This window comes from Coffea arabica, chromosome 10e (assembly GCF_036785885.1).
Source record: "Coffea arabica cultivar ET-39 chromosome 10e, Coffea Arabica ET-39 HiFi, whole genome shotgun sequence".
NCBI classification, from domain to species: Eukaryota; Viridiplantae; Streptophyta; class Magnoliopsida; order Gentianales; family Rubiaceae; genus Coffea; species Coffea arabica.
In genome coordinates this window covers 2,902,191-3,038,023 of record NC_092328.1, presented here as the reverse complement: position 1 = coordinate 3,038,023, position 135,833 = coordinate 2,902,191, and the positions used below count along the sequence as shown (strand labels likewise).

The following is a 135,833-nucleotide window of genomic DNA, read 5'->3' as shown; positions in this document are numbered from 1 at the left end:
CTGAGATTTGAAGGCTTGATTAACCAGGCGTTGATATGTGGCTCCGGCATTCTTTAATCCGAAAGGCATGGTGGTATAACAGTATGTGCCCTGGTCAGTGTAGAAAGCCGTCTTCTCCTGATCTTCTTGACTCATTCCTATCTGGTGATACCCCTTGAAAGCGTCAAGAAAACACAGAACCTCATAACCCATTGCCGAATCCACCAAGGTGTCGACCTTGAGTAATGGGTAGCAATCTTTGGAACAAACTTTGTTGAAGTCGGTAAAGTCGACGCACATCCTCCAAGCTCCCGTGTCCTTCTTGACCATGATTGGGTTGGATAACCAAGTCGGATATTAGACCTCCCGGATTATTTTTGCAGGCAGGAGCTTGTCCACTTCTTCACCAACAGCTCGGCTGCGCTCAGAGCCGATATGCCTTCTTTTCTGTTTAACCGGGCGAATTTTGGGGTCGACGTTCAGCTCATGTATCATGAGATGATGCGGAACTCCTTGGACCTCTTCGGCGGCCCAAGCGAAGACGCCCCGGTATTCTCTGAGGAGGTCCACCATCCTTCTTTTAATCAGGCCGGGCAGTCGGGTGCCGACGCGGGCTGTCCGATCAAGTTTCGTGGGATCCAGAGGAATCTCCTCCACCTCATCCCCAATCTCCAGCCTCGGGATCTTCTCAGGTTGCTGAGAATCAATACAATTTATCGAGAGAATATTTGACCTCTTCTTGGACCTCGCACCAGAGGTCGATGGGGAGGTTGCTTGTAGAGTAGCGAGGTAACACTCCCGGGCCACGCAGACATCGCTGCTGATCTGGGCAACCCCCGCCGGGGTAGAAAACTTAAAACTCAGGTGGTAGGTGGAGTAAACCGCTCGCAAAGTATTTAGAGTGGGCCGACCCAGAAGTAGGATGTACGGGGAGTCGGCCTTAACTACTACGAAGCTAACGGGGATGGTTCTGCAGCGGGGGTGATGCCCCACAGTCACCGTCAGAGTCACCATCCCTTCGGGATGCACAACGTGTCCCCCGAATCCTACAAGAGGAGTTCGCACCGGGGTCATGTGTTCCCTGGCTAACTTGAGGTTCTCAAAGGTACGGAGGTACATGACATCTACCGAACTCCCTGGGTCGATGTAGACCTTCTTGACAATGTAATTGTTGGTGAGCACCTCAATCACCAAAGTTTCGTGACTGCTGGAGGCAACTGGGACAAGATCGCTGGGCCCATAAGCGATCACCTCGGATAGGTGGGAGCCTGACTCGGCATGATCCGGATTAGCCTGTCTATAGGTCCTCTTCCGGGAGTTCTGATTATCTCCTCTCGTCGGACCTCCGGCGATAGTGTTGATGACCCCAGCAATGTTTGGCCCATATCCCTGCCCTTGACCTGAAGATCCGTCTTGGGGAGGCCTTTTTGTCTCCCTAGGATCTTCAGGGGGTCTACAACTGCTTCTCGACGTCTGCCTTTCGTTTCGGTGTTGGTCACCTTGTTTGTCTCGTCGGTTCTCATCACGCTGGTGACCTCCACCTCGGCGAATAAACTGCTTTAAGTGTCCTCGCCGGATGAGGTTCTCGATCTCCCTTTTGAGATCGTTACAGTCCTCGGTTTTATGCCCTATGTCTCGGTGATATAAGCAGTAGAAGTTCGAATTCCTCTTATCTCTGCTGCCTGACATCTTGGGGGTGCCTTCCCGAGGTTGTTCTGTTCCATTATGGACAACACCCGTGATCGGGTGGTATTCAAGGGAGTCAGCTCGGACTCAGGGATGGATGACTTTCCCTTGGAAATCCTGTCGAACACGCTGCGGCGGTCTCGACCAGGACTTTGAAAGCCACCTCCTGTCCCCACTTCACTTCGGCCAAAATCTTTCCCCCTTCAGGGGTCGGCTCTCGGGCGTGCAGTTTGGACTTCTTTCTTCATACGGTTGAGGTCTTTGGCCTGTATGCCCTTCTCAACCTTCAACCATAGTTCATGGAGTGTGCGGGGATACTTCTTGTGGATCTCCTTGTTGAATACCCCGGCTATGAGCCCATGGGTAAAAGCAGCAATGGTGACCTGCTCATTGGGGTCAGGTATCTATACGCTTTTCTCGTGGAACCTCTGGACGTACGACCGGAGTGATTCTCCCGGGTTTTGTTGCATATTCAACAAGTAAGTCGAGGTCCTGGTCGTAGGTTGGGAGGAGATAAACCGATGGAGAAATCTCTCCACTAATTCCCCCAGAGTCGAGATGCTTCTAAATTCTAAATCCCAGAACTATTTTCGAACTGTCCCCTGAAGGATCACTGGGAAAGCCCGGCAAATGACGGGATCAGGAATGCAATATAAGCGGAAGGCCGAGATGAAAGCATGGATGTGGTCCTCGGGATCATCTCGGCCGTCATAAGATTATATGGAGGGAAGCTTGAAATTGGGAGGAAGCCTTTCCTCGTTGATATCGTCAGTAAAAGGTAGAGCTTTCATATACTCCACCCCGGGCCTTCCTAACAACTGAGGTTCTTCCTCAGGTCGTCGTCCCAAAAGGTCTCGGGAGAATGCCTTGGTCAGGGAGGCTACTTTGGAAGTGGTCTTAGAGAATGCCCGCTTCGAAACACTCCGGTTTAGGCACCTCCCATCAGATTTCTCTTCAGATGAACCTTCAGGGGATTCATTTGACTTCCTCTTGGAGGACTCAGCCTTCTGCTTGCCTTGTCTCTTTAGGTATCTCCCCAACTCCTCGAAGATGTTGGGGTTTTCGGTTACAAATTCGACCATATGGGTTATGGCTTCTTCGTTTGCGGGCTGAGTCCTTGGAGACTCCTGCCCTTCGGAAATATCTTCCTGTTGAGCTGCATTGCTTTGCTCAGCCCCAATAGTGAGAGCTTTCCTGCTCCTAAAACGCGTAGGCTTCATATTCTGATGTCTTCACGTTCCCACAGACGGCGCCAATTGAAGAGGTGATTCTTGTCCTGCTGGAATGGTCCTTCCGATCTGGAGAAGGGTGCTATTCTGGGCAGTTCAATGGGATGAGGTCACCTGCTTAATTTATAAGAGGGGCTGAATCCCCCGGTGTAATTTCGAAACTTAAGTCAGTTCGGTATTAAAGAAGTGATATAGCAATGGAGAGGGTAAGTGACTTGCTTTACCAGAAATTGGTCATCCCCCACCTTAGTAGATGCATTGGGTATTTATAGGGGATTGGTCGGGATGAGGGACTGGCAGCGCGGGTCCCTAGAGATTTGAGATGGTCAGTGCATCTGGTAGATTTGACTGGTCTCTACGAAAAGTGACGGGACATTTGCCAGGTTCAAGCGGCGTGTGTCAGAGCAGCCGTCCATCAGATGTCAGGCGTGTCAGGTGTCATTTCCTATCTTTTGTAGGTGTCTATCACTCAGTCGTCACTTCGGCTAACGACCTGAAGATTGTACCCGAGGTGGTACACGGGTTACGGTCACCTCGATAAGTAACGGGCCGAGTTGGCGCCTCAGGAGGTATCAGAGGATAAGGCCTCGGACTATCCGGGCTGAAATGACCATCCCCATCTTGCAACCTGCATTTCGTGAGATTATTTAGTCCTCTGAAACATTATTGAAGACTACCGCACAGTATTCAGAAAAGACGTGTCCTTTTTTCTGCTCCCTACTCGTGTTTAATACAAACGAGTACTTGAAGTTGCTGTAATTAATAAAGGACCCCTTTTGTTACGAGACATAGGGATCCAGAGAGGAAGTAGAAATTAAAGTGAGAATTTGATAGGTCCACATAAAAAGTAAAACTTTTACTTGAAGATTCGAGAGAGGACAAGAAATTATGGGATTTAACATGCATGTGTGGTTCTCCTAAGAACATTCATTTCACAAGGATAAGCAAAGGGATTATTATAACTACGGAGACGGTATCTATTTGTAGATGCTCCTTTAAAACCTTTGCTTGGATTTTTTCAGCATTCTTTGTCCTAGTAGTAGTGGTAGTGGTAGCAGTTTAGTTTTAGTGATGATTCTGATTTATATTGTGATTAAGTTGGGTTTATATTGGAATGCAATCTCAATATCCTTGTTATTACAATAATTCATTTGAAGAAAGAGATGAGAATTACAGCTCTTAAAAATTTCACAGTATGAATAATGAGGAGGTAAAGTTGATGGACAAAAAGATGCAAAAATCAGAACATATGTTAATAAATGTCCTGCTGATTAAGTGTTTCCCATTTGAACACGGATTCTATTCGATCTTTCCAGTTCGTTGTGACATTGAATGGCACATACACATTAACAGGATGCAGGAAATATTTGGACATGCATTCGCACTAATCAGTTTGCATCCGTTGATCTTCTAAATACCAGCCATCAATCTCGAACAGCCACTTCCTCCAGGTTTCTTTCCCCCATATCACATAAGCCTTTTATGATGCTTGAAAAACTACTAAAACCAAATCGAGAACTTGAGTTTTTCTAGCTAGTTAGGTTACAAATGAAACATGCTGAACACAGTCGGGCCCTAGTCCATTTCCTAATGTTGTTGCCAAAACAATCTTAGTAGTGTATGTAACTTTCGGACGTGTTTATGTGGTCGAAGAAATTGAGGTGCTGATAGTGATGGAGATAAAGGGTGTGTTACTAGTCCTGAAAAAGTGAACACTAACTCAAATGGACAACAGGCAAGTGATGTTAGGGGTAAGATGAACTGCATCTATTGAATCCTCATCAGGAATGGGTTTGAAAAAGCAACAAATGATGTGGATGCGCCATGAAATAACCAGCCAGGCACATGCTGTTACCAGCATAATAATACTACCTTTTCCATCTTTATAGAATTTTTTCTTCCTCTACCTTCCCCACATTGTGTACTTGTGGTCCACTTGCTTCGTCTTATCCCATTGATCAAACACTCTCCCTTTTTCCCTCTCCGAGTTGAAGTTCTATCTATTCATCTTTCTTGGTGGGATTCTATTCCCCCAGACTTCGTCCTTTCCACTCTTAATGCTGCGAACATTATTTGATTAATAAATTCTGTACTTCTATATCAAGCAAAAAAAAAAAAAAGAGATTAGATGGTAATTGTGAATTACAAATCCACCTACAAGTGACTATATATAGTAGTTACTATAGTCGTTTGCTGTTTCAGTGTGTGTGTATATATATATGTGTGTGTGTGTGTGTGTGTGTTATCTTGGTGTTTACATTGACTGCATTTGGTTATATGTTATCTCGTACAATTGAAAATTTTAGTTGTTGAAGCGTCAAATCCCCTAAAATTTTAGGACTTTGTCACATCAGCTTTAGCCAGTAAAGCTAACTCCTAAGGAACACAACAATGTTGAGTAACAGAAGGAATCACATTGCCCTGCTTCTCACTCAAGTTTCAATTGGAGCCAACTTGAGTTAAAAGTGTTTCTCTTTCCTTCCCCACCATTGAAAAGGGCAAAAATGATTCTAAGAGCAATCCGTCTGGTGACCTTCACGACTTCCTATAAATACAAACTAAACACTTCCCGCACTATTCCATAACATAGCCAACACCTGCACACCATCCCTTGCTTATATTTAATATTTGCAAAACCCCTCAATGCCTCTGCCTTTTTTACACCCTAACACATTCCACAAAATGGAAAATCACGTCTTACTGTCACTGCTGCAACGTCCCACCAATCCAGACAAGAAACCAAAATCAGGTGGCACCGGCGGTGGCGCTGGAGGCCTCTTTCGCATGTTCAAGCTTCTGCCTATGTTAACCACGGGTTGCAAAATGGTAGCACTGTTGGGCAGGCCACGGAAACATTTGCTGACAGACAATGCTACGACAGTAACTTTGTTTGGGTACCGTAGAGGGAGAGTGAGCCTAGCTATTCAAGAAGATCCTCATCGTTTACCTATTTTTGTGATTGAGCTACCAATGCTCACAACTGCATTTCATAAAGAAATGGGGTCGGATGTTGTCAGGTTTGCTCTAGAAAGCGATACGAAAACTCGCAAAAAGAAGGTTTTGGAGGAGTTTGTGTGGGCTGTATTCTGCAATGGAAGGAAAATTGGTTATTCCATCAGGAGAAAGAATATGAGTGACGATGAGATTCATGTTATGCAGCTCCTCAGGGGAGTTTCAATGGGTGCTGGTGTTCTTCCAAGCCCACATGAGAAAGAAACAGGTGATGGAGAATTAACTTACATTAGAGCAAGATTTGAGAGGACGGTCGGTTCAAAAGATTCGGAATCATTGTACATGATAAATCCAGATGGTGCTTCGGGGCAAGAATTGAGCTTTTTCTTTGTGAGATTGCGGTAGAGTAATTAATATATGGATGCCATAGTACACTTCCGAGCGTGCATGTATGTAACTAATAATAATATACAGAAAAATCGCACCTTTATTTCAAGAAAAGTATAACTTTCTAGCCTCTACTCTCTAGTGGAGTTTGTCAGTGCAGAGTATTCAAAGTTCAAGGGCTATATTGATTAGTCCTGTGAACGATCATTCAAGACTTGTGGTATTGGTTAGCTAAAATACATATCAAGATTTACTATTTTATCAGTTTGACAGTACTGGTGTGTTGTTAGCTATGCTACTTATCAATTGGTAATTACGTGGGAGTATCTAATTTGTGCATCTGAAAGGAACATGCATACATGATACAAACATCAATGAAATCGCACAAGTTCAGTTGCTTGATACTATTTAAAATTGATTTGTATGCGACAAATTATGAACTTGTAACTGACACATGCAGTTTGAAACATTAGACACCATGGAAAAAATCTGCAGAAACCCTGAATGGAATAGTGCTCGATTCCAGTTGCACTGGATGCAGCTAACAAATAGCATATGCCTATTGGAGCTTTTACGTGTTTTGCATTTCAACAGAGAAAATCAGCTAAACCCCAAAAGAGAAGATCAGAAAAATCAGTGAAACTGCAAAGTTCACTCATCATTCCTCAGCATTTGATGTTTTGGGCAATAACAAGGAGGAAAACTTACTGATTGCTGTTGCACTTGGACAACGTGATTTCAAATGCAACCAGATTATTAAGGACCAGCATTGAGATGCGCAACAATTAACTGTATATTGCGCCTACTTATTCTGATGGAGACGCTCACTCGAAAATGTTTAGCCAGCCAAACTATTGTTAAGAAGTGCAAGTAGCCTGAGAAAGCTTTGTGTGCTCGACTTGGGAATTCCGTATTTGAGTAAAGGCAACCAAAAGGATAACAGAAATCGAATCAAAATCATCATTATAATTGTTGAAGCTTATTATTTTGATTTTGTAACAAACTTGAATAATGTAATTAATTTTGAGTTGCTTTAGTTAAATCCAAGCTACTAATTTACTTGTTTATTTATGCGTTAGGTCCGCTCTCCAGGTCGTCGTCCACGGATGTCCGGGATCTTTTCTGGGCAACCGATTTGCACAGGTGAACTAAGACTTTAACAGCGAGGGCCATAAATACGATGGTCGTGAACATCCCAGGGAAGAAATATACTAATACGCATAACGCCAAGCCGAGCTCGTCGACGGGTTGGTGTTGGTGGTGGGCAGCTTTGACGAGGTTAGCCCAGAAGTGATGCCGCTTAATAATTACCATAACAGTTACGACTGCTTCACCAATGGCTATCAGCAAGTAACTACAAAGATGGAATAGACATGCCCATAGATTCTTTGGAGCTATTGTCCTCTCCTCTTTTTTGCTATACAGAAGACCCGATGAAGTCAAGAGATCAATTGAAGATCCAATGTAGAAATATTATCAAAAGCACATGTGCACTTAGTTTCGAAAACAAAAAACCATGATTGAAGAGAGAGAGAAAGACCAGGTCAATTGAAAAACCGAATGGGTTCTTGGTTGGGTGAAGCGGATTTGTCCGAATCAATTTCTTGTCCGATATAACTAGAGACCTGGTCCGATCTGACGCCTAGATCGTCAGACCGATCTGAATTTAATAACTATGACTAAATGTATGTATTTATAATATTGTCAGACCGCGATTCGTTTAGTACTCAAAGAATGAAGCTTTACTAAGGTTAGGAATAACAAGTGGATCAAAGAGAAATTGCATCTTGTACCAGTCAAACCAATTCAATTGATGAAAAATGATAGTTAAAAGCACATGCAAGACTTCAAAATTTTACAAGTTATTGAACCTTCCTGTTATGTGGCTTTGGATAATAGCTGAAAGTTCCATTCATTTGCCATAATTGGCAATTAATAAGTATGATATCTTAGATGTGGTATTTTTCATCCACATTTTTAATCAATTGTATGATAGCTTTTGTGACGATGAACAGGTTCATTTAATTTCAAGTGGGAAGATCTATCCCTTGGAAGGAAAAAAAACCAGAAAAGATGTTTAATTTCATTGAAATACAGCAGGTTTATCCAAGCTACGTTAGTCCCATTAGCACCATCTCCGGTGGACAATGGAGAGTATGGTAAACAACCGAGTTTAGAAAAATTTTGCTAGTTGAGCGTGCATTTTGCAACTGATTTTCTGATTCAAACTGGATGTAGCCCAGAAAATTGTCCTTTGGAATTGTTTACTGAATAGTGGCAGTTTTGGTTGTCTCGTCCATCTTTGGGAGTTCTTTTTGCTGCAGGATTTGGAAAGTTTCCTCTGTTAGTTGTTGTGCTTTGTGAGAAATAACTTCATCTTCTTCTTCTGTTGAGCTCCTCATTTTTGTGCATGAGATCCTCTGTTAGTTGTTAGCTGTCCATGAAGTACTGGAGTATGCGAGTTTATGTTGGGTTGCTGTGCTTTTGGTCGTTGGGTGTTTTCAGAACTAATCTTAGCTGAAACTTGAATTCATCTGACAAAAGAATCCATAGAATCTAATGTACGTCAGAATTGATGGTCCATGCGCTCCGGAAGAATATTTAATCCAAACATCGGCCACGAATCATTCAGTATTTCACTTCCTGCAAATTCAAAGCCCAACAAAGAATCACTGGGCACCCCCATATATGGGGCTGAATGCATCCATCACATCCCGGTCCATTCAGGCGCCACGCGTCAACAAGGGAAGCAAGCTACAGCAAAGGGAGGGAGGGAGGGCTTCCTCTATCTATAGTTATTACCACCAGATTAGATGAGACAAATCACAGAATTGATGCTGTAAGTGCCATTACAATCTCTTGTTGTTTGTTCGTGTTCAATTTTTTGGTATTTTTCCTTCAAGAAGAAATGTAAAACTGTCGCCAAATATTAGATCGTAGTGTGATTACAGGACTTAACAATGATCCAAATATCCTAACAAACTGGTAATCAAGAAAGAAATAACTCCAGGAACTTTCCATGCAAATATAGGGCAGATTATACTATAGTACGATATGAAAGGCCTTATTATTTACGTAGTACTACTGCATTGACAAAGAGGTTCCATGTGGTGTGCAACACGACTGCCCCCAATCCAAGCGACAAAATATGGGAGAATTAAAGAGTAAACACTACGGATATGATATGAGGGTTCAGATAATTGTCCAAAACAGACCAGATTTTCTTCTTTTATCTGTTTTGTCTGATTGGCATTGTTCAATGCACATTCCTGATATGGGAAAGAAAATCAGAAAAGAGATTTCCAGATTTGGTTAAGTACCTTCTTGGTAATGAATGGCCAATGCAGTGATGGAGGAGCTAATTGCGAATTATGTCTAGATCTGCGACATTTGTGAGCTGGAAGTGCTTGATTAGAACCAACAGCTTTGAAAACCTTTGTTCTGGGCTGTTGCCATCTGCGGATACCCCAACTTATTAAAGAATTAATGCTGGTGAGTAAAGGAAGGAGCAGAGGAAACATCTTGACATCTTGATTAATGGAAAGTACTGACATTAGTATATACAATGGATTTCATTCATGAATCTGAAAGATAAACTAAGCTAATTACTACTTCTCAAGTAGCTTTTCAACTTCAGAGTCGAGTCATTCTACTCGTCCTGCTCGGTGTAACAGTTAATTCTCTTTTTTTGTACTAAGTTAATTCAAAATTAAGGAAAGAAATGATGAACAATTTGAATACTAGTCAATAATATATTGAAAATAAGGAAGTAATTTATGGAATAGGTAAGATTTTAATAATTGTGATTTTAAAAAAAAGGTTTTACTATAGTTGTATGTAATAATTTCATAGAAAGTATTGAGATAAGATTAGTTATTTTTTAAAATTATTTTAGATATCATTAAGATAAGATTAGTTACTTTTTAAAATTTGAGATAATTTTTAAACATATAATATAATATTCAATATGAGTAAAATTCAAATGACCCATAACCCGTTAATTCTTTTCAATTAGACACGCCGCCACATAGGACTGAGATATAACTCTAATTAAAATAGTTACCTTCATATGCGCGCGCGCGTGTATAGATTAGCTAATAAACAATTTTGATATCCTTGTCAAACTATACATGTTTGGTTGGGACAGATGAAGAGATAATTATGTAAGAGTTAGAGATAATGGCAATTTTGCATCCTTTTTCATATTTTCTAGTTGGGCAGTAGTTGAGCTCAGCGAGAATCATTCACCCATAAATGTATTTGTTTATCATGAGAAAATACTAGGACCCAAATCTTAAAACAAAAAAGCCAGGACAAAGTAAGGCTGTCAACAACAATGATCATAATTACTTACAAAAATAATACTAATTATAATTATAGTCATGTACTTTATGGACGACAATGAAGTTTTAAAGTATACTTCCAACTTTTGTCTCCTTTGAGCCGGTGTTTTGTTTGGATTCCTTCAACTTGGTTGAAAAAGAGACGGTGAATTTTCATCATCAGCAAACCTAAACTCTTGATCTAGAAATGCTATTTAACTTTACAATAGTGCTCCTAGAAACAAAGTTAAAGTTTCAGGTAAAACGGCTATGATTTTAATCTCTAGTTTCATTGTCCATGGCTAATGAAATCGGCAACTGCAGCCTAGCATTGGTGCCTCGAGAAATTGATTGAATTTTTTTTTATTCGACAATAAACATATGGTTTGGGACTACCCCAAAAAAAAAATGTAATGGCCTGGGACTCAAGTAGAGAGAGTGTCAACAGTGCCTAATACAATTCAACTAAACGTTCACAATTTGAACAACAATCGGATGCTTATTCAACTCTTTTGGCATGAAAAATTTAAAAGGATTTTTGGGCAGACAAATTTTTTTTTTTTAATTCCTTTCACCCCCACCCCCCCCCCACACTTTTTCGCTAAAGGGCCAAATTCAAGATTCAAATCTTGGATCTGATAGCGAGAAGGCTCTAAAATTAGGGATGTAATCGAGTCGAATCGAACTCAAATATCGCTATATTCGAGCGCAACTTGATTTGTAAGAAAGATACTCGAATACAAGCTCAAACGAGTAGCATTACTGGAGTTTGAGTTCAAGTTCGATACATTGCTGATAAAACTTGAACTCGACTCACATAAGTTGGAGTCCAAACAAGCCTCATCAAACTCAAATCAAGGAAATTTGAGAATGTCATTTTTTTTTTTTTGACAATTTGTGAGCAAAAAACATTATCACCCTTCAAAAATTTTTATACAACTAAAACATTAGATAAATACAACCACTCTTGCGAGCACACAGGTGATTTCATAATAATAATAATATTATTGTTATTAAAAATTTTAAATTAAAAAATTCAATTAGCCTCGATGAGTCTTCAAGTCTTATTATTGGATACTCAAACTTGAATCATTGAGGTCTATTAAACTATTCGAACTCGATCAACTCTAGTAGAGTTTTAGACCGAATTGCTCGTTCGATTCGGTTCAATGACTACCCATTGAGATATTTTTGGACAGGCTGTAGGCCTAAACACTGAACAAATTAAATCCACTTTTTCTGATGGAAAATTTTTCTTCAGGCAAAACTGATTGCACTCATGCGATATTTGACACCTTACCAATTTTCGTACAGCTCACATATGATGGGGACGTCACCACACCATTCGAAGAAGACTAGACCTCGAGTAAAAACAACAACTAAAATTTTGCTCGTAAGAGAGAAAGATCTAACAACCATAACCAAATTTAGTTGACCATTTTCCGAAAGAGTGGCTAGAAAACGAAAATTGTACAACATCCTACTGCACACTGCCCACGCGGAAACCGTGACTGCCATACAAATGTTTTACTCCTATACGGCCAAAGGAAACCGGCAAATAGGTTGGAAGGGAACACTGTGGACCACCTTCATTGTACATTTGCGCCAAATCCGACGGCCAGAATCCGTTGGTCGAGTGGAAAGTAACAGCAGTACAACTTTCCTCAAGAGAAAAAAAAAAAAAAACTAATTTATGTCTGTACGAATTAGCTCAATTAATGAGAACAGATTCTGTATTTCAATTCCACTATTAATGCAAGAGTTATGTTTATACACGATCTGTAAGCAATCTGTTATGACGATGATCGAAGTAGAATTTTTCCAAACGTTTTAGGAGGCAAAAAAAAAAAAAAAGACGGTACTAGTTCGTAGACGAGTAGTTACTGGTAACCATCATGATTGATCAAACAGCGCCAATCAATCAGTGGAAAGTTTGAAGGGCCCATTGTTGCTGTTCGTTCAATCACACCAGACAATGGACAATAACCACCGTCCGATGGATACAGTGGAGTGAAGCAATCAGGTGGTTTCGTCGTTTATGGGAACCGTGCGACCAGTCGGTGAGATGGCAGCCAGCTGTTCGGACCGCAAAATTTTATCAACTGCCAAACCCAACTGCTTGCTTTTGGTTTCATCTGCTTCTGAAATCATGTCCATCGCACAACCCTCCAAACTGCCCCTAAATTCTGCCACGTGGGCGGCTCCGGAGTAATCATCATGACATTCCGCGTTCAGACTTCTGATAACGGAGCTCACTCGCTCGCTCACTCACTTAGCCGCAGCCTGTGTGCCTCACCTTCAAGAATCAATTTAATCCTTTGGATTGGAAGCTGTTGTGTGTTTTTGCTTCTGGTTCTGGTTAGCCAGCTAGCTGGGAGGACTACAATTTACTGTCCCTTTTACGCTAATTAGCACCTATACTTTTGGAAACACGTAGAAAAAAGTGGCAAAAGTACATGCAAGTTGGGCTAATATGCCAAGAAACTGCATGATCCGTGCCTAATTAAAGTTAAGATGCATCATTGCTCCGATTTCAACAAATGCAACTCTTTGAGAACTGTAACCAGATCCAGAATCAAGTTGAGAGAAAAAAGAGCTCCATCAAGCGCTCACTTTGCTTCAATCCAGTTGTGTTCCTCTCCTCTTGTTATTATGTCTACATTTTAAGTTTAGACCAGCTTTTTTGTGTAGAATTTTTTTTAAAAAAATTATATGATGTATTTTCTACGAGATGATCATCGGTATATACTTTTTGTATGTCAAAGTTGATTGACAATTTTGATACAGAAACTTTAAGCTCATGTTTTTTTCCCTATAGTTTAAATGTCACGTAAAATCAGCTTGTTAATTTGGATGATCATCAGTACGTGTGTTTAGATAGGCATTATATAAATTATTTGCTTGCATCGTAAATATATTTTTTGACATATATTTATCTTCTTGATTATCTTTTTATGTCGCATACATCATATTACAAAAAATACTATGATATATGTGTTTAGATAGAGTATTATTTAAAATAATTACTGTAATACTTTTTAGATAAGATAATTTTTCAACACACATTTATCTTGTCAATCACCTTTTTAGAAAGTATCACAGTATATGTGTTTGAATAGAGTGTTATTTGAAATAATTACTGTACTATTTTTTAGATATGATATAAAAAGACGATTGAAAATATAAAAAATAAATTAAAAAATATATTCACGATGCAAGAAAAATATTATTTAAAAAAAATTTAGCAATCCAAGCGCACTTATTAACCCCATCCAAACACACTTGATATCGAAGGTTCCAAATTCATATCATCTTTCAAAAATATCCATGGCGGTTTTACTTTTACCAGCACTAGCACTTAAGCGGCACGCTCCATAACGGCGAATGGGGCCAAGAGCTATTCATGGATAGCCCTCTAAAGTCAAAGCGATTCAAACTCGTATCACGTGAGATTCTTCCAGGCTGTGGGTGGGACCTTCGTACGTGGAAGTCGCCGAAGTCATCCTCAAACTGGCTAAGATAAACCTTTTTGTTTTTTAACCAAACAGCGGTTGATCAGGGCCGTTCGTCATAGCGACTGATGCTATGGATTGGAGAATCACAGCTGTAAGTCTGCAAATTAGTCAAAAAGAGCGGCCCCACTTGGCGTTTTTCACTTATTTACTAAATCCAGTCCCCCACTAGATTTTAAGCTTTCACAGTGGTACTGGTTTCGTCAGCAGGAAAAAAATGGCGCGTGAGCATTATTATTAGTATTTATTAGTACTACTTCACTGCTAGTACGATCAATGATGCGGAAGAATGAATGATAAACAGCTCCTTCTTTACTGTCATGTTTTAAACGCTGCTGATAAGATTGAAAGCCAGTGGTATAAGTAGTTCTGCGAGAATGATTATTATCATATTACTAGTAGTTTTCTGTCCTCTTTGTATGTACTAAATGGGATATACTACTTCAAATACCAATTCTGCCCTCCTTCCATAAATGCGTAATTTTTCGTATACTACTCCTACAATTTCTGTTGAAATTTGTAGCGCACATGAGATGGTACCATCCACGCAATTTTCTAAATCAGCATAACATTTTATTGAGTCTTGTCCAATTGTTTCTTCAGCATAGACACTAACGTGGAAGGCCGCGGTGGTTTGTTGGTTTTTTTTTTCCTTCCATTTGATAGACAAAATTTTGAATAATTTCGATTCCGTTACCAAGACAGGTTAAGGCATACTTTCAAAATTAGCCTTATTTAGAAAGAAATTTTCGACTAAAAAATTTATACGTTTTCTGTAAATACATCTTTCAATCGTCTTTTTTATTTCATATATATCAAATTCTTACAATACATTTTTTATAAAAATTTCAAAAAATTGCAATCCAAACACAATCACTTATGAAGCGCTCACAGAATATCTCGAATCTGATTATTTGTAAAATAATAAGAGTTAGAACTTTTTTTTAATGCCAAAACTCGAACTTGAATGATACAAGTATTGAGTTACTTCACATATTGTTGTGATATATATATATATATATATATATATATATATATATATATATATATATATTTTTTTTTTTTTTTGTTTTTTGGGGTGAAAATCTTGAATGTCCAGAGTAAAATCATGTGCCGTTGTAGTAGCATTCTATGGAGTCATATCAATTCTTGATCTCATCCATTAGCGGAGTAATAATATGTAAAAGAACCCTGTGGTGGATTGTTGTACGGACAGTGTACATGATTCATATCTATGAAGTCGAATGATTTAATCCTGTATCTGGACCAGAAGACAAAATCCAAACACGTACTAACTACGCTCGGTTCAATGAACCCAACGTTGAAACCTAAAAATTCTTGAGGATTTCGCAAGGCCGAAGTGCTAATCACCTCTCATTCCCCAAATCCTTTCGTATCTTTCCGTAGATAAATTTGTCATTTTACCAATAATAACGACAAAACAGAACCAGCCGCGACAAATCTGCTAGCAGAAACCAAAATCAGCAAAAATATTATCGCGACCAGCACCACTTGTGGCGCATCTAATCTAAGCACCCTTTCTCTCTTTCTCTCTCTACTTAATAGTTAATGCCCCTACCAACTTTACACGAGGCAATTTCCAAGAACCCTCCCCGCGGAACCTTTAGCCTAAAAAGCCATGCCAAAATCAAATGCATGCACCCCAATTTCCCTGTTCCCTAAGGCACCTTAATTTTGTACTCCTACTAGTTTTTATACATGCCCTCGTATACCCCCCCCTCTCTCTCTCTCTAGTCTAGATATATATATATATGTGTATATATGTCACTTTCTTCCCCCAACCCCAGTTTCCTAAATACTGAAACCACAACATACGACTGTTCTAGCTAGCAAGCGAGCGATCCATTGAGCATCGCAAAAAAAAAAAAAAAAGGAGGAGCTGCATCAGTATTCAGCTTTAGCTAGAAACAGAGATTCTTGAAATGGATAGTTTCTACAGGTGCTCATCTGCAACATCTTCCTCGTCTGATTCATCGTCTTCTGATTCTTCTTTGTCCGGTAAAACACCAAGAGATGCTAGCAGGTCCGAGAGGATAAAAGGGCCGTGGAGTGCGGAGGAGGACAAGATCCTAACCCGCCTAGTAGAGAAATATGGGGCCAGAAACTGGTCCTTGATTAGCAACTACATAAAGGGGCGGTCTGGAAAATCTTGCAGGCTAAGATGGTGCAACCAGCTGAGTCCTAGCGTTGAACACCGGCCGTTTTCGCCGGAGGAAGACGACACCATCTTAGCTGCTCATGCAAAATACGGGAATAGATGGGCGACCATTGCTCGGTTGCTCCCCGGTCGGACCGATAATGCGGTCAAGAACCACTGGAACTCGACGCTGAAAAGAAGATATCAGCAACAAAAGGAGACAAATCATCAGCAACAGCAAGAGAACCAAATGACGGAAGCAATGGATATTGCTGCTGATGTCAAGAATGAGTTCTCGGGATTTGTGCCATTTTCCGAGAGTAACAATAATAACATTACTGCTACCTCGACCTCGAGGGTGAATTCCAGGGTGGTTCCTTTTACCGACTACGATGAGTCCGACCCGATGACGACGTTGTCCTTAGCGCCGCCTGGGATGTATAGGGGTCCCGGGTTGGGGGCGGAGGAGAACTTGCCGGCGGGGTTTTGGGATGCAATGAGAAATGTGATCGCCAGGGAGGTTAGGGAGTATGTTGCCTCTTCGTTTTCGGCAACTTCCCCCGGGTTTCATTAGCACGAGGATTAATGATGCTTGTTGCGTGATAATTTAACCACTTTCGGCTTATTACTCAATTTGCTGTTAATTAATTTGTTTATATTCTCACGATTAGTAAATAAAAAAAAAAAAAATTCAGAATGCCGCGAGTTGGAAGGCATGGTGGTTTTAATTATTTTAGCAATATCTTTCACGTGAACCTGATTAACGGGGAAAACATTTATTTATTTTTTTTGTTCCCCCAATTCCATTTCCAATTTCTAAGCCACATCATTGTGCATGCTTTAGATTATTCATCCATTATTTGAGGCCAAGATTGAAGTCGGAATCTTGGACGCGATGGCTAAATACTTTAACTGGAAATGTAGGACGACTCTACTTTCTTTGTTCGGCCAATGAAATGCATCTTGTGGTCTCTCGATATTTTTTTCCCTTTGCAAACAAGGCACCTTCTTGAAAATTGCATTTCAAACCAACCCCTGGAAATTAGAAAAAATAAATGTACGCCACCTTTGAGCAAGTACAAGGGGGCTTCAAGATTATTTTGCAATTGTCCTGCTTCATAGCCACAAGAGGAAGAAGGGTAAAACTTTGTCACATTCGGAATAATGAGTTCAACGTTCCTGCATGAGTTCCTTCAAAAATCGCATTTTCTCCTGGTTACACATGCTGTACTTAAAACTTGCAGGAATCTAAAACAATAATCAGAGTTGCAGGTTGCATCCTGCTCATTATTTTTTGGCACTTTTGGAAGTGTATAAAATATATGATTATTGAGGAAGTTAGTGAAATGACCATCTCTGTTGGAAATATGCATTTTCATGGGTATCTGATCTCTCATACATAAGAAACAGCAATTCAAATGGGCTCTAAGCTACAGTGACAGCTAAAGAGAGGGCGAGGAAAAGTCACTCTCTTATCTTGAAAACAAACACATGAACCCTGCAGCTCCCCATTGACCAAACGAGCATGCATAGTTTACCATTTCTGTGCATCTTGACTTGGAACCATTTACTTAGCAGCATTTAGCTGCCAATCTCAAATTCTTAGGAAGCATACACATACAACTTGGTTGATGATATGCATTTTAGACTGCGTAGTGCGCGCTTAGTTATATGATCAATGTTTCACATACATACTCATCGTTACAGCTCTTAAAAAAAGCAAAAAAAAAACATAATAATAATAATTGATAGCGAACCACACAACCAATATTTTATGTAGCTACATAATACAGGTGAATTATATTAATATAATTTAAGAGGAGGGATGGATTGGATGGTCGGAAAAAATGGAGTACAAGTGAGATGTCTCCGGTTTAAGATCTTTCATTAGCACTAAAAAAAATTAATATGACTCCCATTATGAATCAATTATAAAATCTAATTGATCCATGAGAATAGATGAGATTATAATTTTAGAGTTTCATCTTGTGATGATCATTTAATTGAGAACTATAAATATCTTTTTTCATTCTTTTCTTCTTTTTTTTTTGGGGTTAATTTTTGGCAGGTTTCCTAGCTAGGAGCTACACTTCATCTAGAAATGGCATTAGGACATTTTATATCTTTTTGTGTGTGTTTTGAGGGCATTTTATATCTGAAAGCATTTATGAACCGCAAGTGATAATGTGAATGACCAATTGATAATTTGACCAAACTAGACAAGAATCATTATTATTGCGGGGGAGGGCTCCTAGCAGGTCGAAAATCGTGGTGGGATAAAGGCCACAGGGTTCCTTGTCCTTAGTCCTTGCCAAGTCGAAAGCATGCTCTTGACGGAAAGCTCGCTGTTCCCAGTTCCCACTTTGAGTTGTACTTTTCTTTCAATTTCAAACTTAATTTAAGGGTGGCAAGCTCCATGTTGTAAACGTGCTCAACAGAGCGGCCAGAGTCAGTGTGAAACCAACATCCTGTTTCGGCCACCATGCTTTGTGGTACCAGGCTTTAACAACACTACTTGCCCCTGATAAAATTTTGCATCAATGCCCATTTGGGCACCTAGAGAATTGTAGCTGCCCCCTGCCACCACAAGGTTTCTTTCTCCTTTGTGGTTGCAATATAAGCACTAACATCTATCAGTCAATTTTGATCTCAATGGTGCATAATCGATAAAATTGAAGGCTCAAAAGAATGAATTTGGGCAAAGTAAAAAAAAAAAACCCAAAAGGAAAAGTCTTTCCAACTTGTTTAGTATCTCTTTTCAACTTGGGAATTAAGATGATCACGTTTATGCCAGCCAGCTTTTAAACACTGCCTTGGAATTTTGGCAAAAGAAAAAAAAAAAAAGGAAAATAATTGGGCCATTCTTTTTCTGCCTGATAAATGGAGAGTAGATTCCAAGAAAGTAATAGCTCGGTTCAGGCTTAGTCAATAATTTCATGCATGATGCTCTTGTTTTGCCTATTTGGGCTTAACCAAATACCTAAGCCTTCGGTCGTCGGCTCTTCTTTATTCGTCAGACAATGACCGGCACATCTATCATGCAGGCACCTTGAAAAATCAAAGATAAGGTCAAGATTTTGAGAATTTATTTCACAGATCGATGTTGGAGAATGTTACCATCAGGAATGTCTCCAGCCGTCCCACTGCCGGTTAGCTAAACGGTATTAACAGAGACGTAGGCTGTCGGTTCAATGTCTCAAGTCTGAATAACGTTGCTCTAGAAACATACGTTACTTTTTACCAAAAACAGTGACGTGCTGTAGATACATTCAAGAATGGGATCTCAAGTGTGAAAAGCATATGACAAGAAGTTGGGAGTGAAAATATGAAAACCCATGACCATATTTTTCAACAGGATGCATGTAACACGAGAAAAGCTGCACGCATATATCTTGCTTGTATTTCTGTTTCATTACCGTATCACTTGGAGTACAGAACTGAAATAAAGAACTAGTATATGTGTATCCACTCTTAATTTCGATCGTGCTCAGCCGCATATATTTCTTTTCTGGCAGCATTTATTCATTCCGTACAATAAATAGTACTCCAAGCTAAAATCTTAAGCTAGATCACTGCTCAGTTAACCATATGTTGGCTGATTGTTGGTTTAGTGAAACACATCAGGGGAATGGAGGACGATAGAGAGGAATGGCAGCAAATTTCATCAATCCTTTGGTGCAGTCATCGCCATTTCCCTCTCCGCTAGCAAAGTAGTTAGGCCTGACCCGACTCAGCGTATATGAAAACCCATCTCCACCTCCTTGATTGGGAGGTGCCACCAGGGTTGCGGCCTTAAAATCGCATGTCAAGAAGCTGTAGAGGTTTGGTAGCAGGTACACACTGTGAGGCTTCACGGTGTCGTTAGGAGGAGGATACCTGAACACTGATGCACCACCACAACAATTAACGTTAGATCAAACCATTAATTAAACAGTAATATTCAGTTGTTGATGACATTTACATTGTACTAAATAAGGTCCCCAAGCAGATTAGTTAGTAGATTTCGAAAATCCAATCCAAATTTATACAATTTGGGTCGCCTAATCTAGAATAAAAAAAACGAGTGTATATCAAAATTGGATTGAATCAGATTTTCTGACTCAGCTGATAAAAATTTCAAGTGATGACAATAATGCAAGGCTAACCTAGTGTGTCGTTAAGGAAAAAGGGACCGTGTTTCAAGGCCCAATCAGTGTAATTGTAGCCGTAGCGCCATCCCTCTGAGCCTCCAACAACAACCGTTTCAGCTTGGCTAATTGCCAAGGTGGCTACTAAGGTTAGGAGAAGGATAAGTAACCCTTTACCAAAACTCATGGTAATGGCCATCTCTATATTGTCTGTATTCGAATTAATATGCAGCTAGAAAAGATGAGATGTACGATGATCTGAATTTGGGATGGAATTTAGTTGGGTTTATATAGATGTTCCTGGCAACACTCTCGTTGACTGGTTCTCAAGATTAAAAATAGCAGATTGCTGACTGCGCAGAATATGTTGAAGATCATCATCTTGCTAGTTTTCTCAGTTAATGTTGAAAATTACCCAACAAAATTCTAAACTTCCATGCCTCTGACCGCATTATGGTTTACCTTATTCTGTCTAATTCTCATTAATGTTCCCCCGAGGAGGCTTCAACATTGAAATTCTTTACAGGTTAAGGTTGCACAAGCTTCCGGGACTTGTTAAGACTTAAAGGGCGGGCATAAATGTCAAGGTGTTGGTTGACGAGGAAAATTTAGGAGCCAGGGTGATTCAAGTTTCTTCAAAGACGAAGAATATGGTTACATTAAATCATTACTATGATTACGAGGTGCCCCGGAAGTCAGCTAAAGACAACTGAATTTGGGTTGGTACGTAATGGAATTTCACCAAGTTTTGAAGCAGTATTTCAAAGGCATCATTGGCCAGACAAGGAGAAGGAAATTGCGCTTGTCTACAACCTTACAACAAATCCCAAATGGTTTCTAGATACCTGCATGTTTTCGATTTGGTTGTCTTGCCTCCAATGTTCTTCTATCTTGAAAAGGAAGGATAAAGGTGTAGAGGAAGGAAAATGTGACAGCAAAAACCAATTTCATGGTGAGAAAATAGGACCACTGATCATGGTTTATGTTCATCTCTTACTTGCATAAATGCAGCAAAACAGCATCCATGCTTAAAATTTGTATCTTCAAACCAAAGCGAAGATTATACTATATCATTTGATGTTTAACGTTTACGTGCCAGGAAACTGGAAAAAAAAGGAAAAAGAAAAGACATAAAATAAAGGGAGGAAAAAAAATATACTCTTGAAAGGCATAAATTTAGTTTAAATCCTTAAAATTTTCCCCGTTGGTTAGTATTCACTTCTATATATGATTTGTTCAATTTATTATAATTTAATCAAATAAAAAAGAATAAGTAATACAATATAAAAACAAACCCAGATACCAATTTTTTTTTTTAAAAAAAAGAGATAATACTAAACTTGTTTTTTAATTTAAAAAGGTAGTTTTTTTTTATTATTTTAGTTTACGTGAACTTTTAGGCTAATATTATTGTTATTTTCTGTTGATGTGGTTATAGTTTACTATTATTGCTTTTTCTTCTCAAAGATTAATCTCCATTTGTCTTCTCTAAGTTTAAAAACGAGGCATATCAACCATTTTAGTAAATTTGATTAAGAATTTCATATTTGAATAATTTGATTAAAAAAATGACAATGATATCTGTCTAAAAGTTTAAATAAATTAAAATGACAAATATATTACTTTTTAAAAAATGAGTTTGGTATTACATTTTTTTATATAAATTTTGGTAATTGTATTTATTTTTAGTATTTTGTTATTTATCCATGTAGTTTCACTTAAAGTCTAATAAATTGAATAAAACATTGCATATAGAAGTAAACACTAATCCAATAGGAAAATTTCAAGGATATAAATTAAATATCAACTTTCTTTAACTTTTTTTAGCTTGATATTTTTGTATAATTGATATGATGGAGAAGAAATAAATCTTCAAGAAATGAAAGGAAATAATATTAAGTTATAAATAATTTCATGAATAAAAAGGCAATAATGTAATTGCACTCACACAGAGTCATAGTCATTTTTTACAGCAGGTGTAGTATTTATACTATGGAAATCACTTACCACGCTCAAAAGTATATAATAAATAGGCTTTTTCCACCTCCCAAAAGTATGAATACTTGTACATAAACCCAAATTTAGCTGCATTTGCTGCTTGCAGCTATAGAATCGAAATTCAATATGTGAAGGTATTAATCCCTCGAGCTGTTGCTTGGCACAATTTCTAGCTAGGGCTGCAAACGAGCCGAACCGAATCGAGATTTGGCCTTATCGAGTCGAGACTTGATTTAATTTCATCGAACTCGAAATCGAGCTCGAGCTCACGAGCTAGTAATTTTCAAGGTCGAGCTCGAAAAAAAAAATAATTATTTTATTTTAAAAAAATAAATAAAATAATATTTTTTCTTAATAAATAATAAAATATTAAGAATATTTATATATATATATATATATATATATATATACTCGAGATTGCGAGCCGGCTCGCTAGCTAACGAGTTTAATGTTTTGAACTCGAGCTCGACTTGAGCTCGATATTGATCGCGAGAAGCTCGATTCGTTTGCACCCTATTTCTAGCTAACTTTTCCTGCTTCATTTCCTGCTTTCTTTCCTTGCGCGTTTTGGGCCAAGTGACATTACGCGGATCACGAGGGTCAATTATAAGTTTCTCGAGGAAGTATTCAACAAGTTCAAGTTCACTTCTGCAACCATAGTATCAAAGTAACTCAACCACTTTCAGATGTTGGAGCGGAAACCTGGCAGCTTTCTTCAACCTTCTATCTCACCATATCATCCCACCATGCAATGACAGAGCCAGGATTTTTTCTTGGGGGGGGGGGGGGGGTGGGGGGAATTTTTCGAACAAAATTATCTTAATATGTTATGTTCAAAATATTTTTTATTTATCTAAATCTATGACATCTTAAAATATCAAATATTAATTTTAATTATAAAGGTATGTCTATTTCATAAATATATAACATAGTCATAACTAAAATTAAGACAATAAATAATTTTTGATTAAATATCTTATAACATCACAAACTACCTAAGTTGCACATTATGAGAAGATGCTCCAATATGTCACTTGTGCAAAAAAAGAAAATATAACTATGCAATATAATATAATTATTTTCAATTAAAAAAAGATAAAAATTATGTTAGCATGTCTTGAGATTTCATCCTCTTTTATTAAAAGTAAATTGAGATTTACGTTCTTTTATAGAACTAAATTCATGTATAATTGAATCAATGCTAAATTTTCGAACAACTTCCTTTTTTATGTACATTGTTAGGTAATCATTCAAGAAATTATCTTTTATCTTATATTGGAGTTTTGTTTTGATTATCTTCATAATTGAAAATGTCCATTCTATAGACCATAGAACGAAGCCAGGATTTTTCCTTGGGAGGGGGGCCAAAATTTTTCTAAACAAAATTATCTTAATATGTTATATTCAAAATAATTTTCATCTATTTAAATATATGACATCTTAAAATATCAAATTTTAATTTTAATTATAAAGGTATGTCTATTTCATAAATATGCAGCATAGTCATAACAAAAATTAGGATAAGAAATAACCTTTTATTAAATATCTTATAACATCACAAATTACCCAAATTGTACATTATGAGAAAATGTTCCAATATATCACTTGTGCAAAAATAAAAATATAACTATACAATATAAATATAACTATTTTCAATTAATAAAAGATAAAAGTTATGTTAGCATACCTTGAATTTCAACATCTTTTCTTAAAAGTAAACTGAGTTTTACGTTCTTTCATAAAACTAAATTCATCTATAATTGAATCAGTACTAAATTTTTGAACAACTTCCTCTTTTTTTATGTACATTGTTAGACAATCATTCAAGAAATTATCTTTTATCTTATTTTGAATCTTTGTTTTGATTATATTCATAATTGAAAATGCTCGTTTTATAGTTGCAGTTGACATAGAAAAAGTGAGAACAAACATAATCAATCTGTCAATAACAAGATAGATCACTCAATTTTTTGTCTTCACCAAGCCTTCAAGTAATTATTTGTATATTTGTATATGGGTCAACAAAAGTATAGATCACTAATTTTAATTTTTTTTTATCAATTAGGCTAACTTGTATATTTGTATATGGACTAATAAAATAATTATTTTTGTTTTAACCCATTGATAATTATGAATTGAGTCTTTTATTATAATATATCAAATTGGGTCAATTTACTATGGATTACCATATTATATGTTTAATTTTTTGAATGTTAAATAATTAGCACAATAAAAAATAAATAACTTTTTTTGAAAAAAAATTAAATCAAAAGTGGCCAATTCATACGCACACACAGATATATATATATATATATATATATATATATATATAAACTCTCATAATATAAATTAAAATTGTAAAAAATTAGGGGGCTCACTTTATCTTATACATATATTTACATATTATAAATTAAAATTTTCAAAACATGGCCCACCCTCAGCCCCTCCTGACTCCGTCATTACCATGATTCCAACTGCAAACAGAATAAGCTGCCAATAACTAAAATATTGCAGATCAAAAAGAACGGGGGAAAATCTGCTAAGAGTACCCAACACAAATTAGAAAAAGAAAGAAAAGAATAGGAACAGCAACAAAAACAGCATGTCTAATACCAAGCATATTAGTATAATCATTGCTTTCTCACTTTCAAGAATTGATTGGGGTCCTAAACTACATTTAAAAGTTCATAATCATAAGAATGTTCAAGTCCCAGAGTATAATGCTCAATGGCATGGTATGGCATGCAGCAAATGCCACAGTGAAAGACAAGAATAACTAAAGCAAGGCTGAAGAAAACAAAACGAGATAGTAAAAGAAAGCAATGGCTGAGATTAGTGTTAATGTAGTTTGCAAAATAGGAAAGGTTTGCACCTTTTGAAGCACCTTTCACAGTGAAACTTCATGTTCTTTTGAAATGTTACTTATGAACAATTTCTAACAGTTTTTCTGAAGATTGTGGGTGTATAAATCAATGTGTTGAATTCCAGAAAACTAACTTAAGCATTTTTATTCTTGACTAAACAAATCCAAGAACTTGTTACTTGGTTGTCTAATTAGAATTCATTGTATTCTAGAGTTTTTGCCCAGAAACCGGATTAGCAAGATAGTGGGGGCAATCAAACTTCAAGAAAAGTGATTACACGCCTTGAATTCTTCAAATTTTGATCCCCATTTGTGTAAACTTACTTCTATAGAATTCTCTCTTGAATTTTTCTGATTTGACTCAATACAGTCTTGTACTTCTATATTATTTTTCTTTCAATTAGTACAGCAATATGCTACCTTCAGCACAAACTTCTCCAAGTTGGGTGAAGCCCTGATCAAAGAAGTAAATCCAATCAAACTGTCATCTTTTGATGCAAAAGCTATTAAGACGAACTCCTTCAGATTAGTTAGTTGAGGAAGCTCATGAACAATTCATTTTTCCTAGGATGATTAGACAAGAAGAAAGCAAAATCAAACCAGTGAGGCAAGCAGTTGGCAGCATGGTTCGCCGTCACGGATCGCGGTCACGGTTGTTCCACATCCGTCACGGCATATCGATTAAATATAGGGCGATACGCAAGTTAGAGCACATAAAGTTTTTTTAAAAAATTAGAAAAATTACTAAAAATAAAAAAATACTATAACCAGTACAACTATCAAATTAAATTTGATAAAACCTATGTTAACATAAATACTAGGTAAGTATTTAAAGAAAGTGACGTTGCTCTAATATTAAAAGCAAATTTTTTTTGTAAATATAGAAAAAAATTTGCTACTGATTCATAATTACAGGGGGTACTTTCTAATTAAGTCTAAAATCAATCCCCACGTAAAAACATCCTCGTATTCCTTTTCATCCAGAAAAAGGTTCTCATTAAATTTGTAGTATCGTACTATAAAGAACTTATGTATAAAGTGAGAATGGGTAGCGAAATTTGATGGTCTTTCGTCCTCCATGTGCAAATCACGTGCAAATGCTTTCTTTCATTTTGCTCTTCTTCTGTTTTCTTTTTGTCCCTTTTTCGTCTCGTTTGGTGTTTTTTTTTGGTTCATTCCAAGCAATCCACTTTTCCAACTTTTCGATGGGACTCGATGGCTCAGATAATTATTAGCAGATCACTGTCACAAGCCATCTCCTCTCTCCACTTTTCCCTCTCCATTTCTTCATCATCACCGTCTCTTTTTACTCCCTTTTTCTTTCTTTTTCATCACCCTGATCATCATCATTCAAAAATAAAAAAATTACACCCAACCAACTCCACTTCTCCATTTTTTTCTTCTTTGAAAGCCTACCTTTTCATTTCTTTTTTTTCCTTTGTTCTTTCTTCCTTTACCCACCGGACCAAAACAGAAAACTGCAGATGATTCCTTTGTCTCACATCTTTCTCCATCCATTTTTTCCTGCATCCCTAACTCTACTTTTCCATCCATTTGCTATCCTCCTCAAAACCCACTTTCCCACTCTATTTGTGGGTGTTCACCATTACAATGCTTTAGAAGTTGATTCACTGCAAATCCGAGCTTGAGTAGCAACACTTGTAAGATGGATCCGAGAACCAGAAAAATTTTTGCAAAATGGCCTCAAGTACAAATGGTTCTTGGATCTATCAGTAGAGATTGATGAGAAAACTTGATTACCAGCCAGAGTTGGCATTCTTTGAAGTCCAGGTGATTAAATATTTGTTTAAAATACTCGTTTCTTTACCAATTAGGGAGGGAGAATTTATTGAAACTCAAAGCAAAACTCTCTGCTCTATCTATATCTATGCTAATCGATTGTTTATGGACTTTGCTTGTGATTGATTTGTTTGTCATCCAACACTCGGGACCTTGGTTATTTGACTCGGTCAAACTCAGCGAGTTTTGCCGATTTTTTGCCGATCTAAGTTGACTCGATCAATACCGGCTGAATCAACCCGAGTTAACTTTGTTTTCGATCAAACGGTGACTTGGGTATCGGTATCGTACCGACAGCTTCCGTTCAGGTTATGACTCGGGCGAGTCAACTCGAAATTGGCCGGTATGGCGAACCTTGGTTGGCAGTGATTATAAACAATAGTTGGAAAAAAAAATCTCTTCAAAGAGTTTCATTAAATAACTAGAAAAACCTGTGAAACTTGAAGCTCATTGGCACGTAAAGTATGAACCTCTAGTTTTGACAAGCAGCAAGAAGGCCAAGAAGTAACATCCCTAACCAAGTTAAAGGAATCCCCAGAAACCCATACATTCACAAGCATAGGAACATTCCAAAGTACAAGATGGTGTGCTGCTGTGCTGACAATAATGGATTGCAACTTCAAACAATAGCATACCTCCAGATATTTCAAGGCAATAAATGAACCACAAACACGAAGGTTGATCAAAAGTGAAGAGGCCTGCACTACCAGGCGCTCGAGAAATGGACAATTGATCAAGAAGAATTCCAGTACCTTCCCAGTTACGTTCAGACTTTTCAAACTCAATGCTCTAAGGGACTTGTAGCCAATTTGTGCATGATGATGGATTTCAGAGTAACCAGGTTGAGATTTACCATTGCTAAGGCAAAAAAGTTCATAATGAACAGTATATGACTCTCAAGAAGAAGACGGGCCATCATCTGGAAACAGGTTCAATTCTAGCCATTGCACTCTCCTTGCAAATGCATGTTGAAGCCATTTATGAATCTTATTTCCATAAAAATTGTCCAAATAAAAAGCAACTCTCAAATAATCTAATGCCAAGGACTTTTCTGATTGAAGCAACACCTTGTCAACCCATTCAACATACTTACGTCTTTCTTTTCTAACAAAGTCCGCATACCTTCCCCAGCTGGGTATTGAGAACATCTTTTTTAGCACTTTTGAAGCATCAAAATCAAGGCAAGCCATGGACCTCCATAGATCTATCCAACGCTTTGAAAGAACACTTGTTCTGGCAGCTTCTTTTAGCGTTAGACAAGACATAATATAAACAAGGATTTCATCTGGAAGCTAACTAATCTGATCCTTGAGGGGCTGCCCTGTCTTTGCACACTATTAAGAAGGGAGAGAGGAAGAAAAGAATCCAGCAGCAAACATATGTTTCCTTTAGCAAATAGTTACAAGAAAGAAACTTCTTTTGTTTTGTGTTAGTAAGAGTGATCCTGTCTCACCTGAACAGTACAAATAGCATGTGAAATCAAATAGAGATGTATTACATATTCATATGCTATTCGTACTGCTCAGGTGAAATCAAATAGATATATGCATGGGTTTAAAAAAATTGTTAGTTTTTCACTTATATTCATTTTCTTTTACTCGAAATTTGAAAATAAATAAGACATTTAATTCTAAATATTATCGAATGTTTATATCGAATTAAATTTGGACAGAAAAAATAAACAAAATAAAAGTATGACAAAAAGAAATAAGTGATTGGCATTTTTAAATTTTAAAACAATCACAAGGCAAGTAATTCAACTGTTGGTCTTGAAAATGTTGAGTAAAAATTTTATAATTAAACTGAAATTTGTTAGCACAATTATAGAATTCGAGTTAGGACCCATTAATTAGATGACCTTATTATACAATTCAATAATAAATTATTACCAAAAGAGAAATGTCACAAGTATTGAATAGGTTCAAATGGTGAAATCACATAAATATATACATGGGTTTCAAACAAAATTATTAGTTTTAAACCCCTATATATATCTATTGAATAGCATGTGTATAACTACGATTAGCATGTTTAGATGAAATCTAATAGAGATAAATTATATGTTATTCGTACTGTTCAGGTAAAATCAAATAGACATATGCGTGGGTTGATAGAAAAAAAGCTATTCATACACATGATCAATAAGGGATGAAAAATTCATTTTAAAAAATGTGAGAGATGAAAAAATTTATTTTTTGAAATGTGAGGAACGAAACAATTCATTTTATAAAATGTTAGGAACGAAAAAATTCATTTTGTGAAATGTGAGAAACTATGAATCAGATTATGTAAAATTTTGATTTGACAATTTTACCTTTAAAAAATGATCACATGCAAGTCAAGTGGTGGCTTCTAACTAAAAATTAGTCAGAAACCTAGGTAGGAACCAAATTTAGTCAATGTAAATTTGTAAGAGACGTAAAATTACAATTTTAAAAGTGAGGGATGAAAAAAGTCATCTTATAAAATGTGAAAAACTTTTTGAACGATTTTCCCTAAAAAAAAAAATCTCCCGAAAGCATACCGTGACTGTATGATGAGAGTCGAATCTACTTAAACTTTTATGTGTATATAAAAAAAAATAGAATAGGGGCAGGTTACCAGCACAAAATAGTTGAAAGGGTGCATTTTGCGTTTAACTCTAAATAATTAAATTGTCGATATGTTGCTAGCTTATACGATGGAGTATGTTCCTAGTTTATAGAATTTATGTTTACGGTAAAATATTAAATATATTTAAACTCCACGTAACTTCCTATTTTATACAAGTTACAACTACTTCATATCTAAAATCAAATCTCTAACTAAATATCGCTTCCCTTTAACAATTAACCAATAACACCCATGCATGTGTAGTTTTCTCGAGGATGATTCTCATGAACCCTACCTTTGTTTTTTCCCCTTCTTAGAAGCAGATTAGGGCACCGTACTTTGAGTATAAAATTATTACTTAAATATACCGAACAAATAATTTTTTCGTTTTTGGTAGGAAAAAAACGACAATATATTAGTCATTGTGTATTTTCTTGGGTTATTATCACTTTACTCCTTAACGTTTGGTACCATTATCAATTTCTCCCTTAACTTTACTATTTAATCATTTTACTCTAGGGCTGATAGTCAAATTTAACGAAGTTTGTTAATTCAAGTGAAAACATATATTTAGCTCTTAAAATTATTATCACAATATGGTGTAAAGAAAGAGAGATCTCAATTCTTTTTTTAAATACAAATAATAAAGAGTTCAATATTTTTGTTATTTTAAAATTAATTTAGTTTTCTATTTACCACCTATACCAATTGTAATCCCGATGACATTAAAGTAATATGATAATATTAGACTCTTTCTTATTTTCTTTCTTTGCAAAATCTAATTTTCTGATTCTTTCTTTCCTATGTCTTTTTCTTTTCCTAGTATTAATAAGTGCAAAAAAAGAAACTTGAGAAAACCTTTTTTATTTTTTATGTTTTTGGAACTCTTAAAGTGAAAAAAGAAAGAATAACCATTTCAAAATTTTTATTTTTAATTATGTATAAAAAGGGTAAATACATTTAAAAGTTTATGAACATATTGGTTAGATCAACGATGGGATAAAATGCCTAAAAAATAATGTAAGGAAGGAAAACGATCGTATCATTATAATTTAAAGGAATAAAGTGATATTAACAATGTAGTAATGCTATAAAATAAAAGGATATTTTAGTTCAAATTTTGTTAATATGCTGAGTTGGATTACCTATGAGGGTAAAGTTACTAAAAGATAATATTATGGAATAAATTAATAGTAGTAATATAGTTTAAGGAGATAAAATGATAATAGCCCTATTTTCTTAGATTTTACTTTATCTCGTATCTTCTTTTTGTGTCATTTAATCCTATTGAGAGAGAGAAAAAAGTACTCCACTATGGGTCTGTTTGGTTGGAAGTAAAATGTTTTCCTTGGGAAAATATTTTCCGTGGAAGTAATTTTCCATGAAAATCATTTCCCTTTCATCATTTTCAGGTGTTTGGTTAGTTTATTGAAAATATTTTCTTACTTCATTTTTCTGGTGTTTGTTTCACTTTTGAAATATTTTCACTTTTATCTCTATCTTTACTTTCTACACATTATAACTACATACTTCTTCCCATACAAAATAAGAAAATTTATCTCATTGTTTAACTTTAAAAATCTTGGAGAAATGTATATATGAATAAAAAATATCTCCTTAAGCAATAAACAAATTGCTGGCCATTTAGTATCAAATATCAATCACATGCAATGCTTATTGTGACATATATCTTGCACTCTCACTGCTGGAAGTTTTTCTAAAAAAGAATGTCCTTATTATACATAATTAATTACTAGCATAGAATGAGCATGATAAAGTTTTTTTTTTATTTTGAATATACTAGGGGGAGGGTTGGGTTGGGTTGTACGGGGGAGGGAGTATAAGGAAGAGGTCTTGGGTTCGAGTCCTCCTGTTTACACTAAAAAAAAAAAAAAGAACATACTACAATATGTTTTCAGTAAGTTTGGAATATACTACAGGCGGGATGCATGCATTTCGGAAAACAATTTCAGTAAGTTTGGAAGGGAAGTTGTTTTCCATAAGATGAGTGAAAATATTTTACATAGGAAAATGTTTTCAGTAACTTTTGTGCAACCAAACACGGGAAATTAGGAAAATATTTTCCTAGAAAATATTTTCACCCGAAACAAACGGACCCTATATCAGTCTCATTTTCCTTTTTACTTTATCTTCCTTTCTTTATTTTGCCAATTGGTTTTCCCATAATGCTACGACTCTTTCTTCACTTTTCTACTTCAATTGAGAAAATATGATGAATTTGCAAAATTAAGAAAAAATGAAGCCATTATTCTGCATTAAATCTTTCCCAATTTTAACCGATTTTGTTGATTTTTGTTTTTGAAATATTAAATGAGTGTCGATAAAGAAATCTACTAATGCATCATCAATTTAGGCAGTAGCTTAATAAGGAGAAGAAGAAGAAGAGAAACACATTTAAGAATTTTTGCTGATTTCAACCTTTCAATTATCGATGATCATATTTTTGTAGACTTTCAATAACTCTGTCCTTGCTTTTAAAAAAAAAGACAAATGACTAGGATGTGGTATTTGTTCTGTTTAAAATTCTTTTTACTATGTTCGGGGCAAAAAAAAGAAGATGGAGAAGAAAAGTTTCAAGGATCTCGACCAAGTGCGGTCCGTGAGGAAAGTTTGTAAATTAGCCCAAATCCCATTTTCTCAGCCTATACCTGAAATGGTTGGACGCAGGCTTTTATGATTTGACAGAAACTACCCAAATTTCCTTTTCAAGACTGGTATCATAGTTGCAGAAAACAAAACTATAGAGCCCAATTCGAGTCCCCATTCATTCTCTAGTTAGCCATTTCCGCCCAAACTCAGTTCGTTCCTCCACCCCCACGCCATCCTACAGCCCTATCTCAGATTGTGGGAGGTAATTTGTAGTTTATTTTCTTTTTGGTAAAACAATTCATTCGAATGTTCTTTCTACATGCTTAATCGAAAACTATTATGATTTCCTAGAATTTGTTAGTTTTCCTGGTGATCTCTTAAACAGCTGGAGGAGCTCGAAGGCTCTCTTTGCCAGTTGACAGTAATTGTTACTGTAAAAAACTGTGAACTTGTTTCTGTAAACTTTTTGTTTAAGGTAGGGTGGGTTGTAAAAAAGGCAGCAATCTGTTGTGAGTCTTGTGCGACCTTTACCTTGTAAATTCATTCGGGTATTTTTTTTTTTGGGCCCCCCCCCGGGGGGGTTGGGTGGTGGGGGGACAATTCAATCTTGAATGCAAGTTTCCATTTTTTTTTTCTTGGTTACTCGTTTTTTAGCGGACTTGATTTGGTTCTATGTGGTATCTTATAGCTGGTTCTTTTCAAATCTTGATCCTTTGTTCTCCGTTGTTTTATTGTATTATCTTATAGGATAAGTTGGAATATGTTCCGGGGACTTATTGATGAGGGTGTAAGAGCGTAAAAGATTGCATTTTGAAGAATAAAGATGGGTTCTAATCCGAAGCACCATATATTTTGCTGGAACCGGCCATGGGATATAACCCCTCATCAAAACCCGAAAAGTTCCACTGGCTGCCAGTTCGATACCCCTTGGCTATTTAAATCTTTTCGTAACCTTGGCTTCATGGCATTTGATTTCGTCAACAACATATCACAATCTCCAAATCAGTTGCTTAAAATCCCAGTCCAGTTACAGGCTGGAATCAAAGAAAAGGGTATTAGAAAGAAGAAGATTTTGACTTGGCAAGAGCAAGGGGAGGCTGAGCAGAGAGCGCTAGCAGCTGCCCTGGCTGCTGGAAAGGAGGCAACTGTCATCGAATTCTACTCGCCCAAATGCAGGCTTTGCAGTTCTTTACTTAATTTTGTCCAGGAAGTCGAGAATAGGAACTCTGATTGGCTTAACATTGTGATGGCTGATGCAGAGAATGATAAATGGTTTCCTGAGGTACTCACAAGTCACAACCCCATCCTTGTTATCATGATTTTATTTTTCGTGAATTGCTGGGTCAAGAAGAGTTTAACGTGTATGTAACAACTTGAAGAGGAGATTTTTGTTTGTTAATTTCCATTTTTGTTCGCAATTTAATGGAAGCTGCGGTAGTCCATATTTTCGTTGTTTCTTGAGCTAAAAGAGCACAATGACAATGTAGTGACCTCACCTTTTTGGGGCATTTATGATGCATTTGATTGGGGAATTTCTCTGTGCAATTTTTGTTTACCTTAGTTGCATCAGATCTTTAACTTGATCAAGCCAAAAAAAGTCTGATTTTCCTCTTAATTACTTGAGCTTTCATGCGTTTGTTCTCATGTCAGCATTTTTTCGAATGGTCTTAATTAAGATGTTGGTATCTTTTTCCTGCAGCTCCTCTATTATGACATAAAGTATGTGCCTTGCTTTGTCCTACTGGATAAACATGGGAGGGCACTTGCAAAAACAGGTGTCCCAAGCAGTCGGCTGCATGTGGTGGCAGGAGTTTCTCATCTTCTCAAAATGAAACGTCCAAGTAATTGACTGTATGTTTGATTAGACCAAGGGAAATAGAGAAATTTGGAAAAGTGAACTTCCAACTTTGCCTTGTGGATCCTATTTGGATTATGTTCTTTGATCTTGTAAAAGCCTCAAAAAGTAGGAGTGGTCTTGCAAGTTGAACTGCTTGTAACCTTTCACCTGCTATGTTATGGTTGTTTCTAGTCTCTTTGCTGGCCACTCTTTTACAGCTAAGTTACGTTTGAATTTGTAAAGGTCTTATTGTTGTGTACATAATGAAAAACAATTGCTCAAGTGTTTCCTCCACTTGATTGCAGTTGGGAACTTGAAATTATTGGAGTTTTTTTTTCTTTTTTTGTAAAATCATCTTTGCAGGTTAACCGTTAAGTGTCTAAGCTGATAAGCTCAACTTATTGAATAGTCTACGTAACCTCATATATATCTTCCACCTTATAGAGGCATTATGAGTTAATAATCTACTAAAAAATAAGCAGCAAGTACAGGTGGTTTCCAGACAGTAATTTATACATATAGTGAAGGATGTTATTTGCACCTGAATTAAATTGAAAATAAAATGAAGGCACTATAACAAATGAATTTAATGAGAGACAGATTAGATTTATCAAATAATGCAAGTTGTCATCAAGTTATTAAAATAGAATTAGAAGGTCAAACTAAAAGAGGCAATGGTTTAGAAACATGTGAAATAAGGGCACTATGAACTAACTGTCTATTGAAAAGTTTGTTCTGTAAATAGTATTCCAATCATATAGGGAGTATGTTATCTGTCAATAGTTTAACTCGGACAAATAAATTGAGTAATAGGTAGATTAAGGTTATGGAAAAATGCAAGTTGTCATGAAGTGATCAAAATAGAAACCTAAAAGGAGAAGATCAAAGTAAGCAGAATATGAAAGTCATACTAAAAGAGGCAATACTTGGTAACATGCCAAGTCAAGCTATAAGATTAAATGTGGAGGGGACATTCTAGACAGAAAAGCTACAAATTAAACATTTGAGAACATAATTTGGTATCTATGGAAAGTTAATGGAGATTTCACCTATCTTGGCAGTTCGTATAAGCCTATGTACTAAGTGTAAGGAAATAGACTTGAAGAATTCTTAAATGGAGGGAAAATTAGCATTGTATCAAGAAAAGCTGGAAATCAAGCAATTGAGGACATAATTTGGTATCTATGCAAAGTTAATGGAGGGTTCACCTCTTTCAACAATTCGTTTAAGCATATGTATTGAGTTTAAGCGAACATACTTGAATTCTATAATGACAAAAAATTCACATTCTAGTAAGAAAAGTTGGAAATTAAGCCACTAAGGACATAATTAGGTACCTTTGGAAAGTTAATGAAGATTTTACCTCTCTCGACAATTTGTTTATGCATATGAACTAAGTATAGGAAAAAAAAAACATGAATTCTAAAATGCAGGAGTATTAAACTGCAATAAAATGAAGTAACAAGTACAAATTGTGTTTACCTTGGTTATGGCTCTGGATAGTTAATATGGTAGTACAAGTAGTCGAAATATGAATCAGTAGTATTAGCTCTGGATCCAATAGGCCGCCGCATGGTAGGATTAGGCCAGCTAAAAAAATAAAAGCATGGTAGTGACATTTGAGAGGCGTATGTCTACTTTGATCCAAAAGAGCTTTATCTAAATGCAATATTAGCATGTGTTAGAGCAGAGTAATGTAGCTTCTAAACTGTTCATGTTTTTGAAAAAATAGATTTATCGAATGAACAGTTAATGGGCATTGAATTTGTTAATGCAACAGTTAATGGGACCAATTTCTTTATTTGAATCCTGAGACATTGTCCAAACACGCAGAGAACCGATTCCCAAAGTAAATAGTAAAAAAAAAATTAACTACAAGTCAAGTTCAGATCAAGAAATCAATATAATATTAATATACCTCTAAGAAATGAACACTGAATGAGATATTGCAATTCAACAGTTGAGTTTTAGCATAAACGTCATCCTAGTTTGAGTTTCTCTCTTTTGTTGCTAATAATGTTATATTAGGAGTAAACAAATACAGATATATTCATGAGCACAAAATCACATTAAACTAAAGTATGAAAACTAGTGCAACGGATGAAATGAAATTACCAACTAAGTGACAAAAAGAGAAAAAAAAAATTCTTATTTGTCATACATAACATCTACAATTCACCATTATGAAGAATAATTTTGTTTGGATTGTGAATTATTTGTCAAATTATATCTGCTTACATCATCATTACGATTTCCAACGCACCTTTTTATCTTCCCAATTACCTTTTTATCTCACATACATCACATCACAAAAAGTGTTACAGTAAAAATATCTCAAATAATTCACAATCCAAACAAAGCAGAATCGTAAAAAACGACCTTTTACTTTGCACATAATCACATACACACTCATATATATATATATATATATACACATATATATATATATACATATTAAGGCACATAATCACCAGATTTATATATAATATTATTGTCAAAATATTTCAGTTAAAATTGAAATGAGCCCTGAAGTTTTAAAAAGGAGCATCATCTTGCTTGGCTAAACCAATCTGGCCTAATGGATCAAATGACAAGATGTCAAATACAAAATATACATATTGCACTTTGGTTTTTGATGTTAAGTCTTTGTCCATGATTAATGGTATTTATATTCTTCACACGGAATTATTTAATTGACCTTTAATATAGTAAAACACAAATCTTCATATTGACTTTTAGCTGGCTGCCACTTGCTGATCAAACTCAATTCTATTATTGAAAAGACATTTTAGCGTCCCTTATGTATTATGGTTCTTTTTTCTTTTCTATTTTCTTAGGCTTGTTTTTATCTTTTTAACATACACAAGCTGGCTTTGATGAAAGAGAACATCAAAAATACATGTTCAATATAAATAGAGGAAAACCATTATTATGTTCATTCTAGAAAAACGGGAAGTCATTTAAAATTTCCAACAAAGTACAACTTTGAAGGTCCTTTTGCAAAAACCAAACATGTAGCACAAATTCTGCGAAGGATGCCAATTTGACCTTGAATCAACAACTGAGATTAATCCAGATATTCGAAGTGTACAATACATGTAGACAATCTATTCAATTGAAGTAGCTAAGGGTAAAAACATGAACTCAAACCGGTTCCAGAACTTTTGGTGCAATAGTTTTTTAAGGTGATTTGTGAGAGCTCTGCAAAATCATATACTTTCCAATTGGAGACTTGTGGCGTCTGACGTCATGCAACTACAAATCTTCCTCTAATGTCGAGGGAAGGAGCTCTCCTCCTCATCGTCCACTTCTCCACTTCCTATAATGATTAAGTGTAGTCAAACTCCAACTCAAGAAAAAATTCACCAATTCACATGAAAATTGAAAACCCAAGCAATGATAAAACTAAGAACACTTTTTTCTTTTTTTTTAAAAGGACAAAACACTCCGAAAATGGAATTAGTGAGATGGGATTAATAGGAAAAGGTGCTTACCATTTTGTTGTGCGTGCAAGGAAAATTGAGAGAGGCTCTGCGGATTGCTGTAGATTTCAAGATAAAATTATGGAGAAAGAAGCAGTGGAGAGGACAATTAAATAGGACATAATAAGGGGAAAAAGAAAAGCTGGCAGAAAAGGTAATGGAGATTTGCAGAGCTTTGGAGCAGTGGTTCATCATCGTCCTAAACTTGCTGCTGTCCGAGGACAAAACATGGGGAATCATGAATTTCCAGCAACACCACTCCCACCCAATATCAAAAGACCACAACACTACTAAAGTTCACACAAATAACACTACAACCGAACCAGTACTGTTCGTAACTTTATCACCACCTTCATATTGTATTGGTAAAATTTAAGCCAACAAGGAATGTCTTACAGATGACCAAAACCACTTGATTAACCTCCTCACAAAAAAAAAAAGATATTGTAGTCTACTGAACATTTTAAGGAACACAGATATAAATAAGATAACTTAAAAGCAATCGCTAAAACTAATTGTACATGAACCTAAATTTAGCTGCATTGCTGTTTGCAACTATAGAATCGAAAATTCAATATGTGAAGGTATTAATCCCTCGATCTGTTGCTTGGCACAGATTCTAGCTAACTTTTCCTGCTTCTTTTCCTGCTTTCTTTCCTTGCGCGTTTTGGGAAAAGTGACATTACGAGGATCACGAGGGTCAATTATAAGTTTCTCGAGGACAATAGCGTTTTCGAGGAAGTATTCAACAAGTTCAAGTTCACTTCTGCGACCATAGTATCCAAGCAACTCAACCACTTTCAGATGTTGGAGCGGAAAGCTAGCAGCTTTCTTCAACTTTCTATCTCCCCTGACCATATCATCCCACCACGATTCCAACTGCAAACAGATTAAGCTGTCAATAACTAAAATATTGCAGATCAAAAAGAACGGGGGAAAATCTGCTAAGAGTACCCAACACAAATTAGAAAAAGAAAGAAAACAATAGGAGCGGCAACAGAAACAGCATGTCTGATACCAAGCATGTTAGTATAATCATTGCTTTCTCGCTTTCAAGAATTGATTGGGATCCTAAACTGCATTTAAAAGTTCATAATCATAAGGATGTTCAAGTCCCAGAGTATAATGCTCAATGGCATGGCATACAGCAAATGCCACGGTGAAAGACAAGAATAACTAAAGCAAGGCTCAAAAAAACAAATCGAGACAATAAAAGAAAGCAATGGCTGAGATTAGTACAGCATTATGCTACCTTCAGCACAAACTTCTCCAAGTTGGGCGAAGCCCTGATCAAAGAAGTAAATCCAATCAAACTGTGATCTTTTGATGCAGAAGCTATCAAGACGAACTCCTTCAGATTAGTAAGTTGAGGAAGCTCATGAACAATTCCTTTTTCCTAGGATGATCAGACAAGAAGAAAGCAAAACCAAACCAGTGAGGCAAGCAGTTGGCAGTGATTATAAACAATAGTTGGAAAGGAATCTCTTCAAAGAGTTCCATTAAATAACTAGAAAAAACCTGTGAAACTTGAAACTTGTTGGCACGTAAAGTAAGAACCTCTAGTTTTGACAAGCAGCAAGAAAGCCAAGAAGTAACATCCCTGACCAAGTTACGGGAATTCCCAGAAACCCATACATTCACAAGCATGGGGACGTTCTGAAGTACAAGATGGTGTGCTTCAGTAGTTTTAAGGAAGACTAAATTTGTGTCGCTGACAATAATGGATTGCAACATCAAACAGCAGCATACCTCCAGATATTTCAAGGCAATAGATGGACCACAAACTCGAAGGTTGATCAAAACTGAAGAGGCCTCCACTACCAGGCGCTCAAGAAATGGACAATTGATCAAGAAGAATTCCAGTACCTCCCCAGTTACATTCACACTTATCAAACTCAATGCTCTAAGGGACTTGAAGCCAATCTGTGCATGATGATGGATTTCAGAGTAACCAGGTTGAGATTGACCACTGCTAGGGCAAAAAAGTTCATAATGAAAAGTATATGATTCTTGAGTAGCAGGCGGGTCATCATCTGGAAACAGGTTCAATTCTAGCCTTTGCACTCTCCTTGCAAATGCATGCTGAAGCCATTTATGAATCTCGTCTCCATAACAATTGTCCAAATAAAAAGCAACTCTCAAATAATCTAATGCCAAGGACTTGTCTGATTGAAGCAGCACCTTGTCAACCCATTCAACATACTTATGCCTTTCCTTTCTAACAAAGTCCGCATACCTTCCCCAGCTGGGTATTGAGAACATCTTCTTTAGCACTTTTGAAGCATCAAAATCAAGGCAAGCCATGGACCTCCATAGATCTATCCAACGCTTTGAAAGAACACTTGTTCTGGCAGCTTCTTTTAGCGTTAGGCAAGACAGAATATAAACAAGGATTTCATCTGGAAGCCGACTAATCTGATCCTTGAGGGGCTGCCCTATCTTTGCACACTATTAAGAAGGAAGAGAGGAAGAAAAGGATCCAGCAGCAAACATATGTTCCTTTAGCAAATAGTTACAAGAAAGAAACTTCTTTTGTTTTGTGTTAGTAAGAGTGATCCTGTCTCACCTTCCTCGGTCCAAAACCAGTGGCAAGTATTGCCCTTGATTCCATCAAGATCAAAACTTTCTGCTACTTGTCTCTCTGTTATCAAGAATGAGAAATGAATAACAAAGAATTCCATTTAGTACCATTTTAAGAACAAGATTACTATGCTGATGCTCGTTAATTGACCACTTGGAGTCCTATGTTAACAAAAGAACCATACAAGTCCTTAGAAGGAAAGTGAGCCTAACAAAATACCCATTAAGAATGACCAGGACAGATGGCATAGAATCCAAAAACAACAGCCAAAAAAAAAAAGCTGCTACAATGCAGGATTTTTTTGTTGCCCTCCTCGCATGCTCTTCTTCCAACATAAATAACAACACATAAAAACACAAATATACCACTGCAATTAAAAAAAAACCTTGGAATAAACCGCAAGCATGCAGACAGATAAAATCAGTCAACAAATGAAACAAATATAATTCAGCTTTGTAGAACCCAATGTGAGGAGGCAAGTTACACACATAAAAATATCTGTGGGAGAAAAGGAATAACACCAACAATAATCTATTAATCACAATATAAAAACAAGGCTCTCAATCCTTCACTCTTCTCAACTAAACACAATAATATGACTCGCTATTTATAGACTAAATGATTTGATAAACAAGTCTTACACCACAAGAAATTCCCTAATAAAATACTAATTCCTAAACAATAAAACTACCATAACTTGACTCCAATAAAATTACTAAAACCCTAATTTGACCAAAACACTACTAAATAAGAATATAGAAAAGTTCTAATTTTGAGTCTTGATTTAATATGCCGATATTGCCTCCCTTAAATCAAGGTCTCTATTGAATCAGGTTCACCACCATCACCATCACAATCAATAATCTCCCTTGAGTTTTTCTGCTGCAATATTCCACATACCTGGACAAATATCTCGTTGTTCAACTTATTTTTCATTTGTGAAAATAATCTACGCTACTGGATAAACTGTTTTCGTCACCCAATTTGATGTCAATTTATTGACAATTCACTTTGTGATTTCACAATCACAATTTAACTGATAGGATTTTTCTCTGATCTCTATCGTAACATCCACAATCAATCTGACAATTCTAGAACCAATCTTATGGTCCTATCCTCACAAACTAGACACTCCATGACCAACCTTGTGATCTAATTCGATCAACTAATTTTTTTGCAACAATTTTTGTGCTCTAACTCTAACAGTGGAAAACAGCCACAATTAACCCTCATAATCGGGTCAATTCTTCAATGTCTACAGGCACCCCAGGATCAATTTCTTGAACCTAGAGCTCTAATACCAGATGTTGAACCCCCAATCCAGATGTATAACCCAATGTGGAGAGGCAAGTTACACACGCATGGGAGAAGAGAAGAGAAATAATACCAACAATAATCTATTAATCACAACATAAGAATAAGGCTCTCAATCCTTCACTCTTATCAACTAAACACAATAATATGACTCCACATTTATAAACTAGATGACTTGATAAACAAATCTCACACCACAAGAAATTTCCTAATAAGATACTAATTCATAAACGATAAAACTACCATAATTTGACTCCAATAGAATTACTAAATCCTAACTTGACTAAAAAATTACTAAATAAGAATATAGTAAAGTTCTATTTTTGAGTCTTGATTTAATATGCCAACAAGCTTAAGCATGCTTACCAGAAATTCGTCCTATAATCAAAGAAATCTAATAAAAATTCAGTCTTGGCCAAAATCATTCTAATTAAAGGATGCTGCATAACAAAATTGCTCCAAAAATCTAACAGATAGCAAACATTCATGGTAGAAATATATATATGCATATAAGCTACCAAAAAACGTAAACCACAAACTTAGCAGGCAAATAATATGGCTAAGCTAAAGATCCTACCAGGAAAAAAAAAAAAAAGAAAACTAATATGGAAGTGAGGCAGCTACAATCAATTGCGATTCCAAAAAAAAAGGGAATTTTGAAACTAACTGCTGCAGCCCACCGTCGAGCCAGATATCAAACAGATATCAAACATTCATGGTAGGAATATATATGCATATAAGCTACCAAAAAAGTAAACCACAAACTTAGCAGGCAAATAATATGGCTAAACTAAAGATCCTACCAGGAAAAAAAACAAAGAAAAGAAAACTAATATGGAAGTGAGGCAGCTGCAATCAATTGCGATTCCAAAAAAAAAAAAGGAATTTTGAAACTAACTGCTGCAGCCCACCGTCGAGCCAAATATCAAACAGATATCAAACATTCATGGTAGGAATATATATGCATATAAGCTACCAAAAAACGTAAACCACCAATTTAGCAGGCAAATAATATGGCTAAACTAAAGATCCTACCAGAAAAAAAGAAAAGAAAAGAAAACTAATATGGAAGTGAGGCAGCTGCAATCAATTGCGATTCCAAAAAAAAAAAAAAGGAATTTTGAAACTAACTGCTGCAGCCCACCGTCGAGCCAGATATCAAACAGACATCAAACATTCATGGTAGGAATATATATGCATATAAGCTACCAAAAAACGTAAACCACCAATTTAGCAGGCAAATAATATGGCTAAACTACAGATCCGACCAGAAAAAAAAAACTAATATGGAAGTGAGGCGGCTACAATCAATTGCGATTCCAAAAAAAAACAAAAAATGAATTTTGAAACTAACTGCTGCAGCCCACCGTCAAGCCAGGGGAGATAAGTACAACCACCGTTCTAAACGCCCGGTATCCGCCTACTTCGGCTTAGTCGAAAGAAGCTGGAGATTGTTACTTGTTTGAGGAAGAGAGAGGACTAATTTAGGATGCTTTTGTAAAGTTGCCAGTCGCATCTTTTCTGGTTGTTGGGCGGAGTCCCTTTGGGCCCTACAAACATTAAACATGGGCTTGTGTCCATTTAGGGTACGGATAATTTCAGAAACCTCCTTTGAGGTTTCTTACTATTTTACTTAGTTTCCTTGATATTTTAAAAATTACACTTACATCCTTAATTTGACACTTTGGTAACTAAACTTTAAAATAGAGTCAAAAATTTAATGAATACCCTAAAATACCCTTATCTAACAAAGTTCAATTTGTTCTTCTAAAAAAAAAGATGTCAAGTTTTTTATGCCAATATTTGTTATTTGATAATCAACTATAACAATAAATTTTTTGCTATTGGAATTTTTTCATAGTGTTTTATTGGGAATATAAATTATTTTTAAGATAGACAAGAAAGTGCTATGTTGTTTCTTTTAAAATTTATGGACTAGTTTAATGATGGAACTATCATAATTTGATAGTGATTTTGGGCCATTTGGTTTTAATCATTGTTGACTTATTCTTGATTTTGATATAAAAAAAAGAGTTTCAAAAAAAATTGGATGATATTAAAACTATCAAAAGAATATTACTAATTTAATATTTAATTTGGATAGATATTAAGGACAGTATTATTTTGATAGTTCTTCTATACTTTTAATGAAATACAAGAGAGATGAATAAAAAGGAAACATATAAAAGAAAATTATAAAATCCATCCTTTGCATAAATATGGCAACAAGAGAGTTTTATTAAAAATATTAAGGTTAGTATTATCAGTTTAAATGAGTAAGGGAGATAGGTGCAATTTTTGAAACTTTAGAGGAGCTAAGTGAAATTATTACAAACCTCGGGGGAGGTTATGAAATTATCCCTTTAGGGTAGTATCAGAAAACTCGGGGTTTCTTAAAAGTAATCACTTACCTCTCTTATTTACCTATCTTATTTTTGTTATTTGTGTAACAAAATTTTTAAAAATCCTAAACTACCATTCTACTTGCTAAATAAAAATACTTTTAAATCACTTTATTTATTTTAAGAAAATCATCATCTGAAAAACAATTTCTACTAGTACTACCACATTATAATGCTATAGTCCATAAAATTATATATTTGAAAAATAAAAATGATGTTTGTAAAGTAATACACTTGACTAATTTAACTCTATATGCTCAAAATTGATTTCTTATGAACTTTATATTTTTGTCAACTTCTTCTTAACCTGTATCCAAACTTTTAAATTGTACTGTTCATTATAAAAATCAATCCAAAATAAGCAAATAAATCATATCTCATTCTATCACATCATAAAAACTAAAAGATAAACAAAATTTAATTTATTATAATTTATAAATAAAAATCACATAATCATCCAAAAAGATGAATAAGAGAGAATGTTGAAGAAAGGAAGAGAGAAGAAAAGGACTTTTGTTTTTTTATTTTTAATTTTTGAACTCCATTAATTTGATATATGAATTATGTATCAAGTGAACGTTAATATAGTCTTTTTAAAATTATTAACAGAGATAATTGATATTTTTAAAATATTAAAAGTGTCACAATTCTGATAATATCCCGTCCATTTATCCTTCAGTTAGCGATACAAATTTTAAAACTCGCAAGTTTTAACTAATACGCGTGGTGAAAGCCAGGGTACGTTTTCTCGTATCTCTCTTTTCGTGTCATTCAATCCTCTTGAGACCATTATCTTCGATACCTAAAACAGAGGCTCCAATGAACTCAGTTAGCTATAGACCTATTAGTCTCTGCACTGTCTTGTACAAAATCATTTATAAAATTGTGGCCAATAGGTTGAAAAAGTTTCTCAAGCATTGCATCAGCTGTTCTGAATCAGCTTTTATTCTAGAAGGACGGATCCTAGACAATGTCTTGATTGCTCAGGAAGCTCCGTTTGGATTAGCTGTTTTTTGGGTTATTTTTCAAAAGCAGCACTGTAGCATTTCGTTTTTTAAATACAAGTCCATTTGGATTAGTTGTTTTTTAGGTTGTTTTTCAAAAACTATTTGAAAAACTTTTACTGTAGATGTTTTTTGAATTATTTTTAAAGGTATTTTTAAAACATATTTTTGAGTATTTTTATAATTTATAATTTATAATTTATATACATTTATACATTTATAATACATTTATAAATATATTTATAAATGTATATTATTATAAATGTATATTATATAAATGTATAAATGTATAAATTATAAATTATAAATTTTATATTTTTATATAAATATACACTTATGCATTTATAATACATTTATAAATAAATATATTTATATAAAAATATATAAATGCATTATAAATGTATTATATTATATATAATACATAATATAAATATATTTATAAATGTATAAGTGCATATTATTATAAATGTATAAATTATAAATGAATATTATAAAAGTGTATAAATTAATATATTATAATATATATTAATATTATGTATAAATGTATTAATATAATTAATATAAATGTATAAATGTATTAATATTATATATAAATGTAAAATTAATATTATGTATATTAATATAAATGTATAAATATATTATAAATGTATTATATTATATATAATACGTAATATAAATGTATATTATAAATATACATTAATATATATATTATGTATAAATGTATAATATATATAATATAATATATTATAAATAATTTATATAATATATAATATTTGTATAAATATATAAAAATATTTTTTAAACAAAATAAAATATTTATAATATGTATAAATAAATATATAAATATATATAATATATAAATAGTTGATATATATAATATACATTAATATTAATTATAAATATTATAATATTATAAATATGGTGTTTATATAATATTTCAATTTGTAATATTTGTTGTATATTTCATTATATAAATATTTATATAATATATAATTTATAAATATATAATATATAATTTTCAATTTGTATAATATACATAATATTGTATATATATAATATAATATACATAATATAATATGTTGTAAGGATCGAAGACAACCAAGTGAAAGACAGAAACAATGCAAAGATCAGAAACGTAACAATAAGTAAATAAAAAGGAAAGAATTGCAAACCAATTAACTACCAATTCCCTTTGAGCTTGTAGATTAATTCAAACAAACTACTTCAAATTGATGAATTACAATCACTCTTGTGTACAAAGGAAGGTTCACCTCCTCCTTACCCTGAACTCCACTCGGTCAAGTTAGGACGTTTTACTATCGCTCAAAACAACTCTCGTAGAACTACACTCATGAAAAATTCACTCACAAATGAAAAACTTACAATGAATCTCACACCACTAAGGCTACAAATATTCTTTGAAAAGTATTTTCTCACTAAAATCTCTCTAGATCTTTTGTGTTTTCAGTGTGTAAAAATTGTTTGAAATATCTGACCAACCACTATATATATAGGACCAAGAAAGTGCCTCATTAATGCTTCCAACGGATAGAAAGTAGCTGAACAGTCAACTAGCCGTTGGTAGTGTCGGACGTCCGGTACTCCTATTTTTTGCATCCGACAGCAGGCAGAGAGTTTGAGAAATTTTCTTCAATTCTTTCGGACGTCCGGTAGGCTGGTTTTCTGCATCCGAAGGTATGATTTAAAACTAGGAATTCATCTTCAATTCTTTCGGACGTCCGGTGCTGTGTTTGTGAGCGTCCGACAGCTTTCGTTGAGTTTGAAGGATCCTATCGGACGTCCAGTACTTGCGTCCGAAGTTGTGCAATAATTATCGGACGTCCGGTACTGTCTTATTGAGCGTCCGACAGGTTCAGCATATTCTGTCTTTTTCAAATGTGCTTAATCTTTGAACCTGATTTGATTCATTTCTGAAAAAGCCTTTGAGGAGATGTTAGCAACATCCATTTGTTTTGTAATCATCAAAAGTTAGGGGCCAAGGTCAACATTCTCCCCCTTTTTGATGATGACAAAACAATGGATGGAAAAAAGAATAAAATTGAGCATATAAGCATAAGCTCCCCCTTACACAATGCATCTAAACTTATGAATTCAGAAAAACTCCCCCTTACACATAGCATCCATTTCTCCCCCTTTTTATCATCATAAGATGAGAGTAAAAACCAGCTACCAAAAATCAGCAACAATAACAGAGAATCCAATAATCCAAATAAAAACAGAGAAATGACAGCAATCACAACAAATCATCATGAGATCAGCATTAATTTTTTTTTACTCTTTTTGACATCATACAAACAGTAAAATATCAATAAAAACTCAGTTCAAAACATAAGAAACATCAAAAGAGAATTACAAAAAAGCATTATGAATAAGAATCTCATCAATCTTATCAATATCTCCTATTTGTTAGTATCATGTCTAACTATCCACATGCATTTCATGCTTCTTCTCAAATTTTTTCTCACATAACAATCACTTTTCATGTGATCTTTTTGACAACAAAAATTACACATAATCAAAAAGTTATTTATATGAACAGGTTTGATAAATCTAACTTGTCTTCTCCTATAAATAGCAAATTCATTTGCAGCAGAATTTATCTTAAAATGAGGTTTTGATTTATTACTTTGAAAACAATCTTGCTTTTTATGTTGGAGTAATACATTTAAATTATCCATTCTTCTTTTCAAATCACCTTATTCATTTTTTAACAATTCACAAAGTTTTATTTTTCTATCAAAGTCAAAGTGTAAAGCAGTCTCATTCTTTTTGAAATAATCATTTTCAGCTTTCAACTTTTTATTTTGTTGAAAAAGATTTGCATTATCTCGAAACAAAAAACTAATTTTCTGTTTTAACTCCTTGTTTCTAGCATAGAATTCTTTCAAACTATCATGCAATTTTATAATGAAAGATTCAAGATCATCATCAGTTTCATCATCACTTTCAAATTGAGAGTTAGAATATGTTATCTCATCATTTCCAATGGCCATAAAAACCAATTGAACAGATTTTTCTTCCCCTTCAATTTCACCATCGGAGTTGCACTCATTCCATGTGAACTGAAAGTTGTTGAATCTTGGTTTTCTTTCACCTTTTCTCTGCTTCATTGGACACTCACTCATGTAGTGTCCAAACTGGCCACATTCATAGCATTTGTCACCTTATTTTTTGTTGGTCTCATATCTTCCTTTGTTTTTTGCATTGTTGAATTGATTAGAATCTGAATTGCTAGATTCTTCTCTTCTAAATCTCCTTTTGTTAAGGATCATCTAGAAACTTCTTGTTATGAGAGTAAGATCACTGTCATCAATTTCTGCATGTTCTTTATTTAGGGAGGCAGAATCATCTTCATCTTGAGATGCCATTAGAGCAATGTTCCTTCTTACTTTCGCATCCTCCTCCTCTTGTACTTTGGACTTAAGTTTCAGTTCATAAGAGATTAGAGAATTAATAAGAAATTCAATACACATAGTATTCAAATCTTTAGCCTTCTCAATAACAGTCACTTTATTTTTCCAATTATCGGACAAGGCATTTAGGATTTTTCTATTTTCTCACCAAGAGAATATTATTTTTCCAACACCTCTAAATCCTTAATGAGATCGTTGAATCTACAGTACATCTCATCTATGTTTTCATGAGGTTCCATCTTGAACGATTCATACTTGGTAACCAGAATAGATTTCTTTTGTTCTCTAACATTCTCATTACCTTCATGAATTTCTCTCAATTTATCCCAAATTTCCTTGGCTGACTTGCAGTCTTTGACTCTAATAGATTCATGTGAATCTAAAGTACAATATAACACATTCATGATTTTTGCATTTAAGGTGAGATGAGCTCTATCCACAACAGTCAGTTCACTTCTTATTTTCGGTCTAGATCTATGAGTATTGTCGTCTATAAGAGAGGCATCATATGGACTTTCACTAATAATAAACCACAATTCAATATCAATAGATTGCAAAAAGATAATCATTCTTTCTTTCCAACTCACATAATTTGACCCATTAAACATAGGTGGTCCAATGATAGAATGTCCTTCAAAAAAATATGACAATATTGGTTGTCATTTTTACTCCTAAACCGATTGAGTTTAATCTCTAGGAGACCAAACTCTGATACCAATTGTAAGGATCGAAGACAACCAAGTGAAAGATATAAACAATGCAAAGATCAGAAACGTAACAATAAGTAAATAAAAAGGAAAGAATTGCAAACCAATTAACTACCCAACTCCTCTTGAGCTTGTAGATTAATTCAAACAAGCTACTTCAAGTTGATGAATTGCAATCACTCTTGTGTACAAAAGAAGGTTCACCTCCTCTTTTCCCCGAACTCCACTCGGTCAAGCTAGCACGTTTTACTATCACTCAGGACAACCCTCGCAGAGCTACACTCATGAAGAATTCACTCACAAATGAAAAGTTTACAATGAATCTCACACCACTAAGGCTACAAATCTTCTTTGAAGAGTATTTTCTCACTAAAATCTCTCTAGATCTTTTGTGTTTTCAGTGTGTAAAAGTTGTTTGAAATATCTAACCAACCACTATATATATAGGACCAAAAAAGTGTCTCATTAATGCTTCCAACGGATAGAAAGTAACTGAACAGTCAACTAGCTGTTGGTAGTGTCGGACGTCCGGTACTCCTATTTTTTGCGTCCAACAGTAGGCAGAGAGTTTGAGAAATTTTCTTCAATTCTTTCGGACTTCCGGTAGGCTGGTTTTCTGCGTCCGAAGGTATGATGTAAAACTGGAAATTCTTCTTCAATTCTTTCGGACGTCCGGTGCTGTGTTTGTGAGCGTCCGACAGCTTTCGTTGAATTTGAAGGATCCTATCGGACGTCCGGTACTTGCGTCCGAAGTTGTGCAATAATTATCGGACATCCGGTACTGTCTTCTTGAGCGTCCGACAGGTTTAGCATATTCTGTCTTTTTCAAATGTGCTTAATTTTTGAACCTGATTTGATTCATTTCTGAAAAAGCCTTTGAGGAGATGTTAACAACAGCCATTTGTTTTGTAATCATCAAAAGTTAGGGACCAAGGTCAACATATATTATACATAATATACATTTATACATTATTACATATTATGTATATTATATATTATACATAACATTATTATACATAATAATGTACATAATATATTATATATAAATATTTATACATTTATGTATACGGTATTACATATTATGTATATTATATTATATTATGTATAATATTAATGTATATAAATATTTATATAATATATAATATATAATTTTCAATTTGTATATTTCAATTTATATTAATATAATATATATATAATATACATAATTGAAATATACAAATTAAAATCTACATATGGAGTTGTTTTTGATATAATGTTTGGATATGGTGTTTTTGGAGTTGTTTTGAAAATACACATTTACTGTAGCATTTGGAATGTGAAAAACAGCTTTTCAAAAACAAAGGCAAAAATAAGGAATCCAAACGGACCCGACATTTTTTGACAAACAAAAGGAAAGGAAAAACTGGTTTCATGACAATTAAACTGGACATGTCTAAGCGCCTTTTGGTATTCCTTATGGGGTTAATTTAGGTGTTATGTGTATAAATTCTTGACAAAAAAAAAAAACTAGACATGTCTAAGGTTTGTGATAGAATTGAATAGAATTTTCTTGGGAGAATGATGATGCAAAAGGGATTTTGTCCTATTTTTGTTATGTGCATAATGGTTTGTGTCTCTACTGTTTCTTACTCTTTTAACTTGAATGGTGACCAAACAGATAAATAATCACCTCCCGCGGGCTGAAATGTATGAGATGGAGAAATTTGCTTTACCCTGCCGTCATCTTTGACCAGAAATCCACTAATAGACGGCCCTGACACCTGAGCTGAAGTGCCCACCTCCACGGACTCTTTTGGGCCACATAGCTTGGTCTACAAATAACTGTTGTCTCCTGACGGCTCCAAGATTTGTTGGCTTGAAAAATATGGGCTCACTTGACCCGCTTTTACTGGAAGAAAATGTACGCGATCCTTTTTTACTTAACATTCATTTGCCGATTAAATGTGCAAGAAAAGATTTGATAGCATTATGCCTAAATTAGGGGTGGCAGCTCATTAAGATGCTCGCCAGTAGTTCGCCCAAGCTTCATCAAATTGAAGCTCGACAAATGCTGTTTAAAGACGCAAGAAAAAATTTAATAGCATTATGCACAATTGGGTTGGGGGGGTTGGGAGGCAAAAAATCTATGTGCTTGCGAGCAATTGGTTAAAAACTCCACTCAACTTTGATCAAATCCAAGATCAAGCTACTCAAGTGCATGTTGAGTCAAATTTGATTCTTTAAATATTCTTTACTTGTTGAATTTTCCAAACTTCAGGTATATATATTATTTTTATTTTGTATAACTATTAAATTCCCAACTAACCTAACTCGATAATTACGAGTCTTACCATTTAAATTTGAGCAAGTCGATCTCAATTTACTTCTCGAGCTAGCTCAAACTCTTTATATTTTACAAGGGTCAAGCTCAATCAATCTTGCATGGTTTATATTTTACACAAGTTGAACTCGACCTTCAAATTTAAAATTTTGTCAAGCTTGAATTGTTGAACCCTAACTTGAGCTCAAACTCCAGTAATTTACTTCGAGTTTGAGTTTGAGTATTTGAGTTCAATTCTGATCATTGTCGCCCTACGCCAATATCTTACTATTATATAAGATTGAGTAGCTATTTGCCGTAACAACTCCAAGAGCTGCCATGTGGCTCAATGAGAGGCATGAGGAGCTTTCTTTGTTTCCTATTTTCCTTCTTTTGCTTTCAATACTTTGGGTTAGTGATGATATTTAAGTTTTTTCCCTCCCCTCTAATTATTATGTAGACCAAATGAACCAACTTATTCAAGAAACATTTAGGTCCATAATAGCTAATTATTTATTTCCATTTTAGGCAAGAATCAATAATATTAGAATTGACTAACAATTTAGGAGGTAAAGTGAAGAAAAAAAATAACGCTATGAGTAAAATGCAAATATGGTTAAACTTTAGGGAAGTTTTTGTAATTAACCCTCATGCAAAATTAGCTAGTAGTATTTGGCAAATGGAGAAAGAAAAGAGAAAGAGCAAATATTTCAGTAATTGAGGGGTTTAGACAATTTCGACGGAGTGTTGTAGTTGCTGTTGTAATTTTTACATGATATGGTATATGTTGACATACTTTGTTATACACGTAAATTTCATTTGCATAGACCGACTAAACTGTATGAACATAAAGGTGTTTTCAAGTATATCATCATACTGCAAAATAATGGGATAGGATCCTTCCCATTGAATTTTTCTTCATTGTTCTCTCCATTTATTTATATCTAAATTTTTATAATTTTATAAAATCATCTGATTATGCCGTCATTTTTCTCTTAATCTCTAGATCAATATAATAAAAAAATGATATTCATTTGAGATATGTTAACATTCTATTTACATGAAACATTTAAATGATAAAAAATTAGTCAAAATTGAAACAAAATTTATAATGATTAATCGGAGGGTAAAACTTAATCAGTTTATATGAAATTCTATGCATAACTAATACAAGTAATAGAACATATTATGGATGATGTTGATTTTCAAAATTAAATTTTAAATTAATTTTATTGGGACATAATGGAGAGAAATTATCTCAATTGCAATAGAAGAAGCCTAACCTTAAAACAACTACGCCAACCAAATCAAGTGCCAATTGTACCTATTATAGTCCGTAAGCACACCGTTACACGTGTGACCCAATCACCCGAATCATATGCCCATACTCTTAAAAAAAAAATCAATTGTTGTATTTTAGAAGTTAAAAAAATTCATCATTTTTCAATATAAACAAAAACGTGCCAAAACAAACCACCAGTTCAAAGGTTGGTGGCCACCATCAAAGTATTAAAACTTGATAGGATGAGAGGCCAATGATTCAAATCATACGCATTCGTTTGGTCTGGTGGTTGTTCTTCGTTAGGCTATTATTGCTTCTTCATTAAACAATCTAATTACTTACATGTATATATTCTCTACTTCCTGCGGAACCTCTCTGCTAAAACCATTTCCTCCATTAAGGGTCTGTTTGGTTGGAAGTAAAATATTTTTTTTGGGAAAATATTTTCCGTGGAAGTAATTTTCTATGAAAGTCATTTCCCTTTCATCATTTTCAGGTGTTTGGTTAGTTTATTGAAAATATTTTCTTACTTCATTTTTCTGGTGTTTGTTTAACTTTTGAAATATTTTCACTTTTATCTCTATCTTTACTGTTTACACATTATAACTACATACTTCTTCCCATGCAAAATAAGAAAATTTATCTTATTGTTTAACTTTAAAAAATCTTGGAGAAATGTATATATGAATAAAAAATATCTCCTTAAGCAATAAACAAATTGCTAGTCATTTAGTGTCAAATATCAATCACATGCAATGCTTATTGTGACATATATCTTGCACTCTCACTGCTGAAAGTTTCTCTAGAAAAGAATGTCCCTATTATACATAATTAATTACTAGCATAGGATGAGTAAGATGATGTTTTTTTTTTATTTTAAATATACTAGGGGCAGGGTTGGGTGGTACAGGGGAGGGTGTGTAAGAAAGAGGTATTGGATTCGAGTCCTCCTGTTTACAATAATAAAAAAAAAGGAATATACTATAAGATGTTTTCAATAAGTTTGGAACATACTACAGGCGGGATGCATGCATTTCGGAAAATAACTTCAGTAAGTTTGGAAGGGAAGTTGTTTTCCATAAGATGAGTGAAAATATTTTCCTATGTAAAATATTTTCAGTAACTTTTGTGCAACCAAACACTGGAAATTATAAAAATATTTTCCTGAAAAATATTTTCACCCGAAACAAACGGACCCTAAAAGCATTTGACTCAGTCTCCACTGTATACTTGTGTATTTGGTCATAATCTGCCTTTTTTGATCATTCTGTTTTTGCCAGATGTTCTTTTATGCTAACAAAGGAATTGCAATTGATGAGACTGAGTTTTGGGAGAAGAGCTATCTGCTAAGGACAGCAAAAATTAAAAACCTGGAGATCGGTTCCTCATCTGATGTTTTACTAAAAGACAAAAAAGATATTACTGGAAGAGAGTTGATTTCTACGAGAGAAAAAGAGGGGGCGGGGGGGAGATAGAACATCATGTTTGTCCTTTGTTCATTAAGGACATGGGTAAGGCAATTGTTTCTGCTGGGAAGTCCTTGCAGCTTATACGACATGCACCTTTGCCATCACTTTCAGATGTACCTGCCGATAACCATGAGATTAGGCGGTGTATAGCTGGTTTGACTTTATCAGAGGTCTTTTGCGTGTCATTGGCGGCACTGATTGGTCATAGCGATCACATATCTGAATATGTTTGGCGTGATAATTTGATTGTTTCTTCATTTGAATCTCCTGTGGGAAAGGAGAAAGAAGAGAGAAATGGCGAGATTTTACCATTTATATCATCAGATAAGGTCTGGTATAAAATCTTGGCCAATGTATTGGGGCAGAAAAGAGAGATTGTTTCAGGATCTACACATATAGATACTGATGTCTTTAGCTTACAGAAAGAAAAACTAGGTCCTGATGGAGTTGATGATGTTCCTTGTGTTGGAACATATTGTCCTCAAAATCCTGCTATAACTGTTTGTCAGAGATTTCTTTACGGGAATAAGGATGCTCAGACTGCATTAAGTTTGTCTAGAAATTTGTATCTTCCTCCTTTAGATGATAAGGAATTAAGAAAGGCTGAATTTTACAAAAATAGTGGATCTTGTTCTGAGGAAAAAAGCACAGATTTTACTTTTGGCTTTTGGTTTGATGAATCTGAATATGTTCGTAGACAGGAAGAAACAAAAATGTTAGAGATGCTATTTCCATTTATGACTTTGCTTCCATCTTTTCAGGTATAGCTATTTTGTTAGTACTATGTTTGTCACAGTAGTTTTTAGAACATTTGAAATCTGAGCAATTCTTTCTGTGGCGGAACAGGAGGACCTTCACATGTCAGAGTTTTTGCCATTTGAGAAAAATAGTACCCTTCCATCAAGAATTCTAAGTTGGATGCAGAGTGCTGAACCAAAGGTTACCCCACTTCCTGTTGTTATTCTACAGGAATGCCTTATTGCCTACATCAAGAAACAGGTGGACTGCACAATTATTTTTGGTTTTCGGTGTCTTATTTGTTGCCTACATTCTTAAGGCTGAATTATATTTAGAAGTTATTTTCATTAATCTACAGGCAGATTATATTGGTAGGATTATATTGTCAAAGCTACTAGATGACTGGAGATTGCTGGATGAGCTAGAAGTATTACGCGCCATATATTTGTTAGGTTCAGGTATTCTAGGATATTGGTCAAATGGATACTTCTAGCAATCTTGGGTGTTATCAGAAAATACCATTCATTGATTGAAAGTTTGAAACCTTTTTATTACAGGGGATCTTCTGCAACATTTTTTGGTAGTGATTTTTAACAAGTTAGATAAAGGAGAATCGTTAGATGATGATTTTGAGTTGAACACCATATTGCAGGTGCACATGCTGAACCTTTAACCATATTTGTACTATTGTGCTGTACTATCCTGATTTTACATTTCTTCCTTCCCATGAATGATCTATATTTGTCATGCTATAATGTTCATTGGAAGCCTGTTCTCTTTTTCTGAATGAGGGAAACTGGTTAGTTATCTCTTTTTTTGTTGGTGCATTTTTCTTCAAATTATCTTCACAGGTAGGTGTTTTAATACCACTTAACCGATAATGGGACTAGCAAGTGACCGTGTTTGCTTGGTGAGGGTGAATATACATTTAGTGCCTCAATAATGACAATGCTTATGTTTACTTAGGAATCTATTAGAAACTCTGCTGATGGCTCACTTCTGAGCACACCTGATTCATTGGTTGTGTCCATCACAAAAAACTCTGATTTAAGTGAGGATGAACAACATGGTGCATCTATCCAAATCTCAACTCCTCGCAAAAGTCGACTACAGACCATGGGAATTGATGTCCTTCAGTCACTAAATTTTACATACAAGGTAGGCAGTATGATTTATATGCATGCTTCTGCTTTCAAGAGGTGCCTGCTGTTTGCGAGCTGTCAAGCACTTCAACTTCATTTACCTTGAATAATACCTTGTTGATGAACATCTTAAGTGCACATGTTTCTTGAATATACAGGTCTCCTGGTCACTTGAACTTCTAGCTAATGTAGAGGCACTAAAGAAGTATAACCAGGTACCTAATTGGCTTCATATGGACAAATTGTAATTAGTCTTGCACTGTAATTCTTCTGAACATATGGTACAGGTCATGATTTTCCTGTTAAAGGTCAAGCGTGCAATATTTGTTCTTGATAAGGCTCGGAGGTGGATGTGGAAGGTTCCTGATTTTTTACTCTCTTTTGCTTTCATCATGTTGCAGCAGTGAAATTTTGTATTGCTAAACAAAAATTTCATGGCTTATGAAAGGTATTCTTTAGATCAGTGATTCGATACTTTGCCTCTCTCAGGATAGAAGCACTGCTACAACTACTCGCAAACGCCATTGGTTATTGGAGCAAAAATTACTGCATTTTGTCAATGCCTTTCACCAGTATGTGATGGACAGGGTAATGTATTTTACCGCCTTGTTTAGTACGTTAACAACTTTTAGGGTTTGGTTCTTGTATTACTTGCATATAAAGATGGACAGGGCTTTCATATTTGTAGGTGGTTATGTGATAGAGGGTTCTTAGACTAATTTTTTTTCAAATATATTAGAACAAGCTAATCTAAACTTGCTTGCCTCTTTTGCGTGTATAAAATTTAACTACCAAAGATATATTCTCTAAGAAGATTCACTTGAATTTTGGATGATCTTCATTGCGTTGAGAGTATCAATGCGTATCATGCAAGGTTGAGAGTACGCTACATGCAAGGTTGAGAGTACGCTACATGCAAGGTTGAGAGTATCAATGCGTATCTTCTTTGAAGAGAAATTTTGGTTTCTTGCACTTCTTACACGAAGGCTGTGTGCAGGTATATCACAGTGCATGGCGTGAACTCTGTGAAGGTGTTGCAGCAGCTAGGTCTTTGGATGAAGTCATTGAAGTGCATGAATCCTATCTTTTGTCAATTCAGAGACAGTGCTTTGTTGTTCCTGACAAGCTGGTCCATAACTGCCTCCAATAACTTTGCTTTTGCCTACCCTTATTTTTCCTTTCTATTGGACGTTTTGTTGAGAAACTAATAAGATAAATTGTGTTAACATTTTTGATGATTATTGTTTCATTACTAGTGGGCATTGATAGCCAGCCGAATCAACAATATCCTTGGACTTGCTTTGGACTTCTATTCCATACAGCAGACTCTAAGCAGTGGTGGAGCAGTGTCTGCCATAAAGACAAGATGCGAAATGGAAGTAGATCGGATAGAGAGACAGTTCGATGAATGCATAGCTTTCCTTCTCAGGGTATTCCTTCTCTATCCTTTTGTTGGTTTTGATGCATATGCTAAGAAAATTTATGTCCATGCGCTAGTGGATTGAAGTGTAAATCCACTGTTGTGTAGTAGCATGGATAATGGAAAAACTGCGGTTAATCTTGGTTATAGTTTTGATATTCTCCAGCTTAGGAGAAAAGGATTTCATCATCTTTGTCACTACGTTGCAGATTCTATCTTTCAAGCTGAACGTGGGGCAGTTTCCTCATTTAGCAGATTTGGTTACGAGAATTAATTACAATTATTTCTACATGTCTGATAGTGGAAGCCTGATGACAACTTCGGGCTCGGATGTTATTACTTCAAGATAGGGTCGTCCAAGTCAAGATGGACTGGGTTATTGCTCTGTGTGGTATAAAATCAACAGAAAAACAAAAAATTGATGTCTTTCAGCATGGTGTGATAGTTGAATGAGGAATTTAGGTATCTCTGCATCCTGATAAGCTCCTAATGCAGAAGCTGCAAGTTGATAAATTGAAGTTGGGTTGCTTTGCTTACCGCATCTTGAAGCGCTTGAGATTGGAGGATCATGTATTTAAGACAGCACGCATACTTTGTTTGAAGGAAGATAGCAGGTATACTTGTTTGATAGATTTTTAATGTCGTAGATTGGCTTCCCTAGTTGATTGAACAAATATTTATCATCGTTTCAGGACTTCTGCATTCTCCTACTGCTGATGATATTACTATTAGAGATGAAAATATCATTGGTTTAGCCGCTTGGTTGTTGTGATTACAATTTATATGCTGTCATACGTGTGATGTTTTGTAAGTGCGGCGTTGCAGTCAATTTACAGATTGGTTTTAACAATAATTTTTCCACAATTATATCAATGTATGTTGCAATTTTGTTGGCTATAGATTTGATTGTGACATAACCAGTTTGCTGTGTTTTATATTGAAATTTACAGCACATCATCACCTGCCAAAATACTCTACCCCGCGACTGGAGCAAAAACAAGACAATGTCATCATTATCATGCCAAGTTCAACTCGAAGCTGGAAACCCTACCCCCCGAAAACTAATATACTTGTTGAGAGAGTTGACAGGATCAGTCCTGAACTAGAGGATTCAATACCGCTCCAGTAAACAGCACTGACCTGGAGCTCTCTTCCTTATCATGAACATGAAAGGATGTTCAGCCACAAATCTCGTCTCATCATCTAATGAGCAACCAAGTAATCACACGCAACAGTAACAGCTGCTGCTTCCGTGCCTACCTCATCTACCTCTATAAAAGCTTTTTGAACTATCTCAGAGACATAAAATGGAAATCCGTTGGTGTCTATGAACCCGGTTAGCTCTTTACAGTCCTACATAAATGGTAACTTTAGCACCATATCTTCCATGGTTTGTCGCCCTTTAGAAGTATGGAATGCAAACTTAGACTTTGGAATCCAGAAAGTATCATATCCCCCGTACTTGAGCTGAAAATCTTGTGTAAAGAATCCCGAATCAAGAGTTGTCTGTTCCAATAGATTATGCAATCCATCTCTCTCATTTGGAAGGAAAATGAACAAGGAGAATACTTTTCCTCTCTGATATGGAATACTAACAACCTCAAAACCTTCGTATGATCCATGAGTGAGTATATGCTTCGCAACCAGTCATGAAGGGTACTGAAACTGTGTCCCCATTTAAAAGGTAAAAGTCTCCGTTCGCGGTTTCCTCTGCGTTAAACTTTTCCTCCCACGAACCTTTGAAGTACAGTGTAGTTCCAAGAATGAGCATGGTAGCTGGAGTGATGTTGGCAGGCGTGAGAACGTCGGTCACGAGCCCTTTGGTTGCTGATTTTGCCCATGCATTCACAATTTCAACAACTTTATCACCCCACGGATGAATCAATACATACATAATATCTATGAAATAAAACAATAAACTTATATTTGAGCCTAATCGGGCTGCATATGTACAACTCCTTTACAATTCCGAATTCAATTCCGTACTTTAATCCAACATTAATGCTAATCCGAATTTGAGATCAAAATCATTCAAAATCGAATTCAAATTAAGCCCTTAATGAACTGAGTCCGAATGTTTCGTTAGGGCTCGATTGTCCCATGGACTATGGGCTTCTGTCTCAAAACAGCATTCAAGATGCATGATGCATTTTTGAAAAAAAAGATTCACGATACACGATTGCAACGACATTAGGAAATTTCACAATTATATATTTCTTTCTAATACGAGGTTAAGAAATCACCTAAATCAACAGTAGCCTAAGCAGATTTTGTGTCCATAAAGCCAAGTGAATTCCAGAACAAAAGAAAAATAATCAACATACCTGGTTAACAAAGTCCACGTTCTTGGCTTGGGCTTTATAAACTCTCTCAACGAGTCTTTGATACGATGGTTTTAGAGGGTATTGTTTGTCTGCCCACAGTCCGTTCGCCAGACAGATAACAGGACCACCACCATGATTGCCATTGGTGGTGTTGTGATCATCAGTTGATGATGATGCAATGCTCGTCAAGTTTTTTAACTTTGAATTGACATGATCAAGGTTGTTGCATTCAAGAACTTGGACATCTGGTACAAGGTCAATCCAGTCGATCCTGCAGCAATCATGCTGAGTACAGCATTGAATGATAGCGGGGATAGCACCATATTCTTCCTGCAACCATCTTCGATCTCGTTGATCAGAAGATGGCCCGTCATCTTGGCACAAAAATCCATTGTTATTTTTTTTAAATTAACTCACAGTTTCCGAATCCGCGAATGGAATCAACTTTCAACTTCGGTTTTGGACTTGGAACTTGCTTCACCTCTTCAACCGATGTATTACTAAAAAAGTAAAAAGAAACAAGACTAAACAATATAGAAACTAGTACTACTAATTGGCAAATAATAAATACTAACAAAAGACTTGATTTAATTTCCATAATGGGGGATGGGGGGTATTGAATGAATCTTGTGATTGTTGGGAGCCTAAGAGTTGTCAAAGTCAAAATTATGACTTTGTTACATAGACATGAAGTTAAGGAAGAGGAAACATGGCGGACAAAAAATAAAATTGAATAATTTAGAGCACCAAAACAGAAGTGGTCAGGTAAACGTTTTTTTTTTTTTTTTTTTTTTTGGGGGATTGGAAAAACTAAAATGTAAACACTGTGGTCTGCAGGGATTACTAGATGATTCTACTGATACAAAACCCAATTTTATGTGGCCGGGGCGAAGAAAATTGATCCTTTATTTCCTTTTTGGATTCGGGGAACTCAATCTTAAGTTGATGGGGGTTGCAACAGCCAATCTAGAAATCAGTTCATAGATCAAAGATAATTTCTACCTACTTCAAAAAGTAAAAGGTCCTACAAACAAAAATTGAATCGTGCTAAAAAAGAAAAAAAACCTACTATATGCTAAATCCTCTTCCACCGAAAGAACTGATCACTTCAGTAAAGGATTCAGTACAGCTCCAGTGAACAGCACTGACCTAGACTCCTCTTCCCTTATCGTGAACATGAAAGGATGGTCAGCCACAAATCTTGTGGGTTCATAATATCCTGAACAACCGCATGCCATATCAAAAATGCTGACAGCTGCAGCCTCTGTGCCAACCTCATCTACCTCTATAAAAGCTTTCTGAACTATTTCAGAGACGAAGAACGGTTCATTCTTGGTGTCTACCAACCCGGTAAGCTCTCTGCAATCCTCCATGAATGGTAAACAAAGTCCCATATCTTTCATGGTTTGTGGCCCTTCAGCAGTGCGGTATGCAAATTTGAACTTTGGAATCCAGAAGATGTCATATGTCCTGTGGATAAGCTGAAAATGTTGGCTAAAAAATCCAGGATCAGAAGTAGCCGTTTCCAGTAGTTTTTGCAAACCGTCTATCTCGTTGGGAAGAAAAATGAAGAAGGAGAATGCTTTTCTATCCTGCTATGGGATTTTAACAACCTCAAAGCCATCGTATGATCCATGAGTATATGTTTTGCAACCAGTCATGAAGGGTGCTGAAATTCTATCTCCATTTAAAAGGTAAAAGTCTAAGTTCTTGGTAGACTTTGCATTAAATTTCTCCTCCCAACAACTTTTGAAGTAAGTTTGGTATCTGGAGTGACATTACAAGGCTGGAGGCAGGGGCGGAGCCAGAAAAAATTCTTAGTGGGGGCAAAAGTAACGCTAAAATTTTTTACCTACTCTTTTTCTAGTTTTTTAAGCAAAAAAAAAAAAATTTATCAACAAGTACAAATGATGCATATATTCCATGAAAAACATAAAACGACAAATTCAAAATTATTAATGTAATAATAATTTTATTTCAAAAATAAACTAAACTATTTACAATTGCTCACTGCGAGTTTTTATATTTTGATAACTAATTTGGTTGTGGAAGTAAGAATGATTCTCGATTGTAGAGGAAAAATGGGGGACCAGTGGAAGGAAGGGAAATTGAGAAGTGGGAACAAAGGAAATGAATGATATGATTGGATGAATTGATCAAGAGAAAGAATAGCTAGCTGCTTGGTTGTGGATTGGTTGTGGAAGATAGTGGCTCTCGGTTGTAAGGGAAAAATGGAGGACCAGAGGTGGCAAGGGAAATTGGAAAGTGGAGACAAAGGAAGTGAATGATATGATTGGCATTTACTAGTTAAAATGAAAAGACTTTTTTTAACGTATTTCAAATAGAATTTGTATCCCACGTATCTTTTTAGAATTTTAGTTTATGAATTAAATTAAAAAATCACGTAATTCTTTCATATCCTTTCTAAGAAAACTCTGAAGACACACTTAAAATTATATTAAAATTATATAAGTATTATAGGAATTTAATTGGTACAGTAGGGGCCGTGCCCCCACCTTAAATCCGCCCCTGGCTGGAGAACCTCTGTCACGAGCCCTTTTATTGCTGACTTAGCCCATTCATTTGCTTCTTCAACAACTTTGTCGACCTATTAAAAAATAAAATAAAATTAACCGCAGCATTCAACAAGATCAGTGGAATCATCAATATTCCTCTATATGCTGTTGCATGTCTGTAAATATATATTATCACACGAACTTCCAATGAACTCTGACGTTCCCTCTCAAAATAACAATGACAAGTGTGGTAGTTTCATGATATAACTAGCATGTACCCATTCGGGAACTTTAATAAACTCTCTTCCCTGGGATCGCTCGATGAACTTAATTTATAAGTTGTCAAATGACGATCAATTTACCCAATGGAAAGATGGGGTTCCTTAATTTTCATTTTGTGTCGTGGTTTCATCTTTGTACTTCACTCTTCAAAATCTCCCATTGGCAACCATTATATGTGTGAAGTTGTTTATCCAACAATTTTAACATGTTTATCTATGAATCACATAAACAATTTTAATGCCATTGTAAAAACTCAAAATAATATTCAAGAAACCGAGAAATAAGAAGGAATAAGCCCGGCAAAGCAAGAAAGAAACTATATATTTCGGAGTGGTTAATGAATTTTGTTACTCAAACTTTTTGGCTGCTATTAACTCTCGCAGAAAACATGAGGTTTTCTTCCCTTCAAGTAGACAAACAAACACAAAAGTGAAAAATTTTCTAACTCTGACCCCGAGACACAGTAAACTTTACATCCTAAATCAACATAATCTGGCAAACAACAATTCCAATCCTAACGACACTACTAATCACTGAGTTTGGTTTAATAAGTCCAACAATCATAATCATGTAAAAATTCATAGCATGCACTACTAGTGATTAATTGAATGCGATACATGTACTAAAGAGATGAGATAGAACCGGTACCTCATTCCTAAAATCCACTGTTTTGGCTTGGGCTTTATAGACACTTTACTAAAATCCACCGTAATTATGGTAAAAATTGCCTATAGTTGATGAGCATTTATTAAACGAAAGAATTAGGGTTTTTATTGTGCACTTGTTATTGCCACATTCATTGTTGGATACTCATATTCATTATCCTAACTATCTGGTTCGAGACACTCTCCTTGTCTGATTTCAACATTTTTTTTTTCAAATTGACACTCAGACTAATATTAACACGTGGAGTTTATTTTTTTTTCGTAATACCTATATTATCCTACTTTAGACTAGATTAGTACATTTGCACACTCAATTGAATTTTTCTTAACTGCACAGTTCTGGAATCCCTTTTGATCGATGAGAACACCCGTTCGAGAAACCAAAAAACAGCAAAGTCTTTCACTGTCCATACAAATGCCCTGCTATACCATTACTAATGTTCTCTTCTGTTTCGAAAAGCACTTTTTTTTTTTTTTTAAACACCTGCTTGATTGTTACGAGTGCTGGAAAAACTGTCCAGAATATTTGAACGTAATCAATTTTTAAACACATAACCCATTACCTCCCAAACATCTCATCTTGGTCAAAACCAAGATTTTAGGGCAACATTCAATGGAAATACCAAGATCTTCCAGATTCCAAGCTAATCTATCCATATGATGCAAGAATTGTACTTCGAAGGTGATTCACCTTCTTCATTCCCTCTGTAATGAAGCATCGATTCTAATCGATGCGATGTTGTATGTGAGGCAATTCTATAACTTCTATATATGTCGAACCCTGTGGTTCGAGAAGGTTCTTATCTGACAAGTCGAGCTGTCTGTGTGGCGCTGCGCTTGCTGGGGAAGATAAATGAATAGAATTAGGGCTATCGCAGCGTGGGCCATCCGTGTAAGTGGCCTAACATTTCTTGATCAGATGGGTCGTTTAAAATGTCATTGGGAATGAAGAAGGTGCTTCACTTTCGAAGTACAATTCTTGCATCATATGGACAGATTAGCTTGGAATCTGGAAGATCTTGGTATTTCCATTGAATGTTGCCCTAAAATCTTGGCTTTGACCAAGATGAGATGTTTGGGAGGTAATGGGTTATGTGTTACTGGTTAGAAACAGTGGACCCAGTCGAAAGGAAGATGATGGTAAACAGTCACCAGCTCGACGTCATCCAACCCAATAGAATGACATCAGTCCATCCATTGCAAAGTATCCATTGTATTGGGTAGACTGGGTTGAGCAAGTGGCGTGCTGTGATTGGTCCGAGCGTCTTATAATATTACAAAGACGCTCGGGGCGGACACGTGGACGGCGGATGGGAGGGCCACGTCACCCCCAAGGAGTACATTGGACGGTTGAGATCAGCTCAACCCAATGGCATTGTGGTAATTAGTACGCTCAACCCAATGGCATTTTTGTCATTTGGTTGGAGGGCCCCCCCACGTGTCCCCCTACGTTCCGACAGGAACGTGGGCCGCTGTACTTCTTTGCCATGTGGTCGAAGGCCACTGGCCGCCCGGGAGGGCCGGGCCCCACACTGACGCACAGTGCGAGTAGGTGGAGCAGCACAGTGCCCCGAAGCACTGTTGCAATTGGAATTTAAAATTCAAATTCGAAATTCAAATTCGAATTTTTCCCCCCACGTCGAACTTCGAATTTTGAACACTCCCGCTCGGGGCGGGATGGCTGACACGTGTCCCCGGCCCTGTGGGCCCTACACGCGACACGTGGCAGAGGGATAAGACGATAAATACGGAGCATTCCTTGCTCGGCACGCCCATTCCAGTGAACTGGTCGATACGGTGCGCTTTAACGAGCAGAAATAAAATGGCAAACGTGAGGGGCATGGCAGGATTCTTCAGGATCGCGAGGGACTGCGGCATGGAGCACGTGGTGCTCCTGAGCATGTACTTCGCACTTCGCATGGGGAGCCTGCGATTCATCCGCGAACTGGACCTGCTGTTCAGGGCGGTAGAGGAGCTGAAGGGAACCCTGTCGGATTCAGAGGATGCTGCGGACGATGCCAGCTCCACCGGGAGCAGCAACTGAGGAGGAGGAGTCGAACCCCTGACCTGGTGAAACCCCTTCCATTAGACGATGAAGTGGGACCCACACGCACAAGAACATACGTATATACGCAACGTAGAGCACTGGATAGGATACGAGTATTCGTACGTATGTAGTACATAGGGATTTAATGCAGCAGTGACACATGTAATAGATACGCAGGAAGGAAATAAAATGCTTCAGTTCATTTCATCCTTAAACGAGATGCGTACAAATAAGACAGTCCTGACCCTAATATTAATGGTGACATATTGAGATACTACATTTTATGCCATACATTGATAAAATATTTATTGGGCCTGGTGCGAGCCCAATGCCATTGTGAACGGCTCATTGGATCAAGAAGTTGAGAACATTTTCGATTAAATTGACTTGGGTCTGGTGCGAGACCCACTAGAAATTAACTGGCCCAGTTAAGAGTTGATCGACCCATCTGATCAGGAAATGCTGAAATCCTGGATACGGAATAGGACTTAGTTGGTGTTGTCCAATTCTTGAACTTCTTGGACAATTGGTGCCTACTCTTGGTTTGTGAGTGCAAAGAGGGGTTGTTCCAGGAAGAAGAATGCAGCATTCTTCTTAGTCCAGTTGAGAAGATCCTGGTTGTGTGGTTCACTTAAATAGACGTGATATGAAGAATTGAGACCAGGATTGCAGAGCATAATTGTCGGAATTCCCCCTTTGATTTTCCTGGGTTTGGCATATTTGCAATTGGACGACCAATCTCGTTGTGCACCCATGAATTCTTTCCAGTGTTTGAGAAACTGAGGGTTTACGTCATCTATGACGTTGTACCATGCATTATCAGAGTGATGGGTCGGATCAATATGGTCTGCATAGTAATTGTGGGTCTGAGGATTAAGACTTCTAGCCCAACATGTTTTACCAGTTCGATTTGGGCCTTCTATTATTATGAACGTGGGCCTGTGTGGTCTGTCATCAGGCCCAGTAACATTTTTATCGGCCCAATGGATCAAGAATGAAGGAACGCGTTCAAATTGTGGGAAACGAGCCACGTATGGTTCTGGTGGCTTCTGGAATATTCTGTCCAGATTGCTGGACAATTTGTCGTAATGAATAATGAACGATCGAGGATCGCCCCTCTTGATGATATTGAGAGCCATTCCCTTATCTTACCCGGCAAGCGCAGCGGCATATACCTCATCTGTTTTGTCAGATGAGAATCTGCTCCGGTCATCTGGCCGGAACTCTCTCCATTCGACAAAATCACCGTATTTGGATATGTAATCCCTAACTGTTGATGAATTCTTGGCACCTTGAACATTCGGATGGAACATCGAATTTGAAGTGGGGGATTTGATATCGAAGAATCTAACAGATTCAGTGCGAAATTTACTTTCGAATTGAAGCGGACAATGTAGATGAGGAGAACCATCTTGGTGGGTTTCTTGAGTAACCCGCACATAAATGAGAGAAATAGGGAACTAGATGTTCCTAATTGCATCTAATGCTTGTTGTTTGGGAAGAACACACCTGGGATAGGTGAGGAATATGTTCTTCACGTTTATGAAGAAGGAAGAAGGTGCTCTGGGCATATTGAAGCTCAACCCAACCTGATGACGTCACCCACCCCAATACAAAGTATCCCTACTATTGGGTAGAATGGGTTGGCTTATATAGGGGTCTTCCGAGTGTCTTATAATATTACAAAAACGCTCGGGGCGGACACGTGGACGGCGGATAGGAGGGCCACGTCACCCCCCAGGAGTACATTGGACGGTTGAGATCAACTCAACCCAATGATATTGTGGTAATTAGTACGCTCAACCCAATGGCATTTTTGTCATTTGGTTGGAGGGCCCCCCCACGTATCCCCCGCGGGAACGTGGGCCGCTGTACTTCTTTGCCATGTGGCCAAAGGCCACTGGCCGCCCGGGAGGGCAGAGCCCCGCACTGACGCACAGTGCGAGTAGGTGGAGCAGCACAATACCCGGAGGCATTGTTGCAATTGGAATTTAAAATTCAAATTCGAAATTCAATTTCGAATTTTCCCCCCCACGTCGAACTTCAAATTTTGAACACTCCCGCTTGGGGCGGGATGGCTGACACGTGTCCCCGGCCCTGTGGGCCCCACACGCGACACGTGGCAGAGGGATAAGACGATAAATACGGAGCATTCCATGCTCGGCATGCCCATTCCAGTGAACTGGTCGATACGGTGCATTTTGACGAGCAGAAATAAAATGGCAAACGTGAGGGACATGGCAGGATTCTTCAGGGTCGCGAGAGACTGCGGCATGGAGCACGTGGTGCTCCTGGGCATGTACTTTGCACTTCGCATGGGGAGCCTGCGATTCATCCGCGAACTAGACCTGCTGTTCAGGGCGGTAGAGGAGCTGAAGGGAACCCTGTCGGATTCAGAGGATGCTGCGGACGATACCAGCTCCACCGGGAGCAGCAGCTGAGGAGGAGGAGTCGAACCCCTGACCTGGTGAAACCCCTTCCATTGGACAATGAAGTGGGACCCACACGCACAGGAACATACGTATATACGCAACGTAGAGCACTGGATAGGATACGAGTATTCGTACGTATGTAATACATAGGGATTTAATGCAGCAGTGACACGTGTAATAGATACGCAGGAAGGAAATAAAATGCTTCAGTTCATTTCATCCTTAAACAAGATGCGTACAAATAAGACAGTCCTGACCCTAATATTAATGGTGACATATTGAGATACTACATTTTGTGCCATACATTGATAAAATATTTATTGGGCCTGGTGCGAGGTCCAATGCCATTGTGAACGGCCCATTGGATCAAGAAGTTAAGAACATTTTCGATTAAATTGACTTGGGCCTGGTGCGAGACCCACTAGAAATTAACTGGCCCAGTTAAGAGTTGATCGACCCATCTGATCAGGAAAATTACAACCTGATCATATATTCGAAATTCAAACCCACGTACGGATATAAATTGTGTTATCAGAACTTCAACCCCAAAACCCTTATCCCAAAGGACCAGGGTTCGAATTTTGGGGAGGCCTCCCTCCAAGCACCCGTTACTGAGGCGGACAAATACACAATTGGCCTCCACAGGTGCCTTTTGTGCATATTCGTGTTTGCACATGTTTTGTATGTGCACAAGTAGAAATAAAGAACTTGAAACAGGTTGGAAGACAGATCTTAATCAAAATGGCCCTTCTTTTGCAAAGACAAAACAAACCTTCTAATTGATTAACTTGTCCAGACGAGAAAATAAAACTAAAAAAGAATTTAGGAAAATTCGTTGTGCTCCATTGCCACGATAAGCTCAAAATAATCGTGCCAAGCTAGGTTGGATTAATATACGCAAGTACCACCCTCACCTTCACCCTCAATTATTAGTATACCATCTATCAGTAATTGACAGAGATCATTCATTCCTGCAGGAGAGGATTCGAGACGGTTCCACTAAACAGCACCGACCCAGATTTCTCTTCCCTTACCATGAAGAGAAAAGGATGGTCAGCCACAAATTCATACGCTGGAGGAGGCTCATAATTTAAACAGCTGCAGCCTTCGTTCCCCCTTCATCTACCTCTACAACTGCTTTCTGGATTATTTCGAAACTACCCTTGGTATCTATCATCTTTGTCAGCTCCCAGGGTGTCGGATAAATGAGGTATCATATGTGAATTTGAACTTTGGAATCCAGAAGACATCGCAAGTCCAGCTCTCTAGCTTACAATGCTGCCTGAAGATTCCAGGCTGGGTGGAGGCCTTATGTGATAGTTTCGGCAATCCATCTCTGTCTTTGGGGAGAAAGATAAACATGGACAATATATATATTGCCATCTTTTCCCTTCTTGTACGGGATTTTGACCGGTTCAAAACTGTCATAGGATTGATGACCATAATCTTATCCCATAGGAAGCGGAGAGCATTGGCTTCCTTTACCACTCTTCAACAACAAAATCAGTGAGCAAATGATTACAAAATCTCACCATGCATATGTAAAAACAGATATAAGCCAGATGATCCTCTATTTGGGATGTCCCTGACATACAATGGTTGGATTTTAGTTAGATAATATAATGAGATTTCTGTTCAACTCTCAAGTACTCCAATATTTTCCTTGGCATTTCGAATTTGTGTTGACAAATTTCACCTCCAAAAAAAAAAAATAGAACAGACCCGTTCTAAGTTCTAAATAGTCATTATATGCAAAACATGATGGAGTGTAATTGGATAGCAAAATTTTTTTCAAATATTATTTTACTTGCATCACAAATGCAATTCTTAATTAACTTTTTATCTTTCTACTAAATTTTTTTTTGCATATATTTAATCACAAAAAGTATTATAGTAATTATGACAAATAATATATTTCAAACAGCCTTAGTATTTATCAGTCCCAACCTCAAATGTGTTTTTCTTTGTCATCTTGTCGTATTCTATACTAGATCATTTTGCACTCTGGAATTAATGCAACAAACTTGGTAAATTTAAAACACTTTGGTCGATTCTTTTTTTTTTTTTTGTTATCAGAGTAGGCCTAAGCCCGTTACTACATGTAGATATACCTACAAAGTCTTATATTGGATCACATGTGCGAAGCCTTCAGACAGATATATTGATCCAAAAGTTACGGGAAATAAAATAGGCCGAACAAGAATCAAGCAACTCAATAGAGAGGCCAGGCCACTACATTTTTACTGGGCTTGGGCCTCTTGATTGAAACTTCCAGATGCCACAAAGCTTTCGAAAGACGCCTCCTTCCCGCTCATAATATGCCGGGAAAAATGAACCCCCCCAAAACAAAAAAAGCACATTCCTGGATGGAAGGCAAAACCGCCAATATCCTCAAAATCTCCGATCTCATCAGCTGCGCTCGGCCGCTCACCGGCGTTTCCTCGCTCACTCCGGGCGGTAATGTTCCTTCTTCAGCGCCCCAACCGCAAGATGAGCCTCCCATGCACTTTAATAAACCCACCTCGCAAAACCCTACAATTAAACTCCTGAAACCCTTGAATCACCCAGCAATTCTCATCGGAGCTGTATCCCTGCCGTTACACTCCAACAAGAATAATGATGATGTTTCCACAATTGAATGTAGCTGCTTACAGTTTACCGATGGCTCTGTCACAATTTGTTGCGACGTCCTTGATTTTCAGCTGCAAATGATAGGTCAAAAGATCCGCATTTGCGCCTGGAATTTTATTCCTTTGAGAGTTGGGTGTAGGTTAAGTGGGTTTTTGGAGATTATTAGATGGGAGTTCATAGAATATTCTTCGAATTTGACTGAATTTTCATTAGGTTTGGGTGCATTTGATTGTAAGGATGATTCAAAGGTTAAATATTCGCTATTTGGTGTACTGGAATCCATAAGTCCTGTATCCGTAGTTCCATGTTCGACAGGTGGTAGTAGTTCTAGATGTGATTCGAGAAATATTTGCGGGTTTCTTGTAAAAATCTTGGTTTGTGAGTGCGAATTTTGTAGGTCTCGGAAAACCATATTGGCATTGAGAGATTTAAGTGATGAGAGCTGTAAAAATCATTGCTTTTTGAAATGTTTGATTGTCTATTTCTGTGGGTCTGCTTCATCTTGGCACCCGGTGATGGTGAGATTAATAGGGAATCTTATTTCACTCTCTGGATTGAAGAAGAAGTTGGTTTATATTGGAAAGGATGATTCCGAACTGATGTATGTAACCACCGATAAAGCTTTGTTGCGGCTTCCTGTGATGGCAAAGAAATATATTTCAAAAGAAAAGGCTGAGGTGAGAGGGTTTGGTGAGGTTGGCAGCTATGCTGGAACCGTTACCGGGGTTTACATGCAGGGCATGGTTGTGGAGTTGGATCAAGGAGTGCTTCTTTTGTTAACAGACCACCAGCTGATGGTACCACATAGTTTGAGAGTTGGTGCCATTGTAAGTGTGCTACCATTTTAGCCTTATCAATTTATTCTGCTTTTTCTAGATGTAGACCTGCCTGGAAATGCTAGAAGATCCTGAGGATTTTGCTTCAACACCTATGCTCGTGTCTTTTACTTAGTTGAAGTCCTTCTGTTGATAAATGTCTCACTTTGCATAGAAGAATGCATTGATTCATAACTTGTACACCCTTCACAGGTATCTGTGAAAAATGTTCATTTTGTGAGCGCGAAGTATTCTTGGACAAAGATACTTTTGCTTGGTACCTGCTTCATGACATGCATTTGTGTTGAATCATTTTCTCCAATGGAAACAGGGTTAGCCACACAACTTAAAAAAGGCAGTCATAATAATGAACCAATAACGATATCATATTCACCTTTACGATTATTTCCATCTTGCAGTTGCCACAGGAACTCACATTCCCAAAACTCTCTCCGGAAATTTGTCGACTCAATGGTGTTTCCAGCAAGACTATGGTAGAATAGCTTTTCTGTAATTTCTTCATTTGCCCATGGATGAGTTTGCCTAAAACGTCTTTGCTCTTTTGCTTCAGGGTACTACTGACTGTCACATGTTTCCGGAAAAAGTTTGCTGGGATTTTGTCTGAGAAGGAAATATTAGGATCAAAACATGTAAATACTGGGTTGGAATTTCATGGTTTTTGATTGCTTTACATCTAAATACTGCCGGAAAGGCTACTTTCTGTTCTTATGCATGTCATTGAGAAAGCTGACATGAGCAGTTATAAGGTGTTGCCAGGAGGTAGGACTAGCTCAAACATATACCAATTCACATCTACCTGCATCTGCCTACCAAATGCGGGTAAGATTTCTGCATGTCTCTGTTAAAACATAGATTGTTAATGGTTTTACATGTTTTCACCTCCCATCACTAGTTTCTGTTAGCAGCACGGAGTGTTCTTGGAGTATTGCAGGCATGGTTCGTGTGCTTATCATAAGGAAGAGGATTATAGTCATCTCAAATTAGTAAGTCTAAACTAATAATTGTTTGTTGTTTCTATGTTTCGCTTCTCTTATGTAGTTTTATAGCTTATCATATTTTCATATCCGAGCAAAACGCAACTGACTTTTGGTTTTATACCAATTTCAGGTGGTACCCATTTCTTGTTTATGGAGCGATTTTGAGAACAGATGGATCAAAATGTTGTTGGACTCAGAAGATGAATTTGATATTATCAATAGCAGGAGGGAGAAATACTATCTATCCTGCTGTGGAAAATCTTATGCAAACCTGATAAGGAAAACTTTTCAAATTCAAGATACTGGTGTAATTTTACTTGGAAATCTAAAGGTCCAATACAAATATTATTTCCTTTTCCTTCTCTGATAACCCCATTATTTGGGTTTAGTTTTAGATAATACAATTATAATTGATGTTAGGGACTTGTTCTTGATCCTAAAGCTTTTAGAAGCAAATAAATTGGAAGCACCTCTAACTTTTATTTCTAGTCTGGGTAATAAAGAATAGTGCATATGGGATGATTCTCTCAGCACAGAACATGAGAGCTGCTCCCAGGCACAAAGAGGTGAAAAGATCAAACATAAATAGCATATTCTGTATCTGCTCTACCATGTGTTTCTGTCCCATGAAAAGGACAATCTTACCATGTGGTCTTTTTCAAACTGGAGGTTATTTTTCTTTCATCATCAACCTATCCTTCACCTTTTTCTATAAGTATGCTCTGTTTTCTAAGTTATGTTGGCTCTCATTAAGTCTCACACAAAAGTCAAGGGACAACTTTGCAAATTTTACTTTTCCCAACTAATTCCAGTATATGGAATGTCAACCCCATCAAGGTGAACTGCAAACTTGCCCAGTAATGTCCAACTTTTTGGGATAGGAGGAAAGATAACTTATAAAATTAGAAAGCTCTGATTCTTATGCCCATACATTCTTGAATATTGCAAGATGTTAGCTGTTCATTGTATCTAGTGGCGAAGTTCTTGTCACTTTGATGCTTTGCCTGCTAGATTACTAGCTTTAGGCATTAACTTCAAAAAAACATATTTCTACTTCCTTTCTGTTGCACACGCATTTTCAAGTTTATGTCTTAAGGTCCTTTCTTCCTGTCCCTTTATAAACAATTATCATCTACTGTGAGGTGGAATGCATCCTCATTTTTCTGAAGTAGTTGTAGTATTGCAATTCGAATATATTTGAATAAAGCGTTGCCTGGCACTGATCATAATTTTCATAAGTTTTTATTGCATCAATTGAAATTAATAGCTGAGAATACATTGTTTGTATTGCATTTGATCGAAGATTCAGAACGCTTCTGTTGTATTTATGGTGAAATGAAGTTTATACAGGTTCCACTATCATCTGGGAGGTTGCAGCTTGTTGATGCTACTGGAAGCATTGATGTTGTTATACCTGACATTCCATCAAACTGGGATTTGAAAAGAGTTTATGAGGTGATGATGTCTCCACAATCTTCTTTGGCTTCCTTTTTAGACTTTCGATTCTCTTAAAGGTACTACTAAACTGTTTAAAGAATTTTATCAGCATTGGTGTTATTTGGGACGTACCATTCTTTTCAGGTGGAAGACTTCACGATAGTAATGCAAGGGATACCTGATTATCTGGACTGTTCAAAATTACTTGCAAGTGAACCATTGACATGTAGGAATATCTTTGAGAATGCTCCACTAGTGAGAGAGACAAAAATATCGCTTTTCCTTTACTATCATTTTGGAGGAAAAACATCATGTCATTCATCTTTTTCTAGCAAGAAGTCTAAAGAAAGCCTTCAGGAGTTTGAGGGTGGAAATTTTCACCTACTTCTGTTAAAGCACAAATTTCCATTGCTTCATAAGGTATCTGCTCTGATTTAGCTACAAGTTAACCTTCTAATGCCATTGATTCTGTTTTGTGGACCCCTGAATTTGTAAAGTTCATGTTTTCTTAGTGTCTAGGAGATCAATTCATTTCAAACAAATCAAGTGCTTTTGCTGAGGTTGCAATTTTGCCCTGGGATTTGGTTTTGCCTGAGAAGAATGATGTTGCACATTTGGGTGTGGTTCCCGTAGATGAATTAAAAAATGTAAAGTATGAGATATATGGACATCTTAAGAGATGTAAAACTGATGCAGTCTCAATTCAGGCCCAGGAATCTGGATTATCAGAGGCTGCAAACTTGACCTGTGGCTGCTCGAATGATTCATATTGCACTGACTTCTGTACCAAGAGAAAACACTGTGACGCCAGTTGTCCACTTAAATTTCCTTGTCTGATCTCTAGTAGAAGTATTAAGTGTCCTTACCAAGGTCTTGTGCATTGCACAGACAAAAAGGAAGTGACAAGTTCCGGGTGCAATCCAGATGGAAGAAGGGTTTTCCTGGAGTTTGATTCTGAAAGTTTGAACATGTATCAAGTATGTTGCTCTTTTCCTTCTTACGTAGTTATTTGCAATAAGGATGATGAATCTCTTTTAGTAATCATCACATCTATTGTTTGGCAATCCGCAGAGACTGAGAATTGGTGCTTTCTACATGGTAAAGCACCATCAAAATGACGTGCTCTGTCGTGCAAAGGTTGATGATAAAGCACTTGGTGGTGTAATACTAGTTAGTTCTGAAACATGTCTCTGGCGCCTATCATTCTCTTCTGATGTGGTTGCCAAGAATTCAGATCCGTCACCTATAGTTCAACAGAGTGATTCATGTGTCAGCAATGATGAAATTACGCCTGATACTACTCAGCAATTTCAAGTTGAACCCCTTAAGTTCAATGGTTTTAGTCCTGAATCCTATTCAGACTTCAATTTATGCGTGCCTGCAGATGTCATTAGTTACTTTAAGATTGATGCAAACAATTCTAAAACTAGTCTGATGAAGTCGCCAGCTTCACTTGAAGAAGAAATTGGCATTTATAATGTACACAGGACAGCAATTACTGCCACTGTGCTTTCTCCTGAAACTGGTCATTCTAATCTTCTTTTGCCTGAAGGAAATCTTCTCACTTTTCGTGGACAAATAGTGGCCATTCATGATTCTAGTCGTACTTCTTTTGTGGAACATTTGTGGAATGAAAGTCCTGTCAATGTTCATCAGCCAATATTTTCTCAAGGAACCAGTATAATTTGCATTCATGCTCTTGTGGACTATCACATGGTATAGCCCAATTTCATCCCAGTATAATTATCTTTTTTCACAATTTTGAATTACTTTTAGTAGCTCATTTCATTCTACATATTTGACTTGGTAGGCCATGATTTTTGGTGCTCTAGATAAGCAAGCTTACCCAACAGGGTTCGGAACAGGAGTCCATGCTACTTTTCACCGAATTCTTGTGCTTGGGTATGCTTTGTTGAGTTTATACATGTTATCCCTCTGAACCTAATGTTCATTTCCTACATTATATATTACATCATTTACATGCACTTTACGGTTTTTACTGTCAACTGCTCCATAATTTGGAAACTATCATTTATGTGCTAATGTATGTTCTTTGAATTTATATAGTCCAGTTTTTGGTCTCTTGATGTAAGTTCCTATAATATGTGTGTGTGTCTATATATATATATATATATATATATATATATTATTTTCCCAAAATAGAAAAGAAACATTCATCTTACTATATTTTTTTCTCCTAGTACTTTTTGATCATCTGCAAAATATGCATTCCAGTTATTATTTACGACATTTTGGAAATTCATAAATGAAGTGTCATGATCAAATGGTATTTTCAACTTCTGTGGTATGAGAGTTGTAGGAGGATTTATAACCAGCTTTTGTTTAAATTTTTTAGAATGGGGAGGGAAGGAGGAAGCAGGAAGTGGGGATGTGGATGGTGAGAATTGAGGCTTATTCTTAAACTGGGAACTAAACTCTTAATCCATGGCCTGTACCAGTTTCCAATAGCCTTCTGGATTTTCCAAATTAAAGAAAAAAGAAAAAAGGATTTATGTATTGAAATGCATAGCGAATGACTGGTTGTATGTTGTACAAGAAGTTCCAATGGTGTCACATGACATGTGCCGTACTTGCAGTTATGGAGGATTTTTCCCTGTTAATTATGTGGATCACTTTGACAACACCTTTTAATTTGATACATCCTTTTTGCAGTCAACAGAATCATTATATGTTGATTCCTGCATCTTTCATTGAGATTGATTCCGTAAATGTTGTTGACAATGGGTGCAACAATGAGAATGATCCTGTAGCCAACTCTATAGTTGCATGCTATGCGACTTCTCCGAGTGCCTTTCCTGCAGCTTTGATCTCTGAAGTAACAGATGGCACGGGTATCAAACTGATGCAACTCCATTGCAGGGTAACTGAAGCACAAGCTATTAGAATCTCACACTACATGCTGTTATCTTGCTTGATCATTCCTTGTACCAATTCTACTGGAAATTAGTCTATTTCCTTGATCTTCTGGTTCTCCTTTATGAGATAGCAGTTTTGACAGGTTGTTGGCGTTCATGTCCTAATTCTACAGGAGAATAAGAAAGCTAGCTATTCAAGCACAAGATTGCAATCTGGTTCATTGATGGTTGAGATCCCACTTGCTGGTTTTATTCTGGGTATAGCAATTGTCTACACCCTTATCGGTGTTACTATTAAATTATGATGTTTCTTAGGATGAAACGGATTTCAATTGCTTGATACGTAGATCGATTAAAAAGCCTGTCATTGCTTTTTGCTGCTAATTCTTGTGTTCTCTGTTTGATGGAGTTCCGTCCATGTGTGCCACTGCAGGAACAGCAAAATCATCTTAGTAAATAAAATGATACTTGATTTTCTGTTAGAAGCGTTTTGCACAGCCACAATAGATCATCTGTATCAAATGTTAATGCCTTCGGCCTATCTCTGGTTGCGGTAGTTTTACTACTTGCTTGCGAGTCTGTCATCTTTTGCACCATAATTAGACAGGATTTATTATTTATTGATAAGAAAAACAAAGAACAAGAGGAGCTATTGTTTACTGCATGTGAACTTTTTGTGTTTCATGCCCTGACACTCTCATCTTCAGTATCATTCATCATTTATTTTTTCTTTCAACTATTACTCATCTTTTGGTATGGTACCCACATAACTGCTGTTTTTTCCCCTCCTCATTTGGCCCGTATGTGGGGAGATATCTGCAATTACCCTTTTTATAAAATCTCATGCAGATGATGGATCATCCTGCTGTTGTTGCTGGGCTAACCATGAAAGAGCTGCAAATATGCTTGGACTGCCTACTCAATTTATTTCAACTGAAGCTTGTGCACGAACTTCACAGAGATTGAAGATTCCTGTAAGAAGGAAAACCAATAACTCCAGTTTTGACCATTTGAACAGAATTATCAGGCAGCACAAAAGAGTTGTGGTAAAAAATTTTGGATCTATGATTGATTCTTCATGTCTGGATCTTACATTTTCTGTGGGCGGTGATAAAGTTATCGGCAGCTCTGATGAAAACCTCCTCCGATGCTTGGTTATGAGTGCCTGCTTCAGTAGTCTATGGGTAAGTTGAGAAGTCTACAACACGGGATCCTTCATGTCATTGGCCTAAACAGTAATATTTTCTTACAAGCTACTTCTCGTGTCCTACAGACTGTTGTTGGTAGTCTCATGGATTCAACTGCTATAAACCGGCTAGAAAAGCAATTAAGTGGACTGGAGATGACACTGTTTCCACTCCCAAATATATGGGCCAGCAGTGTTTGTCGCAGTGATCCTCTTGCTCAATCAAGGATGATCCTACAAGCACTCATCAAAAATTAGCTGATGTTGGCTATTGGAGTGTACCTCACTGTAAATTACACAGTTTGTGAATTTTCTGTTGTGTCTTGTACATGCATACTTTTGCATGCCAGCACCAGATGTGAAGTGATTGTAGGCTTTGTTAGCTGTGCAGCAGGGGCCTTGTTTTGACTCTTGATGTATTCAAGCGTGAAGAACCAACAAAATGCAACGGCATTTGCTTTGTTTCGAATATTGAGCTTCCCTCGTTAGTAATGCTCGAATATGGGATATGCTCTTTTATACTACTTTTCTTCCCATTATTCATCATTTTCCTCCCATAGCAGCGAGCTTCATAGACCGTCATTGGTTTGCCTACCCACCAGGGAGACCTGGAGCGGAAATTCTTTTCCCAACCATCAAGCGAGCATGCGAAATGCTCATGCATGGTCTTGAACTATTCTAGATTGCCGCACATTAGGCTGTCAAAAACATAAGAAAGCAAATAACTGCATGCTGAATTTCAATACTCAACAAGTTGAGTAAATAAAAAAAAAAATTCTTTTCTTTTACAAGTCTGATAAGTTGTAATGAATCTCAGAGCTCTAATCAAGAAGTAGGTCTTTAATTTTCAAGTTTAAGAGCTGACACTGCAAACATTAAAACTGAAGTGTGTACTGTTTCTCTTCCCTGGTTTCCTTCTTGATGAAAGTTTAGAAAACCAACCAAGGGTTTAACAGGTCTGTTTGGATAGAGTGTAAGGAGGAAGCATAAAATGTTGGCAACGTGAACATAGTTCCATAGATAGATGCAAAATGAGGTCCCTCGTACTAGCATTTGATACAAATTTGGAAAAAAAAAAACTCTTCTAGTTAGTCGCTGCATTGAGAGATGCGGTGACTGACTAGTAATTTAAAAAAAAAAAAAAAAATCTTTCTTTGTGTCACCGCACATTTTAAAAATTTTTTACCGTGTCTTAAAAAAATTTGCAAAAATTTTTTATTAAAAAAATAAATTCCATTAGATACATGTCAAAAGAAAAAAAAAAAAAAAACCAAATACGACAACCTTAAGTGGACGAACCCTCTCCAAATCACGCCACTTTTCTGTTTTTTTTTTTTTTCCAACCAAACATTATTTACAGAAATTTGCTGGAAAATGTCCAACTTTATGATGGATTTTCAAAAATATTCTGCAAAAGTGTTACTTTTCATGAAATATTTCTGCCAAGGGGTCCTTACATCCAATGAATGCTCGCGTTTGTTAGAATTTGGAATTTAAAAACATTTATGAGACTCAGACCTCATGCTCAGTGAATGTGAACTTTATTCAACTCGCGTTTAGTAAATGCGAGGTATGTAAGAAATTGTAATTTTTAAAAACTTCGTGAAACTAAGATCTTGCATTTAGTAAATACGAACTTTAATAATTTTGTATTTACTAAATGCGAAGTCTTTTAGAATTTAAACTTCAGGAAGCTCAAACCTCACATTCAATGATTGTTAACTCTGTAAAATTTGAATTTAAAAGACAATGTATGGAAATAGAGCTTGACTCTTGAAAAATGCAATGTCTATTAAAATTTGGAATTAAAAAACTTTGTGGTAATAGACCTCGCATTTAGGGATGCGAACTCGGTCAATTCCATAATGGATCTCGCATTCCATAAATGCGAGAACTCTTGCATAACTCCATTAATACATCAATGGTGCACTTCAATTAAATTCTCATTTTATAAAAACTCATGTACATTAAATTTTCACTTTGATTTCTGCTGAATGACTTGATTCCAAATTGACATAGTTAGTTATTTATTTTTATTTGTTATTTTAGAGTGGGTTCCTATATGGTGAAGAAAAGAAAGAAAATATGCATTTAGGGCATACTATACATTCATTCGTTTATTAGAAAATCAATAACAAACTCAACTGTAGTGGAAATATTCTCCAGATATTTTCACAGAATATCTCTGTTAGATTAAAATTGTAATGTAACACTAATGTTGATCTCAAAACCAAAGTACTGCCAATTTTCCATCTTAAAAATCAAATATTGCACCTGCTATTGTGGCGTGACTGCTCCTTAGAAAATCATTAAAATAGTGCTCTCTTGTAAAGGTATAGGAAATATTTCTTTCTTTCCCATGAAAAGGTAAGACATTTACTGGTGAACTACCTTTGATAGATTTAATATACATAGCAGGGCACATTACTTCGCTAATTACACAAGTACCATAAGTACTTGTTTTGATTATTTGCATTGATTTATTTGAAAGCTAATTATTCTCTCAGCAATCATTGATAGATTAAGGTTTATAAAATGTAATATTATATTACTAAAAGAACTGGTCAATAATGTGATACCTAACGGGGAACTTGGTGTGTATTTAGTTGGTTTGGGATTGTGCCCAGATCAAAAACACCGTATAATGGAAAGGAAGAGCAAGTCACCTAGCAACCAAGGGCCATACTTCTGAAGGTCTATGTACACAGTTTAGTTCTATAGACAAAATGATGCATCATTTATGTCCTTCAAGTTTTTCAGGAGTCCCACATCCTTTAGGTTTACACACTCTATTAGTTCTATGGGGGGGTTGGTTAGACACACTCTATTAGTTAATTGTGTAATTTGTATTTCTATAGTAATATCCACCAATTGCGAAGTTTTGGAGCCATTACTGACTCCAGTATTCACCTCAATTTCTTGAGCAGCGTCTTGTGATCGTTCCTTAGCGCTATTAAAGCTCGGAAATGCCACTAATGATCTTGATAGTCCAGTTGAGACCGTATGATGCTCGCCATATGGTTGTTGGGATGTAGAAAATGGAGATGGTTGCACATAAGACGGTGTAGCTAAATGTGATGTGGCTACCTCATCCTCATTAATTTATGATCCCCTATTTGTCTCCAATCGAATATCTGGCTTAGAAAAATGAACTCGACGTGGGGGTGGCAATGGGTCGGGTCGGGGACTATTAATAACCCTCGTCCCCAACTTCCGCCACCCCGCCACTTCCCCCGTGCGGGCACACGAGGTGTTAAAAATTTTTTTATTATATAATTCATTATATTTAAATTTGAGCAAATAATCAAGTATTAAAATATCAACATATCATCAAATTATTATTCATTGTAATTTCACAATCGAAACTCATAAAAAATAATTAAACAAAGGTTATTTGATTACAATCTAATATGATAAAAAAATATAACTAAAATAATCAAATTTTTACTTTTGATACAAATACAATCACTAAATTATTATTGTGTTTTTTAGAAAAAAAAAAGTATTATTGTATTAAATTTAGTTAGGAATTTAATATAAATGTATTAATATATTTAATATAATTAATTAATAATTTTTATTAATAATATATATTTTTTTTTTTGTTTCAAACTTTCCCCAATCCCCGCCCCAATAGTCCTCCCACGGGCACTCGCCCCATTGCCACCCCTAGACGTGGAAAGCCAACACCACCATGTTGGCCTCTAGTAGTTTTTGGCGAAGCTCGTTGGATCCCGCGGCTGCCTACGTTTCGAGGTGGAACATATCCCCAACTGTCTCACCTGTGTTGGATTAATTTGTTAGGGGCCTAGGCGCTTAATCTGTAGTGCTGTATAAATGTTGAATTAGAATGAAATATTCTTGTATCAAGATAGTGGCCATGTTGTCCCTTTAACGTGATGTATTGAGAATTTGATTTCTAATGGAGTAATCACAACTACCGGCGTTCATCTAAATATTTCTGATCAATGAATAAATGTGATGCATTAGTCGATGTGAATGCTAGATTAAAATAAGTGATAATTTCAGAAACTTCTTCTAACGTTTTTGACAATCTTATTTGGCACCCTCAAAATTTTTTTTAAAAAAAAACTTAGTTGGCTCCCCTACTTTAAACTTTTCTTGTAACATTTGAAACCTATTTCAAAATATAATATTTAGAAATTCATTTAGGGAGAGAGTATACAATTAATTTCAAATTTGCCCTTTTCTTGTGATTTCTTAATTGATATAACACACCAAATTTATCACTTAATTTTTGTAAATTGATCAATGTATTTCTTTAATGAAATTTAAAAAGTTGTTAACAAGATCGAAAAACTATTTAATAGTTTTTAAATCTTTGGTTTCGAACATAAATTTTAAATTATTTAAAAATATGAATAATTTTCAATACTTTTAAAACTATTACAATTATGAGAATACCTTTTTGCCCCATCTTAAAAATAATACAAACAAGTTTATATATATATATATATATATATATATATATATATATATATATATATATATATATGTAGCATGTTTATCTTTTTAGTTTTCAAGCAATCTATTTGGACAAAAAAAATTCAAAAATTCAAAAATATGTAAACAATTTATAAAATTTCTTAAATTAACTTAAAACACTTTACAATAAAGAAAATATTTTGTTTGTAACTTGCAAAAACTTCAAATAAACTTTCGAATATTAATTCTTGGCATTTAAAAACATATTATTTTTTCCAATCAAAATATTCCTTCATAATTTTTATTTTTATTTTTATTTGTGATTAATATTCTTATATTTTGGTAGTAACAACTAAGACAACAAGAGGGCAAAATTGGAATAAGATTGTATTTGCTCTCCTAAAATGAATTTTTATATCATATTTTAAAAGTGATACAAATACATTAAAGTAAGAGAGGCAAGTAAGATTTTTCAAAATTCGAGAATACCAAATGAAACTATCAAAAACCTTATGAGAGGCTTCTCAAATTATCCCTTAGAGTAAAGATTAAGGCACAAGTGACTTTAGTTTAAAAGGAAATTAACTACTTAATTATCAAAATGCGATTGGGTTTAGGGTTAGCATTTGTCAATTCAGTTGTAATACCTACTATTATCTATTTTAAATTTTAAGCAAGGAAACCAGTTGAAGCATAAAATATTGACAACATCAACATAATTCCGTCGATGCATGCAAAAAGAGGCCCTCATACTAGCATTTGGTACAAAATTTTTTTTAAAAAATATTCTTCTAGTCAGTCACCGGTGACTAACTAGTAATTAAAAAAAATCTTTCTTTGTGTCGTCGCATGCAACGACTGACACATTAAAAAAATTTGCTGTGCGGCGATTAACTACTTAAAAATTTATTTGTTAAAAAAATAAATTACATCTGATACACATTAAAAAAAAAAAGAATATGCTCCAAATCACCCCACTTTTTGTATTTTTTTTTTTCTAACCTAACATTATTTTATTTGCCAAAATTTGCTACATTTACCACATACAGTTTTAAGTGGAGAAACACTCCCAAAATCACCCAACTGTTGTGATTTTTTTTCCAACCTAATATTATGAGAAAAATGCAGTTTCGGTATCCAAACTTTGACACATGAGCGGTTTTAGTCCCTAAATTTTGGACAAAAACAAATCTGGTACCCAAACTTTCAAATTTTGAACACATTTAATACCCTTGACGATTTTTTTTTCAAATTGCGACCGGAAAAGGTCATGTGACAGTCACATCTCCGGCCATTATTGTATAAAAAATGTCAAAAAAATGTCAAATGCCACTCTAATACTAAGTATTAAGTTTAAGGACTAATAATGTAATTAAAAAAAACCTAAGGACTAAATAACATCACATGAGTCAGTTGATTACCACCAAGAACAAAAGCAACTATAAGAGCACAATTATCAAGATCAGTCTTCATTGTCTTGATTCTAGCCTTTTGAAAGTAGAATCTATTACATTCATGCTTCTTGACGAACCGGGAATAAGAAATTGATGTCTTCGACATATGCTGGATCACGCCATACCCAACTTGAATTTTTGTTAAAGTTTGGTTCTTAGGTTTTCTTTTGGAGAGAGAGAGAGAGATGGAATACATATATAAATGAGGGATGCGTCTACAGCACAGAAATAATTCTGATGTCTGTTGTGGCAGAAATTTAATCTCAACCACAAGATGGACTTGTGTGCAATATAGCCGTTGGATTGTACTTAGAAGAAGTGGCACGATTTCAGATGTAGTGGTTGGATACCGTTGTAGAAGTAAAAGCTTTCATTTGACCAACTAAAGAAAATGATACATTGTTTGAAGGGTAAAAAATGAATTTAACATATAAGAACACGTAGGGCTGCCCAACCCGACACCATTTGTCACTGTAGACATATAAAATGAAGAAGCGCGAAACCGGACCAAGAAAAATAGCAACATGAATTAAATAAATAATTCGTGGAGGAGTGATATAAAGAACTAGTAATTCATAGAAAAAGGGAAAAATGAGCAGTTTATGGAGGAAAGCCAAAAATAAATAGTAATTAATGGAAACACAGGTATTACATATTAAACCCATTTATTCACTAGAAATTTTACTCTAAGGAAGGGAGAGAGATGGAAGGTTAGGAGTTTGTGATTGTGTGGAGATGATTTTGAAGTTTAAGGAATGGATATTTGAAATTTAACGATCATTATACAACTTTCAAAATAAATAAATTCATTCTAATTTTTTTTTTTGGATAATTTCATAAACCAAATCACGATCACTTTCTGTAAAGTATCACTTTTCCATAAACGACCAGCTCTTTATGGCTTTCCTCCATTATAAAAACAGAGTACCCATTTTTTCATAAATAAATTTATTTATCGAATAAAATAAAAATAAACCCGTTCCTCCATGATAAGAACAGAGTACCCATTTTCCCATAAATAAATTTATTTATCGGATAAAATAAAAATAAACCCATTTTTTAATAAAAGACCAACTCTTTATGACTTTCCTCCATTATAAGAACAGAGTAAACAGAGTACCCATTTTTTCATAAACAAATTTATTTATCAGATAAAATAAAAATAAACCCGTTATCTAATAAAAGACCAACTTTTTATAGCTTTCCTCCATTATAAAAACAGAGTACCCATTTCCCATAAACAAATTTATTTATCTGATAAAATAAAAATAAAACCATTTTCCAATAAAACAACAGCTCTTTATGGCTTTCCTCCATTATAAGAATAGAGTACCCATTTTTCCATAAATAAATTTATTTATCGACTAAATAAAAATAAACCCGTTTTCCAATAAAACACCAGCTCTTTATGACTTTTCTCCATAAATTATCCATTTTCCCATTTTTTTCATAAGCTAATTTATTAGTTGGATAAAATGAGAATAAAATTAGGTTGAATGCCAAATTACCCTTTTAGGATACAATGGAAAACAAGAAACTAACCTATAGCAAGTTTAAACTCCGTTTCCACTACAAAGATATGCAAGAAATTGTTTTTGCAAACTCAAGACATCTAATTTATAAAGTCTCAAGGAACCTTTAGAACCATTATAAAAAACAACTTATTCATTCTTAATTTTTGTTTGGAATAATTTCATAAACCTCCCCGGAGGTTTCTAACAATTTTACTTGGCACTCACAAATATTGAAAAATCTCACTTGCCTCTATTTTTTTTTTTGGGTCTGAAACTCACTTGCCCCCTTACTTTAAACTATTTGTTTATTTACAGCTCATTTTAAAATATAATATTAAAAAATTCATTTTGAGTATATTAAAAAATATAATTTCAAATTTACCTTTTTGTTGTCTTACTTTTTATTACCAAAAATTGAGTATATTAATAACAAATAAAAATAAAAAAGTATAAGGATTTATTCTGATTGGATAAAATAGAGTGCATTTTTTAAATACCAATTGTTAGTATTTGAATACCAAATGGAAGTTAGGCACTCATGACAGTCCATTTATTGTGATTCCAAACTGTGTATTTTTTCCCCTCCATTCCAAACGGTGTATTTCTCAAAATTTAAATAAATTATGCATCAGCCATACTAATTTGTTTGGTGGAGGAAATAGATAGTTTTCTTCTTCCATTTAATTTTCATGCCCATCAGTCATACTTTACTCATCGTGTTTATCCCTGCTGAAATTAGTTATCCCTGCTATATGTTAAATAACGTAGCCCATCAGTCATTCTTCACGTTAGGGCCTCTTCCAAGTGTTTATCCCTGCTATATTTCAAATAAACCCGTTCAGTTATGGCTGATGAGAGTACAAAAATTTGATTGTACTTAAATGGGTATGGGTATGGGTATGTACAATTTTTGCATATGGGTATAAATGGATTACCCAATAATACCCATTTAAATAATTGGGTATTATTGGGTAACCCATCAAACCCAATTAGCCTATTTAGAATTATTTTATCCCAAACCTCCTCTCTTCCCCCACCCATTAACTTGCTTATTTTTCACCATTATCAATTTATGACAAGTTTTAGTCTCTTTTCTTATTTTTCCAAAATGAAAATTTAAATTTATACACAAAAAAATGCTAGAGGTTCAAAATTTTTGGATTAAGTTTTTATGTTAACTTTTATAGTATTTAGTTCAAATTTTTATATTCTTATTGTTTAATTATTAAATAGTATGTAATTTTGCGACGTATAGTACATATGGAAAAAATTGATAATTAGGTTTATTGAGTATTATAAATAAATATTTTAAACTAATGATGGGTGTAAATGATGGTATAAATTGATAACTTAGTTTGCAAAAATGAATTTAAATGAATTTACAATAAGTTAAAATAAATGGGTTATAAATGGATAATTGGGTTATCCAATTCATTTTTTGACTTACCCATTTATACCCATCTAATTAAATTGGTATCAATGGGTTGATTCATTTATACCCATTACCCATTTTACCTAACCCAAATCCGTCCAAATCACCCATTTTGACAGCTATAAGTACACGGTACACGTGTAATGAAAAGTAGTACTATTACTAACTCACATTCAATGAAACGAATACCAGTACTAATATACATGTAAACAAAATAAGGTAATAAAGATTAAAACTCCTAAGATGAAAGAAAATAAGGCAATAAAGATTAAACCTCCTAAGATGATAATTCCTCTCCTTATGAATTTAATTAAATAATATAAATATATTATTATTTAATATTAATAAATTTATAATATATATTTATATAATATATTATATGTGTATATAATAATTATAAATATAATTACATTTATATTTATTATTATATGTTAATTTTTTTAACGAGTAGCGGGACGAGCCCCGTTTCTAAAAGGGAATCAAACTTGGCTTTTATCCAAAACCTTCCAAGTTACTAGGGAATTGGGAAATGCCATTGCATTTTTATATATAATTCCAAAATTTCAATTCCGATAATAGTAATCCAAACAATGATTATGAGGTTTATTCCAATTCTCTATACCGAAATCCTTTTACCAAATACCACATAATTATGCGTTCAATCCGATAGTCGATTCTTTGTTGCTAGTTCATAAGAAAACGGTAATAGATATGGATCATTCCGTTATGCATTTTCTAATGCATTGTAACACTATGACGATAATAGTTGATTATAGCGATTAATCAGATAGTCGATTCCGATAATTATAACTAATTGAGTCTCTAATTTGATTATAGATTCCTTGGTGCTAACTCATAAGTAGATGGTTGTAAATATGGATCATCTTGCTATGAATTCCCCAATTCCTCCATGGGTTAAGATGATAACAACTCATTATAACAATTAAATTGAATTGTCAATTCCGACGATTATAACTAATTAAGGGTCTAATCTAATTGTCGATTCCTTGATGCTAGCTCATAAGATGGTGGTAGATATGGATCATTGTTATCTTTCAATTTGTTTTTGGACTAAGAAGATAATAACTCATAATAGCCATTAATCAGATAGTGGATTCCAACGATTATAACTATTTATGCCTATTTATACAACTGTTAATAAGGACTATTTATATGATTGTTCATGGTCAACTAAGTCGAACATAGTTGATTAAAGTTACTAATATGATCTCACCTACGTCAATTAATCATAATAACTTAAAAGTGTGTGGTTTTGACAAAATTAAAGCACACCATTTGCCAAAATGATAGATCACGCCTTTTAGGCATCCAAAAACTATCAAATAACGCCCAAGTTTTTATTACAAATATCCCTCCTGACCATTGGCACGCGAGCCATTTGGAAATATCTTAATCGTCAGAAGTATTTCACGCAATTGCATTTCGTGCCATTGCATTTCTTTGGCGCCAAGAGAAGGTCTTACTGAATACATTATTAATTCTGAGAGGTCCCACAACAATTTTTTTTGCCAGTAACATACCCCTGTCTCAACCGGTTAAAAGGTTTGCTTGCTTGGCTCATATGGCCCACCACTATCTATTTGTCACCTTTATGTTGGTTTTCGACATTAGTAGAATACATTTGTTTCTTCATTTGAGAAGAAACCTATAAATGAGTTTGGCAGAGTTTTACATCGCTTCCTTCTTCTTTTGTTTTTTAAATGACTCATGTGATGTTATTTAGTCCATAGGTTTTTTTTATTACATTATTAGTTCTTAAACTTAATACTTAGTATTAGAATGGCATTTGACATTTTTTTGATATTTTTTATACAATAGTGGCCGGACATGTGACTGTTACATGACTTTTTTTCGGTAGCAATTTGGGAAAAAATTGTCAAGGGTACTAAATGTGCTCAAAATTTAAAAGTTCGGGTACCAGATTTGTTTTCGTCCTAAATTTGGGGACTAAAACCGCTCATGTGTCAAAATTTAGATACCAAAACTGCATTTTTTCTCTAATATTATTTACAGAAATTTGCCAAGTAGGGTGATCTTAAGTGGAGAAACACAATTTGCATATGACACATTAAATAAAAAAGAATATTACATGGTCGCGCATTTAACACACTCCAAATGACCCTACTTTTGAGATATTTTCTATCCTAACATTATTATTATTTACAGAAATTTGCCGAATTTCTCCCTTGTCCAATCACTTCTTTTATTTTGTGCAAACATATTAAAACCCCCAATTGTTTTAGCAAGTCAATTTTCTTGGCATCTCAGTGGCCCGGCTGGGGTAGGACTCAGGAGAAAAGGATTGCTGTCAAAAGTAAAAAGGAATATGCCATTCTGCAAACAGACGGTTCCTCAGCAGACTTCAGTTTTATTCTAATTTTTATTCCATTTTCAGCCCTATTGCCATATTTACTCAGTCCCGGGGCACATGCGGACGTTCCCTTCTCCCTCCATGCGTTTTCCCTCTCTTTCCGTTCAGGTACTATCTCTTCATATCTCAATGTACATAATTTTCTTGAAATTTATGTCTTCCCCCTTTTTCCTTCCGGCCCTCCTTTTTCATACCTACCCTACCAGGTATATATCATACCTACAATTGATCTACTTTTTCCTTCCGGCCCTGCTTTTTTTTTTTTAAAAAAAATAGGATATTAACTTGTTTATATATCCAATTACTATTATTACTATTACTATTACTATTACTATATTATTATTACTATTATTACTATTACTGGATGCTTGATCTTCAATTAGCCCTGCTAGTTCAAGCGTTCAGCACTTGACAGTTTCTTTGTTCTCTACTCAATTATCATTCCATTTTAGTCGGTCATAAAGGAGCAGAAATGAACAATTCAAGATTGTTGGGTATTTGCTTTGAATGGAAAACCGCTTCCGATGCTGCTTCATAAAGAAAATCGAACCTCAAGTCAGCTAGATCATAATTCATAGCCTCGTCTGTTTTTCACCTTTTTGGTACAAGTCCTTTTTGGTACAAGTCAAAACTAGCAGCACTCGAATAAGAGAATAACACTTGGTACCACAAAAAGCCCAAAAAAAAAAACTACAATAACACTAAACTAAAAATTGAAGGTCCCTTCTTTTTTTTTTTTTTTTTTTTTTTTTTTGGGGGAAAAGGGGAGAGAGCAAGAAGACAACCTCTTTTTTTTTTTTTTTTTCCTTCCCCTTTAAATGGAACAAAGAACCAGCCAATGTATTGTCTAACGGCAATAATGATCATAGGATGGGTGAGATTATCCACCCACACAACAGTTTCGGACGTTCAAAGCCATAACACCAGGGAGATTAAGTATTCACTGCAGCCGGTGAACAGCCCAAAGACGAATGAATGATTGGTAAAAGAAGATCAAAAGGAAGAAACAAGTTTTGGGACCCTGTCTCTGAATCGAAGTGCTGGAGTCATAAAACTGTAACAGCAATCTTTCCTAGTGTGGGAGTCTGTACAGCAAAGTCTTTCCGGATAAACCAGTCAAGAAAATGCAACAGCAGTCCTAGTCAGAGGCGAGTCACACATAGTGTCAGAAACTTTGGACGGAGGCCAATATCGAAACACTGATCTACAAACAATGTTTTGAATTGGAAGGGGGCCCCTGCAAGTGAAGAAATGAGAAGATAGAAGTCAGCAAATAAATCGCAATCCAATTTTCCAGGAAAAATGGAATATTCAAGATGAAAAGGCTAAATTCACATTAACCTATGTATAAGCATAGTTACCAAAACAGGGCAAGATATATTAACACATTCATCAATAAGAGTGAAAAAATAATCAATCAAAAATGCCCCCATGCTTCCTCCTTTACCTGTGATGATGATGATTGTAGTACAAACTAAGTATATGTTGTTCTGAACGAGGATCCTAGTAGAAATCTTACTCAAGGCATAACCAAACCAAAAATGAAACACAACCAATTCCAGATACTAGGAGATGCCCTTCTCCATGTACTAGGAGGCAAGAACCGCGCGCTGCGCGGTAGGAATAAAAGTGTTAATGCCCAGCGCAGTATCATGAGCAGGAACGCTGCATGAAGAGACTGAACGTATAGTGTAAGAAAGGCAATATAAAGAAGCACAAGGAAAACAGAGTTAGCAGTAAAGGTGTAAAACAAGGTACAAAGCTGATTAAAGCATAGTCCTTCAACGTCTGAGAAAGAAACAAAATGAACTTAAAACGGAAAGAACATGAGGCTAAATATTAAAATTATAGTGCCATGGATACATTCTTTCATTCCCTTTCCGATCGAAGATGATGATGGAAAAACAGGATTTGGATTGGGGCATGAAGAGAACAACTTCGCCATTTCGAAATTCATGGTCTGCAACGAATGTGGTCCAGTTTTGATCAAATTTGGCCGCAGTCATTCCAAGAAAATATGTTCGGTGTCCACTAGCGAGATTGATTGTTGGAGTTTTGGCTTCATGTAATCCCGGTGTTATATATTGCGGAAGGGTCTGTGCATAACCAAGTATAAGATATGACCAAGAGGGTGGAAAAAAGGAAAAGAAATGTGTATGCTCACCAAGATGCGCATATCAATGTGATCAAAAGTCGTGCGTAAGCTGGTCTATGTTGTCTTCATACCAAAATTAAAGATTTTTCACTATGTAGAAGTATGAATGTTCATGCCAAAGTTTTATAGATTTTTCACTCTGGGCTCTGGCATGTGATGAGCTTGTACAACAAATTCACAAAAATGGTAAAAGAAGCACATGGTGAATAGCAAATAACCAAGTACAAAACCACTGCTTGAAGGGAACACCACAAAAAAAAAAAAACAAAAACCAACAACTGCTACTACTACCAATATTGAGCGCAAAGACACTTCTCAAACAGATTGAAAAGCATAATCATTGATCAGAGTAGCAAGATCTGAAGATTACAGGAGACACTAAACATGCTATACTTTGCAAAGATTTAATCCACAGAGTCATGCATTGAACATGTTAGATCTCGTCAAATAACACCAGAGAAATTAAGCTGGATAATCAGCTCCCAGAAAGGGCATCCAAGAAATCACAACAGACACCCAGAATCTGAAATGTACTGTTCTCAAACTTCAATATTACCCCTTTCTTCAGCAATTAAAAGAAACAAAATAAACCCGAACGAACCTGGTCATAAACATCAACGAACATGCGGTATCAAGAACGAACTACAAAGGACATAAATCAGAATCAAACCGTGAATATGTTGCTCTTCTAGTTGTGGATGAAGGAAGTGACAAAGGGAAGAATGTTCATCAAATTTTTGACACTTGTTACTGCTTTTATGCACCTAAAGAAATAAAAAAGTAGAAAGAACAGGAAAAGATTTAGAAGTCTCCCCGCAAACAATGATGGAGCCAAGGGGGCAGAGGGAGGCCATGCCCCTAAGTTTTGAAAATTTTAATTCATAATATGTAAATATATGTATAAGTTAAAGTTGGTTTCCCTAATTTTTTATCATTTTAGTTTATATTATGAGAGTTTATATATATATATATATATTTTTTTTTTGTGTGTATATATGAATTAGCCATCTTTTGATTTAATTTTTTCTTCAAAAAAAAGTTATTTATTTTTTATTTTACTAATTATTTAACATTCAAAAAATTAAACATATAATTTGATAATCCATAGTAAATTGACCCAATTTGATGTATTATAATGAAAGACTCAATTCATAATTATCAATGGGCTAAAATAAAAATAATTACTTTATTGGTCCATATACAAATATACACCTTAGCCTAATTGATAAAAAATTTAAAATTAGTGATCTATCCTCTTGTTGACTCATATACAAATATACAAATAGTTACTTGAAAGGTTGATGAAAACAAGAAATTGAGTGACACATCCTATTATTGACAGATTGATTGTATTTGTTCTCACTCTTTCTGTATTAACTGCAACTATAGAACGTACATTTTCAATTGTGAATATAATCAAAACAAGATAAAAGATAATTTCTTGAATGATTGTCTAACAATGTACATAAAAAAAAAAAGGATGATCAAAATTTAACACCGATTCAATTATAGATGAATTTAGTTCTATGAAAGAACGTAAATCTCAATTTACTTTTAATAAAAGAGGATGAAATTTCAAGATATATTAACATAACTTTTATCTTTTTTTTAATTGAAAATAATTATATTTATATTACATAGTTATATTTTTGTTTTTGCACAGGTGACATATTGGAGCATCTTCTCATAATGTACAACTTAAGTGGTTTGTAATATTATAAGATATTTAATCAAATTTTATTTCTTATCTTAATTTTAGTTCTTACTATGCTACATATTTATGAAATAGACATACCTTTATAATTAAAATTAAATTTTGATATTTTAAGATGTCATATATTTAAATAAATGAAAATTAGTTTGAACATAACATATTAAGATAATTTTGATTGAAAAAATTTTGGCCCCCCCCCCCCAAGGAAAAAATCCTGGCTCCGTCACTGCCCACAAACCCGCATAAAAAGTGAAGAGAAAAGGCCTTAGGTTGAGGGCATTGAGTGGCATTTACAGATGCATGGGACAATTGTTCTTGATACAAGAGAGGGTTCAGCTCAGGCGGTAAAATTTGATAACCAAGGAAGAAAGGATGCACTTGCAGTGCATGGATATGCAGTCAGAAAGAAAGAGAGAGGAGAGAGACGTTTGAAGTTTGAACTTTGAAATAAAGTCGTTGGTGCGCTTGTGGGGTACCGTGAATAACATGTTGCATGGCCTGATATTCATACTCTATGCTCAATTTATAAAACCAAAAGTTTATTTGGGATTTTTTTAAAATAATTTTTTTGTAATTTGATGTATGTGAAATCAAAAAAAGAGTTAAAAAAAATACACAAATGATTGATAAATACTTTTATAATGCATTAATTTTTTTGTGCAGACAAAACTTGATGAATCAAAACGAATCAAAATTCTTTCACTGCAATTTTATAATTAACATAAATCAATTATAAGATGGTAGACATAGCAAAACTCTGATCTTCAATGATTTTCGCTTATGTATTTAGGGGTTAAAAGCAACTAAATATTTGGGTAATTTGATCTATAAGTTCAATTAAATATGTGGAAATTAATGCTAAGAAAGATCTAGGTAAACTCGTTTATAGATTAATATCGGTTGACATACGTAGCATAGTTCAAATTTTGCACGCGTCTACATTTTTAGAGTGTGAGTAAGCTCACTCAATTTAAGTAGACTTGAAAGTTGGAGTACTAACAAAGAATCATTTTTCGTAGGTGAGGACTGAGGAGATCTTGAAAGGAAGAAGAGGTCAAGAGAGTAATTTTGAAGGTTGAACAAATAATGGGACACTTGGAATGCATATACATACGTAAATTTATGTTGGAAATCCGAGTTCTCAGGCAATATCTTTCTCCCCTTACTCCTGTTATTTTGCTTCTTTTCAAACCCTTTTCTTGCTTCAATAACAGACAGAGACAGAGACAGAGACACTGAGGGCCTATGGATAACAGTAGTGTGAATGCATAATATTGATTTAGTGCATCAATAATGTCAGCCTTGGAAGACCTCCAAATAAAGTGGTAGTAAAAGACAAATGTTTTGTAGAGATGCAAAAGAGGAGCAACGCAAAAAAAGGGCATGATTTTCATGTTTTCGAGGTTGTGAGGGGGAACCACTGGAGCTGTCAGGAGTGCAGACCAGCATCAAACCCATGTAGACCGGACACCGGAGGAACAAAAACAAATATCGCAATGCGGAGGAAAAAAATTCAAAGAACACTTTCCAATTCTGTCTATGTTTGAATTTTCTTCTATAGAAAAGGAAAATTATCAAATAAACATATGATAAAAACTAATATGGGCGAGAAATAATACTACGCACGGATCTCAAAGACGCGAACAAGTTGGCAAGAAATAATCATATAAAACATAGACCTCAAACTTGAGAACTAATTAATTCAGATTATGACAAATTAAGTGGCCTCTCAAGGCAATGGTCTAGATGCAGTCTGTATCTTATTTTAGCTTTTGTAGTCCAGCTCCAGCAGCTGCTAAGTCCTATTTCTCAACTCAATTCTTAGGAGGAACAATAATTTTACCCTTGGCAATCTTGTTTTTGACTAGGAGGCATAAACCGCGCTGTGCGCTGAGGTAAAAAAGATGAACATGCCCAGTTTAGTAAAATGATTTGTACTTAATCCAAAATGAATATGCTCTCAAAATAGTGAAAACATTTATATTAATATAATTTTTGGACTTTTAATGTAGATCATATCTCAAATCTTCCTAATTCGTATGAGAACTCAAACGTTCCAAAAATAGGAAAATCACGAAGAGATGGATACAAATTTCAGCTAACAATATAAAAATCAATAATCACCATGCGGTGATACACTTTCCTAGTTTACATAAACTGACTAAAAATAAATTCTGAAGCTAAAACACCAGGAGCAAAATTTTCTATGCCTTTCCTCTTGAAGATTTGTATGGCCACTAGTTTTCTCGGTGATTTCCTCAGAGCGGCTACCGGTACAGAAGACGAGCCCGTCCTTTTCATAATAGTGCAAATGTATGCAAGCTAATATTTGTCCTTTTACAATATTTGTCCTTGTACCATCTAATATTTGTCCTTTTTATAAAACACAAATATATACAAGCTAAGCTTCAGTTTTGGTGATCCCATTATGATAAAGAATCAGTAAATCAAAAGTCACCTTTAGACATTCATAATAGTGTGTGCTCTACAATGGTGGTGAAAAGGGAGAAAAAAAATAGAAAAAAGTTCTGGGTACAAAAGTCTGCCAACAGCAGTCTCATTATCTACTCCTATGCCTTGCTAACTTCAGCTGTGCTTTGGTCTGGGAAAGGTTGCATTCTCACAAATGGGTTTCTAATCAACGTTTCCCCTCTCAGAACAGCAACATACCTGTCATTTGTATGCTCTTTCCTCTGCAACTCCCCAAGGAATTCTCCCAGCCTCTCTTTATTCACTTTCCCCATTATCTAATTTGACAAGTACAAGCAAACAAAAGTTTGATCAGTAATCCTCACCCTAAGAATAAGTGACTTGAAAACATTCGTGCAAATAGATCCACAATCCAACAAGAAATTCAAGGAAACTGCCCAATAGCAATTTAGCAAGTGTAAATACCTTAAGAACCATAAAATCCTAATAAGACAACATTTTCCTTTCTTCGGTGGTTGAAATCAGCCAACTAAAACTATCAACAAACATACTCATAGTTTTATTTATGCTTAGAATAACTAATGTTGTTAGGATGATCTTCACTTCACACACAGCTGAAATGTTGGTACATCTGTTTAAAGATGTACTTTACTTCATAGTTTTATACTTAGAATTTATATATATATATATATATATATATATATATATATATATATATAAATGGATGGTTTCTGGTTTTTTCTTTTCTTTTTTTCAATTGAGCTTCTAACTTGGGAAGACTGTGGAAAGAGAAAAAGGAAAACGCTGATATATCAGGATCGGTATAGTAGTGACTTACAGAAATATTAGCAAGTAAAGCAACAAGTTCCATGTACATAAATGGACATACAAGATTTTCTGATTTCTAATTTATTGATGCAATGGAGATACATCTAATAATCATGACCCAGAATTGGTTTCTCTAATGAGAATTATTAGAAACAAAAAAAAAGGGGATCTTGTGATTAAAAGACTGCAATTAGAACTAAGACATGACAATAACTTATCTAGATTTCTCGAGAGAATTAAAACCAATGTTCCTAATTAAATTTGATTATCGTTTTCAATTTCATTCATTTCAAATGCATCCTAGAATTGGTTATACCATCTTGATTGATTGGACAAGTCCATCAATATGTCTAGGAGCAGTACAGTTGATTCCAACAGCAACAACTCGATCACATAAATCAGCAATTGCAGTACAATTTGATATAGGACCCCCACTAACTACATTGATCCCATCCTTAGAATTGAAAGAAAACCAGGTCGGAACTTTTATGTTTTCTTTCTCAAGAATCTCAGTATATTCCTATATCAAGAAGCAATCAGGCAAAATAGACAGTAAAACATCTAAATTGCTCTAGCAAAAGAAATGTTTGAGGTACACTGAGATAGTCACAACTCAAAAAACAATACCATAGCATCCAATTTGTTTGAAATTGTCTCAAATGCAAGCAGGTCAGCACCAGAGTCGGCAAGAACTTGAACTCTTCTTCTATGGAAATCTTTCAAAGTCTCCAGAGTCACTGTATCCCCATATATGCCACTGCAATGCATGAGAATATCACAAGTGCTCGAGAGGAAAAGTTTCTAGCACAAGTTCAAATATTTCAAGTCAGTATTTGGGCACTGAAATACTACTCTGCTTCCAATGTAAGAAAAGAATTAAAAGATTCACCTATATTCAGAACCATCAGCAAGATTAGCTCCATAGCCTCCAACAGAAGCAGCAACAAGGAGTGGACGTTTAAAGCTTTTGGATCTCCAATAACATCCCAAGAACCTTTGCTGGCTTTATAATAATATATATCCCGTACATCACATGCTATTTCAACAATTTTCCTGAGTAAAGCTTCACCTTCTTCTCTTGATATCCCTTTAGCTACAAATCCTTGAAGAGTGGCCTGTCTTCCAAACAAGAAAAATCAAGAGTCCTCAACTTCGTGAAAAATTCTTTCAATAATAATTAAACAAGATCCTTAGGAAGGCTTGGAAAAATTAAAAAAGACAGCCATATAACCTGATATGATACAGATATTATGATATTAGCACCAACTTCATGGTAATCAAGGTGTACCTGTCACGTGAAACAAACAATAAAGAATAAAACAAGAAAACCACATGGCTAAGGTGCTAATATTTAATCGCAGTTACAAGAATAAGGCCAAATTCATACAACTTTTTAAGCTGGCTACTTTGGCCATCCTTAAAATTATGCTGAATAGTTTCTTTGTCATCACTGGTAGCAATTCTGGGTTAGTAATAGACTACAGAGCCCAAAAACAGAATTAAAACCACATGAGAAGCAAATTAAAAACTAACCTGTCTTTTAATCGTAGCCTTCAGTGCTATCATAACCTGAAATAATCCATTGTAGATAGACCTTTCGGTAAGGGAAAAATTGAAATAGAAGAAAGAAATAAAGAAATAGTGAGGGTTAGTTATAGACTACTGAGGCAAAACAAAAAAAAACCACATAAGAAGCAAATTAATAACTAACCTGTTTCTTAATTGTAGCCTTCAGTGCTATCACAACTTGAAATAATCCATTGTAGATTTTAACCAATATAGAAAACATTTTAAAAAAAAAAGATTGATCTTTTGCCCCTTAAGATATCACAGCACAATTCTTCGTTGTGATATCTTAAGGTGAAGTAAATTTCTAATCTTCATAAGTAATATGGATTGGATTTTAACAACTTCATGGATTATTCAACACTTTTACCAAAATATAGTTTAACGTAAATCTATCAAACTTGTTAACATGGATTACACTTATGGACCACAAAATTCAAGCCAGCTAACCAATAACATTACCTTCTTCACTGTTCACAAACTGAGCAAGGCTTCTGCAGATTGTGCACCTTCATACCTGAGAATAAAAATCAATTCACGAGGAATACAATTATATGAACTCAAGGCAGAGCAAGCGAGAGTTTCATGAGAATCTGGTTAATTAAAAAAGAACAAGCAATAATGCCAAGTCGCCATTTACATAATGAAGAAGCATATTAATCACTGATGTAGAGATATTCTTACAGCATTCTATAATCACCAAAAAATTTTGGAGGGTCTACTTTACAAATGTAGGTAGGTACATGGCTAACGAACAAAAATAACCAAATCAGGAAAACAATGGCAGAAAGAAATGCACACCAAAAGCAAAAGCAGAAAAATAAACCAGCGACCACAAGCATGAGCATTCAACAACTTTGCAAATCAAAAAATCAAAAGCATACAGGAATTGCAAGACACAGACCGAAAAAAAAACTTCTTTACAGATCAAGAGGGAAAAAACAGATCTAACCCAAAAAAAAATCCACCACCACCAAGTGAATGAAAATAAAAAGTCATAAATTGTCTCATAAGACCTGATGTTCTCTATGTTGACAGAAAGATAGAAGCAAAATTAGATAAATAAGATTAATGGACTACATAAGTTTCCAATTTTTAAAGAATATTGTAGGAGGACAAAACTTCTTTCTTCTTGTAACTAAATCACAAAGATACTTACAGAACGAAAAGCTTCAAAGTAAAATAAAGAAAAGCAAAACCCAAAAAATACAAAAAACAGAACATAAAAGATGTTTGCTCCAAGGAATGAAACTTCAAGCATCATTTGCACTTGGTATGAAAAATTGTTATTCTAATCTTTACAAATTGTAGCCTCACATATGATCTGATGCAAAACTTATTCTTTCCAAAATTGACTTATGATCTGAATGTAAAACTTATTACTCTAAATATGATCTGAATGCAAAACTTACAAATTGTACAGTACAACGGCATTAGTAATGCAATCACAAACTGATTAGTAAAAGGCATTACAGAAAGGAAAAAAATTTCCAACAGCACCGACGAAAAAGTATCATAAGCCTGATAACAACTCAAAAAAATGAGCAAACACGACACAAGAAAAAGGTGCAATAGCTGCAACACAAACAAAAAACTTTTAATGGAAAACAACCACCAAAGAAATCACAAACCAGTTTCCTAAAAGCAATGAAAAAAATGCTTGCACAACAAAATACGACAACCATTAGTATCAAACAAGTTTTTACAGAGGAGGAGAAAAACAGGAATGCAGAGCAAATCTAAGGTAGGAAGACAAAATATGTATTCTAGCAGGAAATCCAAGTCCCGGGGATTTCTTTATTTTTTTTTGCCTTTTTAGGGTGGAATCCTAGAACTAAAAATAACCCAAATAGCACATGAAACAAGCACAAAAAAGCTTAAAAGAAAGGAAAACAAAAAAAAAATCTAGGAGGGAAAAAATGCCATAGCAGAAAGGATTTTACCGGGTAAAAATAAAAAAAAAATTCCAAGGGGTAAAAATCAATACAAACAGCCATGAAACAAGCACAAAGAACAGCTGAGAAGTGTAAAAAACAGCAACACCACAATTGCTCAAACATGGAAGGAAAATAAACAAAAATAGAGAGAAAATAACAAAATAATGAAGGTAGTACCTTAATGGATAGAAGATGCTTCAGTGCTTGTAGTTCTTTCTCAGACGAAAAATAAGAGTGCATAAATTGAAAGCTCCACAGATCTACACTCTAGTTGCATTCTAGATAAAACAAGACAAAACATCAATGTAACCAAAGTTTTAATAGAAAAGAAAGCGAAAAAAAATCACCAATGAAGGGAAAGTAGCGGAAAAACCAAGGTAGTACCTGAAACAATAGAGAGGAAGCAGCAGTTGACGCTTCACTTCTAGTTCTATCTGAGACTGAAAAATAAGTCAAGAAATCAAAAGCAAGACAAAAAACAGCAGTCTCCCAACCAAGGAGCCAAGAAACGGGGAAAAAAAAGAGCAGTGGAAAAGACCACCGTGGAGTTACATATTTTGTGTATGGCCGACTATGGTAGCCGCGATTTCGTTTACCAGGTTTGAAGCTACAAATAATTTTTGAAAAGAAATATGCAGCTCTCATGGTATCAGCCGATCAATCGGGCAAAAAAAAGTTAAAGAAAAAAGAAAAACAATAAAAAGGTGAAAGTAATATTTAAGAATGAAATCAAAGAATGAGAAGGAAAGAAGGAGGAGAGATAATAAAGATTTTGAGAGCAACAAGCAGAGGGAAAGATCTGACCAAGGAGCGGCGGTGAGAAGAAGAGGAGAAGGGAGGAGAAAACAGCTTCAATCCATCTACAATAGGAGAAAAGAAAGAAGAGAGGAAGACGAGATAGAAAAGAAGAAAAGACAAATGCAGGAGAAAGGAGAAGAGAAAACAAAGTCGAGGAGACGGAGCTTCTGAGAATAAGGTGAGGCAAAGCGGCGGCGGCGGAGGAATTTAAGAAAACCCTAGAGAGGAAGTATATGCAGGACTTCTGGCGCATCACGCGGGAAAAAAATGGCTGGTAACTCACATGTGCGGCACGTGAGAGGACGACGAAAACCATCCACGTCAGAAGAGCTCTTCGGCTCTTATTCTACTTATGTTGAAAAGTTCCACGAACCCCGGATAACATTGAAAGAAGCTTGTAGAACCGAGGGAGCCATTGCCTTCCAAACTGACATTTCCCCGGCCAACTGAACAAAAGATGGCCTGCAAAAGGCAAAAAAAAAAAAAAAAAAAAAGTAATGAGAATCTCCAATTGTTACTGCCTTTTTTTGAGAAAAATGATGGGTTTAAAAATTCTGCCAGATTCACTCAGCCCATGATCTTCAACCCTTTCTTGCTTAACAGTCCAAGGAAGAACAATAGTAGTATATAATCTTCAAACTAAAACCTACTCTAAAGATGTGACAACAGAGAAATACTCCAATCCATCTCCATCTGCAACCTTGGCAGCAGAGAAGAATTTAGGCACGACGAGTGACTGGCCGCTCTGCACCCGGGCGTCCAATGCCTTCCCACCAGTCATACCCGAAATTCGAATCACACCACTGCCTTTAGCGAAGTAAATCAACTGGAAGGATGCATCAGCGGTATACATGGGGTTAACATGGACAACGGATCCAACTTCACGACATTAGCACTTAGTCCCACTTTCTCCAGAAAAGGAAAATTTTCAGGAGTAGCAATGGTCAGTGATCCGCCCTGATTGACGTGGATGCTGGGCTTGGCACTTTCAAAGTCGAATAACATCTCGATGTGATCAGCATCTTTGCATGGATCGTGCAACGTTTGACCTCAACAAGCTTGACAATTAAAGCACCGGTTTGGTACGTCAGGAGCTGATCTGATTCATCTTGGGTGAGATTGAAAGCTCTGGAAACAAAATCAGTCGAGAAACCCCCAAGAACACCCAAGCCTCCTGTCAAGAAGAAATAGTCAAACCGAGAGGAAAAAGAAGGGCAAGATCGTACCTTACCCGAGAGGAAAAACAGAAGGCCTGCGTTCGGGGAGGAAAAAGGGGCGAAGACGGCACCTCCTTGGTCTGTAAGAAGGAAGTCTCAAGAATCGCTTCTCAAACCAGTAAAAGAGAAAAGCATTGAAAGAGAAGGGCAAGAGAATGGTTAAAAAAAACCCACAACTGCACATGTAGCTAGTACCTAAAACAGAACAGAACCCAAGTCTTCTAAATACCCACAACTGAACATGACTTGTAAGAAGCTATTCTCAAATCAAGAAAAAAAAAAAAAGCACAACCACATCATTGAAAGAGCAAGTTTGCAGCCTTCCGGAGAGCAAAATAGTAGATCTAGAGGACCCAAAGAACCAAAAAAAAAAAATTTATAGGGGAAACTCTCAGCGAAGACGAACCTAACCATAAAGGAAGAACAAGAAAACTTACCACGGAGGAGAGGAGGAGAAGCGAACGGACGGCAGCCGATTTGGATGACTGAAACCCAGAGAAAGCGAGAGACAGAGGCTCGATGGGCATTACGCGGCTCGAGAAGGGAAACAAGAACAAAGAGCAAAAACATCAGTTTCATGCTAAAGAAAAGATAATGCAGAAAACTCACAGCAAAGACTGCATGTCACCGAAAAGGAAGAAAAGGAAGAAGAAGAAAACTCACCACGGAGGAAGAGGAGGAGAACCAAACGTCTGGACCGCTGCAACCCAGAGAACGCGAGAGCTCGAGGCTTGATGCTTCTTGCGTGGTAAGAAGGGAACCGGATATCTCAGCAGGATCCTGGCCCAGGGCTCAGAACAGCCGGATAAGCAAGAGAGCAACATTGCCCAAAAGGAGGAGAGAGAGAGAAAGCAGTGGGAAGAAGGGGCACGTGATACAGCCACATACAGAGAACGCGGCAGACAACGCAGCAGGAGGCACATGGGATACTGACGGAGGACAAGCAGCGCGCGACGCGCGAACAACACAACGCTCCCAACCCACATGCGTGGCACGTGAGAGGACGACGAAACTTTTGGCTGAATGCTGTTGGGACGTTATCTACTTATGTTGATAAAAAAACTGCAGATCAATCATTACCAGTTGTGCGAGTCGAAACTGTTGTTGCGGTTATCACCCATGACAAAGACATACCCCTCAGGGACAAGCTACAGAAAACACAGGGCAGCGCATTTACAAATCAATGGAAAATGGGTTTGAAATTCAAAACAAGAAATTATATTCATATCATGAAAAAGCAATCCAAGGGACAAGTTGACATACCACCGGATCCATCTCATATGCCACTGGTTCTAAGATGAAATCCTCATCTTGAGCTACCCCATTTACCAGCAATTTGCCATTACGAACCTAATGTTAAGAGAACATTGTAAATTAAAAACCATAACCTCAATGCCATTAAAGAAAAAACGTCGCTAGATTATATGGAAAAGAATCACATACCTCCACATAGTCTCCAGCCTTAGCGACAACTCTCTTAATGAAGACATCACCAGAACTATAACCAATTTCCTGAATAAGAACGCAACTTTAGTCCTTGAGTCATAAAAAATCAGACACTGAGAGTTAAGACAAGAAAGAAGTCAAACGGTGCATCACATACTTGAAGAATTGGAGGTGCTTTAAAAATCACAATATCTGAAACTTCAGGCTTCCTAAAAACATACGAAACCTGCAAAACAATATGGTGCAAGACAGAGTGTCAGCACTCAAGACACATTCAAGAAGACAAAGCTTTAAGAAATATGCTCTTCAACTAAACAACAATTGATTCAATTTATCATGACAACCAAAGTACATGATTAAAGAAGCGACCAGCTGGAGAAAGAAGAAGATATGCACACATATATACACACACTACAATTATTATCCCAGATGATTTCAAGAAGATTGCCTATATTATTGTCAAAGGAAAGAAATGAGAATTGAATAAACTAGACTCAAAAAGGAAGCAACTGAATCACAACAGAGCCGACAAACCAAATTTAACAAATCGCAACACAAGTAATCTCACATCAATGACAGCAAATTGATTTTGATTTCTCAGCACAAGGATCTTGATCAGCAATACAGCATATTCCTCTCTACATCGTTGTCTGACAATGCAAAAGAAATTGTCGTCTGAACACGTAATATTTTAGAGGTTTGAAGAATGAAAAGTGTGACAATAGCAAAAACGGAAAGTCTGCCCACTCATTGCATCCATATTTTACTGAACAAGAGCCTAAATTTATGTTTCCTCATTCTAGCCAGGGGGAGAGGAGAGTTAAGCATCATTCTAGCCATCTTGACAATTGACATTAGAGATCAATCAAAGAGAACACTATACCATCGTAAGGTTTACCAGATGATAAACTCATCTAATCTTGTGAAAGACCTCAAATTAATGAAACCAATATTCTAATTGCAAGATATGCAAATTCAATATCCAAACGGACACCCACAGTTCTGCGTTTGAATTTCAATGAGGATTTTTCATAATGCCTGCACATTCATTACCCATTTTGACCTTGCAATAAAAAAAATTACTATTCCCATCATATGATTATTCCCTATGCAACTAGACAGCAAGTGCCATAAAAAGGGATCATATTGCTTTGAAGCAAATAAATAAACTTGAAGTTTTGCTCAAGTCACAGATCAGACTCTGTCAGACCATGACATATAGACAAAAAGAACTATTAAAGCATCACAGGCTGAATTAAAACAGCATTAGCTAGAATGCACTCTGCTAAAGGAACACAAGGGTTGAGTCTGAGCAAATACTTCCATAACTAATATCAGTGTCTGGTATGTTGGATAAAGAGCTTTGCATGTTATTCTAAACCCCAAAGTGGAGGACCAGTTGGCTATAAGTTTGAAAGTACAACCAAAGCCGAAGGCTGTGCCCAACAAATGCGTCAGTAAAGTTATTCCAACTGAAGAACAGGCCTTTACATGGATACAAAGACATACTTTCTGAGACACTAAACTATAAATAAATGAGAAACAGACCAGTCCAATTGAATCACTTATGACCCAATCTACAAGTAACACATAAGGGGGAAAAATGGCTATGAAAACGAATTCAACGCAAACAACAAAAAGCATAACGATAGGCGGCGATAGCATATATTATATGGATTTATATATACAAGATAGAAAGTCAACGTAGAAACTCAGAATCAGAAAGATCCCATTCCCCCCCCTACTACCCCATACCCCCCCGTACTACCCCATACCCCCCCCCTACTATCCCATATACCCTAAACCCTCAACCCTCGCACTCCACCTTAACTTTTCTAACTTTTTTAGGCAAAAGAGTGATTCCGGCCTCCTTGGCCCTACGCCGGAGGAATTTTACAGGTGGCCTGTTTTGGCCATGCGGCCTGTACTTTCTCAGAAGCTCCACCTCCACCTTCCAAGTATCATGGGCCGCCTTCAGACCGATAACCGCCTTGAGATCCGCCAGGGATCCAATCACGATTTTCGAAAACCTCAGCAGCCGGGTGCGGTTCGTGCGTTTGTCATGCTTGGCACCGCGATAGACCTCGCGAGCCTCCTTGGCAGTGTTCTTGGCAATCCTATAAGCGCGCAGGACCCTCGTTGATTTTGGCAGAGCGGCCATGTTGAGTATGCTTGATATTGTTCTCAAGTTAGGGTTCCGACGGCGACGAAAGGTTGAGGACAGAGAGGAGGGTACTAATTGTAACTTAAAATAGGATCTTGCTGCAGATTATGTCACTGCTTTGCCAGCTTAGACTGTCTGCCTCTCTATTGAAAAATAAATAAATGAAGAGAGAACACCAGGGTTTTATATTTGAACTAATGTCTTGGTAATTACTAGAAGAAATAATTGCTAAGGATTTGAGGTTGTGGAAGCAACCAATTGCAGCAAAATCGTATTCCCCGGTATAAGACCATTTTTTTTGTTTTGGCCCTTTCTGTCTTCTTTTTCAATTATGGTTTGAAAATTATACACTACCATTAGTGATGTTTGCTTTTAATTAGTAGTAGTTATATTTGTTGAATCCAATAATTTCATCATTGATCTAGGTGATCCCAAGCTACTCGCTGTTGTCCTCCACTTTTCTTCTTTTATCGAAAGTCGTCGCTTTGACACTAAATCACGTAGTAACCCTCTATTCCATCTCTCAGGCAAAAAAAAAAAAAAAAAAAAAAAAATCCCCTATTCAATTATTATGTATTTGTTTGCTTTTGAGCCAATCTTGTAGATCTCTTGTATTTCCACGGGAATAAAAGCCTATATGTCTCCGCCTTTTTAGCATAATAGTAGTTCATTTTATTCGATGAGAAAGGCCATACACTAGTCTAATATATTGCACATCGACTGTTCAACTTCCATCCACTAGTCTAGATGCATTGCTACAGTTTTGTGTTTGGATTATACCTTGTTTACACATTATTTACATAATACACTTATTTACTTATATCATCAATATATTTTTTAATTATTTTTTTATCTCTGTATATATTACATTTAAAAAAGTGTTATCCAAACTCAAAGGTATGCCGGATTTTTAAAGATTGGCAACACCTTGGAAATCTGATAAATATGGAAATGAAAATAATCTAAACAATTAGTACATTCTACTTATTAGGCAAAATAAACACAACTAGACCACTGGCGGATTTAAGGTGGGGGGGGCTCGTGCCCCCACTGCTCCCCTTAAATTCCTACAATATGCATAAAATTTTGATTTTATCTTAATTGTGTCTCCAAAGTTTTTTTTATGTAATAAATGAAAGAATTACATGATCTTTTAAATTGGTTCATGAACTAATATTCTAAAAGAATATGTGGATCACAATATTCCATTTGAAATAAGTTCAATTTTTTTTTTCATTTTAACTTATTGGTGAATATTTTTTTTACTTAAAAAACTAATAAAAGAGGAGGAAAAAAATTTTAGTGTTACTTTTGCCCCAATTAAAAATTTTTTCTGGCTCCACCACTGACTAGACTGACTAGCTCCAGGAGATTTTTCATTCCAAGACAAAATAAGCAAATGATAGACTAGTGTAGTGCATTAAATTTGATGGTACAAAAATATGAGTTGCGTAACAATTTCAAAGTCATCTTAATTGCTACTTACACACGTCCACATAGTTTGATAGTACACCATGACCGCTCCTGAGCTGTTAATGGCCATGATTTGGCCCCAACAAATTATGCATCTAGATCACAAGTTGTGCATCTATTTTAATACCATGTGTGGGACTCGCAAAATTTAATACTAAAGTTATACATTGTACAAACAAAGTTACGTCGTGTGCAACCGAAGTTACGCGCTGTTGAAAATGGCCAATACCGTTGGGGACGGTTGTACCTGCAACCGTCCGTGCCCCTTGTCTTTCTGACATTTTCTTACAAAAGTAAGAATTTTACGCAAATAAACCTAATCCCCACAGTAACTCCAAAAGCCGGCAACTTTTGGAGTCCTGTGAGGGACTTATCTACCCAAACCCCAACCCCCCAATACCGATGTGGGATAGAAACCCCACAGGGTGCCCCGCTGCTAAGAGATAAAGATCCCCAAGCCCCTGAGAATGAGTTTCTTTCTGACATTTTCTTACGAAAATAAAAATTTTACGCAAATAAACCTAATCTCCACGTGACCTTGTCCGACCCATGCGAAAGCGATGCATACTCATAGGAGCTGTAGTGTCCAAAACGAGGGAAAAACGCGAGTAGGCATAATGTTTTATTTTTTCTATTTATTTAAGTGGGCAAAACGTGAAATCTCTTAAAAGATGTTGGCTGAGCATATTATTATGACTTTTTCAGGGACTTGCTGTCCCGACGGTGCAAGCACATTTTCCACAACTAAGACCACTTCCCTGCAAGGATGCAGCCACGCTGAAGTCGACTCAATGCGAGGCAATAACCAGAAGCCAAGAAGCCCTCTTATTTGCAGGTCTCTATTTGTTCGCGTTTGGCAACAGCGGAGTAAAAGCAGCATTGCCATCCCTGGGAGCCGACCAATTTGATGAAAGGAACCCTCTGGAGGCACCTAAACTTGCCAGCTTCTTCAACTGGTTGTTATTCTCCATCACTACTGGAGCAATGCTTGGGGTCACTTTTTTAGTATGGATAAGTGCAAATCAGGGATGGGATTGGTCATCTGGTGTTTGTACTATTGCTGTAACAATGAGACTTCTGTTCTTGCGCATGGGAAGATCAATCTACCGAAATAATGTCCCCAAGGGCCCCTCCATCCCCCAGTATGGAAATTAAATCAAGTCTTTTATTAGTACATGTTATTTGCTAATTAGTAGTACTAGTTTCTATATTGTTTAGTCTTGTTTCTTTTCAGTAATACATCGGTTGAAGAGGTGAAGCAAGTTCCAAGTCCAAAGCCGAAGTTGTAAGTTGATTCCATTCGTGGATTCGGAAACTGTGAGTCAATTGAAAAAAATAATAACAATGGAATTTTGTGCCAAGACGACGGGCCATCTTCTGATCAACGAGATCGAAGATGGTTGCAGGAAGAATATGGTGTTATCCCCGCTATCATTCGATGCTGTACTCAGCATGATCGCTGCAGGATCGACTGGATTGACCTTGTACCAGATGTCCAAGTTCTTGAATGCAACAACCTTGATCATGTCAATTCAAAGTTAAAAAACTTGACGAGCATTGCATCATCATCAACTGATGATCACAACACCACCAATGGCAATCATGGTGGTGGTCCTGTTATCTGTCTGGCGAACGGACTGTGGGCAGACAAACAATACCCTCTAAAACCATCGTATCAAAGACTCGTTGAGAGAGTTCATAAAGCCCAAGCCAAGAACGTGGACTTTGTTAACCAGGTATGTTGATTATTTTTCTTTTGTTCTGGAATTCACTTGGCTTTATGGAGCTGTATTGAATCCTCTACTTCAGGACTGATCCTGTCAACTCTCTCGACAAGACCATTAGTTTTGGGGGTTAGGGTTTCCAGCTTCGAGTTGAACTTGGCATGATAATGATGACATTGTCTTGTTTTTACTCCAGTCGCTGGTGAATGTGTTTCTGCTGTTAACCATTTTCTGTTCCGCCGATGGTATAACCTCAGCTTCCTCATATGCCACACCAGTCTAAGAACGATTAAGCACAAAAATACCAACAGTCTATCTCAAAGGAATCGTTCAACCTTGCAGATGATAAAGGGCCTTTATCAGTTAAGCTGTGATTGCAGCCAGTGAAATCCACATGCTTTAAGAATCCATATGGGGTGCAGTTACCTCATAAAAATTTCAAATCATCTCTTATTTTCAATATAAAACACAGCAAACTGGTAATGCCACGCTCAAATCTATAGCCAACAAAATTGCAACATGCATTGATATAATTGTGGAAAAATTATTGTTAAAACCAATCTGTAAATTGACTGCAACGCCGCACTTACAAAACATCACACGTATGACAGCATATAAATTGTAATCACAACAACCAAGCGGCTAAACCAATGATATTTTCATCTCTAATAGTAATATCATCAGCAGTAGGAGAATGCAGAAGTCCTGAAACGATGATAAATATTTGTTCAATCAACTAGGGAAGCCAATCTACGACATTAAAAATCTATCAAACAAGTATACCTGCTATCTTCCTTCAAACAAAGTATGCGTGCTGTCTTAAATACATGATCCTCCAATCTCAAGCGCTTCAAGATGCGGTAAGCAAAGCAACCCAACTTCAATTTATCAACTTGCAGCTTCTGCATTAGGAGCTTATCAGGATGCAGAGATACCTAAATTCCTCATTCAACTATCACACCATGCTGAAAGACATCAATTTTTTGTTTTTCTGTTGATTTTATACCACACAGAGCAATAACCCAGTCCATCTTGACTTGGACGACCCTATCTTGAAGTAATAACATCCGAGCCCGAAGTTGTCATCAGGCTTCCACTATCAGACATGTAGAAATAATTGTAATTAATTCTCGTAACCAAATCTGCTAAATGAGGAAACTGCCCCACGTTCAGCTTGAAAGATAGAATCTGCAACGTAGTGACAAAGATGATGAAATCCTTTTCTCCTAAGCTGGAGAATATCAAAACTATAACCAAGATTAACCGCAGTTTTTCCATTATCCATGCTACTACACAACAGTGGATTTACACTTCAATCCACTAGCGCATGGACATAAATTTTCTTAGCATATGCATCAAAACCAACAAAAGGATAGAGAAGGAATACCCTGAGAAGGAAAGCTATGCATTCATCGAACTGTCTCTCTATCCGATCTACTTCCATTTCGCATCTTGTCTTTATGGCAGACACTGCTCCACCACTGCTTAGAGTCTGCTGTATGGAATAGAAGTCCAAAGCAAGTCCAAGGATATTGTTGATTCGGCTGGCTATCAATGCCCACTAGTAATGAAACAATAATCATCAAAAATGTTAACACAATTTATCTTATTAGTTTCTTAACAAAATGTCCAATAGAAAGGAAAAATAAGGGTAGGCAAAAGCAAAGTTATTGGAGGCAGTTATGGACCAGCTTGTCAGGAACAACAAAGCACTGTCTCTGAATTGACAAAAGATAGGATTCATGCACTTCAATGACTTCATCCAAAGACCTAGCTGCTGCAACACCTTCACAGAGTTCACGCCATGCACTGTGATATACCTGCACACAGCCTTCGTGTAAGAAGTGCAAGAAACCAAAATTTCTCTTCAAAGAAGATACGCATTGATACTCTCAACCTTGCATGTAGCGTACTTGTATTGCAAAATAAACCTAGCTGCATTTACACAATTTAATTTGAATGAAGATCATCCAAAATTCAAGTGAATCTTCTTAGAGAATATATCTTTGGTAGTTAAATTTTATACACGCAAAAGAGGCAAGCAAGTTTAGATTAGCTTGTTCTAATTTATTTGAAAAAAAATTAGTCTAAGAACCCTCTATCACATAACCACCTACAAATATGAAAGCCCTGTCCATCTTTATATGCAAGTAATACAAGAACCAAACCCTAAAAGTTGTTAACATACTAAACAAGGCGGTAAAATACATTACCCTGTCCATCACATACTGGTGAAAGGCATTGACAAAATGCAGTAATTTTTGCTCCAATAACCAATGGCGTTTGCGAGTAGTTGTAGCAGTGCTTCTATCCTGAGAGAGGCAAAGTATCGAATCAGTGATCTAAAGAATACCCTTGATAAGCCATGAAATTTTGTATTGCATAAGCCATGAAATTTTTGTTTAGCAATACAAAATTTCACTGCTGCAACATGATGAAAGCAAAAGAGAGTAAAAAATCAGGAACCTTCCACATCCACCTCCGAGCCTTATCAAGAACAAATTTTGCACGCTTGACCTTTAACAGGAAAATCATGACCTGTACCATATGTTCAGAAGAATTACCGTGCAAGACTAATTACAATTTGTCCATATGAAGCCAATTAGGTACCTGGTTATACTTCTTTAGTGCATCTACATTAGCTAGAAGTTCAAGTGGCCAGGAGACCTGTATATTCAAGAAACATGTGCACTTAAGATGTTCATCAACAAGGTATTATTCAAGGTAAATGAAGTAGAAGTGCTTGACAGCTCGCAAACAGCAGGCACCTCTTGAAAGCAGAAGCATGCATATAAATCATACTGCCTACCTTGTATGTAAAATTTAGTGACTGAAGGACATCAATTCCCATGGTCTGTAGTCGACTTTTGCGAGGAGTTGAGATTTGGATAGATGCACCATGTTGTTCATCCTCACTTAAATCAGAGTTTTTTGTGATGGACACAACCAATGAATCAGGTGTGCTCAGAAGTGAGCCATCAGCAGAGTTTCTAATAGATTCCTGAAGTAAACATAAGCATTGTCATTATTGAGGCACTAAATGTATATTCACCCTCACCAAGCAAACACGGTCACTTGCTAGTCCCATTATCAGTTAAGTAGTATTAAAACACCAACCTGTGAAGATAATTTGAAGAAAAATGCACCAACAAAAAAAGAGACAACTAACCAGTTTCCCTCATTCAGAAAAAGAGAACAGGCTTCCAATGAACATTATAGCATGACAAATATAGATCATTCATGGGAAGGAAGAAATGTAAAATCAGGACAGTACAGCACAATAGTACAAATATGGTTAAAGGTTCAGCATGTGCACCTGCAATATGGTGTTCAACTCAAAATCATCATCTAACGATTCTCCTTTATCTAACTTGTTAAAAATCACTACCAAAAAATGTTGCAGAAGATCCCCTGTAATAAAAAGGTTTCAAGCTTTCAATCAATGAATGGTATTTTCTGATAACACCCAAGATTGCTAGAAGTATCCGTTTGACCAATATCCTAGAATACCTGAACCTAACAAATATATGGCGCGTAATACTTCTAGCTCATCCAGCAATCTCCAGTCATATAGTAGCTTTGACAATATAATCCTACCAATATAATCTGCCTGTAGATTAATGAAAATAACTTCTAAATATAATTCAGCCTTAAGAATGTAGGCAACAAATAAGACACCGAAAACCAAAAATAATTGTGCAGTCCACCTGTTTCTTGATGTAGGCAATAAGGCATTCCTGTAGAATAACAACAGGAAGTGGGGTAACCTTTGGTTCAGCACTCTGCATCCAACTTAGAATTCTTGATGGAAGGGTACTATTTTTCTCAAATGGCAAAAACTCTGAAATGTGAAGGTCCTCCTGTTCCGCCACAGAAAGAATTGCTCAGATTTCAAATGTTCTAAAAACTACTGTGACAAACATAGTAATAACAAAATAGCTATACCTGAAAAGATGGAAGCAAAGTCATAAATGGAAATAGCATCTCTAACATTTTTGTTTCTTCCTGTCTACGAACATATTCAGATTCATCAAACCAAAAGCCAAAAGTAAAATCTGTGCTTTTTTCCTCAGAACAAGATCCACTATTTTTGTAAAATACAGCCTTTCTTAATTCCTTGTCATCTAAAGGAGGAAGATACAAATTTCTAGACAAACTTAATGCACTCTGAGCATCCTTATTCCCGTAAAGAAATCTCTGACAAACAGTTATAGCAGGATTTTGAGGACAATATGTTCCAACACAAGGAACATCATCAACTCCATCAGGACCTAGTTTTTCTTTCTGTAAGCTAAAGACATCCGTATCTATATGTGTAGATCCTGAAACAATCTCTCTTTTCTGCCCCAATACATTGGCCAAGATTTTATACCAGACCTTATCTGATGATATAAATGGTAAAATCTCGCCATTTCTCTCTTCTTTCTCCTTTCCCACAGGAGATTCAAATGAAGAAACAATCAAATTATCACGCCAAACATATTCAGATATGTGATCGCTATGACCAATCAGTGCCGCCAATGACACGCAAAAGACCTCTGATAAAGTCAAACCAGCTATACACCGCCTAATCTCATGGTTATCGGCAGGTACATCTGAAAGTGATGGCAAAGGTGCATGTCGTATAAGCTGCAAGGACTTCCCAGCAGAAACAATTGCCTTACCCATGTCCTTAATGAACAAAGGACAAACATGATGTTCTATCTCCCCCCCCTCTTTTTCTCTCGTAGAAATCGACTCTCTTCCAGTAATATCTTTTTTGTCTTTTAGTAAAACATCAGATGAGGAACCGATCTCCAGGTTTTTAATTTTTGCTGTCCTTAGCAGATAGCTCTTCTCCCAAAACTCAGTCTCATCAATTGCAATTCCTTTGTTAGCATAAAAGAACATCTGGCAAAAACAGAATGATCAAAAAAGGCAGATTATGACCAAATACACAAGTATACAGTGGAGACTGAGTCAAAATGCCTGCTTTATAAAGAAATGATGAAAGTCATGTTTTGCCTAAGAGAAATGTTGCAGGACTACCTACACAGATTTGCTGACTCTTTGACTGCTCATTTATCCTTATCACAAAATTGAATACAGTTCAAACTGATTCAAAGAAGGTCACAATACAATAGGCAAATCAAGTTTTGAGTATTGAGTCATTAATTGTGAAAAACAAGCACCAAACAAGTATCATAACTTGACCATTTTCGTAACAGCGTGCTCCAACCAAGAGATACACAATACAACTTTCATGAAGTATTACCTCCTCAAAAGGGTCGTCGAGAGTCCCTTCAAAAAGCCAAGAATCAAGACCCTCAACATAAGGCAGTAGACTCCCAGTAAATATGTAAAGTAACATCCGATAAGCATCCTCCTGAAAGAGCATTATTTGGATCAGCAAAGCTTAATCAAGGCATGCACAGAAACTGGGTACAGAAACTCTTTGACACAACCAACATAGCTTCACAACCTCACCCCCTTGCACAAGACAAACTTCATCGAGTTTTCTGTATAGCTGATTAAGAATGTAAACAGCAACATCTGCTGCTGCTATATAAGAATTGGGTTCAAAATAGGCTCCTGGAACAGCTTCATGCACAATTTGCAACAGATACTCAGCTCCTGAGCACAGACTACAAAAGACAAACACAATCAGGAGCTATTACAAAATGAAAACTCCAGAAAGAGAACCAAGCTGCTAATATCAAAGCACTAGACAACAAAGGGCAATATAAAAAGTGCGTCCATCTAGTTGTGCTTCTATCTAGTTGACAGAAGTACGTATAGTACAAAACACTGGCCACACAGAAGTTCCACAAAGCAAAAACAACTGCAGTGCTCTCAACAGAGTAAAGTATGGAAGGGAAAAGTAAAAGCAAGAATCAAGTCCTACAACAATATAAAAACCAGGTGTTTTTGCTAATTAAATTTGCAAGAGACGTGATGAAACTGTGATCTTTTCAACGAAGACGGAAGATTCTTGAGATGAGAGGTTTATTTGCTCGAAGACACCCAACTAGGGAAACCATGTATTTCCTTAATCCAACAAAATCTCTCAGTGGTATTCATACCTTGATAAAGAGCTCGACAGTCCCAAGAGGGTTGCAATCATTTTACCATCACTGGTACTTATGTTTTCTTCCTCTCTCAAAGCAACATCTCGCAATTTCTACACCCAAAGAATCAGAAGCAAACAAACAGGTATTGAAACATTTGTCTTGAAACCAGCAATCATAAGCATGAAAAAAAAAAACAAAAGGCAGTAACTTTTAACATAGTATAAAAATGCATACTTTAAGCCAGGCAGAAACAGAGCAAGCAAATGCTCGCAAAGTAGGTGGAGGTGATCGAGCTGATTTGTGAATCTTATTCACAAGGATTTCCACCAGTTTTAAACAAGTAGCGGCATAGGTGAACTGATCAAGAATGCCGTAAAGACTCGTCCGCGTGAGATGGGATACATAAATCCCAGTTTTAACTCGAAAAGACTGCCCAATATGGTCCCAATAAAACAAATCACTTGAGAAACCTTGGCATATATGCAACGCTCCTTTCACCTAAAACCAAATGGAAAAAGGCTACATTCAAAACTTCAACTCTACAAAAGCTTGTGGTTACTTCATAAACCATGTTTAAAAAAGAAAAAAATTTAGGAAGAAATAGTTGAACATACCAATTCAATTTCACTAGTACTTAAAGAAGGCAACGGGGCTGCAAAATGTAAGCCATCAGAGAAAGAACTGTGAACTTTACTGATTAAACTTGCTGGAACTTCCATTCTGGTTCGATCAATTAAATCAATCTATCTATCAGCTATAATACCAACAAAAGCGAGGAATGGCGGGAGTTTCTTCTTCCCATTTTGGAGAAGAATTTTACATACCCGTCTTCCTGACTAGACGAAAATGCTGCCAGAAAAACAAAAAGGGCTGATTTTAGGATAATCTGTCCTGCTTTGTGGGCTGCTGGGCTGTCGAATAATAATGATGCGAGGGCAGAAAGGAATGTGTTTTTTCGAAGAGGGGCCGGAGTTGGAGGTAATGGCCGGAAAGGGCAAGGAAGAAATAAATGAAATGGCGGGGCAAATTGCCCAAATAGTCGTCAGTTTAATTTTAACCTTTTTCATCTCAAAAAAAAAATTTTGTTTTTTGTTTTTATATTGAACAACTTGACCGCACTTAATAGTGAACAAATAATTGGAAAATTTTGGTAAAAGAAAAAAGGAAAAATTGAAATTCATACGTATGCTGGAATTTTCTTTTTGGTTTTTGGTTTTTATATTGAACAATTTGATTGCACTTAATACTGGAATAAATAATTGGAAAATTTTGGTAAAAGGAATTAAGGAGAAATGAAATTCAGAAGTATGGTGTAATTTTTGAGAAATTTTTGAACGGGGTCTGGTTACTAATCATGGATTAAAAAAGATCATAAGTTTACTGTTAAATGATTAATTATTCTCGTAACAAGGGGCATATTATTTATTTAATTGTAATGTGTACCTTAATGAATAAAAATGTACACTTTGATAAATACATGCACATTGAAAATTGAGAGATGTACACATATGTATATTCAAATGTTCATCTATGTGAGAAAGAGAAAATATAAGTGAGATGTTTCGGATTCGAACCCTCTTACTTAGGGGTTACACTTTAAAAAAATATTCATCTGTGATGTATGTGCATGTACAAGTGCTAATATGTACATCAAGGATATTCGTAATTTTTTTCTATAAAATAAATTTTTTCACCATTTATGAAGAATAACTCGTACCATTTACAAATTTTCTGAAAATTACACCTTACTTATAAATTGCTATTCTTCCTATTTCTTTTTTCTATAATTTTTCCTGAATAAAAAAAAATCAACAGAGTACCTGTATACTCAATAAGTTCAAGAAAGAAAATATAAAAAAGAAAATTGTCCGACTAGATTTTAATTTGCTTGGTATTTTATGGGTTGATAGTCTATATCCCTATTATGCTTCTTTTTTTCGTTTATACTTTCAAAAGTTAAAAGTGATCTTGCATTCAAATTGGGAATTTGTTTTTCATTTAAACAAAATATCTTACTAATTTTTTTTTAATTAGTAACTCATCGAGTGTGTTTGGACAGTCAATTATTTGGCCAAATATATTTGCTGATATTACCGTTACAATTTTCAATACACCTTTTTATCTTCCCAATTACCTTTTTATCTCACATACATCACATCATAAAAAGTGCTACAGTAAAAATATTTCAAATAACTTACAATCCAAACACACTAGATGTCAAGTGGGATTCATATCTTGTTCTGCAAAACTTGTTTTGCTCATCATTGTATTCCTTTTTTGAATGATGTGTATCTATGGTGGACAAATTCCAGGATGGATGCTACAATGGCAACTAGGATTGAAGGACAACTAGAACCATAGACTATAAAGAGGGGCTTGGTAACTGAGCACCAGAAAGCATCCTCGTCAGTTTCGAAATGTAAGCAAGCAGTACAAAAGAAGAAAGAAGGATCATGGAGTTCCCTAAATTGGAAAATGAGAGAAAATAAAGAACAATTTCCACAAGAATTCAAGACAACATTGAACTTTTTAGCATATATTTACAGACTATACCGAATTGAGTGCTGCCATGCTAACATCAATAATGGAATACATCACTCTCTACTTGCTTGGAGTGGTAGTCTTCTGTTAGAAAGTCATACAACTTCTTCTGCAGAGGCTGTATCATTACGGAGGGTGCGACTGGCCACAGTTCCAATTCCGAAGTGGCTCAGTTTAATAAAGTCATTCATGATTGAACTATTGGAGACTATATCATGCCTTGTGGATACTGAAATTCTGCTGCACGAATGCCCCTTCTGCTTTTAACTTGACCGAGCTACTTGCCAACTCCTGTGCAAGGCTAGCTACCCTAAGGCCTTGCATGAAATTTCTATTTCCTTTCTAATCTATTGTCTCAAACCTGCCAGCGTGGGGTTTTCCCTCCTTCATGTTTTCCAAAACACTGTTTTGTAACTTTTTTACGATCAACAGAACACCCAAAAACATAAATGTTATCAAAGGGCCTCTTATTAATCCCCGTACCCGCTGGTAAACTGTTGCAAATGTCAGGAGGGCTAATATTTCGTGAAGTACTGTTGAGCTCCGGTGAAGAGACATCAAGGGTTGAACAAGGAGACTGGCGGGAAGCGAATCCAAAATCTGAGACTTGAGGAGAAGATTGCAGGCATTCGCTGGAACAATAGACGAGTTCTCCAGTTACTAAGCCGGTCTTAATACATTTGCCCACTGTTCCCCAGTATTTCAGCAAATTCAACCACCAAACAGCAGTGGGGTGGGTAGAAGGAAAATATTACCTGTTGTGGGGCACTTCCCTATTCTTAACAGATAGGCTTGGCAGATCTGACATCAAATTCTTGGTACGCTCTATGGAATCTTTTGGGCTTTGTGGCTTATCCTGTAACAGACACCATGAATTAGTACCAACTCGTGTACATTACAATTTAGGAAAACACATGCATTTATGAAACATAACGTAATAGTTTCAAGCTCGACAGCAATTGCACAGACTATATACTAGAAGAAGTGTGGTAGGACTAATCAAAGTTTTATAAAGGGAAAGGATAAGAACATTACAGATAATGTCACTCCAGAAAATTCTTCCAAACAGCTTGCTACATTTTGATCACATGAATTTCTTAAGAAAGCATGCCCAAGCAACACAGCAGCTGATGGCCGATCTTCAGGCCGACGCTGAAAGCACCGTTGAAGGAAATCCTTCCCTTCTGGAGATAAGGTCTCAGGTATATGTGGCGATCTGTGCAACACATTGAACATAGCTTGCACCTAATATTAAGTACAATGACATGACTTGTCAGGAATCGCTCTTTGGAACAATCTAATGCTGAAAGGAGATAAAAACACTGATGGTTACTGAATTATTTCGTCGATCTCCCCTAATAGACTAATCAGCTTGATGTAATTCTAGGCGTGTACTCAGAAAATGATAAGGTGGGAGTGTTATTTGTTAACAATTAAAATACTTTCCGAGTCTATGAACTAAACAATGGCAACTAAAACAGAGATATTTTCGCACTTGATTTTTTTTTTTTTTTCACTAACTAATTTTAGAGATCATGAGGACTCAACAGTTTCCTTGCCAGGATCAAGTTTCATAAATCAAGAAAGAAAATTTTCTCCAGAAAAGCACTAGCTAAAGCTGAGTCATAAGCCTACCCCATTAAATTCACTCCATGGAGGTTTTCCTGTTAACATTTCAATTACTGTACAACCCAAGCTCCATATATCAACCCCATAGGCAAGCTCTGAATTGGTATCTTTTCGCATAGCAGCCTGCAAGACCTATAAAAGAAGGAAAAGCATTGGAGTTTAAGCAGCTACAATCAGCTTGGTAATGATAAATGAGTGCTGCATGTAATTTGTACCTCTGGAGCCATCCAATGAGGACTTCCTTTCAAAGAAAGATCAGTGGCATGTCCTGTAAGCTGAATAGACAATAATCTTACCACGCAAAATTTGAGCAAAGGAAGAAAGAACAAAATACTGATTCTCTTAGCAGTAAATTCCGTATATTTCAAATGAATTAATTGGTGAAACAAGTCAGATTGTTGTCTCAAAATCACATCAAAAAGGAAATGTCCACTTCCTAAATTTTTGTCAGCTATTCTAGTTAGTCATATGTGGAAAATGGAGGAGTTGCTTCTATTTAGACACTTACTATCCAGATTAGAAAAGTTGTTAACCCAGTGAGAGAGTTTTCTACGCTATGCAGTGTGCTGTCTTGTAGAATCTCAGATTATGAGAAGGCGTACATAGGCAACAATAACTGCTGAAAGTGTTGAACTCATGAATAAAAGCGAGACAGAAAGCTTCACCCAATTTGCAAAATTCTAATGCATGGAGTTCAAAATGTATTTAACAAGATTAAACTTGTAGTAAAAACTTGAGGAACTCACATGTTTTGCCAGACCGAAGTCTGCAAGCTTGACAACTCCATTTGCATCTACTAGCAAATTTGCCCCTTTAATGTCCCTATGTAGGAGAACCACAAATCATCAACATTTAAGAAACTATTTAATATAGCATCAATATATTAATCAGGCCTTTCAAAGATGTTCTTTCTCTGAACAATTAGAGGTTCAAAACATGCCTCACACTTTTTTGCCAACTGCAATTCAATTTATAATACTTTTCTCTTTGTAAAGTAGATTTAAAGAAGCTATTTCACGAACCATAATATGGTTAAGAGAGATTATTAGAATGGAGTGTACTCAACCAACCACATAAACAATGTGGCTTACCTGTGTATTGTCTTCTTACTGTGTAAGTAAGCCAATCCTGAGACGATGTGACGAGTAAAATTGCGAACTATACTCTCTGTCATAGCTCCACAGTGGTCACGAACATACTTATTTATTGATCCTGGATGAACATACTCCAAATATATGCAAAAGCGATCTTCAATCTACACAAAAGTAGCATTTAACACTTCAGTGTGCTTGTACTTCTCCAAGGGAAAACATGGCTGAATAGACTAGTACAAAGCAGAGAGTTACTTACGGTTCCACTGCCATAATACTGTACAATATTTGGATGCTTAAATTGACGAAGAACTTTGATCTCCTGAACAAAAGAAAGCACATTGAAAATTATTTTTTGCCTGATAAATAATACGGAGACAAAGCAATGTATATATGCAATTAGTTAAACATATGGTTCTCTTCTCTGGTCCGTTTTAGTGAATTTGCAGCTTTTCAAATACGATAGACAAAGAGTTCCACTATTTAGAGATGTAGTACTGCTCGAGTAGCATATGACCCTAGTATCATCTTTAAAACCTTGCATTACAGTCAAGAAGTTCAAGTTTCTCCACACTGTTAACAAGCTTCCAAAGTCATTGCAATTGCAGCAGGGAAAATAGATAAGACGGTAATAGTAACAGAAAACAAATCTAAAAGCAGTACATCTTAAATCCACATAAATGTCAAACCACACAAACTGACTACAAAGGGTGAAAGATTTTCTTAGAATATCAGTTGATGGCCAAAACTGATATTACAGAGAAACAAACTCACCAAGAGATTGACATTTATAGAGCTTTTCTCCATTTTTAAAGTAAGCACAAAACATCAGTAACATAATTGTGTAAAACAAAAACTACCTGCTCTAACTGCTTTATGCATTCTTGAGCTTTAGAATCGTCAGGAACAAGATCAACCTCTTTCATGGCGCACAGAGCTCCAGTTTTACTGCCATAAAATAAAACCAAATCTTATGTTCCTGTATCAGCAGAAACAGGACGAAACATCAGTTTGGCAACCTACCAGTTCGTTGCAACATAAACACTTCCATATGTACCACGTCCTATGAGTTTTCCTTTTTTCCATTGTGCTATAACTGGTGATACATCTGATTTGTCCACGTTTTGATAGGTTAGGGATGATTGCGATGGCCTTAAAACTCCTGGTGGAAGAGGCAATGGGTGGACATTGGCATTGTTACCATCGAACCATGTCTCTGAGTGAGATTTATGATATGAATGCAACGCAGCACCATTGTTTTTCCTGACATTCATGCAAGGATTTTGTGATGTTGGGCTTCGAACCGGTGAATGATCAGGGCTACATGGAAGTTTTGTGGGCAACAATGGTGGGGGAGAACCAGTGACCCTGTCCTGAGGTGAAGTTTCTAAAGCAGATGAAGCTCGAAATGGGTAATGGAAATCCACCGTACTGAATCTTGGGCTAAGAGCTGGACTTGAAAAACCACTACTGGGAGCACTCCTTGCAGGAATATTAACCGTAAAGTCACGTCGAACCCCCTCAACGTTAAGGCCATTGAAGAATCCCCTGCGACGGTAAGTTGGAGATTTAGAAGATCTCCTGACCAGATCATCACTACTTTTCCCCAATATTCCTTGAAAGGAATTGCTGCAATATATCACGGATACAGAAACTAGAATTAAATTCAACATTGATCCCACTAATATTAAGAGGATACAAAATCTTATTCTACATTAAACCCAAAAAACATGCAAACGCACACTGACATACAAGTACAAAGTAGATGTTATAACAGAAACATCACAGTTTCAAACAGCCAAACTACCTTTGCCAAATGTGCAAGATACTTAAATCAAAGAAAGGTCCAAACTTGGAAAACTGGTAACCTTTTTTTCAGCTTTTCATCCGACATTTTAGATTATTTTGTTCTGGTATAACACACATATAACTGGCCAATCTAGGGATTTCTCCAGTTCTCATATTTCCCCCATCCACTTTAGTAGAAACAACTCCCCTTTTCGAGAATCCCATTAATCATAAACCTGAAAAAGCAAGTACCTATTAGAGACTAGTTCCTATAAATTCACAGATTAGATTTTCTGCCTCGACTAATTTACAATTTGATCAGTTTCATAAAATCAGATAAAATTCCTAATTTGAGGAGAAAGGCAAAGGAAGACTCTCACCCTGTAATTGCAGGGCTTGAGGAGGGATCTAATTCCCCCCTGCAGCTTGGCCCTTCTCTTGGTAAAGGCAAATTATCGCAACTTCTACTACATCTTCGAGTGGAAGACAATTCTGGAAGAGGCAGGGGCTGAGGCACGGCTGATCTTGACCAGTGGTGACGTGACCTGAACCAACTGGACCCAGAACCCTTTTCCGGGGAGGCCGGCAAGGACTTAACTTGCCACACACCAAGCTCATCATCCCCAACGTGCCTGAGTTTAGGCTGCCTAATTAGCTTTCTCTTGGAATTACCTTTCAGGGGTGAATCAGAAGGGGAAGTGGAAGCTGAAGAAGTTGCAGAGGAAGGTGAAAATGCAGCCCATTTAGGAAGCATTTGATCATTTGAATTATTGAGAATTGCTATGACAATTGCTATCTGTATAATTGGAAAATAACGTTGTCTTCATCTTATGAAACAAGTATTAATGAACTGCTAGTTGTACAAGACTAGTAAGCTAAGTAAGGAAGGTATTATTACTAGTGATGATGGAGACGGAACAAAAATATTTGGTGGTGGAGGGAAGCTGGCAATGGTGGCTTTGGTGCGGCATTGAACTTCGAAGAAAACGCGAGAGTCATCGCATGATCTAATTCTGCACGAAATCCACGACACATAATACTACTAATTTGTCAATGCTGGAAGTTGACGTCTTGTTCGTTTTGTTTTTTTTTTTTCTTTCATGCAATGTCAAAAGATTTGGTCCTTTGAGTTGGGGTTTGAAGACATTCACGGGATGGGAAATATTTCCCTGGTCTTCCTTCCTTTGTATTTGTACTTCTTTGGTCTTTTTTTTAATTATTTTTTAACATGCTAAGTGAAAATTAAACAAGGAAAGGGAGGAAAAGTATAGCAACTTTCCTCCTTATCATGATGGGAGTTTGTTTTGACTCGTACACAAAAGAAGGTCTAGTTCAATCAGTAACCCTTGTTTGACATTTCTTTTAATTCGTGTTACTGATTAACATTAATTATTGTCTATATTGATCAGCTAAGCTTAGCTAACTCCCTCCAAGAACAGAGCAAATCACTACTGTGTTTATCTTAACCTTGTGACAAGTAATATCTTTATAAGATTTACAAGTAAGCTCGAATAGTTGCTGAAAATCGTGTGACTAATGCAATTGAAATGCTGTGATCACTTGGCTGACCTTTTCGAAGTAGCAGCAAATGTGGGTTTTGAGTCTCTTTCTCATGCAATTGCGTGTACTAAGTCAATACTCCTAATTGCTCAAGAAAATTAGAGAATAGTAGTATTGTAAGTAGCACAAGTATTGTTTTGCTCTGCTTCAAGACCTTTTTTTTTTAACTATGGATAAGATTTCTGACAATTTCACAAAGCTCCCCTTAATATTTTGAAATTACACATACCACTGCTATTGCTGCAAAAGTACTCTACTACCCCTATATAGGACACTTGATGACATTTTTTTTTTTTTTGGAAAATTTCAGAAATTCCATGAAAAATCAAAATTGACTTATTCTCTCTCTCTCTTCCATTTCCTATTTTGCTAAATTCCTGTCACTCATTTCTCTCTACCTAATATTTCTCCTCCAATTCAAGACCAAATTCTATCTATCATCTCTTGCCCATATTTATTCCCCCCCTTCCCTTCTTCTTCTTCTTCTTTTTTTATCTTTAATCTCATCTCTTTTTTTGCAAATATGATTAGATTCATCATTTTTATCCTTTTAATTCTAAGTGTAATGGGTTTGATTTTTCTATGTCTACTTATTTTATCCAATGTTGATTGATTATGGGTGATAAAATTTAGTGATGTCAAAAGTCAATAATTTGAGAGATGAATGGGCTTTAGAAATGGGTGGTTGAAAAAAAATGTATAAAGGAGACTACAAAAAGAGGAAGTTGAAAGAGCTATGTTATTGATTGTTGATAAAGTGTTAGTTTTGGATAAAATTTGAGATCAAGTTATATCCAATTTAGCACCAAATGACGAATTTAATTGACTTGTGTAGTAAGTGTAGGGGGTTGGGGTTACTACTGGATATAAATTAGGTTGTAATGTTTTAAGTCCTAGAATTATTAGAATTTATTTTGATTTAGATTGGGGTGTTTGCTTGGCTTTTGTGGTGGCATTGCTTGGAAGAAGACAATCATCATAGTTGAATTTTTTTTTTTCCAAACTTTTATTTTTGACAGAAAGAATTTGTTGGCTTTGGCGTTGGAAGAAAGGCAATCAACAAAGCTCTTCTTATTTTTCCTTTTTTATCTTTTTGACAAAAGAGTAGTTTAGGATATTTGAAGGAATTGGTAGCCTATTAGGCCTATTTTGAAGCATAAATAGTGAAAGCAAGGGAGGTGAGTGTAATTTTTGAAACCTAAGGGGTGCTTCTCAAAATTGTTAGAGACCTCAATAGAGGTTTCTGAAATGAACCCTTTTTATTATTTAGGATACTTATTTTAAGGAGACGAGGTCTAAGGTTGACAAATTCGCCGCGTGGAACTAATGTAGAAATATCAATCAGCTTGTTCCTACGGTTGGAAATTTTCAACTAGTACGTGTATGTTTTGTCGTCTGTACTGTACCAGCTGGAAAAGTGAACCCCGAGTAGATGTGGACAGTTGAAGCGGTGAGATGTACTCTGTCTTCTTGGATTGCATCAAACCTGCATAAGCGCTAACGTCGTCCCCTCAGTTTTGCCCAACAACCCCTTTGTCTTTGTGTCCCCATCTGCTGATTCCTTCCATCGGTTCTTTCTTTGTGTCGTGAGTTGGCTGGTCCATAGTGTTGGTGAATGCCGCGTCCTTCTGGATTTGGGATTCTTGTTGCTTCGGATGTCCTGTTTATCGTTTGCCTTCATTTTATCTGTTCCGGCTTGGAGCTTAGCAAGCTCCAATGCCAAACATATATACTCATCAGAGCAAAATTTTGTGATCCCCAGTAGGCAGGAAACTGTAGCGTCAATTGATGTTTAAAATTGTTACTATAAGCTAACAGTTGTAAACACTCTTTTTTACCCTGCAACGACGATTTTTAACGCAAAAGTAGTTATTGAAAATGGAATTTTAACTCAACAATATGATATTCAAAATGGACCGTAAAATCTTCTAAAGTGAATGATATAAGATTTTTTTTTATTACTAAAATTTTGGAAAAGATATAACCACCCTATTCAAGTGGATTGGGTATGGGAAAAACATCCACTTATTTATTTATTTATGTTTTACCAAAAAGTTCGGCTATATTCGATTCCGAGTATCACTGAGGGTCACAGCATGTTTTCGAAATTATAAATCGCTTTCACGAGTTCTTTACGAATCGTCCATCAACACAGTTTTCACGTCAACGACAATGAGATTCGAACACACAAACCTCTTTGTGAGAGGAAAACATCCACTTAAACACTAACCAAGCGTTTGAAGAGTTTTAGTGGAAGCATCCTTGCTCCTCGCTACTCAGAGGTTATTAAGGTTCTGGCCTAGCGTCCATTCCATGTGTGATTTGTTTAAAAAGAAAAGGGCTAATTTTGAGGTGGCTAACGGGCTATGTTCCATTCAAAAATGGGACGATGACTGACTCCAAACATGCCACTTCATCCCCCCGGAGTAAAGATCAATGTTGTGGTATTTATTTAGTTAAGAGTACTTTATGATTGTGATTAAGCGGTTGTGTGCTCTGTTAAAACAAAATAATCTACTATTATCACTTATGATTTTATTTCCTTCTAATTGATATTGATAATCAAAACCCAAAACAATCCCAAGATTGAATTTTGAATAACTTTCAAAGGTCTATCTATCTGCTTAAGAAACAGAACATTCGAAGACATGGATAAATTTGGTAACAAGAATATTTCATTGTAAAACTTTTTTTTTTATAATTTTTATAAACACATTTTCATTCACTTTTTTTATCTCACATACATCAAATATTCGAATCATTATAATATATTTTTCTATAAAAATTTCAATAAAAGCAATATGTGAGAACCCTAACCTACCATAACTTTCTTGGCCTTTTTGCTTATTTTCTTTTCTCTATTTTTAGTGAAAATTTGTTAACCCTTTCGGTTAAACAATGGAAGGTTCATTGTTATGTGCATTTGTGTGTGAGATATGTGTATATGTGTATGTGTTAGAAGTGCGGTTGAGCGCGGCAATCGAATTTGGAAAAGAAGAGAAAATTTAGGAAAAGTGAAGTGGCCAAATCCGGCCGGAAATCCGGCCAGTTTCTGGCCGGATAGCTGGCCGGATTGCCCTACATTTTGAAAAAAAAAATGTTTCGTCTCGGCCTCATATCCGGCCAAGAATCCGGCTGGAAATCCTGCCAGATTCTGGCCGGATTGTGACGTGTCACAGCCGGTCAGAGGCTTTGACCGGCTGTTTCTTTCATTCTTATCCCACTTTTTTGGTCCAAAATATCTCATTTCTTCCCTGTCCAGCCGTGAGCTTTGAGAGCAAAGGGAGAAAAACTCTTCAATCTTCATCTTTGATTTTTGCTTTAATCTTGGAACTTCACCAATAGATTTTTAATTCCCTCCATACAAGTGAGCTTCTTGGAAGGTTAAAACTTTTGGGTGGAGTGATTTTTAAAGGGGAGCTTGGATTTGCTAGTCTTCTTGAGTTGTGAGGTAAGATGATTAAGAAAGTTCTCTCTTGCATTGATAATGGTTAAATTGTGAAGTGTAAGGGTTGGACATGTCAGTTTGTGAGTTATATCTTGATTTGGGGTGATTTATGGTGAAGTTTGATATTTAATTATGATTTTTCTGTTTGCATATGATTTTGTCTAAGTGGTCATATATAATGAATGGAAATGTTATAGAATGAGGCTAGTTAGTGTGAATGATGGTTAATTGCAAGAAAATGTTGTTTGGAAGGAAATTTGGAAAACTTAGGGCTTCATTGTCTTCAATTCTGTCCGGCACTGTTCACCCTAGTTAGAGGCCGAATTGGCCTTGGCTTAAAACATGAAAGTTGTAGGTATTGATGTGTTTGAGGTGCCTGTAAAATTTCAGGTCAATCGGAGTAGTGTAGAATGAGAAAAGTCGAATTTACCCCTGCTGCTCTGGTTTCATCCGAACTTGGGAATTGTTGCAGTAATTAGCTATTTTGGCTAGGAAAACTTCTGAACTGGTTGTAGAGGTTTTCTAATGAAATGTAGCCTGATGTCCTAGCTATCATTTGGCTTTGGAATCAATGGATTTGGACCTAAGTAGACCGAATTGTAGTTCGTTAACCAGAACGTGGTTTGTCCACCTGTTTTTGCGGTTCTGATCTGGTATCTTGTATTTTTGACCTAGTTTCACTACAAACTGGACTGAGTGACCTTCTACATTGTTGTAGCACTATCTCTTAGCTTCGAAACGGTGGGTCTTGCACCCTAATCCAATAATCGTAGTGCCTTTAGTGCCATTCCCGCAAAATGATGTCAAGCATTGTTTTATCTGAAAATGTTTCTAGCTTGCTTTTCATAGTTATTGTTGTATTTATATGACTTTAAGCCTAGTGAACGGCTTTTGGACATGAGATTATTCTATGCGGCATGTTGGGACTGATTTGAGAAAAATAATGAAGCCATTAATGGCTGGAAAAATAGGTAAACACAAGGGACATGCCGTCCGTTTATTTTCTTGTAAAATGAATAAGTTAAAATGGTTTTCGAAAATGTATTTTGTATCATATTGAACGTATTTCCTTGGAAGCGTTTTCGGGTTTTGAATAAAGGATTGAAGACTAAATTTCTATTCAAACTCGTATATTGTCTTTGGCAATAATGTGACCGTTTTATCTTTTGAAACATGATACCTCTTTCGTTTCAAACTTCAAATGGTCCTTAACCCTTTCCAACCGATAGAGGTATGAGTTCGGGTTTTATCGGCCATAAGTGCATTGTTTCTAAGCAAGGTTTTAAGTGTGAAAGTTAAAGTATTTTGTCCTCCTTTTCACACGATTTTTATCAAGGCATTGGTTAGTTATTGACCACTTGTATATATATGCCTTTGAATCACATACGCAATTCCGAAAGAATGTTTTCTTAGCTCTATTGCAATTTCGAATTGTTTGGAGTGAGTGTTTCCTCTTAGAGATTTTATAACCTTCTTGGTTTGGGTTGCATTAGGGTTATTCTTGTCTACGAATCCAAGTGCCTCGTTACACTTTGAAAGTCTTTTTACGTTTACTCGCGAGTAGTCGGGTAATTGTTGATTTCATCTAAATCATGTTAGATGGATTGTAATGTGATCCTTGTGATTTTAGGTTTCCTTGGTGATTGAGAAGTGGGCGTTGTTTTGCGTGTCTAGGTGAGTGTTCCTTATTTGTTATATTTCCTGATCATATGGCTTGTTTGAATGATTGATAACATATTAAACGCTTTCAATGATTGCTAAAACGATTTTCGAGGCGAGTGTGTACTTTATCGCATTTAGCCTAAATGATTGTGAAATTTTAATGATTGAGCGATTGAAATGTTAATTGTGCATGAATGTAGGCCTTCGGGCTGAACTGGCCATTGCCCCTTGTTACTGGTCGTCTCGAGCCAGTTGGACTCGGTCGAGCGATTAGGAACTTGGGTGAACGATCCGGTATACTCGAGTATTACTCTGTAGGTTGGTGGAGCCTGGCCAAAAGTCAGGGACGGGGTGAATGAAATGAATGAATGAATGAACGAGGGGTTTTACTTATACAAAATGTATTTTCAAATGATTGAAGGAAGGAGAATGGAAGGAGAATGAATGAATGAATGAATGAACGATTGGCTCCTTGTGAGCCGTATCCTTTTAATGAATGTGTTTATCGCTTTATTGTACTTGTATCGTGAATTGTTGTTTACATGCACTTGTTTCTCTTATTGCCTATGTGTACGGAACCTCACTGAGCTTTCCAGCTCATCCCTTTAGTTTTTGTTTTCCTTAGCAGGGGAAGACGTGCGAGAACGGAGGCTACGAATAGATTGGCCATTGTAGTACTTTGGTTTCTTTTGTAAAGGTTCTCGCCCTAGTGCTTGGCACGGGCTGGTTGTATGGTGAATTGAGAACCTATATTTTGACAGTTGTACTTCCATTGAGACAGTAATGTATATAAGTTCACGTTTAATTTTGGAATTATTGTTATTTCGATTGTTTTGTGGTTTTTCTTATCTTTTCTTATAGTGACTGACTGAGTCCCGGCGAGAGTTGGACAGGCGGTCCGCCGATACCCTAGGGTACGCACTAGGGAGAAGTGGGGCCGTTACACAATAACTGGCTTTAACTGTTGGACGCAACGACATCAAACGTCAACGCAAATGGATTCCATTTTGGTTCTTTTCTCCGAAGGTGGCTACGGTCTGATTTTGCAACCAAACAACGGCCCTCCCGAGGACTCGAAGCGTGCTTGCTTATAGCTGTTTCCACGCTATCGGGTTTCACCATTCATGGTGCTTCACAAATTGGGCTTGGCTCCAATCTATACCCATAACGAAGTGGATTAAAGAGCAAGCACTTTTGTCCTCTAGACCCACTCAGCTGATGGATACATTAATCAGGTATTCACTAGATTCTTGGTTCAACCAAAGATGGCATTGGACCTTATTTTTTTTTGTCTCTTTTATTTTCACGTCTTTTCCATTCCCAACAGTCACGTATAGCCGACAGCAGAAAAGACTCTTAAGAGACCTCAGTACTTGATCCAGTTTAAATCTCTGCAGACTTGATGGGAGCCTTCCATCATCGTTTTTAGTACTAGTTTGCAATGGCTGCTGGGCCTCCTTCTGACCAGCCCAAAAAAAAAAATTAACAATCAATCTCAAGTCATTCCTATATTCTTTTTCATTTTATAAGACGTAAAACTCTCTTTGAATCGAATAGCAATAAACAAATTTTTGGTGATGGAAAATGAGAAAATGGCGGCTCCGTTGGGAGGATTTGCTATTTTTTTCCCCACAAACTGTTTTTGTTTGTGAGATGTACACTGTAATACACTCAAAAAATAAACTCTAGAAACAACTCCAAAATCACACAATTTTTTTGAGGGTTAAAATCATACAATTTCAAATACACTAACTAAAAAATAAAATAAATCATAAACTTTTTTCTTTTTTCACGCGGCACCACCGCCATCGATGGTGGCTGCTGGCGATGCTGGACACTGATGGTGACAGGTGATAGGAAAATTTTAACAATTCTATAATAATACTCACAAAAATTTTGAATTCTATAAATATTCGAAAATACGACTTTAAAAATACCAATTCCAAACGAATCGTGTATAATAAAAAAAAAATTTTACACACACCGACACCGTTACCGTAAAATTATTTTAAAACACCCTCGTAAACACTTAATCCGTGCGGATCTAAGTTTACATAAATTAACTTAGGTTCGTTTGTACCGATGAGTGATACCAACATGATTGCGGATTGCCACGCTTACCAAAAATCCATTTCCCTTATCTTCATGACGCTAGCAATTATTCCTGGTTCGACTTTTTCAACTCCACTCCGAACCATGAGATGGCAAGATTGACAACCCCGGGCCCGGAACGGAGATGAGATAATAATAATATGTTTGGGAATTGAGTCGGGGTCCGATGGCCATTTAGTCGGTCAACGATCCACAATTTTTTTCCCCTTTTTTTCTCTCTTTATTTATTGTTGTTCAATTCGGTGAGACATCGTTGTCATTCCCAGTCTCCGGACTCCCGTGCTTTTGATGGCTGAAAGAAGGAAACTCGATCAATCATCTCTCTCCCGACGACGACCTTTGAAGAATTCCGTGTCACAATGTTGCAGTAGTCGTGTCCTCAATCTGGTGGTGCTGCTGGTTTGGCCATGTCCTAGGATGCAAATCAGATCGTGCCAAGTGCTACAAGTATACAAAAGACGCAAGTATAAATCTCATTATATTCTATTTGACTTGCGTTTTACATCATCGTTCTATGATCTATTTACTTTAAGCGTCTTGAAAGTATTTTGCCTTGACTGCTACTGCTGAACGTAATTCTAGTTCCTCATCCATTTTCTCTGGTTTGCTGACACTCGCGTCGTCCTGTCTGTAAGTGTAACATGCCGGTCCCTTGACAACTTCGTTCTTTCCATTTACTTTTGACACTCGATAAGAGTTGGTCTAGAATTGGTTTAATAACTAGTGCTACTGAACATTTTTAAGCTCGATTTGATGCGAAGCGAAAACATCGAATTTAGTTGCAGGAATTAAGCTATTCGAGCTTAAATTGAACTTGATTCAGTGCTTGGCCGGAATTTTGGCTAGTTTAGTACTTGTTCGCAGCTCTAATTAGGCATGTTGATGAAAGCATGAATACATGCTGAGTTCGAAACAACATCTAAATGGCCATGCATGATGCAACTGTGATGCGGATGTCGCAACTACGAAGTACAACGTTCTCAATATTTAATGCTCCCTTCGTCCCGTTATCATACTTTTTCTGTTTTACCTGTCCTAAAATATTTGTCATGTTTGACATTTCTAACTGTTTTATATTCTGAAATTTTTCTTGTACCCTTTATTAATGATACATAAAGGTAAATGTGATTGGATTGTTTTTTATTTCTTACTTTGACTAACACATGATTAAGGGTAAAAGTGAAATAAAGAAAAAAAAAAACTTTTTGATGAAGTGCACTATACATAAAAAATACATATCTCCAAATATGACTAAATATGGGGGACGGAAGGAGTATTCAATTTATGGATTCGGGTTCTCTGTAATCACAGCCCTGATTGCAATGAGCAGTTGATGGTGAGAAATCGATGTATTTAAATTCAAATGATTGGAATTAAAATTTAAACACAATTTTAATAATTGAAAAGAATTATTGTGTTTTTACATATTGTTGTCTTAGTGTTTACGTTTGTTGTTTTAATATCTACGCTACACCGTGCAATCCCCTATGACAATTGTAGAGGTCCTTGATCCTCCATTTACTAATGTACACTAATGCTATCTTGCAGGATTAAAAGTTTATATTTTTTGAACTTTTATACAACGCCTCTTTTTTTTTTTTTTTATTGGGCCGTCATTCCCTTCAGCCTTAAACAAAAAAAACTTGATAATTCTTGCTAATTAATGACCTGTAACAAATATATTAAATAGTCACAGTGCAAGAGGTAATCATATCATTCCGGCGGATTTGCTAAAATTTTTTATTTACAAAGAACGGTGGTTTCATTTCATTTGAAGGCTTGACCGTCTTTGTCCGGATAAATCTTCTCTAACTTGCACAGAAATTTTTTTTTTTATTTTATGTTTGAATTTTCTCTTTCATAGAGGATATGAGACGAAGACCCGTACCTAATTATACAATTTAGGGACCCCATCGGCATGAAAATGAACAAAAAACTGTTGCCGCAAATTTGGACTTCAGCATCCGCTGTGATGCATGCATGAGCATGAAACATATGAATACTAGGGGCAGAATAATTCATTTTCAGCTTAGTTTTCAAAGACTCAGAATGAAGTCCTGTCCAAAGAAGCATAAATGGAGTCTCCGAAGAGACAATTTCCGTGTATTCAAAGCCTATGCCACCATTTATGAGACACGGAATGGAAGGATTGGGCCAAAAAGAAGCACATATAGCCATCTAGCCGGAGCTACGGTGGAAAATTGAATCTAATCATCAAAGTTCTGAATCACAGATTTCATTCATGTGTTAATATTTTGGAAAAAAAATAAATTAAACATAGGATGGTGTATAAATCTAAGGTGGAGGAATGATTTTAAGTGTATTAAAGAAATATTTACTGACATTTGTTAGACAACTTATCATCAAATAATGAAGAATTAAAGATTCAAACCTTGTCTCCCATCAACGTGTCATTATACGTGATTTCTTCTAAATTCATACGAGTACGTATTATACCAGTCTAGTCTAAAAGTGGTTCAGTTTTCATCAGTTTCTCTAGACGCCGTCGGGTCTCTCCTCCCCAGTGTGGTTAGAGTGGGAGTAGGAATAGAAATAGGTTAGGCTAATTGTTATCGTCTGATAAAAAAATAATAATAATAATAATGAAGAATCACTTCTCAGTCCTCTTGAATCTTTGAGAATAAATTAATTCGAAGTCCTCTTGAATCTAAGGGCACCAGCCCAAGTGCCATGTACACCAGTCCAAGAGAGTTTTAAAGGAGATCTACTCCCTAATCTAAGAGAGGTTTTGGTTAAGCATCAAACCAAAAGAAAAAGTCATAGGCCTTTGAGCCGTTAAGTAATTTCTGTTATTTAAGTTCCTTTGTATTTTCAGTTTTAGGTGCCTTTTAAGCATGATAATTATATCTTAGGATTTTGTACTCTATTATCTACCACCCCTTCGTCGGTGGACGCAAGTCAGTTGGACCAAATCACGTAAATTCTTGTATTTCTCTGTTTAATTTATTTGTTTTTATTATTATCATTACTAAGCTGCCAAGAACTCTATTATTTTCTCGTTAGTCAATTTCCTAAAACCAAACCTAACATGATTGTCGAGGTCTTTCAGGTATTCTGAACATGAATTGGAATTTTGAAGCTGGACAATTATTGAAGTAAAAATCCATAATCCATCGGCAAAGTTTATTTACTTGTCTGTCTTTCACAAAAATTCTAGCCAGCACTCATGAGATGGTAAGAACAACTTGTGATGCCCGCCATCATCCCGCCTCTTAATGGACAATTAATTAGTCGTCCATTAGTGGTCGTTGATGTGCAACCTAACCGACCCAAAGTTAGTGTTAGACTGTTAGCTGGCAATGAATGTTGCCGAGGCAAAATATCAACTGCACGACCCAGAGGTTAAACGCCATCTCCAGTCTAGTTTGATGGTAGCATAGAAAATAGAAATACTGATTAAAAGCTATATAAGCATGTGTGACATTGATCAGATGGGGTCCATCGATCAACCCATATGATCAAGACTATTTATCCATCTTTTCTTTTCTTTTTTTTTTTTTTCCAAAACGGTACCACATGGTCATTAAATGGTAATATGATCAAGACTATTTATCCATGGATTCATTAAAGATTGACAAACTTACACTCAATGTTGAAATTCGTATTATTTTTTTATATTGACGTAATCATAAAGATAAGTCCCACGGGCCATACCTCCAAATCTGCATTTTCCCCCTTTTTCTAAACAATTGCAATGCTCCTTTGAGGTGACCTTAAATTAAGATCCCGTTTGAATTGTTATTTTATAAAATTTTTGTAAAAAAATTTATTATAATAATTTGATGTATGTGAGATAAAAAAATAATTAAAAATATATTTATGAAAAATAGAAAACATAAAAAAAAAGGGAAGGCCTAATGTTTTCTATTTGTTGGAATCTTGAAGCACATTTTGCTTTTTTTCGTTCTAGAAGCTTCAAAGAAAAATTAAATATATGGTAGTGGCATGTTATTAAAGTCAAGTACCTTTCTTGCATGATTCAAATAGATTAAGATATGTTTAGAAAGCTTAAAAGACTTAGAAAAACAGAGTGGTTTAATTACTCAAGTGGAAGTTTGGCCGATAGGGAAATTTAGGAGGTGATGTTTTAGCCGTGTACGTCATTGATTTCGCAAGCGTCCTTCTAATCTTTTACTATTTTATTCATCATTTTCTCACGTTTTCAGTGTTGAGAGTCGAGGCTGCTCCAATTTGCCGGTGGCCAGGGGCAGGGAATTAAAGCCCTTGGCCAGGGGGGAAGTGGGAGAGGGATTAAAAAAAAGAAAAAAGACTACTCCAATAACTTAAACTTAAGGGTGGGCGAAAATACTCATTCGAAAACTTGCTAAATCTGATTCATTTCAGGATTGGTTATCAGCTTATATGTAGGGTGGATTAGAATTACAGATTTAAGAACTCGCAGGTACTCGAATCAATCCCACATATTTATTATTTATTTTTTTATTTGTATACTTTCATTGAACAAATTGCATTAAAAATATGATAGACTATAGTTAATCTATAAGATTCATTTGTAGATATCATAATCTTTTTTTTTTAGAAAATATTTTAATTGACATGGAATATGTATTTAAAAATTTTCATTGATTTTTAATTCTTTTAATTTTTTTCTTTTTCTTGTATTTTCTTTGCATGTTTGTTTTTTGATAGAAAACATTTTTTAAGAAAAAAAATCTTTGATGACTTTTAGATGAATATATAAAATTTAAATTAAATTAGTATAAATTATTTTAAATAATAAATAAATAATGAGCGGGCTCGGAAAAAATACCCATTGACCCAATCTTTTTTTAAAGGGTATCTGATAACCACATATACCCATTGATATGCAAGGCCGATAAATGTCAAAAAATCACAGGCTTATAAGGTATGGGTTAGGTCAACCAAATCGTGTATAAGGCGAAGACTTAACCCGTGTCCATTCCTACTTAAACTGTGGCTTAACTTGATTACTTTGCTTTTGTTTTTCATAATCAGGTTTTTCAAATTTACGGATTCCTTTACTTCGGTCTGTTTTTAGTTGATTTGATTCTTGAGTTTCAAACAAAGGGCAATGGATCATTTATTTGTACATGTGACGATTTTGATTTTCATTTTAGTCTGCTTTTGTACACGTAAACTGCTTTTGATCCGTAGGGCATATCCATGGGAATATTCTGAAAGATTGTTGCGGTCATCGATGGTATGAATTTAGAGCTGTTAAACGAACCAAGCTGTTCGGTAGCTCGATTTGTTTTGACTTGTTCGTGTTCATGAAAGACTCGTTTGAAATTTTAAACGATCCGAGTTCGAACGAATTTTTTTGTTTGATTAATAATCGAGCAAACACGCACATGTTCGCAATTTTTAACGAACGTTCGCGAACATTGACATAATTATCATTTGACAAATTTTAGGGTTAATTTTTATGGTTGGACTTTTATATTTGGAGGGCAAATTGCTTTGTTTTATTTGTTATTTTTATGTTAATATTAGTTAGATAGTTAATAAATAATAGAATTTAGTCACTTAGTACTTTAATTATTTTTTAGAATGATTAATGATTTGCATGACATATTTAAGGCTTAAAATAATTTGGATTCGAGCATGTTCGCGAATGGCTCATTTATGTTAAACGAGTTGAACACGAACTCAAACTCGAACACGAATTTTGCTTAACGAGCCGAACACGAACACAGATTTAGAATTCGAAAATTAACGAATGAA

The 135,833-nt window shown here is 36.0% G+C and overlaps 9 protein-coding genes, 2 long non-coding RNA genes and 4 pseudogenes across 29 annotated transcripts; 6 read left to right on the top strand and 9 right to left on the bottom strand.

Annotated features, from left to right (window-relative positions):
- Positions 1–5,328: 5,328 nt before the first annotated feature.
- On the top strand, positions 5,329–6,505 carry LOC113711857 (protein MIZU-KUSSEI 1-like). Its single transcript, XM_027235086.2, has one exon. The coding sequence runs from the start codon at positions 5,538–5,540 to the stop codon at positions 6,249–6,251; it is 714 nt and encodes a 237-aa protein (XP_027090887.1). The 5' UTR covers positions 5,329–5,537; the 3' UTR covers positions 6,252–6,505.
- A 9,348-nt stretch (positions 6,506–15,853) lies between these two features.
- Positions 15,854–16,953, top strand: LOC140015028 (uncharacterized). Its single transcript, XM_072066838.1, has one exon. The coding sequence runs from the start codon at positions 16,011–16,013 to the stop codon at positions 16,797–16,799; it is 789 nt and encodes a 262-aa protein (XP_071922939.1). The 5' UTR covers positions 15,854–16,010; the 3' UTR covers positions 16,800–16,953.
- A 2,747-nt stretch (positions 16,954–19,700) lies between these two features.
- On the bottom strand, positions 19,701–20,589 carry LOC113711852 (uncharacterized). Its single transcript, XR_011821740.1, has 2 exons — positions 20,371–20,589; positions 19,701–20,108 (listed from the first exon to the last, which is right to left on the bottom strand). It is a non-coding gene; the product is annotated as an uncharacterized lncRNA (long non-coding RNA).
- An 11,681-nt stretch (positions 20,590–32,270) lies between these two features.
- LOC113711150 (uncharacterized) lies at positions 32,271–34,374 on the top strand. Its single transcript, XM_027234332.2, has 3 exons — positions 32,271–32,477; positions 32,963–33,497; positions 33,915–34,374. Exons 2-3 carry the CDS (start codon positions 33,039–33,041, stop codon positions 34,062–34,064), a joined length of 609 nt encoding a protein of 202 aa, XP_027090133.1. The 5' UTR covers positions 32,271–32,477; positions 32,963–33,038; the 3' UTR covers positions 34,065–34,374.
- Positions 34,375–37,863: 3,489 nt separating this feature from the next.
- On the bottom strand, positions 37,864–42,955 carry LOC113711148 (F-box/LRR-repeat protein At3g26922). 9 transcript variants are annotated; one of them, XM_072066716.1, is made up of 6 exons: positions 42,797–42,955; positions 40,101–40,175; positions 39,053–39,982; positions 38,787–38,930; positions 38,553–38,610; positions 37,864–38,413 (listed from the first exon to the last, which is right to left on the bottom strand). In XM_072066716.1, the coding sequence occupies exons 2-5, from the start codon at positions 40,143–40,145 to the stop codon at positions 38,587–38,589; spliced, it is 1,143 nt and encodes a 380-aa protein (XP_071922817.1). In that variant the 5' UTR covers positions 40,146–40,175; positions 42,797–42,955; the 3' UTR covers positions 37,864–38,413; positions 38,553–38,586. The 9 variants fall into 9 exon arrangements, with proteins under 9 accessions (XP_071922817.1, XP_027090132.1, XP_027090131.1 ...); XM_027234331.2 differs by lacking the exon at positions 38,553–38,610 and having other exon boundaries at positions 39,092–39,190; positions 39,284–39,982; positions 42,784–42,944; XM_027234330.2 differs by lacking the exon at positions 38,553–38,610 and having other exon boundaries at positions 39,053–39,190; positions 39,284–39,982; positions 42,784–42,942.
- A 10,850-nt stretch (positions 42,956–53,805) lies between these two features.
- Positions 53,806–58,225, top strand: LOC113712212 (uncharacterized; annotated as a pseudogene). The gene is made up of 11 exons (XR_011821871.1): positions 53,806–54,787; positions 54,873–55,025; positions 55,123–55,222; positions 55,322–55,416; positions 55,731–55,922; positions 56,065–56,121; positions 56,194–56,265; positions 56,396–56,494; positions 56,904–57,035; positions 57,163–57,336; positions 57,536–58,225. The product of XR_011821871.1 is annotated as an uncharacterized protein (transcript).
- Positions 58,226–58,276: 51 nt separating this feature from the next.
- Positions 58,277–60,015, bottom strand: LOC113712213 (serpin-Z3-like; annotated as a pseudogene).
- A 522-nt stretch (positions 60,016–60,537) lies between these two features.
- LOC113712575 (serpin-Z10-like) lies at positions 60,538–64,602 on the bottom strand (annotated as a pseudogene).
- Positions 64,603–65,693: 1,091 nt separating this feature from the next.
- On the bottom strand, positions 65,694–66,473 carry LOC113712574 (uncharacterized). Its single transcript, XM_027236057.1, has 2 exons — positions 66,313–66,473; positions 65,694–66,231 (listed from the first exon to the last, which is right to left on the bottom strand). Exons 1-2 carry the CDS (start codon positions 66,471–66,473, stop codon positions 65,694–65,696), a joined length of 699 nt encoding a protein of 232 aa, XP_027091858.1.
- Positions 66,474–69,925: 3,452 nt separating this feature from the next.
- LOC113711802 (CST complex subunit CTC1) lies at positions 69,926–78,074 on the top strand. 3 transcript variants are annotated; one of them, XM_027235010.2, is made up of 16 exons: positions 69,926–71,050; positions 71,252–71,370; positions 71,458–71,532; positions 71,610–71,688; positions 71,816–71,878; positions 71,965–72,042; positions 72,167–72,367; positions 73,387–73,491; positions 73,618–73,893; positions 74,181–74,450; positions 74,545–75,189; positions 75,284–75,375; positions 76,147–76,354; positions 76,493–76,607; positions 77,199–77,533; positions 77,623–78,074. In XM_027235010.2, the coding sequence occupies exons 1-16, from the start codon at positions 69,959–69,961 to the stop codon at positions 77,791–77,793; spliced, it is 3,924 nt and encodes a 1,307-aa protein (XP_027090811.2). In that variant the 5' UTR covers positions 69,926–69,958; the 3' UTR covers positions 77,794–78,074. The 3 variants fall into 3 exon arrangements, with proteins under 3 accessions (XP_027090811.2, XP_027090810.2, XP_027090809.2); XM_027235009.2 differs by having other exon boundaries at positions 73,986–74,450; positions 76,523–76,607; XM_027235008.2 differs by having other exon boundaries at positions 73,986–74,450.
- Positions 78,075–89,497: 11,423 nt separating this feature from the next.
- Positions 89,498–105,025, bottom strand: LOC113712836 (uncharacterized). Its single transcript, XM_072068021.1, has 7 exons — positions 104,705–105,025; positions 103,433–103,555; positions 103,022–103,090; positions 102,862–102,930; positions 102,682–102,768; positions 102,499–102,566; positions 89,498–90,010 (listed from the first exon to the last, which is right to left on the bottom strand). The coding sequence occupies exons 1-7, from the start codon at positions 105,023–105,025 to the stop codon at positions 89,890–89,892; spliced, it is 858 nt and encodes a 285-aa protein (XP_071924122.1). The 3' UTR covers positions 89,498–89,889.
- Positions 95,086–100,400, bottom strand: LOC113712835 (homocysteine S-methyltransferase 3-like; annotated as a pseudogene).
- Positions 105,026–108,723: 3,698 nt separating the features above from the next.
- LOC113712286 (uncharacterized) lies at positions 108,724–115,291 on the bottom strand. Of its 7 annotated transcripts, XR_003453262.2 has the most exons (18): positions 114,890–115,285; positions 114,510–114,773; positions 114,288–114,385; positions 113,687–113,849; positions 113,480–113,590; positions 112,171–113,115; positions 111,933–112,085; positions 111,736–111,835; positions 111,542–111,636; positions 111,035–111,226; positions 110,836–110,892; positions 110,692–110,763; positions 110,439–110,537; positions 109,914–110,045; positions 109,613–109,786; positions 109,232–109,413; positions 109,009–109,127; positions 108,724–108,930 (listed from the first exon to the last, which is right to left on the bottom strand). XR_003453262.2 is itself a non-coding variant. In XM_072067261.1 (17 exons), the coding sequence occupies exons 1-16, from the start codon at positions 114,992–114,994 to the stop codon at positions 109,273–109,275; spliced, it is 2,901 nt and encodes a 966-aa protein (XP_071923362.1). In that variant the 5' UTR covers positions 114,995–115,285; the 3' UTR covers positions 108,724–109,127; positions 109,232–109,272. The 7 variants fall into 7 exon arrangements, 3 of the variants coding, with proteins under 3 accessions (XP_071923362.1, XP_027091429.1, XP_071923363.1); XR_003453261.2 differs by having other exon boundaries at positions 109,009–109,413; XM_072067261.1 differs by having other exon boundaries at positions 108,724–109,127.
- A 1,422-nt stretch (positions 115,292–116,713) lies between these two features.
- On the bottom strand, positions 116,714–122,449 carry LOC113712750 (mitogen-activated protein kinase kinase kinase 5-like). 2 transcript variants are annotated; one of them, XM_027236302.2, is made up of 12 exons: positions 122,223–122,449; positions 121,705–122,120; positions 120,560–121,165; positions 120,397–120,484; positions 119,796–119,858; positions 119,537–119,700; positions 119,192–119,267; positions 118,661–118,720; positions 118,452–118,577; positions 117,852–118,061; positions 117,572–117,672; positions 116,714–117,448 (listed from the first exon to the last, which is right to left on the bottom strand). In XM_027236302.2, the coding sequence occupies exons 2-12, from the start codon at positions 122,076–122,078 to the stop codon at positions 117,172–117,174; spliced, it is 2,145 nt and encodes a 714-aa protein (XP_027092103.1). In that variant the 5' UTR covers positions 122,079–122,120; positions 122,223–122,449; the 3' UTR covers positions 116,714–117,171. The 2 variants fall into 2 exon arrangements, with proteins under 2 accessions (XP_027092103.1, XP_071923737.1); XM_072067636.1 differs by lacking the exons at positions 121,705–122,120; positions 122,223–122,449 and adding an exon at positions 121,405–121,534.
- Positions 122,450–125,776: 3,327 nt separating this feature from the next.
- Positions 125,777–128,753, top strand: LOC140014921 (uncharacterized). Its single transcript, XR_011821673.1, has 3 exons — positions 125,777–126,335; positions 127,963–128,006; positions 128,620–128,753. It is a non-coding gene; the product is annotated as an uncharacterized lncRNA (long non-coding RNA).
- The last annotated feature ends 7,080 nt before the right edge of the window (positions 128,754–135,833 follow it).

What these genes read in the sequence shown, in the direction of transcription:
- LOC113711857 (XM_027235086.2), top strand. Translation starts at nt 5,538, where the DNA reads ATGCCTCTGCCTTTTTTACACCCTAACACATTCCACAAAATGGAAAAT.
- LOC140015028 (XM_072066838.1), top strand. Translation starts at nt 16,011, where the DNA reads ATGGATAGTTTCTACAGGTGCTCATCTGCAACATCTTCCTCGTCTGAT.
- LOC113711150 (XM_027234332.2), top strand. Translation starts at nt 33,039, where the DNA reads ATGGGTTCTAATCCGAAGCACCATATATTTTGCTGGAACCGGCCATGG. An exon ending in ATGATAAATGGTTTCCTGAG is followed by an intron (nt 33,498 to 33,914) that starts GTACTCACAAGT and finishes TTTTTCCTGCAG; the next exon opens with CTCCTCTATTATGACATAAA.
- LOC113711148 (XM_027234328.2), bottom strand. Translation starts at nt 40,145, where the DNA reads ATGGAATCAAGGGCAATACTTGCCACTGGTTTTGGACCGAGGAAG. An exon ending in CTGGTTTTGGACCGAGGAAG is followed by an intron (nt 39,983 to 40,100) that starts GTGAGACAGGAT and finishes CCTTCTTAATAG; the next exon opens with TGTGCAAAGATAGGGCAGCC. An exon ending in TGGAGAAGTTTGTGCTGAAG is followed by an intron (nt 38,414 to 38,786) that starts GTAGCATAATGC and finishes ATCTGTTTGCAG; the next exon opens with TTGGAATCGTGGTGGGATGA.
- LOC113712574 (XM_027236057.1), bottom strand. Translation starts at nt 66,473, where the DNA reads ATGTTCCATCCGAATGTTCAAGGTGCCAAGAATTCATCAACAGTTAGG. An exon ending in TATGCCGCTGCGCTTGCCGG is followed by an intron (nt 66,232 to 66,312) that starts GTAAGATAAGGG and finishes CAAATTGTCCAG; the next exon opens with CAATCTGGACAGAATATTCC.
- LOC113711802 (XM_027235008.2), top strand. Translation starts at nt 69,959, where the DNA reads ATGGAAGGCAAAACCGCCAATATCCTCAAAATCTCCGATCTCATCAGC. An exon ending in TTTTACTTGGAAATCTAAAG is followed by an intron (nt 72,368 to 73,386) that starts GTCCAATACAAA and finishes AAGTTTATACAG; the next exon opens with GTTCCACTATCATCTGGGAG. An exon ending in AAAGTTTGAACATGTATCAA is followed by an intron (nt 74,451 to 74,544) that starts GTATGTTGCTCT and finishes GGCAATCCGCAG; the next exon opens with AGACTGAGAATTGGTGCTTT.
- LOC113712836 (XM_072068021.1), bottom strand. Translation starts at nt 105,025, where the DNA reads ATGGCCGCTCTGCCAAAATCAACGAGGGTCCTGCGCGCTTATAGGATT. An exon ending in AAGCACCTCCAATTCTTCAA is followed by an intron (nt 102,931 to 103,021) that starts GTATGTGATGCA and finishes GTTCTTATTCAG; the next exon opens with GAAATTGGTTATAGTTCTGG. An exon ending in AGTTTCGACTCGCACAACTG is followed by an intron (nt 90,011 to 102,498) that starts GTAATGATTGAT and finishes CTTCACTTGCAG; the next exon opens with GGGCCCCCTTCCAATTCAAA.
- LOC113712286 (XM_027235628.2), bottom strand. Translation starts at nt 114,994, where the DNA reads ATGGAAGTTCCAGCAAGTTTAATCAGTAAAGTTCACAGTTCTTTCTCT. An exon ending in CTCGGAGGTGGATGTGGAAG is followed by an intron (nt 110,538 to 110,691) that starts GTTCCTGATTTT and finishes TGCCTCTCTCAG; the next exon opens with GATAGAAGCACTGCTACAAC. An exon ending in TTGTTGTTCCTGACAAGCTG is followed by an intron (nt 109,787 to 109,913) that starts GTCCATAACTGC and finishes TTTCATTACTAG; the next exon opens with TGGGCATTGATAGCCAGCCG.
- LOC113712750 (XM_027236302.2), bottom strand. Translation starts at nt 122,078, where the DNA reads ATGCTTCCTAAATGGGCTGCATTTTCACCTTCCTCTGCAACTTCTTCA. An exon ending in GCATAAAGCAGTTAGAGCAG is followed by an intron (nt 119,859 to 120,396) that starts GTAGTTTTTGTT and finishes TCTTTTGTTCAG; the next exon opens with GAGATCAAAGTTCTTCGTCA. An exon ending in AGTATTATGGCAGTGGAACC is followed by an intron (nt 119,701 to 119,795) that starts GTAAGTAACTCT and finishes ACTTTTGTGTAG; the next exon opens with ATTGAAGATCGCTTTTGCAT.